Source organism: Archocentrus centrarchus, chromosome 24, assembly GCF_007364275.1.
Source record: "Archocentrus centrarchus isolate MPI-CPG fArcCen1 chromosome 24, fArcCen1, whole genome shotgun sequence".
NCBI lineage: Eukaryota > Metazoa > Chordata > Actinopteri > Cichliformes > Cichlidae > Archocentrus > Archocentrus centrarchus.
In genome coordinates, this window is record NC_044369.1 from 19,806,747 (window position 1) to 19,928,506 (window position 121,760).

The following is a 121,760-nucleotide window of genomic DNA, read 5'->3' on the forward strand; positions in this document are numbered from 1 at the left end:
CACATTTCTTAATAGCTGATGTCTTCGTTAGGTACTGGTTCCTTTCTTCACTCTGCCGAGGCCTCTGTGAACTTCCCTTTTCTGGCAGATGCAGACGCTTCCTCTTTTTATACACACAGGAGCACAGAAAGTTCAACACAATGATATACTTAATACAGTTTTCTTCTTATTCTAACATTACCTTAACTGATTTTTATTAAATACTTAATCACAAGCGGAGAAATACGTTTCTCTTAATCACTATGCTATTTTATATCAAAGCTAGAAAATGCAGATAAAAAACATAAAAGATTAATACTTATCTAAATTTTCCTAACAGTCCTCTTTAAGGAAACCTAAAGCCTCTAATGACATGGCACTGCTGTGGGACTGAACTGAAATTAATCAATTGTTACGTAGACTTTTAAGGTTTTACATATGAGAAACATTACATCACGTGACCTTTTGTTGCCCCGACCCTTGCGCTAAAAATGCGGTGGGGAAAAATATAATTTAGTATAAAAATGATGCGTACGTTTAATAAAGAGGGACTTTGACATTTTTTATTAGTCCTAATGGGCGGGACTACTGAAGAGTCACGTGCTCCAACAACCAATGATTGCTTGAAACAGCAGCCACGTCAAAGCGTCAGAAAACAGTTCAACAAAATAGTTTCACTTTCGTTTGACTGTAAACTGGGAGCGTCAGATTCATCAAACTAGGCTAGACTGGGAATACGACGAGGAATATCTATATCTAATAGTCTTTTTCATCCCAGCAGCTTCACTTTGACTCCTGCAGGCTCAGCTTGCACAACAGGTCTGTTTCCTTGTTCTTGCAACAGGAGAAAGGAAACAGGAACTATACAGTGTGAGAAATGTCCACCCTGCGTTTTCTCTAATTTTTCTTCTCTTCTGCAGGTGAAATCATGGACTCGAGTGTTTTGTTTAAGGAAATAAAAGACCGTGATGAAATGGCAGCCTCTGCACTGAAAAGTAAGTGACAGTTCTCTTTAACCTACATTATTACAGTAAATAAATTGTAAATATAGTTGCAGGATGTAGGTTATTGCAACAAACGCGTATGGAGTTGGACCACAGTTTGTGCCAAAAAAAAAAAAAAAAAACAAACAAGAAAGAACAAAAACACAAATTGAATTGCAATGAACTGAAGTTGTACAAACACGCCTTCTCTTTCAGATGCAGATTTGAGCACTGACGCGGATCTCCAGTCTCTGACTCGAGAAGACCTACGTGATCTGTTTCCTGGACTTAAAAATTTCAAGCGGAGGAAGCTCGTCTCTGATATAGTACACAAGCAGGTGAGCAAACAAGCACAGATATAACATGCACAGAAAGTCAGAACACAGTTTTAATCCGAATTTTTTTTTTTTGCTATTCTCTCTTTCAGAAACCAATTGATGTGGTCACGAAAGATCTCAAAGACTTCATCCCAGATGAATATCTCGGGGGTAAGCAGGAGATGGGTGGATTTTTAGCTGACATGATATTGGGAATAGTTTAAAGCAGTTTTAAAATCTAACATGCAGATTCTTTTACAAAACCTTGAACTTTCCATCCAGGTACCCTAATCTCCAATGGAGTTGTGGTCGACTACCTGAAGGACTTGAAGACCGAAATGACTAAGGTCCAGAATTTCCTTGATGTTCATATTAATCTACTGGAGAAGTTCTGCACATCTCAACCCCCGCAGGACCAGGACAAAGGTTTTAATTCAGTTTTGGATTTTTTAAAGCCTAATATTAAAATATCTTAAGTTAATAAGTGCAGATTCAAAGCTTTAATAGAGGGCAGCGTGCTTTAAGTTAAGTTAAATGCTTTAAGTTAAATCACCCTCATAAAACGCACTGTGAAAGAAAGGAAGTTGACATCAAACTATGATGTAATGAGGTTGTTATGTCCTGAGACAGAACATCTGGCTCAGCCTTGTGGAATGGAACTGGAAATGACAGGAAGATGAAGTTTAAGTTGGCACGGACAGAATAACAGACATAACAATCATTTTTTTTTTGCTTGTACTTTGTTGGCTTCAAATATTTCTCTTTGTTTGAATTCTTCATAAAAGATTCCCTCTATCGTCTGCGGACACAGGTTTAATACTGGCTTCACCGCTGCTGTGAAATAAATGCATTCTGATTTTAATATTAGCCTTAAAGACATTACTGCACAGGTAAATTCAGCATACACACGCAGAGTTTTATCTGATTTGTGTTCTTCCCACAAAAGCAGCTGGTGTTAACTTGGCTTCAAACATTACATTGTGCACTTGACTAACAAACATGTGGAAAAGGTAAAGTAGGGATTTGTTTCTGTTGATTCAAAATGCTGCAATACTGACGCTCACCAAAAAGATTTTCTACAAAACTGAACAGGGAGGAAAAGTTAACTTAGGAGAGAACAGCAGGACTAGACAAGGGAACGTGGGAAGACAAAGGGCAAACACAGCTGGGACTGGGGCACCAAGGAACACAAAAAAGGAACTAACCATCTTATAACCATTACCAAAATAAACCAGGAAGAGAGGCAACAGAACAGGGAAGCCACAACAGACGACATAAAAGGATAGCAGACAAAATGCAAACATGGAGACTAAACCAGAAACACTGAAACACCGGGGAGGCAGGAATACAGTATAAACCAAAACTATCAATAGAACTAAATGTGAAACCAAAACCTGGGAATATAAAAAAGCAAAACAGGAAATGCAGAAAAAAGACACTAAACTCAAAACTCTGGGTCCAAAACCCAGACAGGGACCCAGGGCCAATAACAGTTTTGGAAATAGAGAGTTCTGAATTATAAAGTTTTGACCAACCATGAGACTGTTTTTATGTTTGCATAAACATCTGCTCACCAAAGACCCCATATAGTTTCTTTTATTATGATTTTTATATATTTTTGGAATAAATGTGTTATAACACTGTATTTAACAGGTTCTTCATCAAGTATCTCTCATGGCTCTGGTCCTATGAAGTGCCACAATAGCCAAACCAGTAACTCTTCACAAATAGGTAAAGTAAATCTCACTTTCACTTTACAGTCCAATGACGTAGAGCCATAATTCAAAATGATTTTTATTTAAATGAATTTTGAAACTACTGTTGGGAATTTTTTAATGTTGTTTTATGTAACTGTTTATTAGGTGGGTGTGGCAGCACCACCAGCAGTCCGTCCAAGTTCCCTGCTCTTTCATTTTGGACCCCTTCGCAGAAACCTCAAGGTCACTTTAGCGCTACACTGTAACATAAGATTGTCTCCTCTATTACTGACTAAGTATTCAGGTTTCTAACTGCAGCCTTATCAATAATAACTAATTATATGGTTTAAAAATTGTCTAGAATCTAATTCAAGACGCTTTTAGATGATATATGAGTGGTGTGTATTAGCCTTTATATTTTGTTTCAGCATCTAAGACTTAAACATTTTTAGTGAAAAATAATAATTTATATTAAAAAAAGATTCAGGCAGGTCATTCATTTTAGTAATTTTTAGAAAGTGTTTCCAGAATCTATTTCTGTTTTTGTCGTCTGCTAATTTAACAAATATCTCTTAATTAATTTAACTTTAATCACTGAATTTCTGGAAGTCTCCTCTGTGAAATTAACACGCTGAATTATTTTTATAGCCACAGTGACCTACAAGATGGTGGTCAGTGGAAAAACCTTTGATGCCCATCGACAGCTGCTGGATAAAGTAAAGGCTTCAAGTGGGGAAACAGATTTGATTTTGATCAATCAGGAGGAATGCCAAAGCAATCAGGACTACATGGTGGTTATTGTCTTCTGTCCTGTTGTTTCACGTATTGGGACAGATGCTGAGACGGCCCTGAAGAATGTCACAGGTAAGAGAAAGAATTATGTTGAACACTGGGTAATATTTATATGGTACAAGAAAATCTGAGGCCGTGTGAACCTTGATGTTTTATCTTTCCCATTGTTATGCTCTTTGTGACTAGGTCTCATTTTTCATGCTTCATCTCCTCTTCTTTGTTCTCCGCAGATCGTAAACCCGTCATTCTGGTTTTCATGCATCACATACATGCAGCCAAATCTGTAACTGCTCCAAGAACATGGGATACTTCTAGTAATGTTATTTTGTGTGCTCATGTTTTCTACCATGAGACAGTGCATGGGTTACTGCAGTGTCACGAAAATAATGCTGCCATCACTGAGATACGACAGGCATTAATCAGTCACAGTGATAAGACAAGTGCAAAAACAAGTGAAAATACTGAAAAGGAGAACAGAAATTGGATGTCCAAATTTTTAAAAGGTAAATAATGACCATATAATACCTGCAACTACAAGTATAAGGAACTATAATAGTTTAGTGTCCGCATCAACATTGAATAGAAGAAAAAGGACAAAACAACAAATGAAAGAAATTTTAACTTACCTTCATTTGTGTAAATTGGTATTGTCTGTGTGTTCATCACCAACTTAAATCTAAACTGCTGATGCTTAATAGTTATTGTCGTGTTTTCACATCTTTGTGTCTTTGAGCGTGCAGCCAGTCAGCACTTGGTGTAATATAACTGAAGCAGATTACATTTTACAGGCTAAGTTCTGCTTTTTGACCGTCCACTCATTTATGTTGTGAATATGTGTTTTAAAAATGTTGCATACTAGATAATCAGATAATCAGATAATCTTTTTTACAACTCAGTTTTTGTTATGATTAGTTTTTCAATGGCTATGTGCATGCTTGTGTGTTTTCCAGCAATCAGAACAACAAATAAGGGTTTAAAATTCTGATCTACTGTGTGAATGCAACTTTGGTTATTGTGCTAATATTTTTTTATTCTTTTTTATTGAGTAGTCCTGAACAGGTCAGTTCACCAGTGTAGTTATAATCCAGCATAGCCTGTTTTAAGGAACAGCACTAGTTCAGCTAGTATTTGTGTCTTTAGTTTCTCTATCCTGTACAGTAAGACTTGAATGTACATTAACAGAGACTGAAGACTGCAAAGCCCACATGTTCAATTGCAGGCTCACTTTAAGCATTTATAAACTATAGTCATGTCACAAATAGTTAGAAAAATAAAAGATCATAGCTGGAAATGGAAAAGAGTTTATAAATAGAAAATGTGTGATCATAATGCCTGTGTGTTTTTTGTAAATATATTTTCCCCCAAATGTCATTACATCATGACAAAGTAATATTATTTACATTTGGATCAAAAATAGCTTTGGTTTTGGTATTTCCTCATTTATTTACCTTTCAATCTAATGCCTTGAAAACATCACTGCAATGCTGACTGTATATAGTTTGTTAAATAGCTTTTGGCAGTTATAGCACTGTGATCCGTGCTGTACATGGTCGGGATGAAATATTTTCACTTTATGGCTGCTGTAAAACTTACCACCTAAATAAAGATGAACTAACATAAGTTGCGCGTGTACTAGTGTTTTTGTCTAAATAAATTTTTATAACCTGGCTCTTTGATTTACTAGCAAAGCCAAAAATGATTTACCATTAAGTAATTAGCATTCATGAAAGAGGAAATAAGATGGAAAAATATAGTAAATATGAAGTGAAACTAACTTGGATGAATATGGTGTAAGTTTTTTTTTTTTTTTTTTTACCGACACGAACGCGTGTACCTTGTGCTTTTATTTTGAAAAGCTTGACTTTATTTTTCTACACCGGAGGTTTGACGTTGTTTACAACAAATGCTTCCGGTTACTCCTGCCAGATACCGCGTATACATGAATGTTATTTTGTTATTTGCCTTGCCAGTTTTAACTTTAAGGCTACCACCTGCGTGCTTGTTGCGCCAGTTAGATATAAAGAAAACTAAGAAAAATGTGCGTTTATTCCGTGTAGTTTGGCTAAATAGTAGCACGGATCCGTCAGAGATAGTTAGCTAACAGTTTGTAGCTCAGCAGATGTTCTGCAGCGTGCTCTGAGACGTTTCAACAGGTGTTGCTAGACGGGGGCAAAGCCAGTGTATTAAGTATTGAAGAGAGCTGCAGGTGTGTTTTCCTTCTTGTTGTTGCAGGTTTCTTCTCTGTGATGCCTGCTTTAGTCTTTTCAGTGTTTAAAAAGCTAAAAGTTTAAATGTGAAATTGGACACACTTGTGTGTCATGATCTTCAGCCGCGTGCTGTTGAGCCTCGCGTATAAGCGTTCAAAAAGTGTGTGTTTACAGAGGATAGTCGGTGTTCATGAAGTGCCACTTAGGAGTCAGCCCTCACTTAGGAGTCAGCCCTCAGTATCCATCAGTCACTGTCAGCAAGCCGGAGCTCTCCGCGTCCCGCCGCCTGCACAGCGGGTCGGACTTAAGGTAATAAAAAGGAGAATCACGGTATCCACGGAAAGTGTAATCTGGAAATGATACACGGGCTCTCTAATTTAGGTGATAGCGCAGTCGTATCAGCATCTGCTACCAGTGTGTGAGATGCAGCCAGCGAGCATCTCCTACGGAAGAGACGCCACGGCAGATGATGGTGATGAGGAAGAGGAGGGTGATGGTGGTGATGAAAATCTCGCAGGACAGGAGATCGGAGCAGAGCACAAGGAGCCGAGGGAGACGGTCCTGACTTCAGGTCAGGCAGACGCAATCGGCATGCAGGTGCAGGAAAGTCCTGCAGATACCGAAGCCTCCTCTGTGTCTAGTGAGTCGAACTAACAGTGTCACTTTTTGTTGGCTACTTGTTTCCACATGATTTAAAATCTGTATTAATATTAGTTTAGGCTTTTGACAGAATCAAATTTGCATGCTCTTAAGCTTAAGTTTAACATGTTTTATAATGCTGCTCTGCTGAGTCAAAGTCCACATGCAGTTTATTACCACGCACATAGTAGTCAAATACAATCTGCACTGGAGCAACTTAAGTACTCCACTGAGCACACCTGATCTCAGATACTATCTGGTTAGTACTTGGATGTGAGACTTCCTGGGAATACCAAGTGTTGTACACTTGGGTGGCTGTGGCTCAGGAGGTAGAACTGGACCTCTGCTAATCAGAAGGTTGGTGGTTCGATCCCTGGCTGCTCAAGTCTGCAACCAAAGTATCCTTGGGCAGGATACTGAATTGCTCCCAGTGTGTTCATCAGAGTGTGTGTGTGCGCGCATTAAAGCCTTAAATAGGAACCAGCCCATTTACTGTGTGTATGTTCATATATACACAGTATGCTGAACTTTTTTTTTAATTTTTATTTTTTGACAGCTCCTTCAGGATCAAATGAGAAGATAACAAGGAGGAAGAAGAGGAGGGAGAGGAGGAAACTGATGAAGAAAAAGCTGAAGTCATCTGATACATCTGACAGTTTATTGTCAGAGCTTCCATTTGCTTTGACCAGCCCCACCACATGGAAAGCATTATGTACATTCCTAATATTTTATAATTACTTTTATAATTATCAGCATTATTTTAACTGTTAGCATAGATGACAAGTCACGCTGCAACCTTGTGGCTAATAAGTGGCCTGTTTTCAGTGTCCTGTTGCTGTATTATATTAGCGTTTATGCAGATACTTCGCTTGATGACCAGTTTTATGCATTTTGTTAGGTAGTTGTATGTGCTAGAGTTGTGTTGGTGCTAAAGGAATTTGAGTAGAAAGCATCTTCATAGATGAAATTTTACATTTCCTACTCTATTAAAACTACATAGCCTAATAGAATACGTTTTCATAACATGAGACCTTTTGATTGACATTTTTAATTGCAACTGTCATTTTGCTGTTGTCCATAGTCCCCAACCTAGAGTCAGCTGAGAAAAAGAGAAAAAGGAAACGAGGAGACGGCGAAGGCCGAGTGGACAGTGAGGAGGACAAGAAGAAAAAAAAGAGGGAGAGCCAACGACCAAATTACTTTGTGTCCATCCCCATCACTAACACTCAGGTAAGGAGCTTCTGCTCACACCCTTCATGTTTGAATTAATGCACATTGTAAATACTTTTTATCTAAAGTGTGTCTGTGGAACCTCAAAATAGGAATGGAAGCCCACCCACATGTGCCTTTCCTTTATCTGTCAAAAACTTTGTGTTTGAATAAGGTGTTGTGGAAAGCTCTGAGTTTGTTAACCCCAAGATGAAGGGAACTATGGTTTAGTTACCATGGCAACAAGCTCCATGAACCTCACCTGCTCCTTGGCAGGTGTTCTTCCACAAACCTTGAGTTTCTTTCTGTCTGATACCTCTCAGTTTAGTTTCCTCTTTCATGCAGTCAATATGAAATCACAGTTTAAGTTTAGATAATTAGATCTTTAACAAAGAATCAGTTTATGGTCAATCTGTAATCACAGAAGGATACATACGTCTTTAGGAATCAAAACTTCCGCACTAGATTGGGGTCTGAGGGCAACCCAAAAAGGCTCCAAGTGATCTAGATAAATATGATTTGAACACCATATACAACATCATAAAAGACAAACGAATAATTTATTGAGCAAAGAACAGAAATTGTGTTGACCTGGCCAATAAGGACGCCTCTGCCTCTCTGAAACACCACGGTACTCCTAATGAGGCTCACCTGTGCCAAGGTCATAGTTTTCCCAGCTTCCCTTTTATCTTTTTATTATTTTTTCTGTAGTTGTATTTTCATAATATCTTTATTTATTTTAATTTAAGTTTTTAATTCTTTTGTTCCCTCTTCTTCTTCTTCTTCTCATTATTTATTTAAGTATTTACTACACCCTTTCTACATAATATCACTTTTTGGACTGAATAGAGCCTCATGTATCCACATAATGAGCATCCACATAACCACACAATACGTTAAGTACACGCAACCCAAACACAATTTGAATGAAATATGAAATGTGCAAATATGCACAAATGTTTTGTTTGTTGTTGTTTTATTTCCGTCCTCATTTTCAGTTTTCTTCTTTCTTGTTTGTGTCGGTGCACATTTTGTCCTGTTGTATATTTCAACAACAACATAAAAAACGTTAATTAAAAAAAAATAATAATAAGGAAACAAAACATCTGTATAACACTGCCGTTATCAGAGACGTAGCTTGTAACTGACTTCTGTTCTTTGTCCAATGACAGATCAGCTCAGCTGTGAGTGAGGTTCAAGAGGCCGTGCTTCAGCGGGAGCCCCGATTGGCCAAAGCTATGATTCCTGTCCCAACTCTTCACATCACGCTTTTAGTCACTCATCTCGCCAATCAGGAACAAGTAGACCTGTGAGTTGGTGTACATGCTATATTTATATAATAGAGAGAGAAATTAATATGGTTTCCATGAATACTGTGACACCCAGAATGTCTGAAATGACCTTTGATTGTTTTAATTATATATAGATTGCAGTGGAAGTGCAAAAAAATGGATAAAGTGTCAGTACGACAATCAAAAAGTCAGTGATTGTGGTTTTGAGATTTTTTGGACCTGCTATAATACACTAACCATATAAAGCAGACCCTTATACTGCTCGTGACAGCAATAAAACATGTTTTCCTATTTACAACAAGTGAACTTTGTTCTGATCAGCAAACCAAATCCTCAAGTCATGACAGTGTGACAGTTAGCGGCACACAAATCACCCTGAAACTAAAGAAGTTAATTATCGTTTCCATAACCGTCTTTTTCCTGCTGTAACAAATCCAAATGACTTCTATCAAAAAAGCCTTCTGTTGATCCCACAGCAGAATGCCTTCTTTACTGCAGCCATTTTGAGCACAGGTGTGACTCACAGCATTGAAAAGGGCCTTGAGTAACAGCAGAAAGACAGCTGTTGTTAATGTGATCAGTTACACCAGTGCTTCTCTCTATAAGCCTGAAAATGACAAGTTAAGTGCTCGTAGTGTCGTGGTCTGCTTTTTATATTCCACTTTTCTGATCTTATCGATCACTGAAAGCACCAAGCACTACGAGCCACATTCACTCATTCACACGCACATTTTTACAGCCCTTTGATCTGTTCCTTCAGATCTTTTTTTTTTTTTTTTAAATAACATTTCAGTGTTACATTTGGGGGGCTGTTCTGAGGCTGATTATTGCACTCAAGAATACTCCCAACATGTATGCTAGAAGAGCTGGGGCTCAAACCACAAGCATTTTTGATTAGTGGATTCAGTTCAGTTCAGTTATGGATTGCCTCAAGGCGCTTTATATTACAAGGTAAAGACCCTTCAATAATAGAGAGAAAGCCCCAACAATCAGATGACCCCTCACGTGAGCAAGCACTTGGCAACAGTGGGAAGGAAAAACTCTCTTTTAACAGGAAGAAACCTCCAGTGGAACCAGGCTCAGGGAGGGGCAGCCATCTGCGGTGATGGTGGGGGATGGTTTGCCCACTATATCCGTGAAAAACAGATGATATGCATTATACTGCAGTACCTGTGTAACTTTTTCCTAAGCCAGAAAACACATACAAACTAAACACTGTGTCATCATTTAGATGTCAAATAACAAATTAAATTGTCAAAGCTGTGCAGCAAGAAATTAGTAGAGGTCACGTTTCAAATGTTCAAACAAAACAAATTTCAGCCCCTCTATTAATAAATGTGATTACATGATTTTATGTATCACACAGTTTCTGTGTTGATTCAGTCCTCAAAGGTTCAACCACTCATCCATGCAAAAAATGCTCAGCAACTGTTTGCTAAACATGCACATGTGCATATAGCAGTGGTGTACACGGTGAGCAGATGTTGTGTCTTGTGTGTAATCTGTGATTTAGGTTGAATAGAATAACACCTCTCTTGTCCTGGTTTCTCTGTTTTCTTTACTGTTCTCTCAGGATAAAATGCACAGTAATTCTAAAATGCTGAACTTCAATCAAACCGAGTGCCCTCAGATTAATCTCAAGAACTTGGAAAAAAAGGCAACTGGACTTCTTTAATTTTTTGAAACATTTCACCTCTTATCCAAGAGGCTCCTTCAGTTCTAAAAGCCAAAAGGTGGAGAGTCCCAGGTATTTAAACCCTAGCAGGGGTTGTCTCCTTTAGATGAATCCTATTTTCTCACCGAGTCCCATTAAGGCTCGTTAAACCTGTGCATTATCACATCAGATAGATCTGATAGCTTGGCAAAATGCTGTTGCAGCATTAAATGTATGGACTGAAGATGTGCTCAAAGACATGGAAGCAGAGTCTGCAGTTACTAATTACCAACATGTCACGTTAGGTATGGCTTCTGTCTTATCTTTTCCTCCCAGCACTTCCAGGAAAACTTGTTCAAACAGTCAGGCTGTGCATTTTTTTTTTTGGAGGGGTTTGGGTTTTCTTTGGGGTGCAGTAAAGAGGAAGAGTGTTACTGTTCAGTTTATAAACTGAAGAAGTTAACTAGAATTAAAAAGTCCTTCATTTAAATGTCAATTAAAGTGAACAAACACCTCTGAAATTACATTTGAAAGCAATGGTGTAAATCATTTCTACCTTAAACTGTCTTTTAATGATTGTTATATTTTACTTTCTCAACACATATCTATATCTTTTTATATTGGTGAAATATTCCGATGAACGCTAAAATGAGAACAAATTCTACGACTGTAAATAGCTAACTGAAGTCAATTGAAAGCCAATAGAAACATAAAGATTTGTGTTTGAAGCTGTTGTTCTCACACAGCAGTGGAGGGTGATGGAAATATCAAGGGAGTCTGTATTTCTGTGAGCTAACTCAGTGCCGCACAGGGACATGGGAGCTGTGTTATGTGATGAAGGGATGCTTAATCCCATCAAGAAGAAGATGGTGTTATTAGTAATCACTAGATTCTCCCATTATGTAATATGACAGGAAGGCAGAGAGAGGATTAAGTCGTGTATGTGTGTGTGCCTGGATGTGTGTGTGTTAGTAAATGCTGTGCATATTCATGTGTATGTTTCCTTTTAGGGCGGCAGCGGTGCTGGCTCAGGTTGAGCCGTCACTGGCTGAGTTGCTGGGTGGGCGGGATCTGGTCTTGCCCTTCTCGGGGATAAGTCATTTCAGGAAGGAGGTGGTGTTTGTTGGACTGGCCTCCGGACAACACAGACACACATTGGACAGCCTGGCAGGTCAGTGGCAAACATTTAGCTGGTCATCCTTCCCCTCCTGTCATCAGTGCCTCTGTCTCTTTGGTGTATGGGATTTTCATGCTTTACAAGAGGATAAAATTGTGTTATTCAGTGCTAATGTGATGTTGTACTTGGCTTGTTGTGCACTGTGGAGGGATGTCTGCAGTTAGAGTCAGCTGCTCAGATCTAATAGTGTCTGTTTACACTCATACATATCATCTAAATTGGAAATATTGAGAGTTAGGGGGGCTATCTTTTTCTTGAGACACTACAAACCTTAAAACACATCACAGCAGGCGGATGCTTGCTGTCATGGAGCCTTTCTTATGGGTGTTATTGATTAGACGACTTCAAGAGAATGAAGGACAGATTCTTTACGATGTTTTCACAAGTTGGCCGGGCAAATACTCTCATTCAGAAGTCATGGACAGTCTAACCTGACATTTGTCCCGGAGACATCAGAGCACCTAGTAAGACGAGAATAGTGGAATTCTGTAATTAATTTTGCAACCAGAATCTTTGGGGTAAAGTTATACACTGTAACAACAAACTGTGTGTAGAAATGCAGAAAGTGACACTCTAGGCTGTGCACAGACGTCCATGTTGTGATTTGTGTTTCAGCGTGACCACATCCTCGTCCTTAACTTAGTAGATCTGATTAGATGAAGTGGAATTTTTGGTGTTTTTTTTTTTTCTTTCTGTTATTTTTGTTTGTTTGTTTGTTTGTGTGTGTATTTGCAGGCGTGTGTACGTCTCGCCATTTGTGTTCCTACATTTTTCTTCTTGTGTCATGAGTCTGTGTGTGGGGGTGTCTTCAGAAGCTTTTGCGTGTTTGTTTTTGTGTTGTGCCTTCGGCAACAACATTAAGCCATTTCTAAGAGGATTCCCATTCCAATGCTTTTGCAACACCAGCGCACGCACGCACGCACACACACACACACACACACACACACACACACACACAAACACACACACACACACACACACACACACACACACACACACACACACACACACACACACACACATTAAATGAGGTGACCTTTACCTAATACCATCCATTTGCACTCTTAACATATTGGTTAAATTGGAAGTATGCAGTCATTTCTGAAAGTAAATATAAGCATTTGTGTACACTCATATACCAGGAAGTAAGTGGTGTTTTTACTCATTAATGTGCGTTTGATACACAAGGTTTTAGTTTGTTTCTGGCTCTGCGAGATGTTCTGTGTGAAACTGAACATACAGTAATTGGAGCAGCATTATGTGGGTCTGTGTTTTTTGTAGGGTCTGTAGCCTGAGATTTACTGCTGAGACCTAAAGACTCAAAACTACACGCGATGCCGAAGCAGAGGCAAATGCCAGGAAGAATTCCCTGTCAGGGTTTGGAATCATTCAGAAATCCTGCAGCTGTTTTGTTTGTTAGACAGAGATACAAATTCCAAGTTTCTACATGTCTCAAAAACACAGAATCAGACGAGGGTTTCAACACGGTAAACCAAGGGAACTGTCAGTGGCGGACAGCGGGGAATGCTAGCCAGAGAGCTAATAAAGTCTTAAAATTGAATATTAATGATATATGCAAACACTGATGCCACAATGCAGTGAATAAATACATAATTCAGGCTTTAATTCATTTTTTAATCCATTGGTTACACAGATGTCTTGATGTATCACAGATATCTTGCATTGTCGTACAGTGTGCCGAGTGTCGCTATAAAGATTCACTGTGTTGCCATCATTGTCACGGGCTTCGTATTGTGATATTCTCGTCTCTAAAGTCAGCGAAGTTGAAGGATGATTTTTAGTGTGAGTCCATGCTGGTGTTTTGCTGCTTTCCTCTGCTGCTGTCGGTGACACAGAAAGGCAGGCAGAGAGAAATGAACAGATGAGTTTCAAAGGAAATGATGATGTTGCCTCAAGTGCAGTAAAACCTTCACCAGCCGATGTAAATCTGTTTGAATACTTTGCTTGGACGCTTGTATTGAATTTTGTTTAATGGACGGCATCTAGTGCTTGTCCATCATACTCAGGTCACTTTTTTTTATGTGTTGTGTGACTTTTCCCCTCTGTCCCAGCATAGCAGCACTGACTCTGTTTTCCAGGACCTCCTGATTAATAAATGAATCGCAGGGCTTTTCTCATCTGGTTATCAAAACAAACAGGAGAACTTGAGACTGAGGACTCTCAGGGGTGATTGGCAGGCAAATGGAAGGATAATGCAAGGGCTGATTTGAAATTCATAGATCTTTGCATACTAAACAAGGCAAAGGGGTAGAGTTACATCCAAGCCATCTTATGGGATAAATGGGATATTTTGATGGGGAAAAAAACCCCTCTGAATATCTTTTAGGGGTTTACTCAATGTGAGGAGAAGGACTTTAACATTGAGACGTTAGTCTTTGTGTGGACTGAAGCTTCTTTTAAGGCCCTCCTAATGAAACATTTGGAAAAGTTGGAATTCAGCAAGCAGCGTTCATAAAGAATGGCCCCAGTTTCCTTTATTTTTATGGAAAATTGCTCCATAGGAAAAAGATTATAAATAAAAAGTCCTTACGGGAACTGCTACAAGCAAAGGAAGGATAAGGCAGGAAGCCAGGCCCTCTTGTCATCTTGTCTGTACTTTCCACCACTGATATTGATTAAATACTAACCTTTCTCTCCCTTTAGAGCTCCTCTTCTAAAAATACCTCTGTAGCCTGACTCTAAACACTCTCTGTCTGTATATTTGTCCTTGTAGGCTTGTCTGTGTGTTTAGGCCTTTGTTCACTTATCTGTCTTAATCTGAGTAACTAAATGATATTTGGGCTAAAAGCTTTTTTTTTTTTTTCTCTATCATCTGACACACATTCTCAGCCATCTGTGCGCGCTCTATTTGTGTCCTCTCTTATGGCATGAAAAAAAATCTATAATGGGGGAATCAAGATCCTTCAGTGGAAGAAACTGAGTTGTGATTGTGGGTTTGAACCCACATCATGTTCTGTGTTTATGTATATGTTGCATATCAATTGACATTCGTCCCTTTTGTTTAATGAATCTGTTTTGCTTTATTGTCAAAATGTGGTGTATTTTGTATATTTTCCATGCTTATTTTCAGTATTTCAATTTTTTTTTTTAACCTTTTAATTATGTGGTTGAGTCATACTGTACAATAATAATAATGCATTTTATTCACACCCTCATATTCAGGGTACTCAGAATACTGTATGACTCATTGGGCAAAAATATATAAAAAATGTTGTGCACCTCTGCTGCAGAGTTGTTGCGTAGCCGTTTTGAGGAGCACGGGCTTCTGCAAGGAGAAGGTCGAGGGTTTGAACCCCACCTCACCATTATGAAGCTGTCCAGAGCATCAAAACTACGATCTCAGGTATGCATTTTTATTCTTCAATAAAAGCAGACTGTAACAGAACTAACACGCACATGCATTTCTTTCTTTTTTAAAATCATCCTTCTGACTGCCCTCACCTTCCTCACCACTGTGGCGGTACAGTGTTTCATCCATAGGTAAATGTGTATGGCTCAGCAAAAACTTAATGGGAATTAGGATAAGCAGAAGTGGATGGATGGATGGAACTAAAAGCAAATTGAATCTATATCACATTAGAGTTCATGATATCAGACTAAGAGCCAAACACCAATAATATGATGGATCTAACAGAGAGAGGAGATAAACAAAGAAGATATGAAAGACTGGGGGGAGGGTTAATGAGGGAAGAGACAGAAGAATTATAGCATATGTCTCGTTCCCTCTGACACGTTATCTTACCTTATCCTTCCTGGTGCCTGCCAGGCGGTGATCTTGTCTTCCTCCAGTCAGTGTGTCTGCATACAGTCAGACCTTCTCATTCAGTGTTTTTATTTTTTTCCTACATTGTAAATTAATACCGAAGTCATCTAGACTATGAAGGAACACATAAGGAATCATGTAATACACTTAAAAGTGTTAAACAAATGAGAATATGTTTTAGATTTTAGATTCTTCAAAGTCGGCACCTTTTGCTTTGATTGCAGCTTTGCACACTCTTGGTATTCTCTCAGTCAGCTTCGTGAGGTCATCACCTGAAATGGTTTTCCAACAGTCTTCAAGGAGTTCCCACAGATGCTGAACACTTGTTGGCTGCTTTGCCTTCACTCTGCGGTCCAACTCATCCCAAACCATCTCAAATGGGTTTAGATCAGGTGATTGTGGAGGCCAGGACATCTGACCCAACACTCCATCACCCTCTGTCTTGGTCAAATAGTTCTTACATAGCCTGGAGGTGTGTTTGGGGTCATTGTCCTGTTGAAAAACAAATGATGGTCCCACTAAGTGCAAACCAGATGGGATGGCATGTTGCTGCAGAATGCTGTGGTAGCCATGCTGGTTAAGTGTGCCTTGGATTTTGAATAAATCGCCAACAGTGTCACCAGCAAAGCACCCCCATACATCACACTTCCTCCTCCATACTTTACTGTGGGAACTACACATGTAGGAACCATCTGCTCACCTTTTCTGCGTCTTACTAAGACTTGGTGTTTGGAACCAAAAATCTCAAATTTGGTCTCCTCAGACCAAAGGACAGATTTCCACTGGTCTGATGTCCATTCTTTGTGTTCCTTGGCCCAAACCATTCTCTGCCTCTTGTTGTTCTTCCTTATAAGTGGCTTCTTTGTAGCAATTTGACCATAAAGTCCAGATTCACTTTTAAAGTTCTTGAAATTTTTCAGATTGACTGACCTTCAGTTCTTAAAGTAATGATGGACTGTCGTTTTTCTTTACTTAGTTGAGTAGTTCTTGCCATAATATGGATTAGAACATTACTCAAATAAGCTATTCACTGTAGACCAACTCTACCTCTTCACAACACAACTGATGGTCTCAAACACATTAAGAGGGCAAGAAATGATTTTGTTTATTTGTTCCTTCATAGTCTGGATGACTTCAGTATTAATTTACAATGTAGGAAAAACAAAAAACATTGTCCAAACTGTATACGGTATATTTCACTTTGTCAAGATGTGCTTATCATAATGTGTGATAAATACAAGTGATTTTCCCTTTGTCTCTCTCTCAGGGTATAAAGCGTGTGGACCCAGCCCTTTACTCCAACTACACTGACAAGTAGGTACTATCTGTCAAGTGCATTATAAGCTTTAGTCTTCTTGTGCAGTAGTTCATTGTATGAATTACACAGCTGGTGAATACTGTAGATGACAACTTACACATAAACCTATTATACCATGTATTTAAAGCCATCTCCCTAGTACAAAGTACTTTTGATGTCTGATCACGGCTGAGAATAGCACGTGGTAATCCTTTGAATTCCCACCTTACGAGTGGTCGTCCCATCTCCTGCCTGCTGTGTGTGAAAACAGCTTAAATTTACCTGTGCTCTCTGCCATCAAGCAGCTGTATTCCCGACATCTGCCTTTACTATGTGCTCGAGGCCATTTTCTGTCATTGTGACTCTTTCATTTCATCACCGCAGATTTTTTGGAGATCAGACGGTCGAGCGGGTCGATCTGTGTTCAATGTTGAAAAAGAAGCAGCAAGATGGCTATTACCACACTGAAACTTCACTACAGCTTGGTTAGTAAACACACACACACACACACGTAGCTGTTATTGAGCATTACTGTATTGTGTCAGAGGCAAAGCTGAGCCACCAGAGGGCGCTGTCAGCTCACATATGGGAGTTTCTCCAACTGTTTGGTTTCCATTTCTGTGGGTAAAATGTGCTCACGGCAGCATGTTCGGCTGAATATCTGGATTTCTGTGGGTGAAGCTGAGTGGTACAGGTCAGTCACTGTCATTCATTAGGATGACGATTCTGTGGTTTTGCTGATGTATTTTATGTAACTGCAGCTTTATTCTTGCCATTTGCTGGTTCTGTGGTTTGATTGAGTTTTTTGTTTTTTGTTTTTTTGAGTAGATTTGTATAACACCATCAAACTTCAAGTACTTAGCAGAACTTAAGACAGGCACACTGGTCTGATTACACACTGTGGTGTTACACAAGAGCTCATTTCCATTTTAGCCATTACTACCCAGCTGTGGATTAACGCCTGCCGGGTCTTTGAAGACTTGCGGTGTTATAGAATAATGACTCAAATGTCCACTGAATGTAAGAAGTACTGGAAGGTTTTGAACTGCTTTAAAATGTTAAATTGTTTTATTACTGTAAGTGGAGCATATAAAAATTTGAATGTGAGAAACATGGAGGAAGATGGCTCACCTTGTTAGTTCAGGTTGATGTGAATCAAGTGGAATAATTCTTGTCTATCGAGCCCGTTTTTTATGGATGTGCTGTCCATTACTCTGTAGCCAGACATGATTTGAGATGGCACTGTTGACTTGGGATACAGCCAGACCGGCAGTATATTTGTGCGCTTCTTGTCTAGCAGCTACTAGAAGCTGACAGGGTATTCTGTTTAGAAGAAAACGTGCCTTTTAAAGGATTACTTAGATCAGTTTTGTCTGTCTGGGGATGAAACAAATTGTCATGATTAGTTTGTGAGCAGCCACTTCTTGTCATCCATGATTGAAAAACAATAGACCGATAATCCTCACGGGGATATGAGGTGGGAGATATTTTGCTCATGACAAATGCAACAAAAATATGTAAAAATCACTTAATATGCTTTTAAAAATAAATGGAAATGTGTTCTCAGAAAAGTAGCCCCTCAGCTCTGAAATAGCAGCAATGCAACATGATGCACTTAGATCAGAGGCAGAAATGCTTCTCTCAGGGTCGCTTATGGAGCTCTTCATTAAACATCCATCGTGTTTTTTGAGCTGTGACTGATTAGCTTTTGTATCTGCCCACAAAGAAGTCTGACTTGAGAAACTCTGCTGAACTAATTAATTAATGTGGTTTGTGGTTGAAATAAAATCACTCCTCTGATGATCCCAACGCTACAGGGCAATAAACAAGACCATCTTTTTTTTTAATGCCAGATTGAGCAAAAGGAAACTTCTTCTCACAACTTGTGTGATTAATTTATTTATAAAAAATATTCAGTTGGTTTCACAGTGGGATGGAAACACTGAGTGATCCGCACTGATTATACTAAAGCGCCACATTGTTACCATTATGAGCTGGAATCAGAGTAACCAATGGGGTGATGATATTCAATGCCTTAAAAGGTTGTCGTCTGATGTTTCATAATATCTGTAATTAATTATGAAAGTGACCCCTTTCCTACAGGAAAGATGAAAGAAATCAAGAATTTAATGACTGGTGACCATCGTTTTAAACAACATTGAGGTGATTCAGTTAGCAAAGGGCAAAAAAAGAGCAACTGACATAGATAAATGCTAACAGAAGAGGATTTTTCACAGTGGGTTGAATTTAGGAAAAAAAAACACATTAAAACTTCTTTTTTAAGGAAGATGCGGTGTTTGATACATAGACAGTGTAAATGGCGCAGCAAATAACTTAAGGTTACAGGGAAATCATTCACAAGTGGATATAAGTACCAACATTGGCACATATACCGACGTGTTCTTGGGGAAGATGCTGAACCCCAAATACTCCGAGATGCATCCATCTGGGTTTGCATGTGTGAGGGGCAGTAAACTGTTCCTGTGGATGCAGCTTACAGTGTAAAGTGTGTGTTGAGTGGTAGGTAAGAGTATAGACAGTATAAAAGATGGGCATAGCCATTGTCCTGTTTTGAAGCTTCCAGATGAGCCTTTTTTTGTGATGAGAAGAGGCAGGTGTGAGTGTGAAACTGCACGCTGTCAGTCATGTCATTAGCCGAAAAGCATACCCCAGATAATCATCCTTTCTAAAACAAAGTATGACCAAAATTCACAAAATTAAGAAAATGACCTGACTAACCTGAAATGAGTGTTTACAGAAGTCAAGTCAGTGTGCTGCTTTCCCATAGACTTCTACAGGACTGCAAGTCTTTTTGGAAGCACACGACTCAACCCCCCCTGGTGGCGACTAAAAAGAATGCAGGATTAAGGCACTTCCACCTTGGCTTCACCTTTCAGATCCTGAAGATAGGTCCATGTTTTAAGTGTAGCAGATAACTGAAACAAAAATTCAAAAGTGGATACAAGTGCCAAAATGGCTCCAAAATGCTCATCTCGAAGCTTCATAACACAACTTCACAAACCAGTGGGTGACATCCCATGAGGCCAGAGGCAGTCAGAAAATCAGGTCTGACGTCGTCCATCTAAAAGCACTGAAGTAAGAGTTATGGTGATTTTTTTCACCTTAAAGTCTTTCAGATGAAAAGGAACCGGTCAGTATCCCCTCAGTTATTATTCTCATAATGTAATTACGGATAATAAAACTCAAAGCAGAGTGATGGACAGGATCCAGAAGTTTAGGACTTGAAGAGGATGCCTGCTTATAAATCACAGCAAAATTCACCCCAGAACCCTTTTCGGTAGAATTTTTACTTGTGTAAAAGTAGTAGTAGTATTTTTATGCCTGAGTCATTCCACAAGATTATTTATGCATATCTCTGACCCTCTATCATGAGTCTGAAATCAATTTTGTGCTAAAATGAGTTGAGTCTTTAAGGGCATTTTGCAGAATGCATTCATGAGTGAAAATTCTTCAATATAGCTTTACCCTTAGTTACCGTGGAGTTAACAGCATTAGTGTATACCTCTGCTTCACACACAGGCACATGCAGATATAGAGGAACATGGTATATACTGGATTGACAGAGACTTTCTAAGTCCTACTGTCAAGTATCTCCAGTAATTGCTTTGTATGCATGAGTGTGTGCGTGTGAGAGAGAGAGAGCTGTCAGTGTAACTAGGCTGTCACAATGTTTTGTGGATCATTGGGCTGTCTGTGAGAGACAAAGAGCGTGTGTGTGTGTGTGTGTGTGTGTGTGTGTGTGTGTGTGTGTGTGTGTGTGTGTGTGTGTGTGAGAGTGAGGAACGGTTGAGAGGAGGGGGGGTGTTTACCTCACACTCCACATCATCAGAAAGCTTGTGTTTTTTTTGTCAAGTGTTTTTCCAAAACAGTTCTTATTTAAAATGCATGAAAATGGAAAAAAAAAAATTAAAATGTTGCACGCTTTTGCTTTGATGTTTCCATGCAGGGTGTACACTAAACATTACAGCGAGGAGAGTTTAAATAGGATCTGATACTGCTTGCTGTGAGTTAGTGAAGTGGTAGGAAAGGCAGGAATTAAGTGGATGACTCCCTCAAGTTTAGAGGTTACATAAGCTTTAAACTGAGACTGTGTAAACTTTAAAGGAAAAACAAAATCCTCCTTTTACAAACTGAAAAGAACTGCAATAGCTCTGCTGAATTCAGCGCTGGTCTGCTTGGACTGCTAATGTTTTCTGCGTTATGTAAATACTGCTGTGGAACACACATCGCCGATTCACTGTGGTAACTTTGAGTTTTTAAAACTTGTGATTGATTTTTTTTTTTTTTTTTTTAATTTGTCCTACATTTGTAACAGTTGTTGATGCACACATTAAATACCCTAACTTGTGGAGGAAAACCCCACTTTGTGGCTGGGAATTCACTAATTCTATTCTTATTTGCACGCAGAAACACGCTGGCCGTAATATCACAACTTCTGTTACATGAGACAGAAATCTTAGAGACCTAAACATATTTTTAGATGACTGTAACCCACTAAGAGCATGATGAGAACTTTACTGCAACAGTCCTCTCTTCTATGCCATTGACAGTGTCTGACTTGATTTTGTAGCAAACCAGGATGGTGGCCTTCCAAAGCACACCGTGGTTTTTATGTTTAGAAACAAACTTTCTTCATTTTCCCATAAACCACTCAAACACACCAACTCCAGAGACTTTTCTTTTCTTTTTCATTGTGCTGCCAGCAATGCTGCAACAACAACAGTAAAAGGAGAGATGTGCTGTACTATGGATCTGTCTTAAGAAAATGTTAAGCCTCTTTTTTATGCCACTGCACAACAATTGTAGTAACTGAAGCAGGGAAAAAAAAGCTTATTCATCATTCCAAACACCTGTGGTATAAGAATGACCAGCATCCGCACTAACACTTTGAATCTCTGAAGTCAAAAACACATGATGAGCAGCATGTGTCATCACTCTCTCTGTGGGACAGCAATTATACAGCCAGCACACCTGCTGTCTTACGGCTCAGTGGAGACGACAGTGCAGTGGGAATAGACTTGGCACGTCAACCATGTTTCAGATGGGAGATTGCTAATAACATGGTTAATTTAAAGTGGATATCGACTTTATTGTATACTGTTAGTTTTCATTAAGCTCTCGTATTTGAAATGCTCTCATAATATTGCAAAATATGATGTGGTGTAGGTGATGAGTATAAATCACAAGAGAAGCTAGCACCGGGAACAGTTGACTCCAAAAACAGTTTGCACTGGGAGCGTCCACTGACACGGGTCATTAAACTGGCACTGGGAACCGGTGACTCGAGGTGAATGATGTCTGTGGCAAAGAGAGCAGAATTACTCCAACAGTTCATGTGTGAGAACATCCACTGCAATGGTGAATGTTTGAATTAGTGGCTGAGCACGCTTACTTGCCCGAGTGAATGAGTCCGTCTTTAGGAGGTGTAGCTGGATTGTGGTCTGAAGAAGGAGCGCTACCAGGAGGGCCAGCTGGGTGTGGACTGTTTCCAGCAGTAGTAGTGAAGGCAAAGGTGGCATGTAAGTGGAACTGAGAATAGATACCCTCAGAGCCAGGCAAAGTGACCTGCGCACAAGGAAGCAAACGGGTGAACACGAAAGAAAAACTCGAGAAGGCAAACGCATTAGGCCCTCAGTTTACCACGAGTGCTAGACACGTAGCAGACACTTTGGCTAGCTAGCAGACTCAAGCTGCTCCTTAAATGCCAGAGGTGATTGCAGGTGTGCCTGACTGCCAAGCGGGAACCCCAACTCCAAACCACAACAACACAGCGAGGATCATGACGATTATAGCATTTAGCTTGATTATAGCATCTGTTAAAGTGGACAGGTTTATTCTCCTCTACATGCATGTTTCTCACAGGATGCTGCCGAGGTTCAGTGAAGCATCCGACTGAGCTTGGAAGACAGCATTAGCCGATCACTGATAAATTGTTTAAGATTTTGGGGGTCCTTTAGAAATGGGGTTATCACTAGTTTTTCCCAAAAGGGGCCTTCAGCTGCCCTTTTTGTTTTTTGTTTTGTTTTTTTACTGTACTCAGCTCTGTCACAGAGCTAGCTGAGCATATTGTACAGCGTGAAAAGATTTGTGCTTACATTAAGCTGCTAACTACTTAGTTTAACAAAATACTTGAAAGACAACAAAATTCATAAAATCCACTGTTATACAGGCTCTAGTTCAGTGTGTGTGTGTGTGTGTGTGTGTGTGTGTGTGTGTGTGTGTTTTCTGATTGGCCACAGTGGTCAGAGTCTGTATGTGTATATGTTAATCCCATAATCCACAGTACAGCCTAATCCACTACAGAGCTCATTGTATGCAATCTGAAAGGGCATCTTTTTATGGCAGAGGAGGCAGGACTAGACAGAGTGCAAGAACAAAAGGTGAAGGGAGGGGATTTCTGTTGCATGTGTAATCTTCTCATTTATGTTGTGTAGTCTTGATGTTTTCAGTAGAGGTCAGTTTGGCATTGCTAGTGGTAACAGTTTAATAGCACAGGCACCGAAGCGAACAGTCCTTTCCTGCAACAAAGGAGCAAATGATTTGTGTTTAGAGTGTAGCCAAACAAACCGATGGTCCATAACATGTACAGCAAAGTGAACTGCAAGCAGCGAGGCTGGCATCAGTTAGTTAAAATGAGAAAAAATGTTTTGTATGTATATCTTGTTTCTTGTAACTCACTTGTGTGTAGAAAAATAATTGGAATCAACATGGGAAATAGTAGACTCTGCATCCTTTACCACATGTTTATCTTCTTTGTTCTATGCATGAAGGAGGAACGGCCGGAGAGTAAATGGAAAAGTTGTTTCTGTTTGGACAGGTGGCAAAACTTTTGCACTAAGACACCGAAAAAACACTCCAGTCTCTTCTCGCTGTCTTTCCATTTGCTGGTCTATTGGAATGTGACATTAGTGTAAGCCATGAAGTCAAAGCAATTATAGTGGTGTGCATGTGTGTGCTTGCGTGTCTTGAAGAGTGTCCTCATTACTTGACATGCCACTACACAATGTGTCTGGAATGTTTCGACTGTTTTACTTATACGGTGAATTTGTCGTTGGACAGTCAAAGAAAATAGAGCCTATAAAAGCACATCCTTACATATGAGATGGCCAGTGTATTATTTCCAGTCTGTATCTGTGCAGGTAGAACGGTAGGTGTAGCTCAAGTCGTGACCTTTTGGTATTTACTGTACAAAGCATTCACACCTACAGCTTTGTGTACAGAAACCCAAATAAATGATGATAAATGCTTATTAACAGACACACACACCAATAGAAGTGCTCAGCACTGTAGGGCTTACGTGCACATGGACTCAAGAAGGTGCTTTTTTGCTCTCTGACCCTGTGGTATTTTGTTAAGATAAGGTTACTCACTTCTGTACAGACTGTGCTGCATGTTATTTTTTCCTCTATGAAGTAACTCTTTGGCTGTGCTCAGCAGCTACACGGACTGGTGACGCAGTTTGTTAATTTGCATGTAAGTGTGCTAATTTATGTGTGGAGGAATACTGAATCAGGGGGGGCAGTTATTTGAAAGAGGAAAATTGAACAGTAAAGGGCTGTTTTAACAGTATTCAGGGACTACTGATGTCTTTACACCTCTGGTTTGTAGAGGCCACAGTGAAGGGTAGGTCCACTCAGTCTCATCCTCCTTGCATTGTTGCTGAAAGAAGCATGATAGAGTCAGTGTGAGGACCATATAAAACTCACAAAATTCCTTGTAAAAATCAGATTTTTAATTACTTTTGTAACAGTTCATTGCTTCTTGGCACTCAGCAGGTAATTTCTTCCCTTCTTTTCATCTTTTGTTACAAGAAGCATTTTTATGGCTGTCACTACTGCTTTAAAAGCAGCGATCACTGTCTTCTGTCAGCTGGAAGATCAACAATTATGGGTGCACAGGGAAATAAAATAGTAAAAGCAGACGAGCTTTAATTATAACGAGGGCTCTCTGTCAATGCTTAAGGCTTCCCGTGTGGTAAGATTGGCACAGCCGCCTGGCCCTGTTTCTAATAACTGATTTTAATTTAATAAACTCTACCTCTCTTCCTGTACACTCCTTCTCCTCCTCTGTAATATCTTAAGAGAAGGGAATGTATGAGGGAAATTTAGGCAATTTCCTGTTTCCTTTAATTGAATACTTGAGATTTTGACTGCATTTGAACACAGAGATGCAGTCAGAGAGTTACGAAAATCGTTCAATAAAAATAATAAATTTTTAAAGTGTTTTTTTCTTCTTGTGCACCTCTCTGCAGCTTTCAGAGCGACTGCATTTTTAGATTGCTGGTACCTGGACATTTTTTATGACCACTTGCACCAAGTTGTGCAGAGCAAACTTTAAACTTCTCCCTCAACCTGACCTGACTTCTTTTTTGTGGAGGGCTGCTAATGGTTGAGAGCTGGGTTTCTGGCTGTGACCCAGCAGTTTTCAGTTGAAGTCCACAGTTCAAGACAGAAGGCAGGGCATCAGGTCTGCACTGCAACCAGGAGCATGCTGAAGTTGTGCACTGTGAATTTGTTCCCCAGGATGAAAATGTCTGTTATGTCCTGAAGCATCTGAAGGAGAACGTTATGCAGAAAGAACCTGAAAAAAATTCCCTGTGCTCACCAGATTTAACTCGCTGCAAGTTCCCCCAAAAATGAAGTTGAAGGATAACCAGATCCTGACACACTGGAGAAGATCGACTATGACTCACAGATGAAATGTAATTAATGGCAGCCTAAAAATAGCAGCCATGCTGAAATTGAACTATAGGAGCAACTGAAGGTGACCTCGAAGGGGAGATTAGCCAGATTTAAATCAGGCATTGTATACACTCAGATTGCCCAATAATTGCAAAGCATGCTTGTATAATGGTATAGGTTTACAAGTAGAAGACAACTGTCACATCATGTGGGAACAATATCTTCATTTTCTCATCTGGTCTGACAGATTCTGCAGTGTGTTAAAAGTCCTGATGAGTACCACAAGAATATATAGAAGAGGAAGAGCAAAGTTGTTGACAGTGTGCCCAGGATTAACACCCCCTCCACAATCACCTTTGTCCTTCATGCAGGCTATGAAAATGGCAAGCTGTCATATGAATGATTACAGTCTACATTCTAGTCTTCTGTGTCTTATGGCCAAGCAGCGATTTTTGACTCTGACTACCGTATCTGACGTCTTGAAAGAGAAAAACGTCATGCAGTCTGAGCCCAGCTTTATGCATTACACAAAAGAACAGCCAGTGATTTTCAGATGTTAGAAAAGAACGCTTAAAGAAAGCTTAAAGTTGTATACCTGTTAACACAGTTTGACATCTAAATCTGTAGGGAGTGCAGCAAACAATAAGCACCTGGCAATTTGCAGTAGTGAATGCTAACAGGATAGCAGGTGTGTCGGAGCAAGATAAAGGAGATGAGAATAAAGAAGGAGAAAGGAGCAAATAATGCAGCCGAGCAGACAGAAGGATGGAAGCAAGGGGGAGAGAGATTGAAAAGGAGTGAGAGCAAGGAATAAGTGAGATTAATCGAGAACAATAAATGAGTTTGGGAAGAGAATGGAAAGGCAGAAGAGAGAGAGAGAAATGGGCTTGCAGAAGCAGTAGAATTAAATAGATAGCGAGGATGAGAAGGGCAGATAGGTTGGCCAGACAGACAGACAGTGAGACAAAATTGGAGGTCTGAGTGAAGGTGACATTAAACAGATAACCAAATTGATATAAGTGAAGTCTGATATAAAAGTCAGGGTGAAGGAGGCTGGGTTGAGCTAAGGAGTCAGACAGCGCGATGCCAAGAGCAGGAGTGGCGAAAGACCAACGACCAGGTACTGGTCCTTGAGGTTTTCTGTATGTTATGCAATGATTGATATATATATATATATATATATATATATATATATATATATATATATATATATATATATATAATATGCACACACACACTGTTTCTCTATGTGGAATTGTCACTTTGACAGAACATGAATCCAAATTATTTTCCTGGAAACCATTTTTTCAACTGTTTTTTTTTTTACTGTGTGTGCTACATATGTGTTTTTGATTTAACCTCCTGGGACCTGAGCTCGTGTTTGCAATGCATTTTTAGTTTCTCCTACATATTTGTGATTAGATGGACCTGATATGTATACAAACTAAGCTTCGCCTTCAAACAGGAAACTGTATTTTCTTACATTGTCCCCATCTGAGGACAAAATCATGTCCTCAAATGGGGCCAATTGGTTTATTTTACAGCATAACACAACAAAGTCAGCATGGCTTAACAAAGTATACACACATAAAGCTAAAAAAAAAAAATATGAGAATGTATAACAGAATTTTGATCTGTACATCTGCAGGTCTTTAAAAAAATTACTTAGTTATTATGACTATAATCAGTGTCATGCGTTAATTAAAAAATAAGATTACCAAAATGACAGGTGTATAAATAATGCAGACATCCTGAGGCTTTCACAGTAGTAAAATCATATTTTGCATGATTGAGTGAGAGAAGCTGCACCGACTTTATATTCAGACGAGTAACTCAGTGGACAGTTTGTTCATCGGAGTGTGAGTGAACACTGATTGAGCGAGTATGTGAAAAATGCTACTTTACATTAGTTTCACCAAATTGATTCAACACAATAAACAAACATCATAACAAGGCCTGTGTGTGGGAGAGGGATGTGCTACTTTAGAGGAGCAAACATTACGTTACACCAGCCAAATTAAAGGGAATTTATTTGATGTTTCTGCTTGTCTAAATAGAACAGAAGAACCTCATCTGTCTGTACTGTGGAAAAAAACACATTATCCACTAAAAACCCATTTGGTTTTGTGTTCAGTCTTGGCTGAAATGTGCAGTGCGCATGAATAAGCTAAATAGTTTGAGTTTTCATGGTAAAAATCTTACCAAATAGCAGGCTTCTGCTCTTTTTGAGTCACAGGAGGGCAGTAATCTGTATGTTTACACCTCTGTGATGAACAGATCTCATCTTCTCAGACATGAACATTAGCAAAGCTAATGAGCAACAAGCATTTATGATTTAGTTTTTTTGTAGCTTTAGTTTAGCTTAGCCACAATAAGGTCATTTTCAGTTTGTTCATAGTGATGATGGAAAGATGGACAGGCCTTGGTTTGATTTACTCCATATCTGAAATACTAAATTACATAACCAGATGTTGATACTAATGCTAAATAAAAGTAGGTTGATATATCAAAATGCCAGGCATGTCACCTACAGTGTTTTGGTTTTTTTTGTATATACATAAAGATTGCTGCATTTTTCTTCCTGCATTTCATGGTTAGTTCTTCACATGCTTTTCTGGGAAATGGCCATGTTGGCACATGTATAGTTAATTATTTACAGCATTGATAAACAGTAAGCCATCTATAAAGCAGACTGAAGACTCAGTTATGCAGTTGTCTTATTTGCTTTGTGTGCACAACCTGTCTTGTGACTAAGTGCTGAGGAACCATGAGTTCAGTCAGCTAAACAAAGTCCGCACTGTTTCTTTTTTTTTTAGCCAACTCTAGTCTATCTGTGCATTATGAGGCTTAAATGAAAGAGTACTCAAAATGCCACAGATTTCTGCTGTGTTTAACATGCAGGGAATAAATATGCTCTGCTGAGATAAAATATCCCCAGATTATTTACCCTGTATAACTGACCCTATACCTAACCCTGAACATCTAACATTAAAAAGGCAAAATCAGTAGCACGCGTTGAGTGTACACATTCTGATACTTGATAGTAATCAAGATAAATCAGTGGCAACCTCTAAGCCACACAAATATCATCACAGCTTTGTGTGTGTGTGTGTGTGTGTGTGTGTGTGTGTGTGTGTGTGTGTGTGTGTGTGTGTGTGTGTGTGTGTGTGTGTGTGTGTGTGTGTGTGTGTGTGTTTGTATATAAGAGAGATATTGTGTGAAAAGTGGCAGCTGTGCTCTGAATGCTTCAGCTGGAGAAAGGCCTCCACTGTCTACTGACACAGCTGAGCTCAGCTTATAAAGCTCTACAATGCACATGGTGTGTGTGTGTGTGTGTGTGTTTCCTTTAACATCTCACCGTTAGCCGTTGTTTGTAATCCGTTATTAATGCTGCAGAGTAGAGATCCGCTTTTAAGTAGACCCACATGCACACTTACACCTACAAAAAAGCGTCCCTGGAACTGTTGGAGAGTAATTTATTACTCAAGAACTAATCAGCAGAGCTTCTGAAGAGAGCTGTCGAGGGTGCTTGAATGCACACTTATAGTTCATAAGTCGTGTCTGTAATCACCCTCCTGCCTGAATCTTTGCTTCACATAGTTTTATGCGTAGCAACAAGATGCTTCAAACAACAGCTGTAAATTTTTTGTTTAAAACTTGGTTTAAAAATGTCTATAGTTTGTTTTTTTCCAATAAAAAGTTAAATTAACATAATGAGGTTAAAAACAAAATCATAATTCTTTGAATATGGAAGTGCATTACCCTCTTTATAAAATCCACTTGTTAATTAAGGCTCCAGTCATGCAGACTAATAGGCTAGTTGGCAACCACCCCAGCAGCCTTCAGGTGCTGGAGAAAAATGTGTGCAGATTTCCACAAATCACCCGAAGTTTTCAAGATGTTTGGAAGATGTCGACTTGTCCGCAAACACTTGTTAACTAACCACCGAAGGGTGCTGAAACTCACATGCACTTACATGTACAACACAAACTGGAATGTTTGCCTTAACTCTGCAGCCGACGTGTTTCATAAGGTACAACTTTGTCAGGTTGACGGGGGGGTCACCAACCAGTCTCTAGGCCTGTGTGACTGGAGCCTAATTTATGACTGGTTTGGCCCATTCAGCTGAGATTTTAAGTTGAGGGAGAATGAGGGTCCTAGCTTACCTGAGTTAAATTTTGCCAAGCTCATCTTGAAAGTTGACATCTTGTGCACCTCTGGATGGTTTCTGCATCTGCACACTGGATCTCCTTTAAAAGAAAAAGAAAAAAAAAACAAAAACAGCTCTTTAACTTAAATTTCATTTTGGACTGTAGGACGAAGTCGCAGGGAGGAAAATCAGTGGAGGGCAGATGGTGGTGAGCGAGGATTGTGTTGGCATGGCCAAAAAAAACATATTGCTGACACACACTGCAAATCATCTGGCATGACAATCATGCTCTTGATTACAGCTGTTTGGTCTCTGCATTCATAGAGCGAGAGACGCAGTCCTTATCGTGATCCTCCTGAAATTGATGGTTGTTGTCAACCACCAGTTTAAAGTTAATGGTGAAATTGCAGCAATCAGCTAAATTTAAATCAATTCAGGTTTTGGAGGTAGAGCAGACCTGGCCTTTTATAGTGAATGCTTGCTTGCTGTAGAGAATAAAAGCTGAGCTGCTGTTAGTTGCAGATCGCATGTTGGCATGCAGAGCTAGAAAGTGGGATATACATATGTGGATATAGTTTCTTCAGCAGCCCAACGTTTCGATTTAGGTGTGAATTTCCACAGAGAAAGTGTTACAGGGATCATGGGCATCCATATTGTGTGTTTTGCACCCCTAGAGCAGCTACATTAAAATAGCCAAAATCTGATGGTCTGTTTTGACTCTGAGTTGGCCATTATTATAATTCAATTTCACAGATGGATGAAGCAAAACATTTTGTTTCCTGTGTTTGAATAGTTGCAATGACTGTTAAGCCAAGCTCCAACTGCAATCGTTCTTTGAGGTCATTACTTTTGAAAGTAGGACTACCACTCAACTGAAGCAAAATCTGCCTTTTTAGGCACCATAACATATGTTATATCATAACTGATGAGCTGCTCTCCTTTTTTAAAAAATATTGAAATACCGGCTGACATTATCCAGGTGAATTAAATGTAGACCAAGAGATTAAAGGTGATCTGCAAGACAAGACTTATTACGTGTACTTTTTCCTAATGGACTCATAACAGGTGGCACATAGATTTTGTGTGCACCTCAGTTCAGTAAAAAAAAGCATTTCAGTGGTGTTATAATAAATACCAAAAATAAATGATATATGCCGGGAATGCTTGCAAAAACTCTCAGGTATGGAGTATTCACTGTCCGTTAAAACAAGGAGTATAACAGATTGTGCAGCCCCCTGTGCATTTCTGCTCCTGTCACTTAGGGTTACCTGTTGTGTTCAGGTATTGCTGCTAAGCATTAATGCACCTGCTCATTGACCATAGTAATCTCCCAGCCTTCAAATTTATTTCTGAGTAAGGATGCAAGTAGAAATTTTGCTTTGGTGTCAAGTTGATGGAAAATTTCAGAAAACGTGACAAAAAAGCACCATTTTTTCCCCCTAATTAATAGTACATGTTGAAGTGCTTATGTTGAATTGCATACACATTATATCGAGTGCCACAGCGTAAATCAAAGGTAAGCGCAAAAGTAGCCTATGTAGTGTTTTCCCTGGAAATTTTACATAGAAGTATAACATGACTGCTTAACACTTTAGTTTAACAAAAATTTAGCTTAACCTTGTAACTCCTCAGAAGCTGCACAATATTACGTATTAAATTGAAATTGAAAACTATTTTGTCTCGGGTCTCGCCCTCCTTTTCCACAGTGTAACATCAGCAGTTTCCATCCACTGTTTGCCTTCTTGTCATATGAAGTGCAGCTAGCGAGTGCTCCACCCATGCTTGATGGAGTCACTTGTTGACTTTCAGGTCACATATCACCAGCTCCTAGTATCTCCTCCTTGTGTGGAGTCATAGTCTGTTTGTACTGTGTGCTTTTACCTCAAGTGGTGAAACAGGCTTGTGGTTTCCACCTTTAGCGGGAACAGTTTTCTTGTGTAATTTGCAAATGCTGTTTGTTGTTGGCGGTTGTTGAAGTAGCTCTCTTTTTAGGTACTAAATCATCAGTGAGCTTTCACTCTCAGACATGCCTGGTCTTGTATCGTTGATGAGCACGCTAGGGAACATAAGTGCATGCGGTCACTATGCCATTGATGTCACAACACGTTTATTGTGTAAAAATTTATGCTAATATTGTTGTGGAAAGTATGATATGGCACAGCCCTACCTGCTAACCATATTTCCATCTAGAATCCTTTTTACTTGTTTTACAAAACAATAATAATAAAAAAAATAAATAAAAGGAAACTGAAGCCAGGTAGGTACAACAAAATAAAGCAAATATGTACCTGCACAAAATGAGAGAGTAAGAAATCTTTTGCTTAGCATTTGTGAATAACTTCTTGCTCTAAAGATGTGGAAAAAAAGACATAAAGCAAGGCCAAATTAAAAAAAATAAAATAAATAAATCTGAGCCAGCTCAGCTTCACCCAGCCATTTAGATTCAGGATGTAAATGCCACACTGAATTGCTATTCATTACATCTGAATGACTGCAGCCTTCATGATATATATATATATATATATATATATATATATATATATATATATATATATATATATATATATAGGAAGCTGATGGTAATCCCCTTATGTGCTGCTCCTTGACCCTCATCTTGGGATGTCAGTCCTTACACCTCACTATTGTTTTACTCATAATCCGTACATGAGCTCAGAATTTTTACATTTATTTTTTCAATGTAGTATGTTATCCTAATCTTTTTATTATTATATTTCACCACCTCCTAATGCAATTCCAGACCTCATAAATTACACAGATAAGCCCAGTAGCAGGCTGCAGCTGCTGGCTGTTCAACAGCCATTATTCAAGCTACAGTGACTAGAAGAGGTGGTGCTTATAGCCCCCCCTCCCCCTCCGCACACACACGTACACACACAGCGGTGTCTGCCGTCTCCTCATACGCACTGCTCCCTTTTCTTCGTCCAAACGCTCGCCACTCTCTTAAGCAAGCTCAGCGGCTTTCTTGAACGTCCACTCATTCAAGCCTGCTCGTATGTGCAGCCCTCCTCCTCTGTCCTCATCTAGTTATGCACACATGGACGCTTTATCTTACTCATGCACGCCCCTCTCCTGCTTTGCCCACTTCAAACCAAAATCACTCTTTTTGTCTTTTTGTCTCCTACACATGCACAGTCCAGCTCTCCCATTCTCTTCTCTTTCTCTCCCTCTTTCTCTCCTCCCTCTTTCTCTATCTCTCTCTCTCTCTCTCATACGCACACCCCTCCTCCCTGTATTAGTGCAAAGTAGAGCAAGAGCAAGGAATCACTCGTTCATTTTTTTAGCGGCTGCTGTCTTGCTCTGTCTTCTTCGGGCTGCACAGAAGGAGAGGGAGGGTTTTGGGGGGGTTTTGTTGTTGCTTCCATCCTTTCTGGGTTTGTCTGCCCTTCAAGGAGGGGGGAGAACGAGTGACACAGGGGGCAAGACAGGAAGATAAAGAGTGGGAGACAGGAGGAGAAGCAGGGCTCTCCCTTCATCCATCAGGCTTAGAACAAGGGGCTGAAGAAAAAGAGGGGTAACAGCAGGGCAAGGGGAACCGGACGAGAGGGAAGGAGGCGCCATGGGTCAACTGTGCTGCTTCCCTTTCTCCCAAGCCGAGGAGAAAATTAGTAAGTGCCTCCTGCTCCCGTCTCCATGCGTGGGTGTGTGTTGTTGGAGAAACCAATCAGACTGATATACTCAGTGGTGCTGCTTTTTGGAAAAGACTGCATGTGTGCAGTGTAGGAAGATACTGCACACGGTGTGTGTGTGTGTGTGTGCGTGTGTGCGTGTGCGTGTGGTGCTTTGTGTCAGCTCTCTCAGTGTGTGTGCACAGCTACATACATGTCAGTGTGTGACCTACACATGGACAAGGAGTGTTTTGTGAAAGAGTAGCACCATGTCATTCCATTCGTGTGCAGGCTAGTGTTGTATATGCTTAAGCATTTGTAGATGAGTGGTCATATTTCAGCTGTGTAATTCAGTGTCATTGCTGTGTAATCAATTAGTGGCCGAGCAGAGCCACAAAGCAGTGACAGCTTCAGATGAAACGGCCTTGTTGCTGATAAGAGCAAATTGTATCTGTGGAAGAATGTTCTTTAACATCGAACTGATTAGATTAGCCTAAAGAATTTAAAGCTGCTCTTTTACAGTAAAATCTGTATTCAGATTTTTTTTTAAATTTTTTTATGAAAACACACTGAGTGTATACTTGGAAGTTTAAGAACCCCAGCTGAGTACTTTTCCTGGCTTTTTGTATTAGTGTTTTTTGGTGTTTTACACTAATGTGTTGCTCAGCACATTAATGTAAAACTGACAGCAGGTTGTTAATCGCATGTACATTCTTTTGCACACAAGCCAAACAGAACAGGGCCGCACTATAATTATCAGTGGTCAAAAACTACACCAAGTACCTATTATTATATAATACACCAGTGGTCTTTAATAAAAAAATGTAATTATTAGAGAAATGAACAACCTATATCTATAACTTTTTATATTTCTTATTCGGTCATTTAGTAACTGCTGCTGTTTTGCTTTACCATAATGGACTGTAAGCTAAAGATCCCTTCCAACTGACATAGTTTTTCAGTAATGTGCACTTGTTAAAGTTCCTTGAAGTTAAATCTACTCATTCTCCTTCACAACTGTTCTAAAATATTTACCTTTACACTTTTGTTTGACGCTCGATGCCTGCTGTTTCACTGAAACTCGCAGTATACAGTCAGTATGTCGACTGGCTGAGCTACATTTTGGTCATAATTGGCTCTGCAATTGTAGTAATGCCACAGTGTCACTGTTGTACGTGCACATCTTGAACTCAGATTCAAAATGGGCATAAAGAAAGTTTCAACCTTCAGCAGATAAATATGAAAATTTTCATCTCACAGTCAAGGTCTGCAAGTCATGCTGCGTAGTGAAGGTCAAATATCCGACTGAGGGAACAATAAGCAAAACATTGCGAGTGGAGGGAGGGGCAGCTGCAAAATAACTTATAAATTACTTTTGGGTTATCAGTCTACACTTGTTTGGTCATCACATGGCACAGATTTGCCAGTTAATGATTTTTTTTTTTTCCGGAAGCGAGTTTTTCGAGCGTCTGTGTTATCTAATACACAGTGTTGCTGCACAATATCTGCGGTCGGCTAAATAAAACTTAAAATGAATAAATAGTGAAAGTCAGGGGACAAATTTTCCACTAAATGACAGCAACAGAAAGAGGCTGCTCTTCATCAGCTTACATGAAATTAAATGAGCTCCAGAGGATAATTATGGGAGCAGTTTGTGGTTTGATTGCAGCTTTCTCTCTCTTTGTTCTGCAGGAGCCGTATTGTTAGTTCATTTAGGTTTTGGATGAATGTGCAGCTCAGTGTTGGTGCTGCTGCTGCATGTCATTGGATAAGAATTCAAATGGTTACTTACTTACTATGAAACATGGTAGCATTTTACCAGTGCTGATTTTAACAGTGTCAAACAGCGGTATTAAATGTCAATAATATCTGCCGTCTTAAACTGAACACAGATGCACTTTAACTGTACGCTGCCACATATAGATTAGCTATAGTTTGAGTTGGTTTAATGATTTCTCTGTAGCCTTTGGGAGGTAAAATTGGATTCATTACTCATTTGTCCCAGTTTGTAATGTAATTCCGCAAAGTGAAATTGATCTAATGTAGATGCTAATAGAAAAGCTTTTTTGTTTTTTTGTTGTTCTTTTTAAGGGTAGAAGATACAGCAGTCATGTGACTCTATAGATTCACGTGGCTGCTAACATGTTTCTTAGATTAATGATCAAACAGAGATACAAAGTAATAAAATGTTCCAGTGATTTATGGTGTGTTAAGGGTGCGTTTGTGTGTGCAGGCCTTACATGAGCTGTTGATCATGCTGATCGTTAGGTCATAAACACAGACTCTGACACCAGCTGAAATAGCACGTTTGAAAAAAAGGGTTTTGTGTGTGTGGGGTTGAACATGTTTTTTTTTTTGTTGTGTTTTGTTTTTTTGTATCACTACACTATTAAAAGCAGAAATATTAAACTGGGCTGAGTGCACTCTCCACCTCCTCCTCTCTGTTTTCTCCCCGATGTGTCTCTTGCTCTTTTCCCCGCTTGCAGCTGCATTGCTATAAACAGTCGAGCCACTGTGCCCTACTTCTGAGTGGAGAGAGAAGGATAGAGAAAAGGAAAGAGGCGATGCAGGGAATGAAATCCAATGAGGGGAAAAAGGAGGGATTGGGCTTAAAGAGAAATGGGAATATTGAGACAAAGGCAGAGGCAACTAGAGGAAGTGAACAAATGGGGGGGGGGGGGGGTGCGCTGCAGGGCAGATGCTACCCCTGTGATGTGGTGGCAGTTGCCCCCTTGTGAGCACACCAAGACACATGCGTAGTTGTGTGCCTGCTGTGTATCTGCGTGTGAATTTAACAGTGACCAACACGGTGGTGTTGGCTGTCACTGCTGGTAAAATTTACAAATTTGAAACAGATGAATTCATTTCTTTCTATGACCATAACTTTATAAAATATATATTATATAACAATTTATTAACAATATATTGTTCTGCTCATACAAAGCTGAGTGAGAGCTTTCTTTAAGTTCAAAAATGTGTTATGGTTGCTGTTTAGTTAAGTATTAATGAGCATATTGATAGCCTGGGGGTGGTAGAACTCCGTGCAAGGATGAATTGTGAAAAGATGAACTATATGTGGCACTAATCACTAGCTTAATCGAAATCCCATCATTTCTCCCTTTGTTCTATAAACTAACTTCCAGATTTTACTGAAATATACTCACCAGACACTTCATTGGGTACAGCTTGCTAGGGTTGGTCCTTCATAACAGCTTTAGTTCTTTATGGCATAGATTAAACAAACTGCTGGAAACATTCCTCAGACTTTGCTCCATATTAACATGACAGCATCACACAGCTGCTGCAGATTTGTCTGCTGCACTCTCCCGATCCACCACATCCCAAGGTGCTCTATTGCATTGAGATCTGGGGATTGTGGAGGTCATATGAGTACAATGAAATCATTGTCATGCTCAAGAAAGCAGGTTGAGATGATTTGAGGTCTGTGACGTGGTGTGGTTTTCCTGCTGGAAGCAGCCATCAGAAGATGGGTACAGTGTGGTCATAAAGGGATGGACATGGTCAGCAACAGTACTCAGGTACGCTGTGGTGTTTAAGCAATGCTCAGTTGGTACTGAGGGGCCCAAAGTGTAACATGAAACTATCTCCCACACCAACCAGCCTCAACGATTGATACAAGGTGGGATGGATCTATCCTCTCATGTTGTTTGCACTGCTTTCTGACCCTACTGTCTGAATGTTGCAGTAGAGACTGCAACAAGACTCATCAGAGCAGGCATTGTTTTTTCCAATCTTGCACTGTCCAATTTTGGTGAGCCCGTGTGAACCTTAGCCTCAGTTTTCTGTTGACAGGAGTGCTATCCAGTGTGGTCTTCTGCTGCTGGAGTCCATCTGTTTCACGGTTCAACAAGTTATGCATTCAGAGATGCGTGGCGAGTGGTTATTTGAGTTAAGCAGCATCTGTATCAGAAGGAATTAGCTTGGCGCACATCATTTTGAAGCTGGCAACTTGTTTGCAGGCATTCCAGGTTCCATTTGCCTAGTGTTGACCCTCTATGTGTTAACTACCGAGTTATATGTTAATCAGTGGTATCCTGTGCTCTCATTGGCAGTTGCTTCAGTCTGTTGCCTGGAAGTTGAGAAAAGTTTATTTCAGGTCCTATCCACTTCTTGTTGCCAGTGTTTATTTTGCCTCCAGTCACTTGAAGTCAGGGAATATCATTCACTGTGTGGTGTCTAGTCGCCCTGTCGCTGCACACAGCTTTCCTGTTGCCTTCCTCTCAGCTTGAAGCAGTCTGGCCATTCTCCTCTGACATCAGCAGGGCATTTTCACCCAGACAACTACTGCTCACTGGACAGTTTCTGTTTTTCAAACCATTCTCTGTAAACCCTAGAGATGGCCGTGTGGGGAAGATTCCAGCAGATCAGCAGTTTCTGAAATACCCAGAAACTGTTGTGCAACTGCTGGCACCAACAACCATGCCACATTCAAAGTTACTTTAATCACCTTTCTTCCCCATTCTGATGCTCAGTTTGAACTTCAGCAGATCACCTGACCACGTCTACATGCCTAAATGCATTGAGTTACTGCCCTGTGATTGCTTGATTAGATATTTCTATTATATAAAGTAAGTGTATATAAGGACTGTGGAGGCTTTCCTGGGAAGTATGATACAAAAATTGTGCTGAACAGATAATTATTGTGTAGAGGTGTCTAAACAGGCTGTTCATGAGCAGTTGTGTTCTCGCTCCCTCATATTTTCTTTTTTAAGAGGTCATGATTGTTTGGTCCACCTCTCTCTGCATGTTCTCCCGGTCTGCAGGCTCTGTGGTCAGAGTACTGATTAAAATTCACAGATGGTTCAAACACTTTAAAGAATTATTACTCAGAGTGCCATTTATTCAGCTTCACTGCTCCACTCCTGCCCTTTCATTGTGGTTAGTTTTTACTTAGCCTTTATTCAGACCCATATCCTGATTTCTTTTATGCTTCTAACAACAGCCAGATAAAGGTAAACTTTATTCCTCAGTGAGGGACATAGCATGCTTAAAACATGCTATCAGTAGTCACACAGCCTCTATATTGACATCTCTGTTGGCTGCTCACCTGCATGATCTGTAACAAGAGAGCAGAAATGACCTTGATTGGACATCTTCCCCTGGGTTTGCACAACTCTGACATCACAGAAGTGTTAAATATTCAGCTCTGCGTTTGCATTTGTGAGCTGTGCTGATGAAGTCAGCAGAGACCACGTATGGAAGAGGGGAAGCAAGTTCAGAACAAAGCTGAAGAGAAGAAAGAGATGCGGAGGGGGCATAAGGGAAGAGATACATGCAGTGCTGCTCAATTCATCCTCTTTCCCCGAGTCCGTCTTCTGTGCCAGGATGTCTTCTTTTATTCTGGTGCCTCTCTGGTTTCACTCCTTCTGGTTGCACGGAAAAGTTTGTGAATCCTTTGAACCTGCAGAGATTTCTGAGTTGATTACCCATAAGATGGGTTCAGATTTCTCATGTGTCCACAAAACATTATTCTAGTAGTATTTTGTGGCACTGAAATCATTGTTTACAAACTTGAAATATGCTGCAGTTTGTTTATGGAGACCAGGCCTTCTTCCTTAACACCATTCAGTGTTTTCCTTATGATAGACATGAACACAGACTAGACTTTGTTGGTCTGTGCACATGCTGGGCTGCTGTCTTGGGTTCTTTTTTGACTCTTTCACCATTACGTCATGCTATTCATGTGATCCAAGTTGGATGCCCACTCTGAGGGAGAATAGCAACGGTCCTGAGTTTGATTTATTTCAAATTGAACATTAATTGATTAATCGAAGCTCCTTTTAACATTATCGTGTCATGGTTCACACCAACCAGCTTTTGTTAAGAAAATCCATCTTTGCATGCCTTTATTCATATAACCTATAATTGGAGCTCCTGATTCTGAGCAGCTTTTGGAGTTGTTTTAGTTGCTGTCAAATAGTTTGTCTATAATTGTTACTTGGGTAAGATCAGACCACATTTTATTAGTAAACAGTTCAGAAATTCTGGTAATGCCGAACCATTCAAAAACCTTCTCTTGCAGCTGTGTTATTAACATTGAAATAGTCCCATTCTTTCAAGACATGTAAGTATGTTTTTTTTAAGCGTGAACCTGACAGCCAATGACAGCTAAGTGAGCTTGGTCACTGAGCAGAAAAAGCCATTACTGAGTGCTGACTGCCTTTTCCCTCAAGTCACGTCCTGATACTAAGGAGTGAGTCAGAGCTGGGTTTAAATTACACCACACATGTCCAAAGCATGGCCTGAGGGACCTGGGGAGTAAGTTTTTGCTATATGAAGACAGCACAGTTTTTTTGTTTTTTTTTTTAAAGGCGCAATCAATACGTGATGTTCATTTCTTCAATGCCTTGTTCCCCCCACTGCTTGATTGTCTGACTGGATTGCAGCCAGCGTCTCTGTCCCGACGCCGTTTAAGCTCAACGATTTCAAAGATGAGGGGTGGACATGTGACACCAACTCACAGCTTGTTATGCTGCTTTAAATTAGCCAAAAGATGTGATGTTTATTCACGCCAGAGTGAAAGACCAAAAGATGTCTTGTTTTCCATTCACAGTAGGACGGCCGGACTGTTTGATGTACAGTCGAACTGAGTTCACAGGCGCCCCACGTGCCCAGCACCACAGCTTTAATATCTGCTTCCAGTGTCAGACCCGCAAGCCAAATCTTAAAACATCATGTGCCAGACTTTTTCCAGCAGCAGTGCTGAAACCGTTATCTTTTTTCGTTTTCAGTCACATGGCTTAATGGAGGCAGCGCTGGTCTTTTGGTCAGTAAGACTTTGGGTTAGATATTCATAGTTACTGGATCCCCTGACAAAGAAGCACATTCTGCTTTGGTTGCTTTGGTTTTATCATTACATTTACTTAGACAGTCAAACTGTCGCAGCTCCGCCTTCCTTTCTTTATGCCAGATGTTCATTTAATTGAATTATTCTCACTGAGCCTGTGATATCCAGATCCTGTTCAGCATGTTCTATATTGTATGTCTTGTTAAAATACTAAGGAAATGGTTTGAATCATTGCTGCCTAATACAATTAAGAACATATTTTGTTCAAGTATTAAATGGATGACCACAGTATTAAAGCTGCCACGGTTTTGAAAAGTCAAGTTTGAAAAATTTGAACTACGATGTAAGTTACTGAAGTGATTTCAGTTATATTGCCACTGAGTGAGGCTGCCCCTTTTTGCTAAATCATCAGCCATTATTGGTTATTTTGCTATCTATGAACCCACAGCACTTTATACACTACTGATTCTGTGCAGTAATTGTGCAGTCAGCATGGCTTCGCTCACCACCATCCGTCTCCATTTTTAGTTTATTAGCTCAGTTTACTGACCGGCGTGCTAGTCAAAAAGCTTACTTTAAAAAATTTTTTTTAAAAGTCTGTTAGAGAAATTTGAAATGGAATAAAATTCTGATAACACTTTATGTATTGCCGTGATTTTTTTTTTTTTAAATCTCAAATTATTATTTTTATTTGGAATTTTATGAAAACAGATTAGTAGGCCCCTCTTTAAGTCATCATCGTCCTCGTGTTGTTTTGAAGGCATGAGAGTGAAAATAGAACTTGAATGCTGTTCCCTGTAAGCAAAGGAATTTATCAGCCATGAAATTGTCATCACTGCGCTGGTGGAGACAAACAGACTTGCACACATCTGGGCACCAACACCCTGTATCCCATTATTCTGACACAAGGGAGAGAGAGTCAGAAATGTAATTAGTTTCTTCTGTTGCAGGATTCACAAAATACTGGAAAATTAGGCCACATCAGGACTTCAGGACTTGCTGTACAGAGTTGCAAAATTATCCTCAGTGATAAAACTTTATTTTTAGAGCTACTTGAGGGGGACAGTGGGCACTACAGGCCTGTGAGCCCCTCTCCAGGATCACAGTGAGGTTCATAAATCTGAGTTAATATCGACAAGCAAATGTTTAATCAAATGGATTAATACTGTGCTCTGTTTGTTTTGCAGCATGCATTTAGGGAGTGCCTTTGTTTGCATTTTGAGAAGCCAAATAATCTACTTGGTGCTTATTAATAACAGTCTGTGAACAGCTTATCCTTAGTAAGTCTGTAACCAGGATATGAGCTGGTGAGACTCAAAGCATAAGTGTGCTGCACTCTGCTGCAGTCAGAATCATAAGTATGGCAAAGTTTCTGGTGTATTTCTCAGCAAGCTGTCAGTGCTCTGTACCCCAGCCCATCCCCGCACAGCCTACAAACCCCCGCTGGCCTCTTCTTTTTCAACCTCGGCTTTCTCTCCGTCTTTGTCCTCACGTACACCCAGTTCAGTCTTCCCTGCTTTTTCTCATTTGAACCTCCACAGATATTCTTACCCTCCTCCTCCTAAAGTCATGTACTAAAGAAGAAGCTTTCATTTTTTTAGTCTTTTCTACATTATTAGATGACTATGAACTTCTTCTGTTTTCCCAGTTGTTTGTGGATGCTGAAGTCGGGGCACATAGTCATGATACAGCAAGCCCTTCCTCTAGGGCCCAACAATCCTCCTCTCCTCCTCCTCCTCCTTTTTATTTACCCGTACCTTTCATCCTCCTTCTGCAGATATGCTGCTTTAATGTTCTGCCTAAACCCCTGCGAGAGCTTTCAAAAATAATCAGCTGATTCAAAATAAAAGGAGTTTATTTGTAACAGCAGATTTTTAGTTTGCAACCACAATCCAGTAAATTTGATTCACTTTTGATGCTGCAGGTAGTGCCTCTGCATAGCTGGTCCAAAATCATTTCTAGTTTGGACTTAGTAAAATATCCATCCATGCATCCATCCATGCCAGATTTCAACAGAATCCTGCAAGTGTTTCTCTTGAAGAAGAAGCTGTTAAAACTAAGATAAATATGTAAGGGAATGTGGTGAAGAACACTTGAAGTAATGGTGTTTAAAGGTCCCTTCAAAGGATAACATAACTTACAGCAGAGTGGTGACTTTGAGCAGACACACACTGTCACTTGACATTGTACAGACTCAAAGCTGGCTGCCAGTCTATGGTCAAAATCCCAGACATAGCATCTGTACACCGAGAACCTTTCAACCTTTAGCTCTCAGAGCAGGTATAAAACCTGGCACACATTAGAGACTGAGAGACATCCGGAGCATGTCAGAGAGGAACATATCAAGAACACCCAGCAGCTTTGGTGCTTTGAGCCATACGTTAACATCAGTACACTCACGGTAGAATGAGCTTTTCATTTGAAAACCTGAGTTTTTGAAAACCGCTCCACATATTTATGGTGTTTTACTTTAAACCATTTTTTCTATTGTTAATTCAATACATATTACAAAAAATAAATAAAGCATGAGGGTACTTCGTTGTGTGTTTGTGCCTCTGCACCAGCAACAGAATTGTGATTTTATACTTCTGTATGTACGTCCAGCCGTTCTGTTAATGTGAATGTGACATCGTAAACCAGTGGAGCTTCTTCCATTTTGGCACAGCTGTTCACATGGAGTCGGCAATGAACTTACTAGATTTTGTTTGTCAGTGGTGAGAGCACCTGTGGCCTCATGCCCATCCCATTCTTGCGAATATGACATCTCAGTAAGGGCTGGAAGGAATCTCATTACATCTAGAAAACCCAAGGATGAACTGATAAGCTTGTGGCTGTAAAAGATCAAGGGTCAGCTTTACTGTGAGATTAAAAGGTTTTGCAAAACCACTTTTTGGATAACTATGCAGTGACTCAGGAAAAGATTATAACCTGGGTTACTAATTAAATTACTTTCAGAGTCTTCACTACAACTTGACTGGTTGGAGGAGGCATAAAGGTGCGAGGTTTTAATTTAATAACTAACTGTAATGTTGTGATTCTAATTTGGATATGGATGAAATCAAGTCAAGTAAATATAGTTACAGTAAAATATATATATATCATTAGTTGCTTGTATAGTTCAGATATTTTAGCCTGGATCAAAGTAGAAGACCAGTGAAAACTGCCATCCTAGGGCTGGGCGATATGGACCAAAAATAATATCTTGATATTTTTTAGCTGTATGGCGATATACAATATATATCTCAATATTTTTTCTTCCCAAAATGTATAAACAAAAAGGTACTTGTGAATCAAAGCTACATGTCCCAAATGTCACACAGGCACTTTCATTAACATTCAGCTGTAGATGTACATGAGAAATTGCTCAAAAATAAACTATTGGCATATTTAAATAATAATGCTCCTCAAATAAATTAATGCTTTTTCCCTCCATAACAGAAGACTCACAGTTGTGCTATTAAAATGTAAACAGAAATGATACAGAGCAAAAATAGCAAAAGGCTGACTTATTCTTTAAAAAGCAAGTCTCCAGTGAAGTAGACTTCACCAAGTGCTTCCCCCTGTGTGTACTCCTGCACATCTAGTACTGTGCAAATAGCAAAACATGTAAACAGACTGAATGAACAAAAACCCATCCTTCAGTCAGCAGGGTTCTAGCTAGCTCAGTAAATCCATAGACATATGTGCTGATGTATGACAGCAACGGGCCCACCCGCTCAGTGCGGCGTCTGTATCCGCCGGCTGCATCACGAGCACACAAAAAAGACCCACTTCCGCTATTAAGGTCACGTGACTTACGGTACAAACCAACTTCCACTGTAATGTTGTGGTATGGCGGCGACCTCTTGCCTGAAGCCAGGTACTCTTGGGGGACCGGGCGATGCCAAAGCGTACAAACGGATGCAGTAAGAAGGCTGTACGTACACAAAACGTGGCGACAGTGAAGGATTTCAAGTTTCCAAAAGTCGCCGACATCACTGGAAAAAGTTGCTAAATTTGTCGCTTTTCGGAAAGAAAGTTGCCAGTGGGGTCTTTAGGGTGGAGCGGTGAGGGAGAGAGGCGGGGCGGTGTGAAGCTGTGCAGAGACAAACTGGGAGAAGAGAAAGGAGAACTGGTGGATCTACAAGTATGATTGTAATGCGACATAGACTATATTGATATAAATGATATTGTCTCGTCTTATATCGCGTATGTAAATATATATCAATATAGTAATGTAGTAATGTACATTTGCTATACATTATTACATTATTTAAATAAAGATAAAGCTGTTGGACAGTAAACACATTTCCTGTACTGGACTCACTTTCACTGCAGGTTTAATCAGAATTTATTATCTGGCTAGCTCGGTTTCATCACATGGTCTCAGAGATTTTATATATTTTAAACCTCTGAGGTCTAGTCATCAGTTTTTTTTTCCTTTCTACAGTCAAGTCTAAGATCTAAAGAAGCTGAGGAAGAAAAGTTAAATTGGTTTGGGAGAAGAGGATACTTAAAGTTTAAAAAACAGGTGGAAAGTCGGTACAACCTCCTTTTGCTGTTAAAAGTGTCTGTCTGGTTCTCATCACTGTCACCATGACAACACAGCCAGCGCAAAAAAAAAAAAAAAAAAAGGTAAAGAGAGGGAGAGAAAGAGGAACAAATGTTTGAATAAAGAGAGGGCGAGGTTAGAGAAGGCAAAAACAGAAGCAGAGAGGGGATAGGATACAATACATATGTAAGAATTTGTAAGATACTGTTGAGGATGTGTGTGTGTGTGTGAGAGACAGAGATAAGTTGAAAGAGTGAGAGTCATGTGTCTGTCAGCCTTGTTGCTGTGCAGTCAGTTTATCCGCAGTTTGAAAAGCTTATCTGTTTCTGTGTTAGTGTGCGTGTGGGTGAGAAACAGGTACAGAGGATGGCTTTACTGCCATCATAAAGGCCGTCATTTTGACAGGTCAAGATTGAATAGGCAGATAGAAACGCGCAGCCACATTAACAGATACAGACACAGACGAGACCTTTGACAAGTGAGATGAAACCTGCTTACGTAAGGCTGACATTAAAAGCAATATTTTCTGGGTGTTCTTAGCAACAGAAGGAACTCAGGAAGTGCAAAATGAGGGATCGAATCCTCTCCTGTGTCATATCTTGTCCAGTGTTTTATTTTCTGAAGTGCAGCCTTATCTGAAACGCATTCAGTTTCAAAGCTTCTGCTATGCAACAGATTTATTTTAAAAGTTACTTTTACAAGATGAAGCCATGTCCATTGTACTGTGCCCTGATTTCTTTCTCCAGCTTTGTGTCCAGCCCCCAAAACTACACACCTGCCCCTTCTATTTTTTTTCTAATGCAGTCTTTGGCAGTATGACTCAGTGGGTTTGGTTAACAGTATTGCCTTCACAGTATTTCTGCATCCTTTTCAGACTTCATGTAGCCCAGGGGTCCAAAACTAATCTTTAAAATCACTGCTGTCTAGCCCTGAAAGTATCTCCCTCGTGGTAACAGACAAAGAGGCTTTTACACCGGTGCTGTTTGGAGAGTGTGCGCAATCCCTGAGACACCAGAATATGTCTACTTTGTTTGTTTATGCTTATTTAATATTTGATGTTTGTGCTTGTGTTGCAGATTTGGTTCAGACTCCAGTCCGTGCTAAACGTTCAAGTATGTGTCCTCCTCCTCCTGTCATATGTATACAATCAGAGTTAGAAGGGTTCATTTAAAATCTAATCTGCATCCGATTACAGGCTACAACTGCAATTACCCTAAGGCCACCATTTCCTGTGATCCCTCACAACAATCAAATTCAGGATGATTAATGGTGTGATTACTTCCAGCTCTGGAATAATCTCGAATTTATTGATTACAAAAGATGATCTTGTCATTTTTTGGTCTCCAAATCGTCTCTGTGATCTTTCTGAGTATTTTCACTAATATTGTTCTAATCCAATCACATACAATCTGATTCATCCTTATTAACTTAGCCTAAATGATCGAAGCAAAACCAGCTTCTGTCCTATTTAGAGCATCTGGGCAGGAAGTGATTAAGTAGGCTGTCCATTACTCGTGCTGCTGGGTTTCTTTGAGTTTGCATCCCCTCATTTGAGCCAGGAGCGCTACTGGGCCTTTCTTCAGTTGTTCATTCTGCACTCTAAAATAATAATCCTTGTTTATATTTTACATTATTCTATATTTACCTTTCACCAGCTTTGGTATTTGCTTACACATGTTTTATTCCAGGCATTCCTTCTGCATTATGAGTTCATCCCAACACACTGAATTGTTTTTAAATAAATAATTTAAACTGGGCTGAGACTTCTAGAAACTGATGGATGTGTAATGAGTTCAGCATGTTTACAAACTGCAGTCCAACTGTAAAACCACGTAAGGCCACAAATTCCACTACACTACACAAGGGCTGCCAGTGAAGGTCCTGCTTAATCCCAGTGATGCAGGCGTTGGAGGCTGGTCGGCGACCATGAGTCATAAGGGGAAAAATGTGTATTCCCCGGCTGGTTGGTGAGTGATTGCTGGATGTTGCTGGCAGTCAACATTAGTTGATTCGACTCGACTTAACTGTACTCGGTTCTTAGGGTTTTCCATCAGGTGGTGGTACCTGGTACCAAGTACTTTTTTAGTACCTACTTAGCCGGGGTTCCAGGCAAGCAGAGTCGAGCCGAAAATGTGACGTCAACGGATTGCAGACGTTGTTGTGCTTGGTGGCTGATGACAGAATCCAGAGGGAGTGCGACGGCACAACCATTTGTATGTTTGTGTCGCATACAAATGACATCACAGGACTCTCAGGCTACCTTGCTATAACGACCCCCACCCACTTTGAATGGAAAACGACTGTAACCGAGTCGAGCTGAGTCGATGCTAGGGAAAAAGAGGCTAAAGTGAAAATGCTTACAAAGAGGTATACAGTGCTGCACCAAAAAAACCTCCTTACAGAGTTGCCTGTAGTTTCCATGGGAGATACCGACTTGTCTCCTAACGCTCGCAAACTCCTCACTAAGTGGGGGCAACACCTTTTCTAAATTTTCATCTGCTGGTGACCAAAACAATCACAGGGAGGTTTTGGCGCAACACCCTCTTTGTGACCAATTTCACCTAGCGACTGTCGGCAACCACCTACCAACGGTTCAGGGAATACACATTTTTCCCTAGCGACTGGAGGTCGCAAGGGGGGGACGCAGACATGTCTCTAAGCCTGTGCGACTGAAACCTAAGCCATATTTGCCTCAATTAATTTGGGCAAATATGACTATTTGCTCCATATTGAATCACTTGAACATTTTTCATGTGATTTCTGAAGAGAAAACTGTTAGCTGGTGATCCCAGCAGAGTAATTGCTGAGGAATAGTCTTCTTGTCCTGTGGAGTAAATGTTGCAGTTCCTCATATACAGATATGATGTGTTTTGATGTGGTTGTAATTGCTACAGACTAAGCTGAGTTTATAAACCAGTTAGACCAAACATATTGAAATATGTTCATTCTAAAACAGTCTTATACAAAGCCTCAAGCATACAACCTAAAGGTTAGAAAAACATCCAACATCCACAGCACAGTTCACTTACTATCTTTAGATGATGCACCTTGTTGGTTGTTTGACTTTGACATGATCACACTTGACCTTTTTTTTGCTGTATGTTTTAACAAAATTCAGCCACGCCGTCAACTTCTTTGACACGGTCTCAGTTAGTTTGGAGCCAGCACTGCGTGCATTCTTTACAAACATTGAGCATTACTAAGTGTGACCCAGCAGTCTCCATTAGGGTCGGGTGAGTTCAAAGTTGTGAAAAAGCAATACGTTTTTAAAGCTCCCCGTTTTTCACAGGTAGTTCGTTTCTCACAAAGCAAAAAGTATTGTATCATTTCTGAAAAGCTCTCGAGGAAGCAGTTTTCTCCTTTTTCCATAAAGTAAAACCGGCGACTGTTGCACGAACTCTAGATGGACAGATTGTCGCAACCAGGCTCAAAAGCACATGACAAAAACAGGAAGCCCACATATAGTCTTTGGATGCTGTTTAAAAATGTTGTTTTAATTAAATAAAGTAAAGAAATCAAAGATTAGTATGACCACATTACAACCCTAGAGACTACAGCTTTAATGCTGTTTGGCACAGTTTAAATGAACTGCATGTTCTGCAGCTTCTGCATTGACTGACCAGTTTCTGACAGCAGAGAGGAAGACACGGCTGCACACATCTTAATGTTTGTTTTTAACCTCAGACTGTCGCCCACCAGGAAGTTGAGGAAGTGAAATGCAGAATATGTTCCTTGCACGCAAAAAAAAATTTGGTCCAGTTGCTGTTCATCAGATAAATCAGAAAGCAGTCATCAGTAACGAGCAGAGGTTTGTGGCAGTGAATGTGGGAGTTTTAAGAGTGGAGCAAAGACCAAAGCAGGGTGACGGTCACGTGATTTAAACGACTGTGCTCATTAGTGCCAGGAGCGCCCGTTTGCGCTGCTCAGAGCTGTGCCTGCAGTTTACTAAGAAAGGCATATTTATTGAATTGAGCCACTAAAACTGAGGGGAACATAGAAAAACAAACATCAGTCAGAGGTATGACTCACTCAAAGAGACAAGCAGGCAGGTAATCAAATAACATCCCAATACAACAACAGCAGCAGCAGCGCTTTGTAGAAATCACAACTCAATAAACCTCGAGTTACAAAAACAGAACATGTTGGGTTCAAACCTATTCATAGCAAAGCTGATGCAAGCACTTGGGGGAAGTTAAGTGGATGAGCGAGGAGCGACTGCCGGCTCGTTCTGATGAATCCTGGTTTCTGTTTGTCAGTCTGGACGTTTGGCATAAACAACATAAAACCACAGACGCACAATGCTCGTGTCATCGGAGCGTGGCGGAGGTGATATACACGTGACAGTAACTTATTCCAGTGGTCTGCATAATGGATTTCAGCACCCAGTCTGTCTTCAGTGACTGACACCACTGTATTATATTCTGTACAGAGGTCACCAGATGCAAGGTCAGCAGCACCTTGTTGTATTTATTATTCATTGGTATTCTAATTTAGGAGTCTGCAGTTTATAGAATTAGAAAAGAGAATGATTTTCATATAAAATGACTTACTGCGTGTGTGGTTTTCCACTCACGGCGAAGTCGAACAGAAGATAACTGAACAATTGACACAAGATCAGAACCTTTTTTATTTCACTGCATTGAAGGTTAATATAGAAAAGCAACAAAACAAAAATGAAAAAAAAAAAACAATTAGAACAGAACGTGGCACATGGCTGGTTTGAGACACAGCTGCTGGATGAAAACAACTGATGAGAATTGCAACGTTGTCATCCTTGTCTCACTCCTGCTGTATGTGCTGTCTCATTGTATAATGAATAATAGAGCACGGCGCTGATTTCAAATGAAACAAACCTATGGGCCCAGTGGGATTCTGTGGTAAAGAGGGTGAGCTTGCGAATCTTATGCCTGGCCTCAGTAATCAAAAGCTGGTGTGATTAGAGAGAGAGAGCGTGTGTGTGTGTGTGTGTGTGTGTGTGTGTGTGTGTGTGTGTGTGTGTGTGTGTAAGACTGGATGGTTGGGTGATTTTCTATTACTCTCTTTCTGAATGGCTTTCTTCTGGCTGTCCAGCCTGCAGCCTGTCTGCTTTGCTCTCTTTCTACATGAATTATTGACTGACCATCTCAGCGATTCTTCTGACCGGTGTCATGTCTAACTGGCGTCATTGTCTTTGTGTCTGCCATTTTGTCTGTAGCTCAACAAAACCGAAGGAGTGTTTTAAAGCGCTTTGGTATTCAACCCTAGAAGGACTGAAATTAATATCAGACTTCAGAGAATGGCTGCAAAACGGCTGTTTACGTCTTCTGTGACTATCCTCTCTGTAACGATCGCTTCTTTTCTATTGCGACATCAATCTGTTGTCACTGGGTTCAGTCTATGATAAGTGGAGAATACACCCAATTAATTATTGTCAGATTAATGGTTATTTTCTGTTTTCATCTTGAGCATATTGGAAAAAGAATGAAACAGGCCGTGCTTTCATAAAAAAGACAATCAGACACCACAGGAAGCAGCTCAGAGCCGCAATCAAATTTGCTGCCGAGGTAAATTTTACTATAGCTGAAAAACGAATTCCTGTCACATATGGTGAAGTGGAAGCTCAGATACAGCCATAAACACAGGCAACAAACAGCAGTTTGATGATGGGTTTGAACTTGTTACCTCTGTGTTTTTATTTTTGTACTCTATAGCGTAGCTTTGCATTATTCATGTTCAGATGATGACCATACTGGGGATATTGGATCTGTGTGGCATCATACAGATATAAGAATAGAAAAAAAACTTGGTGTTTAGCACCATCAGCTCACAGGGATTACTTGTACCTGCACTGGCCTCATTGTTTGAAAATGTAACATGTTTAATAGGAGCCTTGACCATTGTAACATATTTATAAATGACAGAAAATAATGAAAAGTATAAAAGAAAAATTAGAAAAGGTCACTCAGTGTTGTCAAAGGAGCAGGTTTTTGCATTCGTCTCTGTTATAATTGTGAGTGATGATGGACTTGATGTGCTCACGCACTTGTACTTTTTCTACCCAGGTGGGCGCCGCCGGTCTGAGCCAGATGAGGCAGAGCTGCTGAGGGTCAGCAAGCGACTGGTCGAGGATGCCGTCAATCGCGCCTTGCAACAGTACAAACAGGAAACGCTTCAGAACGGGGGTGGTCCTAATGCCGCGGCAGTAAAGCCCCCTGGAAATACTGAGGAAACTGCTACAAAGACGAACACTACAGCCAACTCCACCACAGTGAACAGGAAGTGACATCGTCCGACTGAGGCGCAGAGACTGAAAAACCAGCAGCCCGGACAACATCAGCCAGGCCTGGCCACGATATGAGAAGAGTCAGTAAGACCTGGGCACAAAGCTTGAACCAGCCAACCAGTCAGCCCACTTTGCTGACCAACCAACCCAGCTAGCCAGCCATGCTAGCCACCCGCCCACCTGACCTAGCTCAACACGATGCTAGTTAAATAGAAAATGTAGCTTGAGATCAACGCCAGGTTACCATCCTAACAGGCCAGCTAGCTTAGCCTGTTCCTTACCGCACTAACTCTGCTGTCCTACAGCTCACAGCAGGAGTATCGCCCCTCGTTCTGCACTCAGCTGGAGGAGGGGGTCTGTGTTTGCACGTCAAACCCACAACACAAATGTGAAGCACTCCTCGAGAGAGACACACATGCACATTTAAGGGTTCACTGTGACCTGTCATTGAAAAACTGCCCTTTTAGAATAAGACAAATGATGTTTTGTGCATAGTTTAGTTTACATTTTAAAATGAACTTCAGAGGGATTTCCCTCTGAAAAAGAAAAAAAAAAAAAGCCTTTTGCTGAAATGGTTTCAGGTGAAGAAAATATTTTACCCTCCTTTGAAGATAGAAGGATCACTCATGTGTTGATCTTTGTGGCTGAAGAGGATGTGTGACTGGCTGGATTCTTCAAACTTCAGTGTAAAACACGCTTCGGTATGCTGGACTTGAATCTGTGCAAGCTTCTGTTGTATTTGGCAGTTCACTTAAATGGATCTTATTTAAATTTCTAGCATTTTATTTTATGTTCTCCACGTCTGGCGGCATTCCCAGACTGCAGTTTGATACAGAAACTGACATACACCTCCCCCCACCCCCAGCCTTGCTGTAAGTGTCATATATTACTTTTGCATTAACAGAGTGAGGTCTACATCTGAGGTAGCACTGAGACAATCGTGGCGTTAACATGGATTCGCTTTGGAAACTGAGTGATGCCAGCTTTTGAGCAAAATCCTATAAATTGTCCTCCACTAAAAACACTAACTTTGGTGGATTGGGGATGCTCCTAATAAAATAGTATGCTTCAGCAAAATGTTACACTATGAGTTGCCAAGAACACATCTCCATTAATGCCAAAATCTTCATTATTAAATCCTTATTTTGATTTATATATGACACAGCTGTTAGATTAAAGTATTTATTTAATTGCTCACCTGCTTGTCTAATACGTCAGTGTGATTTTGTTTATTTCCCTGTGAAATGCATTTTTAAAGAGCAGTTTATTTAAAAGCCTGGGTGAGCCATTAAGTCTGTGGCACAGGCCTGGAGTCTGTTTGAGGCTCGGTGTTTTTGTTTTGTGGAATATTAATGCTGATCTGAGTAGTACTGTACGTGGAAGAGCAGTTAAAGCCAAGCAGTGACTGAGACGGTGATGCTGAGGTCGAGGAGGAGAACTCAGACGATCGCTGCTCACAGCTGAGAACCCCACAGCTCCTCATTTCACTGTCTTCCGTCAGTTTCTTCTTCTTTTTTTAAATGTAAGCTTGATAAGATAGGCCCTTGTTGCATTATGCTCATGAAATCCACCCATTGCTATTCAGAAATACATATTCACCTGTGTTGAGGTAAAGGAGATATTTTTTAAATTCCTGCAGGAAACGGCTGCAACGGTGATTATTTTATCTGTTTAGTTGCTTTGTGTTCCAGCTGAATATATTCCCTGTTAGAAAACACAATGTAATGTAAACAAAAAAAGAAGATGCTTGATTTCGGTTTGTATTTTGAAGGTGTACAAAGCACAAACTTTTGTAATTTATGTTTTTAATAACTGGCTTCAGATTTTACAGAGCAGGTATATACTGTTAGATCAAAGTGGCCTTCAGTCACTAAAACAAACTCGTGCGATTTGTGTGTTCCTGAAGGATTTTTTTTTTTCCCATTAATGGGTAGGTGGGTGATGGAGGCTAATTTTGCTGTCAGATTTGCCAAAGTCTCTTAAACATCAGCCTGAGGCTGAAGGGTTGGATTCTTGAGTTAAATGTTGAAACGTCCACCGTAAGACAGAAAATGTGTTATTGAAAGGTAAATCTGTGAAGAAGAGAAAAACAAGTGACTTTGATTTTCTGTTTGAGGATTAATTTCCCTTTAGTGCGAACAGGTGTGAGCTGGAAAATGCACTCATCCCTGTGAAACCTACTTAAGGCCTGTCACTGTGGGCTCACTGAAACGTCAATAAAGGAGGCGGGTGGGGTGGGGGGAGCCTGTCTTAAGGTGGACTTTGAACATTTTCTTTTCAATTTTTTTTTATTGTCACCAGATCCTTAAAATCTTCTTAAAATCCCCTTTAATACACAAGTTGGCCTGTTGGCCTGTTGATGTGTCTCTGAAAGCGTGGATGTGTTTGTCGGATGTTTGATCAGCAGTTCCCCCGAGAAATTCTTGTCCGTATCAATCATGGAAACCCGGAGCTGCGCGTGTGTGTGAGTGTGTGAGAACAACCATACAAATATGTCTTCTCTGTTTGCCTTTCCATGTCTCCACGTGTACGTCCGACTGAGTGGGTGTGTTGTTTGTACTGTGTTGTATATCTTGTCCTGCCATATTTGAACAATAAAACAGGATATGAGATTCAGAACTAATATCTTCTTATCTCGGTCTCTTGATTTCAGTCTGCGTGCGTGTGAAATGCCACAGTGGTTACAGATTGAGATTGTGTGTGTGTACATTATGAATAGAGTAAGAAAACAGTGGCCGGGCACTGCAGAATGACCAAGATCGTTGCACCCATGTGCAATGATCTTGCAGTCTAGTTGCCTTTGAAATGCTTGCTTCAAAGATGGGGAGCAGGTCTGCGACCACTCACTCAGTTGCCTTCTTCAAAGCAACTTCATGCATCTAGATGACAATAAAACAACAATAAGATGGAGTCAGCCTGCTATCAGTTTGAGATTGAATGGGGGTTAAGTTGGCAATTGCATGCAATCTGTTTGTTATAATGTGGCAATTAACTGCGATAAATTGGTGAAAATCACAAATTTGTTCCAATACATGGAAATTCATTTTAAACAGAAATTCACATTAACTATTTGCTGTGAGTCCAGCCAGAATCTCGTAGATCTAAAACCGAAATTTCTCCACAAATGGTGACAGAGTTGCTGCAGGATGGTAATTTAACTGAAATGACCAAAATACAACAAGCTGAGTCGAGTCCACTGTTGCAGAGACACAGGTGAGTTGTGCTCATCAGGACAGGCCGACTCAGATTTATTGCAAAGTGTTGGCAGCCTGTCTGCATTTGTAAATTAGATGGCAACAATATGTAAACCTTTGCCAGTCTGTCTGAGAGTGATTGCAGGCAGGCCAAGTCAGACTGCAATTGTTGGAGACTGGTTGCCTCCCACCAGGCAACTTGTGCAGTCGCCTTGCAATTGAAACTGGTCACCCAGACATTGAGGGTGTTGTATGCTCAATCTCTGGCCAGCCAGTTGGTTGCAGCAAATACTTGCATTCAGTCTCTGACAGCAAAAAAAAATTTAATTCAATCACAGATCACCTACTGAGTTTTCCTAGTCATAGGGAGTTTGCTATCCTGTTTCTACTCTAGTGTGACTGAGCCAGTTGCCACAAAAATAACCTGATCCACTGGGGCACGGAGAAAGGATCAAAGGGTACAGGACGATCCCTTGGGTGCTGTAGGCTGTAGAGTCGGGCTTGTTTCAGTGCAACCCACGGATGCTCTCTGGGATTGAGATCTGTGGAGTTTGGAGGCCGGATCAACACCCTGGGCTCCATTTTCATGTTCAAGTTTTCCTGTGCAGTCTTTGTAATGTGGCTGTTTGCGTTATCTTGCTGCTGCTGTCAGGAGTGCTGTTGCTGTAAAGGGCTGCAGTTGGTCTGCTTCAGTGTTTACGTTTCTGGTACTTGTCTAAGTAACATCATTGGGAATGCAAACAAAGTTTCCCAGAAGAATATTTCATCGCACTGCATCACTGCACCTGCCAGTGTTTTGTTTTGTTTTTTAAATATATGATGCGCAGTTGTAAAAATAAAAAAACTATAAGTGACACATTTTACCAGTTTTTCTGAAACCATTTTGGAGCATTTTAAATGCACCACTCTGTATTTAACACTAATTAATTTCTCTCCATGTTAAATGTTAGAAAATGTCTCAAACTGCCACATTCTGCCATTGTAAGAAAAAAAAATGCACCATTAAACAAAACATTCGAATCAGGATTCTTACAAATGTAAAAATCATTAAAAAACAATGTTTCTATTTTTTTTCAGCTTTTCTAGCATTGCTGCTAAATTGCGCATGCCTCATTTTGGGATAAAAATGTTTATGCATTTACCATTCACAGGCCCTTCACACCCTGAGCACACCCACACATGATTTTCATTTTACCTCGACTGAAACAGAGGAAGGCCTGAAATAAAGAAAAAAAAACTGTGTTTACAAATATAACCGCCTTGAAGCTGATGTACATGCAGGATTAGGACAATGTGGGCATGGATCTCTCTATAGTCTCTATTATATTACGATGCATTCAGAAATGGTAACTAAGGTCCATAGTTAATGGCAGAGAGGCTTAGGCGCCTACATAAAATAGGCTTACAAGCATTTTATTTCTTTTCTAGTTGGTTATTGCAGTCTCAACACTTCAATCATCCTTATTTGTGCTTTTAATTGAAAATATGGACTTTACATCACTGGCAACACTTAAAGCTAAAACAACTGCGGTTAACAGGTAAGTCAAACTGGTGCTTGTTTAGAAACAGCAGCAGAGTGGCAAAAATCTTTGCTCTGATGCTATAATAGTGGAATTAATGTTGAAGTACATTATGCTGTTATTCCAGCCACAATGTGTTTTTCAGCTGCCCCCTTTGTTCCCCATTCACGTCTGAATGTACAGTTTCTCACCTGTTAGGTGTCACCTTACACCTTGAGAGTTTTTACTGGACCTGCCCAAATCTGGGTACACAAATTCCCTGTGCAAAGCTGATTTCTCTCCAGGATTTAGTTTCAGCAAAGACTGTGTGCTTTAAAAAAAAAATAAAAATGAAAGAACACAGCAGGGTAATGGCACCCATCAGTTTGAGGATTATCAAGCAGCATATTCTTTGTTTAGTGATAAACGGAATTAAAATAAAATGTCCTCAGTGGGGAAACAAAAAGCTAACTTCTTAAATACAGCTGACTGTGGAAAAAGACACCAAACAACTGTCACTCAAAACAGCCACGCCCCTAATAATGTGTAACCTTAACTCACCTGATTCATGCACCCTCTCAGGTCCAGTGTCAGGTCTTTGCTGGATTTTTTCCCGTTTCATAAGGAAATTATTTTCAGACACTGTTTTTGTTTTGTTTTTTTGTTTTTTTTAGGCCTGCCATTTCTTCTTTTGTACTCCACTTGTCCAGTTTCCTCAAAATTTTCAAGGACGCCGTGCACACCATGATGACATATGACAAGTTTTTGTTTAATAGCTCTTTGGAAATCACCTTGTTGGTGCAAAAATGCTACTTTATTCTGTCAAGCTGTGTTATCTTTGGCATTTTTTGTAGATTCAGTTAAAGGAATGGGAACAAATATGTTTTTGTATCAGGCTGCTTATTGTAACAAAGTAACTAAAGATACAATTTAAAACTGGTTCTTTGCTGAGTTGCTCGTTCTGTGTAGACACAACACTGGTTCATCCCTTGAGTTAGGCGCCTTTTTTGTGCTTGAGTGATTCACAGGTCATTGTTAAGTCATTTAACAAACAAACAAAAACATTCCTCTGAAAATGGTCAGGTACAAGGACTGGACTAAAAGTGAGTGAAAAAGCAGCCTGTGTCCAACCCTGACCCTGGAGGACTACTGCTCAAGACCACTTTAAAAACTATATAAGAAAGTCTGGCTCCATGGAAGCAAAATGTAAAGAAATGACAGGTCACTCATGACTCTTGTACAGCACAGTAGCAAATGTGAATGATTTGATAACTGTATTTCTTTCCTCTGGGTTACTGACTTCATGGGAAAGCAAGGACAGAGAAGCTGCTCAGGTAGTTAGAAAGGTGAGGCAATGAACCAGATGGATGCGGAAACAAAACAGCAGACAATACAAGAGTGGGCAGAAATGATTCAGTTTTATTCCAGCACTCAAAGTAACATTCATGATGAGATGACAATGACCTCCTCGCTTCTCCTGACATTCAGGAAGAGTAAGCAATAAAGACAACCTTTATCTAGGTAGGCAGACATACTTACAAGTGAAGTACACACTGTTTATGTCCTTTTTTTTTTCTGAGCAACTTTTAATTATCAGCATCCCCTTAAATAAATGGAAAAACGTCTGCGAGATGTCTGTGAAACGGGGTCACCAGGGTGTTATCAGCGGAAACCCTCCAAGCTCTTTTACTTCACAGCTTCCCTCATAATGTGCGAATTTGTTGAATCACACAGAGTAATGCAGCACAACTGATTCTGTGATTCAGTCATCGGCTGACCTGTATGTGATAGAGTACAGTGATGGCAGCGCATTCGGTGTGATTCATCAGCACTTGGAAAGCCAACTGTGACTGAGAGAGGAGGCTGAGGGTGGATGGAGGGCATGTTTCTATCACCTTTCCAGCGTGACTGAAATAAGCTGAGCGCAGACACTGTAGCAATCTGAAAGTTACACTCTTGAAATCTTGTCTTCGGCTGTCACCCATTCACGGCGCTCTCAGAACTTCACATCCATGTGTGAAAGCTTGTCCCGTCAAACAGGAGAGTTAAGGGCACCGCTGTTTTCTATGAGCCTCAGACTGACTCTGTGGGCTGTCAGTGTTGGACAGTGTGGCTGCACTGCTGTATAATATCAACTCGTCACAAGGTCAGTTATACCATCTAATGCAAAGTGTTAGACGTAGGACTTCATAGCTGTTGTGTCTCATCACAAACAGAAATTATTAATAGAACTTGTGCTGAATATTCATGAATCCAATGAAAGGACCACCTGTGTTGTTCCTTCAGTCCATTTAACCTTGAAGAGCTCAGCAAGAGTTTCACAGTGTGAACTCCAGCATGCAGGTGCAAAGGAAAATAGGATTTTTTAAATTAATACCACCCTAAAATAGATCCACCATTTCATTAAATTATTACCAGTTTTTACACGTGAAGATCGCTCTACTCTTTGTTAGGATTACTGAGCTGCTCTGTGGCTCCTGTGGGAGTGCCATGAATTACAAATTACAGCTTTGGCATGAAACAGATGAGAAAGTCTGAGTCACAAACTTGAGATGTGGAGTTTGAAATATTTGTGGCTTTAACCAGGGAGATGTGGCCTAATAGGGTTGTTCACTGTGCACTCTGGGAAGCACAGGATCCAGCATTTTTCATTTTGTACAATTTGCTATTTAGGCCATTTTAGAATATTTTTGTAGCTTCTCTCTCTCTGGTTTTATTGTTTATATTTAGTAATTACCTGGCCACATAAAAGATAAAAACATACTAATAGTCTCTGACCTTTTTAAAAATAATTCAATAAAAGAAATGTGGCCACTGTCCATTAACTGTAATGTAGTGTTTCTGTGTTGTGTATACATGTTGTGTGTGCACTCTCTGAAGCCCACAGGGTTGTTCTCTGCTTTTGCTCTGAAAGACAAAATATCCTTTTTTTTTTTTTTTTTTTGTTCCTTTCTATTTCAGTCTCGGGTCATGGCACCATCTGCCTTACTGAGCACGTTCTGAGTGTGAGTTTCTAAAACAAAGTACATGCGTGCTTTCAAACCATCCTTTTATTATCATTTTATGGCTCCTGCTTAATTCTCTCTACTTCTCACTTCAGTGAACATCTGAAATCTATGAAATACTGTAATAAAAATAATAAAACCGGAACATAAAAAAAGCTGTGTCACTGAGACTGTGGGTGGAAAGCGGGCAATTATCACAGTATTAATTTTTAAAAAATGAGGGGCGGGGGGAGGAGGGGCAGGAGCAGAGGGCAATTATTTGTGGTGAAGAGGCTCAGCTGCAAGGTGACACAAACATGACTGGAATATGAACAAGCTAACCCTCCTGCACTCACCCACATACGGATCCACAGGATCAGCGATGCTCTCTATCTGTCGCAGCCCTCTCGTTCAACAGCAGCACAATTCTTTCTACTTAAAAAGTATTACTGTTTTGGATTTGTGTACTTACCAAACCCTTCATTCCAGCACTCAGACGCTGAGTGTGAAAGATCAGATTTGGCTGGTAAAATCCTGGCATACATTTTTGTTATGAATATAAATACAAATACTTCATGATATCCTGTGCTGCTCTCTTTACTTTCCCCTGTCTGCTATTTTATCTTCTATGCAATGCATGAAATTATAAAATGCTTTGCTAGTGATGATCATTTTATACACAGAGTTTATTTACTCTCAGTTATTATGTGACACATTAAGTCCATCTCAAACAATTAGAATATGATTAAAAAAAAGGGGGGGGGGGGGCATAATTTAATTGAATTGGGCAAACTTTCATATACTCTATATTCACTGCACATAAATGAAATATTTCTAGTCTTTTTTGTTTTAATGTTGATGATTATGGCTTATAGGACATGAAAATCAGAAATCTTGAGCACAATCAAAAAAAGGATTTAAAATACAGAAATGTCCAAACTTCTGGACCTTTAGCGCAGCGTGGCATGTAGGTGATCAGCTCGTGGCTCTGCTGAGGTGTAACTGCAGCACAGGTTGCTGTGATAGCAGCCTTCAGATCACCTTTATTTTTGGGTTGAGTGCTTCTCATCTTCCTCGTGGCAATGCTCCATAATCGTCTGTGGAGTTCAGGTCAAGTGAGATGGAAGTTGGCCTCTCCATAAAGCTTGTCCGCAGATAGAAGCATGAAGCACTCTAAAATCTCCTGGCAGTTGGCTGCATTGACTTTGGACTTGCTAAAACACAATGGGCCAACCAGCACTAGCACCAGCAGATGATGTGTCACCCAAATCATCACAGACTGCAGAAACTTCTTACTGGACTTCAAACACCTTGGAGTCTGTGCATCTGCACTCTTCCTCCAGACGCCACGACCTTGATTTCCAAATTAAATGCAACATTTACTGCACTGTGATTGTGGTTGTGTGTGCTGAGCTAGACTGAAAGATAAACTTTATCTATTTGAATAGTAATTTACTCAAACTAAAAGTGCAACATTTTTTTGACATACTGTATTTCTGTTTTCATGAGCTACAAGAAAATAATGGATGAGTATACATTCAGACAACACTATAAAAATGCAGACTCATTATATCTGAGTAGTAAATGTTTAAAATGTCAACTGGAACAGTACTTGAAAGAATCCTGTTAAGATTTTACCTTCTTTTGTTTCTTTTGCCCAGTTTTTTTGTCTACATATAAATTTTCCTGAAGTATACCAGTGATGTTGACCAGTGATAAAATGCAAATAAAAATTCAGAGGGGGCCAAACTCCCAACCAGAGGTTCATAAATAATATAATTTATAACTTCTCTGCAGCTGCCTGAAGGACCAACAACACCCAAAGCAAGAGTAGCCCACAGACCAGATATACCATATATTTTATACACTGCCTCCATCGACAACAGACGCTCTCTGCAGGAAGACGGGCTGTCCACAGACTGCCAGCAGACTGCCAACTGCTACCACAGCTGAAGCACAATTTTAACAACACATGTTGCCTATTACCTGCTCTACATCAACAAAGTAAAAGAGCTAAACTGAGGAACTGCTCCAACATGTTTCTTTGATTTACAACAGTTGTTTTTCCTTGCAATGACTGTAAGCTGACTAAATGTATAAATGCTAAAAGCTATTGTTCAATTACACTCCATCATCTGTTCTGTGGATAGTTGGGTTGTTACATTTTCATAATGTACACTAAACGGCAAATAAATGAAGCTGTTTATGTTTATTTGTAGGCAACAGTACATTATTATGATACTATAACTCTGCAGAACATATATTTGTAAGAGTTTTACTGTGAAACAATTTGCCCACAACTGGCAGCTGTAATGAACTACTCTGTCACCCTGCATGCTGCACAGCCCTGAAAACAATGGACTGTGCTTGTCAAACTGTAAAAACTCTTTCTAAATGACCTCAAAAGCCATTTTTCTGTTAATTTGCTGTGATAAACACCTGCTGTCAGGTGGATCAAATGCAAACGTGCTTCTCGGATTCCACCTCTGCTTTGAAATTTAGCAACAAAGCAAACAATAATGCGCCCGTTAACCATTACAATGGTTGCTATAGTCAGCTGTGACTCACCCTCAGTCATGTTTTTCATGTGTAATAATATTTCATATCTGCGTTCCCAGCTCTGTTTGATTTACACTTTCAGTTTTTTCGGTCACAGCAGAGGCAGTGCAGTCGATCAGGCTTGTTAAGCCATAACTTATCACACAGTTGCATGTAAAACTTTAAACAATCCTCAAGCTCATCTTCTCTGTTTCTCTCTGACTGAATTGGTTCAATTCAATTTTATTCACATAGCGCCAAATCACAGCAGTCACCTCAAGATGCTTTATATTGTAAGGTAAAGATGCTACAATAACAGGGTCAGCTCATTATCCACCACAGATGGAGTGAATCAACACAAACACATGATGGCCATCAGCAGTACAATGTGCATAGGCACATTAAAAAAAAAAAAAAAGCACAGCAGTGGGTCAGAGTGAACAAACAGCATTTGCTTCAATGAGCTGAATTTTTTCATACAGCAGACTTTTTGGAGCAGGCTGTATGAATGTACTCCTTGATAGAAAAGGGACTGCACATACTGACAGGGTCAAGATGGCTGAGTGATTTATAATGAGAAAACTCTTTATGAAGCCTTTTTTTTTTTTTAAAGGTGTGAAAGGTACTTCAGGCAACTGTTTACCAATGATTTGCTTCCTGAGGGTGAAAAAAAAAATCTGGGATTTTGTTTGGGTTCTGATTATCTACCTTACGTTGTAGAATGACTAAGCGCTTGGTGACAGTGGGAAGGAAGAAATCCCTTTCAACAGAAAGAAAAACTTCTGGCAGAAACAGGCTCAGGAAGCGGCGGGTGGTGGGCTGAAGGAAGATGCAGAGAGCACAGAGCATAGAGAGATCAAGGACAAAAATAATCCGCCTCTGATTCAACTTGGCCTTTTTATGGAAGTGCACTTTAGGCAAATTACATCAGTTACAGTCTTTAAATAAGATAATCAAAATAAGATTCCCATTAAGATATCTGTTAGGGTCTGGTTAGTTATTCAACAAAGTTAGCTCTGCCATAGGAACATGCTAAAAGTCCATAATTAAGGTTAGTTTCAGTCCATTAACTATAAATTGAGTTTAGTTAATATAATTTATTTTCTATTTTAAGGCAGCAGTTTGTTGAAGCTGAACTCACAGAGTCCTCACTGAATCAGATACAATAATAACAATAAAATAACAACTCGTCAGGCATTCATAAAACACGTGGTCGCACAACAACCACAAAGTAACTATAACTGCCTTTGATGGTCAGACATAAATTTTTGCTGTAAACACGTGTGTCATGTTCAGGCACTTATAGCAGACTCTGAAATACAGGCAAAGGTAATAATGACCATGAAGCTCCTGGTTTCTAAAATACAACACAAGAAAATGTTGTGAAAAGGATCGTGTTGCATGAATCTGGTGGAATTTAAATACAAAACTATACTAATAAGCCTGGTTTGGACCTCACAGCATTAAAAATTGCGTGTGTGCATCCTTGCGTGAGGCGATTAGAAAGAGGAAGACGGTGACAGAAAGCTGAAGATTTATTGATGGCTCACTTTCACATAGAGTATCTGGCTGCCTTGTTTATGGCCTCATACAGTATAAAGATTGTTTTGACTCTGCGTTAATAACGACTTCAATTTACACCACAGAAAAATGTCACCAGGAAATTAATCTGTGAACGTCGTGTGCTTGTTTGTGACTTATCAGGCATGACTGTGAGTGACCTGGTGTGAGGACATCTGAGAATCAGCAGCAGCGCTCACAAGACAAAATAATCTATGTTATTTGATTCTGTTTTGAGCAGAAATATTAATCCTGGCTTTCTCTGATCTGCCTCAATCAGAAAAAAAGTTACTGTGACCAAAAAACTGGCAGATTTACAAAAGCAGCTTTTATAAGCTTAGTTTGTCCCTATGACAGACAAATGCATCCAAACACACACTCACAGCGTGCATACACAAATGAGCTGCAAGCTCCTAACTGTCAATAACATATAACAAACTTCCAGAACCACAGGCGAGCAAAGCGCACAAAGAAGTGTTCACCAAACTCCAGGCTGTTAGACACGGACATTCACTTGACATGACCCATTCTGATTTTAACCCTAAAAGTAAAGTCTTAACCTTAAACTGTATATAAAAGATGGATGCAGCCACAATGAAATCATCAGCTGGCTTCCTGCACACTTTGTTAATACAATTAACCACAAAGCAAGGAATATTTTTGTAAGATAACACCACAGGAGTAGCAGAAAAACAGCCAAGAAGTCCAGTTCAGTGACTTGGATAAGAGGAGGTAAGGCCTGATAGACAACCACTGGCTGTAGCTGCTTGTACTGGCAAAAATGCCAGTTGAAGAAATCACAACACTGAATGTAAGCCCTAAGAAATGTAAACAGTAAAGTTATAAATCTCTGTACAGTTGTTAAGAAGGAAAAGTAGAAACAGAGACCAAAATAGGAGTTTTTTGACTGGTCTGTGAACATATTTCTTTTTTTCCTCACTGCAAAGTTCAGCATTTTAACACGGGAGTCTGTAGCCTCTTTCCCACCAACAGGGTTCTGGAGCCGGTGCCTTTATTTGAACCGTTAGGCAAGTTTTCCACTGTGGAAGCACTCGGTGCTCGGCCGAAAAACGGGTTCAACTCCGGCCCCGCAAACTAGCTGGTCTCGAACCAAGAACACGTGACGAAAGTGGCAGAAGGGCGTGACTCTGCCATCCCAACATCAAGTTTTCTATCATATTACATGTGTATTACATGAGAAAAGCGAAGTGATTTTCACGGCTGTGAATTAGGTAGGGCTCTAAGGCTGAACTTGCATCACTTCATATCACAGATAAAAGGACACAAAGTGCGTACTTGTCATCTTGCTCTAATCGCTGTCTGTGTTTACCTCTGTGCTGCACACAGATGCTGCAGTAGTTTGGTTTGGACCATAAAACATAATTGCACAACAAGAAAGGGGAGCGTGTTCTCCCACGTTTGTGCGCTTCAGCTTCCGTGTCCAGACGAGGACCCGCCCACGCTCATATGTAAAGGAGCAGTTCACAGAAACGCGGTGGAAACGTGGGCCCATTCTTAAGCGTTTCGCCGGTTCATTGAAACCAGCACCAGCACTGGCACGAGCACCGGCTCCTTGGCGGTGGGAAAGTAGCATGTGGGGACTAACTCGCATTTGGAGCATGCCTCAAGTGGACATTTGAGGAAGTGCAGATTTTGGAATTTCCCTGTTAGCTTTGTTTTCAGCCTCAGAGGCTGCCATTTGTTCATAACCCTCAGAAAAGGGTTAAAGTTTGTTTTTTTTAGTCCTTTAATAGGATTTTCTTTTTTTTAAAAAAAGAAAAGAAGTGACAACTGGCCCAAGCATCCATATTTCCCAAGTATCCTCATTATGATGATCAAAAATTCAAAAAGGTCCTCACTAAGAGGGCTAGGCAAGCACACATACACACACGCACAGACACACAGACCAGCTGCACTCAAGCTCCAGCAGATGTAAACCTTTTCTGAACAGACAAACGAAGCTCAGGCTGTGTTTAAGCTTTGTTTTGGCCAGTGAAAGGCTCAGCAGCAGTCAAGAAGATAAAATAGAGTTTTTCTTACATCATGATGTGTTTTTTTTTATATATTTTTTGGGACTTTTTAACTATAGGACAGTGGAGAGAAGACCAGGGGAAGACATGCAGTGAATCACCTCAGGGCAGATTCAAACCCAGGCCTCTGCGTCAGCCTCATGGAATATGGGTCGCCTGGTCTACCCAGTGAGATAAATTGGCATGCCATGAGGTATTTTTAATAATTATTTTCCAGTAATTCTGTCTGTCCAATTATCACAATTTCTTCAGAGCAATGTTGCTGCTTCCTATTATCCAAAATGTTCAGTTTGTCCTTGGGAAGCTTTCACTTAGCAACAGTAGATAGCTGAGGAGGATGGCAGGGTTTTTTTTTCTCTGTCTTTAATCAGGAATGATGAAGATGAGAATACTGTCCACTTGTTTCATGCTTACATCGATTACCATCTGGTCTCCCCCACAAACACACATGCTGCTGAGCAGTTGGGACTCCATCAAAGTGAATTTAAAACGGTTTACAGTCACCAAAATTCGTCACTGGCACTTTTTTGAGTGAGCCCCCTCTAAGTATTTAGCATTTGAAATGCACTTTCTTTTTCTCCTCAGCGGTGAGTGCCCAGAAATGTGAAGTGTGATGATTAAGTCACGGGTCATTGCGTCAACTCAGTATAAAAATAAGCCTTGACAATGCTAGCGATTGTCTGTTCTACAGTATTCATCCCTCAGATTTATAACAGTTAAAAGGGCAGTTTTCTCAGGGGCTTTAGTGCACTCATATCTGTGCAAATATTGGAAAACAGCACCTCTAATCATCCGGTGACACACTAGTGCACAATCAGCAATCAGCTGAACACAGTTCCAGGTTGCATAGAGCTGGGAAGATTTCTGTCGCTACTTCATAATCACTGCTTGTCTGTTCAAAAACAATAAAATCAAACAGGTGAAGGGTTTCTTTTTTTAAGGCAGTGGTTCTCAAATCCACGCCTCGTGGCCCAGTGTCCTGCAGGTTTTAGATGTGTCTCTGCTTCAACACACCTGAGTCAAATATAGAAGTCACTAGCAGGACTCTGGAGAACTTGACTGTATACTGAGGAGGTAATTCAGCCATTTGATTCAGGTGTGTTGGATCAGGGACACATCTAATACCTGCAGGACACTGGGCCACGAGGCCTGGATTTGAGAACCACTGTTTAAAGGCAAACAAAAATTAATGACCCTACACAAGTTTTTTTTACTGTGAGTAATGCAGTCCTACAACAACACACAAATTATTTTTGCCAAAGTTGAGGCTGAGGGTCCTTGTTACCTGAGCCCCCAAACAGACACACAAAAAACAGCAAACTCTGCTGGTGAGCCCTCATCACAGGTTAGATGTAAGAGAGGACATGTTTTGTAAGCAGTTCAACAGTAGCTGATTTTTCATTTGAGCCAGATGCTCATTGTCCTCGTCCATCTGTAACTGTCCTCTGCAATAATCCTAATTACTGTGCTGGCAGGAGTAATTGCTTCCTCTCGGGCATCATTGTTTCGTATTCACATTCTCCAACTACACACTTTTCTTTGTCATTTTAAAACATTTAAGACAACATATTGATCTCTACTCTGATCTGAGTGCTTCCCATGTAACAGGTGTGATATTTGACATTGTGCCAAGAATCAACAGTCAACACCTTTCACTGCTGCTTCTGTTAGTTTTCCACTCCTCTCGGCTCTTCGCACCTCTCTTCTCCCATTTCCTCCTCTCCCCGATCTCTTTGCCCCTTGTCAGAAAAAAATACGTCTTTCAGACAAGAGTCATTGTGATTGGGTTAAGAGATCATCACACACCCGTGCTCACACTTCAGGTCAGAGAGGCAAGTAAGCACCAAGCATACTCACTTCCCCCAGATACATCCGGTTACCATGGAAACCCTACATGAGCAACTGGAGTGCTCTGCGTTTGTGTCTGTGTGTTTAGCTCGGAGCTTCCCATTAAACAGTAATTGAATGTAGAGACTTGACTGTTGACATTAGAAGGATGCATGGACGGTTGTGTTTTGTTGTATCTGACTGAAGGGCAGGGAAACAAAACAAAAAAACAACACAATGGTGCAACTTCTTTGCACAGGGAAATCATTCATAACCCTTTAAGAGTCAAACCAATTAGTTCAGTGAGCGATTGAAACTTTTCAGCATATGACGGTGCTACAAAAGGAAAGGGAAAGGTGAACTTTGTACTATCTTACAAAGATAGTGATGACTTACATATATAAACAATGGCTTACTGATAATTAAATAAATGAATTAATAATTTAATTAATACTTGTTGTCTTCTCTCTGTCACAATGTGCTTTGTCCTGTCTCTTCATGCTCTTCTTCTGCTCCTCTCTTTCCCCTCACAGTTAACCGGTCGCTGGAGATGGCTGCCCCTCCCAGGTGAAGGTTTCTTCCTGTCACCTCGTGCTCATCACAGGGGATCGTTTGATTGTTGGGGAATTCTCTTTAATACAGGCAACTGTTGTTGTGATTTGCCGCTATATATAAATGAACATGAATTGAACTAAAATTGACCCATAAACAGCTGACATACCATAATAAAATTAGGAATTAAAGTTTGTAATTTATTTTGATAAAAGTATGGTCGAATTGTTAGCCAAGACTACAAAATAGTTAGCTAAACACGATAGACAAATGGGTGAAATTGATATTTATCCCATGCTGTGTAAATATAACTTAAACCAATGTGTACAAAGTGTTTTATTTATGGTTTATTTATCTTATTCTATTCTATTTCTATATCCGTTTATACTTACATTGCAGCACAATGGGAGAAACACCTGTAATTTCCTTATATGTGACGTATAACGACAATAAAGCTTTTCCAGTTCTAATGTCATCGTCGCAATTTAGCCAGGAGTGCAATATTGCAGTTAAGACCACAGTGGTGAACTGACAGATCCCAGATCACTGCTGGTTAGTATTGTACTGTGTGTCACTTCCAAAAGTTACAGTCATGCAGGTCTGCAGACTGGCTGGTGACCACTTGGCAACCACTGTTTGCTAGGGGAAAAATGTGTAATCGGCGTGGCTGTTTGGGGAGTTGTTGCTGGAGGTGGCTGTCGCTACGTGAAACTGGTCCCACAGAGGTACAGTATACATGGCTGCACCAAAAACTTCCTCGTGATTGTGCTGGTTGCTAGGAGACTGCCGCTGTCACCCACAGTTTGTGCCTTTTGAAATGTGTTGGTTGCAGCAGTAGGGCACAGGTTTTAATTTGAAGGGGAACGTTCACCATTTTCTGATGAGTAGTTTGCGTGGAAGTCAGCGTCTTCCACGCAAACTACAGGCAACCTCAGCAATCTGCTGCTGACCAAAGCAGCAAGTGACAGCAAGCAACCTCCAGCAACCACCATCTGGGAATGTGTATTTTTCCCCAGAAGTGTGTTGTTGCCAGGGGATCACTGTCTACTCTCATGGCCTGTGCGACTGAGGTCTTATCTTGTGTGTCAGAAGGAATCCAAGATGAGTTTGTGAAAGAATAGTCTTTCTTCACTGCTTACTTTGTTTGTGGCAAGAACTGAAGTCTGTAAGGGTGAGTTGAGCTTATTTATCACATTAAGCTCTTTAACTGGAAAATAATTTGAGTATTTTGTGTGTTTAATGCTACTTTAGGGATTGCAATCAATTATGAATAAAATGGAATCTGTTTTCACACACATGCAAATTTAGCTGGAATCTGAGTACTTATGTTGATTTTCACATCTTTTATCAAGTCGACGTCCATTTCATTTAGTAATAATCATGGTGCTAAAAACAACAACAACAAAAAAAAAACCCTTCTAGTGTGAGAAGGTTCAGGAATGGGTAAAGGAATCAAACTGAGCCAATACTTGGATCCAGAATCGACACAGGATGACACATTAAAGCTGTAGACTGGTCCAGCTCATAGGCGTTATATCCTGCCATGCTATATTTAAACCTCTGCTTCCCACGTAACACTACCAGAGCTTAGACACATATGTAATGACAGCTTTACTCGACTACGCTCTGATCAGACCCCCTGTGCATCCACAGGCCTGCATGTTGCCACATTGCATTTAGGGCCAGGGTTTAATGGGTAAGCCAGAGGCACAGCATCACATACACTGACCTACATCTTAGCGAGGGCCTTATAGGGAGAGCATGTGATGACTCATACATACAGAAAGAAGAGTGGGATTAAACACTTGGATTGCATGGCATTAGTGGTGATGTGATTAGGTCACGGCTGACCTAGTATACAGGAAACTTTAATAAAGAAGAATAATGACATCAAGCTGCATGTCTGCAAAAGCAAAATCAGTATTACTCAACATGAAGCCATTCTCCACTAAAGCCACAATTGAGGATGAATAAGAATTTGTGCTGTCACCACAACGGGAATCACAAGAGATGCTCAAGTCTCTAATGTAATTAAGAAAGAGCTTGCACAATCTTTGTATAATTAAGTTACAGCTGACCTAGTGCCAATGAAATGTAATTGAGATTGGATAATCAGGAGTGATTGATTATCGATCTGTGTAAACACTGGATCAGCATTCAAATTCTCTACGTCGGGGTAAAAGGACAGCCTTCAACGTGAACATGAACAGCTCAGGGTGAGCCTGTGTAAAGACTTTCCCAGGTAAGGGTTGGTGAGGAGGTGAATCAGCTAAAGTGTGAGGAAAAAAGAGACTGACCTTTAAGTCAGTTTTTGGCTCCTACCTGCTGACTACATCACTTTGATTGATGGCTTTCAAGGTTAAAGAGCAACTTAACACTGGCGTTCATCTTTGGTCTTTGTTTGCTGACGATAAATGCCACTTTTAAAGTGACAGCAAGGCCAGTGAATTCACGGAAGTGCGACGTGAGTCAATATGTATGACGCTGAACATTTCAAATCCATAAATATTTGAGACAGCACTGTGTTTTTCCAGTTTTAGCTATGCCACCACTCCCACTTTGGAGCTTCAAAAGTAGAATTGCAGCTGTTGTCATCTTGCTCTTTTGGAGCCAGAAGTGATGGGAGGGTGATCAGCTCCATCATCTAACGACCGCTGTGTTCACAGAGGCTGAAAAACTCATGTAGTTCTGCCTGTGTTTACCAGTATCACTGGCCTCACACGAGTGATCATTCTCCAATTGGCATCAATTAAAAACATGATCACTGTTCACCCAGACGCAAAGACTCACACACCTGTCCCTAATCATGTCCTCACACATACTTTTAACACTTTGGACATCAGTACCCTCATGAGGAAATTTACCTCCTAAACCTCTGAGCTCCAGGCCACATTTGGAGTCTTGTAGTGCACGCAGTAAAGCTCTGGCTTATTACGAGCTGCCTCCAAGGAATTTAGCATTATTATTAAGCAGCAATTTCACACTAATATGTTTGCTGCAAAAAAAAAAAAAAAAAAAAAAAAAGGCTCTGGTTGCTGTGTAGACTAAAATCCCTTAAAATCCTTTGCATGTATGTTCTTGGCTGCTGTGTGTAAAGGGACCTCATAGTTGTGAGAGTGGCATTATATTTTTATGGTTTCATAATGAATTTTCTCACGTGTGCGTGTACTCGATGTGCAGTGGTTTAATTATTGCTGAATTTGTGCTGTTAAAATATTATGCTCAATTTGGTATGTTTTTTTCTCAGCAGTGCGGAGCCATTCAGCTCTTCCCACGTCTCTGGATACCTGCTAATTAGTGCTAAGTTACACACGACAACACTAAACTTCTTGGATGGCCTTCTTGTTTATCTGCACTGGAAGCCACAGTGATTATTAAAGAGCTGCACGAAAAATGCTCCAAAAGGCACCGACAGCACAAACACAGTTGAGAAGTCCAGCTCACTGACTTGAATTAGTGCATGTGAAGCCCAGGAGTCAGTCAGTCAGTTGCTGGCTTGCTTTAAAGCAAACCTTAAGTGGCCATTTGAGGAATTGCATGTTTTGGTGCTTCAAATTGTGCTGTTATTGCTGCTGACTGACCACGCCTAACCTCATCCCAGACTGTGTGGGGCAAAGATCATAATGACTTTTAAGAAGCAGGTGCCATAAAACACTCCTTTAAGGTGTTCTAGCATTATATTACACTTTAAAGGTCCAATATGATTTTTTTTTTCCCCAGAATATTTTGTGACATAAAAGGAAATATAATTTGGCTGTACTTTGTTTGTGATGTTTTGAATATCAACTTCCATTCCAACAGGCATTCCTGTTTTAATCCGTCAACTTCATCATTGCTTTACAAAATTGAACTACTTCCTGTGAGCAGCTTTAGGAAACTAAACTACATGTACAAATAAAAATTGTTGGTAAAACTATGTAGTTTCCAAAGGCACCACTTTAATTATAATTTGATTTACTGACCCAACAAATATACCCCGAGGATTTGGAATGAAGTCTGTGTCTCACCATTAGTTTTACTGCCAACTGTCAAATGGCAAAATTCCCAGATCCAACCTTCTGCCAGAATTCTAAGTGTTATTGGCTCCGTGCGTGACTTTCTGCTAGACTTAATGGATACCTGTTTATATGTTTTTTTGATATCCTTTGGCAGAAAGACATGGAACCAATCAAAACAGGCCAATAAGGTTCCTAATGTGTGACTCTCTCCATCCTCCATTAATAAGTTCCATCTGTGAGGAGGAGAGTGACTCATGTCAACTGTAGATGTTGGGCTCCTCCTACTGGTTGTTAATAGATGGTAGGACACAGAACCTGTGGTCAGTGATGTGAGGTGTGTTGATCATTATCTGCCTAAGTGTGACTCACCTTCTAAATAGGTGTTTGTCCACAGTAATAGTGTCAGGGGTAAGCTGATCTGACAGGATCAGTTTGGTATTTCTACCCTGCCCGAAAGCAAACACAACACAACACAACACGGCATTCTGGAAAAACAAGAGGAGCTACAAAAAAATATGGTCATGTTACAAATAACACATAATATTTTGGTTTGGCTGATTAATGCTGAGTAAAATCTTAATATTCCTTATAATTAGATTTACAGTAATATAGTGGCTCCATGGTGTTGTGGTTAAAACATTCTCCTTACATGTGAAAGATCCCTGGTTTGAGACCATGAGGAGACACAAACAGTCAAAGTAACTTATAAATCATAAAGGTCCAATTAAATATATACACAGTCCATTTGTGTTGCAAAGACCCATGATTTTAAAAACGTATTACCTCAATTTTAATTAAGCAATAATGTACAACATAAAAAATGTCTACAAAAAATAAAACAAAATGATGCCATACAAGATTTTCTGTTTTCTTAGGACCCTTGAGAATACATCAGACACAGAAAGCTGCTGATTACTCTACATTCTGCCTGTTATGATAAGGCTTGTACATTTTGTCAAACTCATTTTATTTTAACTTTGTGACAAGTTGAGATTTTGGAAATAATATGCACATAATTCATGCAGGAGTCCGCTCTTTATAAAGATACGAGAAACAATACAAAACATCCAAATTAAGAAAAACATGCAAAAATATAAAGTTCACAATTACAGTTGCTACTGTGTGTTTGTGTTTACCAAGGCCACCTACATAGGTGTGTGTGTGTGCTGTGAGGAGGAGGAGGGTGAGGCAACAGCAGTGGAAGATGAGAGTGTGGAGGGAGGGGGCTGAGGGGTGGCGGAGGAGGCGGCAGAGGAAGTGGAGGCAGCGTTGGCAGCTGATGATGAAGTCTCTATCTTGCTGCTGTGTGTGATGAAGCGCAGGCGCAGCTTCATGGCCGGACGCAGAGTCATGATGATTTTCTCCACCTTTACAAAGAAAATGAGGTAGATGGATAGAGACGTGAATCCTTTGCTGTAGACAGAAAAACGTAGCCAACGTGTTTCAGCTAATTTTCTGAAGATGCCAGAGAGGTACTGCGTTATTACCAGGTAATTATCACATATTAGCATACTACCATGGTTTACTCCTTTAGAATCACAGCACCAAAAATACATCACATATTGCTATATTGTGTCCTGTAACAACACTGGAACAAATCAGCTCTTATAAAGTCCAGTGTTGCCTCTGTGATGTGGTGTGAGATGCACCTCAGGTGATAGAGCCAAACTAAAAATGTAGAAAAGACAGAAAAAAAAAAACAGTTAAGAGTGGAGCAGCCTGTGCTTTGATGGGCTTAGCATCGCCTCTCTGCTTTTTGATGAGGTTCTTTTGGCTTCATTTGGCGGTGATTACATCTCACAGCTGACTTGGAAACACCTGGATACCCCCCCTCAGAGGACCTGGAGGAGGTGGCCAGGACAGGGAGGTCTGGGTATGGCTGCTGAGACTACTGCCCCTGTGACCCAGACCCGGATAAGCAACAGAAAATGGATGGTTGGACGGATGTTTGGTGACAAAAAACTGGCTCTTGAAGAGCAGCACGTACTCAGATATTAGGTTATTAAAATGTAGGTAAAAAAGTTTCCCTGTTTTAGATGGTTCTATCATTTTGTTACTGCAGACTTCAGGGTATACATCATTTGAAAGGTACTTTTTTTTTTTTTTTAATCTCTATGCACATAATTATATAGTTCTATTGGCATATGATTATTTTTGCATACAAAATTAATATTTACAGAGTTTCTGTTTGCATATATTTGAATGTTTGCAGTAACCCAGTGTTCAGAAATATGCTTCCAGTGTCTTTTATAGTTTGTCCTGACCCCATGGCATTCCACTGGAGAAGTAATAAGAGATAGAAGCTACTCGTTGCAGTTACCTCTGACTAGCAGCTCTACAGCTGTGTCCACTGAACACTGAGCAGCAGGACACCTGTTTCCCTCCATCGTCCAAACCACACACTGCGCAGCCACTGCACCTACTACAGTTGCCCTTTCTTTCCTACTGTGTTACATTTTCAAACATGCAGGTTGGTGGAGAACAGAGAGAGAGCTCTTCTTAAGCACACACCTTTGTTTTGCGCCTCTCAACATTTTCACCATCACACGGTTCACTCATCTACACACAATAATTTTAAACTGACTTCAACAACTCATGGTTGTGCTCTTCTTCCATCTTTCTGTTGTCATGGCTCCTGAGACGAGTCATGACGCTGTTAGGCTCCTAGGAGAAGCTAAAGGTGTCACCCTTATAAAAAATTTATAAAAAAAAAAAAGTCAAAAGCTCACCTGCTCCTTCACACTGTCTCCAGTGTACATGTATTTAATATGATACAGGAAATCACAGATCGGGTCCATGTAGCTGAGATGCTGGCAGTGTTTGTCAACCGCCTGCAGCATCTCATAGAAGGCCACGCCAATCTGAAAAAAGAGCAATACAGAAAACAAATGTACACGAATACACAAAGAGAAAGACAAAACAAAAATATTCCTTAAACTTAAGATAAAGGGAACATTTGAAGTATACCTCCAACATGCAACGTGTCCTCTCTTGCTGGAAGCGCTGAAGGAATGGCCCCACCAGGTGATACACGTACAGCAGCTGGAACTCTGTCTTGACGATAGGCTTCAGAGTCTCTGACAGGAATCTACACACAAACACACCAAGGCATGAGGACCACAAAAGGAAACAGTATTACAGGATAAACAACAAAGAGAGCGCCTTACTTGGGGATCAGAGACAGCTGTCCGATGGACGAGTGATGCCACACGGCGTGTGCTAATGCGAGCACGTAGCTGCAGTTCATTTCGCTGTAGCTTTGGTGGCAGGCGGTGAAGTCCAGCAAGGCAAAGGGATAACCTGTCCACTCTGTCTCCGATGTCAGCGCTGGAGAGCTGATCACAGAAACGATGCGGTCGTGGAGAACGATCCAGTACGGCTCCTGAAGAGGAAACCAAAGGTGGTCGCGGTGGAAAAAATCTGAACATCAGTTTATCGTGAAAGATGAAGATCTGAGAGTAATTTTCTTACTGGAAGTGCAGTGATTACAAGTCCAATGGCATTCATCCAGGCAGTGATGTTCTCTCTGGGAACCAGAGGTTGACTAAGAGGTGAAAGGAGAAGATGAATAAATAATTTTAAGGATAATAAAATATTCTAAAATACACTAAAGAGTACTATTAATTCCAAATGGATGGCATTTAAGCTTAATGAGACTTGTTTACTTTACCTTTTCAACACAACATTAAGCAGGGCGTTTCCCACATCTTTTCCTGGCACGGCCAAAGCCATGAGCTCCACACAGGTGACGTGCAGGGCGTGAGCTGCAGGGTTGGGGAACTCGTTGAACCTCCAGTCACAGTTGGGAAAAGGACCCGGTGACTTTCCCGCCATGGGTTAGACAGAGTTAAAGGGACTAAAGATCGCTTGAGGAGAAAACAGGGATTGATGGAGGCGCAGATGTTCTACTTGTTCCACTTTTAATTAACTGCATTATTGTTTTCATGTGGCACACAAGCCCCGTCCAATGGATTTGATCTTGTTTTTAATAACTCTTTTCTACTTTAACAACCCCAGAGGCTGCAATAAAATGAGCTTAGATGGACAAATAAAAAACAATCCCTCTTTCGGGCTATTAAGGGAGACTGGAACTCTCGGCAGTAAGATAAATTTACTTTCCATCAGCCCAAAAGACCAATGACTTTTCATTACCAGGCATCGGTCTTTTGCTCTTAAGAGTGATAGATCCATCCCCCAACAGGGTGAGATTAATGAAGGATATTGTCCACCAGACGTCCAATCAGCTTGCAGTAGTAGGTGTCATCAGGGATCCACACGTTCTCCTCTCGGGGGTTCATGCCAAACTTCAGATAGGTCTCACTGAGACACCAGCCTGGAGTACGGTTGTCCTGTAAAATAAAAAACATTACACTGATATATAAAAAAAATATGCATTAGCCATACAGATACATGAATAACTGTGTGTGTCTTCTCTGCCTGCCTTCAGTGAAGACATGATGGCATGAACCAGTTTTCTCTTGAGGTTGGTTCTGTCCCTCAGGTGTCTCTCATAGTAGTGAAGGGTGTTGTACAGGTAGGTCACAGGGCGATCTGCACACAAATGCGGCAGTAAACACAAATACCCAAATTAATGGCGATGGTTTTACCTTCCCTTTTTCATGTTTTATGTTACTCTTGACTTTAGTGAATCCAACTCCCCTTGTCTTTATCTACGCAGTCCTATGCCAAGCCTTACTCACCGTGGAACTTGTACAGCCCTCCCAGATGATCGAGCAGTGTTTCCAGAGACTTGGAGACAGGAAGGAGCTCCAGGAAGCGGTGGATGACGATGTCAAAGACAGGCAGGAAGCGCAGACACACGTTTCCAAAGTAGATTGGCAGGTACTGAGGCTGTAGCTGCATGGGAGGGTTGACTTGGTCCGCGAGACCCTCAAAGTACAACTTCTCTGGGTATTTCTGAGGGGGAGAACAATTAATGCAACCGTTTCATTTTAAACCTGATGCGACTTTCCTGTTTGTGTTATTTGTGGAAGCATGTAACTTTTACTTAACACACGTTCTGTTACAAATGTACCTTGTGGTAGTTCATGTGTTTGCTGTGCCAGTCATTCTGCAGCCAGTGCTCAGGAGCATTCTCCTTGACAAAATCATTGACTCGGTTTCTGAAGTCATTGGGCTTCAGCAGCAGCAGCTGGATTATGAAGTAGCAAACCTGAGCCTCATTTCCCTCGTGGCTACGCATCGCCTGAAGACAGACACATGTACCCTTATCATATACAGCATGGAAAAATAAAAAGCATAGCATCATAGCACTATATAATCCTGTATTTCTCTGTATGACCTCACCAGACACAGAATGAGTCTATCCAGTGTGACTATGTTGTATTTCCAGACCATGTCATTGAGTATTTCAATGCACTTGTTAAGCTGCTGCCCGCCAGCTGATGTTGAGAACTCGTAGACAAGGAAGTCAGCAAACGTGCGCACGTGAGCCACCAGTGCACGAGCTCCGATACGTTCCAAGACCCTGAGGAACAAAAATAAATAAATAAATAAACAGCAGTTAGCTCATCATCCCACAATAAGGAAGCTTTCTCCCTCTGGATCAATTAGTCACAGATACTGTGTAGAAACACCCCCCCTTCAGGCTAATTAATGTAAAATGTAAAATTTAAAATGCCTCAACATCAGTGATGAGATGCATCATTAACATGGGGATCATTAAAATACACCTACTAGTGTCATTAATAGAAGCATAAACAAGTGATATTCTCCATGATCACAACTTGGAATTATTTAATTAAATATGTCTGTTTATTTCACTGTGGTCTGTTTTTTTATACGTGTGGAAGGCTGAGTCTGAATTTAGGGACTTAGAATAGCAGCAGCAAACCTGAAGCCTGTTTGGTTTATATGGTCCGTCTCCAGCAGCATCTTCCACAGGAGACAGAGGAACAGTGGAGGTGAGCCCTGCATGGAGAAGTGGGTAATGATGTCATTCTCATTAGCCATTGACTTCCACTTCCTGTACTCCTCTTCCACGTTCTTCTTCAGATTGAAGCGAGACTCCTGAGGAACGTTGTTCTGCTTGAAAAAGGCCTGAAGCAAAAACAGAGGTGTTTGAGTCACTACAGCAGGATTAAGGCATTTTTTGGGAGAAAGAGGAAAAAAAACTAATTGCAACTATTACTTGTACATTTTCTATGATATATAATGACATAATACTTGCACCTGTAGTGGTGCAGGGAAGCAGGATAGCGTGTGTGAGGCCCAGTTATGAGGTGTAAAAGTCATGATTGTCTGGAGGATGTCCTTACACCAAGTGCCATGGATGGAGTCAGACCCTGTGAAAAAATCTACACATACAGAAAAAAGGTGACATAGAGCACGAGACAGATTTCAGTTAAACTTTAAGATGACTGAAACTGAAGCAAAAAAAAAAAAAAATAGACAATGACACGAATGAAGTGGGCAGAAAAAAAAATACAGCAAACAAGACCACAAAAAAAAAGAAAGCTCTAAGAGTAAATCCAGCCGAGCAGGTACCGGTGACGTGTGTCGCTCTGGCCAGAGTGAGGATCAGGGCGCGATTCAGCTCCTCGGACTCAGCTGACAGAACTGTCTTTGGGTCGTTGAGGAAGCGGGTGAACTGCGGCTGCACCTCTGAGCTCCCCAAAGCTGTGATCAGGCGCAGAGCTGTACTCTCAACACTGGGGACAAAGAAAGAAAGACAAATGATGTTTCTTTTCCATCCAGCATAATCCTGGTGATTTTTTTTGTGCTTAATTATTCCTCAGTGGAGCTGGAAACAATGATTTTCATTTGAAAGGTGTCTTTGTTAAAGTACATACAACACTGAAGCTGCATTTTAATGTCTGATCTTTCAACTTCAACAGGGAAAAAAAAAAAACAAAAACAAAATGTGTAACTTTGCTTTAAACTTTAACTAACTCTGCAGTGAGTTACAGAAAGTCTTACAGATGTTAGCTGTGTGTGACATGTGTTTCCACATTACCACAGGTGTAGCTGGTTCTGGTTGGTCTGGGGCACAGCAGCCAAACTGTGCAGATGGCTCAGGAGCTGGACTCTGTAGTGTGGCTGGATGTGGTGCATCCTGTAGCTGAACATCTCCAGTAACGTGTGGAGGATTCCCCACGCGTGTGATTTGAACACATTGGGCAACAACTGACCTGGACAGACAGAGTGTGTTTCATTATTTAAAATGTTTCTGCTGCCCTAAAGAGAAAAAATATAATCGTGTTGTTCAAACTGTCTCATGATGATCTACTCCTCAAATAAGGTAATATTTCACATGCTGGCATCTACATTTCAACACAGCAAAAACTTTAAGTGAGTTAAAAGAGACCCACTGATGAATCCTTTGATGCCCAATGACTCGATTTCCATATAGACCAACAATCTGCTGTATGTTTCTACCAGTGCAGGGGCCAGTGCAATGCTGGACTTGGCATGCGCCAATTTGATTACACGTGTAGCGATGCTGTGGATCAGACTGGAGACAGAAGTTCAGGTGAGCAGGGTAATGAAGTAGAAGAAAAGACTTCTTACTAAATGCACAAAAACATTCTTTGTGTCTGATTTTTTTTTTTTTTTACTCCATTTTGTCTTATGTTTTTCTACCTCATCTTTGCATGCACAGTGAGCGAATCCAGCAGATTCATGGGCAGCGGAGTGACCGATCCTGAAGCCATACAGTTGGTACCGGGCAGGTTGATCCTCATGGATCCATTTCCATAGATGGTCTCAACCAGGACACCCATTGGCAGAGTGAAGCACTCAGAGTTCGTGCTGTAGGCGTTACACAGCAGGGCGATCTTATAGTCAGACATTCCCAGGGTCTTGTTACGCAATGACTGCTGAAGAAACCTAAAGAAAGAAGGTGAAAAGCAGCAGAGTAGGTTAATCGTGTTATGACTTTAGCAATTAACCAGGTACATTAAGTTTGGGGAAAATGATGGCTCAGGGCACAGTTCTGAAGTATTTACTAAACTTAAACACACATCGTTGGGGTCCTGTAAGTTAAAAATACATACTCATGGTGCAGTTTCAGAGAGTGTGGGATGGGTATCTGTAGTTTGGAGTTGTCGTTCTGAGCTTTGCGGTTCAAATGGATCCAAATGCAGGTCATGGCAAATGAATGGGTCGACTGGGGTTTGTTAATGTCAGGAACTGGAATGCACTGAAGAAGAACAGAAAACAAAGGCATCACTTATATCACAAGCAATATTAGTTCATCTTACCATCCCAATCAAATACTACAGTGATGTACAAAGACTTCAAACGTAGGTCTAATAAAACAGATGACAAAAATACAATAAAATGGGACACTGAAAGTTGTGATACCTCTTTTTCTGGGTAAAGCAGGTCAAAAAGCTTCATGACAGGCAGGAAGTCAGCTAAGGCGTTCTTCTGAATGCTTCCTGATATGAACTGAAGCAGGACCCACATGAGGTGATCTCTCCCTTTAATGAGTCCTCTACCTGCAAGCTAATGAGAAAGAAGAGGGAAAAAGAGAAAAAAAAAGTCATTAAAACTTACACAATTTAATCTGCTTCATTTAATTTTTAGCTTGTTAATATGTTGTTAAACATGCTGTATATCACAGAAATGTCATGTTGACGTATTTTACAGTCTCAACTGCCTTTCAGCTGCATGTTTGGGTTGAAATCGCAGTAAAAATATAAGTCCTCATTTGGGATCCATTGCATACATTTAAATTTTCAATACTATAAACACACGTGTCAGCATTATCCCCAGAACTGACTTTAAATCACAAAGATTTTATATGTTTTCCACCAGCGTGACTGCGGTCCACTCCTCCATTAGTGTGATCATTAACTCTCCCTAGCTCCTCTTACCTTTTGGTGTAACGACAGTACCATGTGAGGGAAGCTTGCAAACTGAAACAACACAAAGAAGATGAGCTGCGAGGAGAGGTGCTGCCACAGCAGCTGACTAGTTCCTCCAATATCAGCGTCAAAGTGTTCCTCGGTCTCAGAACGCTCCATGGCGTACACCACCAGGTCCACCAGCTGCTCCTCCAGCACCGGGCAACGCTGCTTATGCTGGGAGGGGAGTGTGTTAAAAGGATAAAGAAAATAGTGAGCAGAAGGGAAAAGAGGTTAAAAAAAGAAAGGGTGGGAAAGAAGGCGAAGGAGAGAAAAAGAAGAGGGGTTAAGGAGAGAGAGAAGGAAGGTAGGAATGAGGGAAGAAAGTGAGAAAGGAAGAAAGACAACAAGATAGACAGATAGATAGGCAGAAAGCATAGGAGAGAATAAAAGGAACATCATCAATGAACTACTTCACATTCAAACATTTATGTTGACAGTTGTTCCAGATATTGTTAAAAAAGATCCCGTGCATGCAGGACTGCATCTCCTTCTTGCGCTGTCATGTGGACACATCTGACTGTGGCCAGATTCCAGTATTTACCCATATCCCTAATATTCTGGTAATTATCTGGTCGTGTTATTATACAGAAAAGAAGATGTGCTTTGGACTTCTGTGAAGTCTTTTATAACTCAAGCACATGCAATCTTGCATAAAAGCTTTTCATGGCATAAATCAACCAATCACAAGGTCTGTGAGCTTGTGATTGGTTGATCATCAAATGATTCAGAAACTGAGAGATGCTGAAGCTGACTAGTTTGACAAATACACCCAAATAAACCCATACATTATACTCTATGTACAAATACAATAATATAGAAAGAATATTGGCCATTCTATCAAGACTGAAATTTTTAATACCTTAAAATCTAGACTGGTTGGAAATATCCAGTGCATAACTTAGTTCATATGTCATGTTGCTGACTTTGTAAACACATTTGCTCTATTAAAATACTACTATTGGATTTTAAGAAACTGTACCTTGCTAAAACTATGATTTTATATAAATACTGCACAATTTTCTTCATATGACCTTCACATTTGTTTCATTTTTCACATTTAAAGATGCAAAATTTGAGCAGAAGGAGTGAGAATCACTGCATTGCAGGACTTCACAATCATGTCAGGCCTCTTAACAGAGCCCTTCTCACACAACTGGGACAAGCAAGGGATTGAACAGCACAGCACAGCACGGCACAAACACGTAAGATACAGCACTAAAAAGCACAGCATTAAACAGCAAAACAGACACTGCAACACATTCCCACATGCAGACTAATAGGTCTGGGAAGGGACGGAGGTGGTGCGATTGGGAGGAAGAAGAGGAGCTGTGAGGGTGACCGTCAGATTTTCACACTTTTCTTTCTTTGCACTGGCCTTCGGTACAGCTTCTCTTCCACCGCAGCCAAACACACACACATGCTCACAAAATGAGAGAGAAAGGGCAACAAATAGATAGAGGAAAAAGAGTAAGAGAGAGATCCACAGGCATATCTTTTTTCCACAAATTAATCAGTTACATAGATCACCCAGTTAGCTGAAAACCAGCAGTAACACCACACCAGCAGCTGGTCTATATTTTAATTGGTCAACATCCTGATTAATGACACTTTTTTTTATAATTCTAATCCATAATCAACCTGCATGAGCTTGCAATCTGTCTGCCACTGACAATTTCTGACTCTGTTTTGAATTGCACAGCGCTGATGTGCAAGGCTGGAGTTGTATGTATTTTCAGGCGGCAACTCATTTATCAGCTATAGACAAAAGTGTAATTAGATGATGGGTGCATGAATTCAATGCAAAATTACACTGACCTACTGATAATAACCAAAAACTATGCAAATGCAATAAAGCACTGCAGTCTTTGGTTTTTAAGTCAGCATTTATTGAATGTAAGCAATACAAATTACAACCATTTATCATTTCTGACTGATGCAACTGATTGAGTTAAAGGCACAAGCTGCATTACAATAAGGTCTCCTAATGTACTGTAGCAACAGAACAAAAGGCCAGCCAGAGACCAAATTATTTAAGAGCCACCAACTCACAATACAGACTGTAATTTGAGGGTTACAACTCAGTACAAAGTAGGTAAAAAGTAACGGGCCTGGAATGACAAATGAACCTGTGGGGGTTCCTGATATTCTGTTTACTTACTTGTAAGTACAGCATCATGTTTCTGAGCTTGTTGTGTGTCTGTGGAGCTGTGCTTGTTCCATTTTTGTGGTTGAACAAGCATACTACCCTTTCTGTCTGGGTTTGTAGTCCTTATCTACCACATGGCTACCTGTTGCTTGATTTGCAAGCTTGCTCTTGGCTAACAACAATAACAAAGTATATTACCGCCAAAGACAAGAGCACTACTTAGTCAAAACAGTTTAGTGGTGCTCCGGTCAGCACAACAAAAAGCAGCAGCAGGTCCGACACGAGGACCTTGCTAACAACAGGCAAGCACCAGACTACATCCATACATGCAGTGCGGCAGGACTTGAAATGTCAACAGCAGGGTTTAAAGTCAGAAATAATTAAGGTCAGCTTGTTAGCTGGAACTAAATTTGCTCTTCTGTAGCTCAGAGAAGCTGCAGCTCTCTCAGTCTGGACTGCATCTGTGTGATCAGCATCAGTTAGCTCAGCTGATGTTAGCAATCAATCCACGGTTGTAAAATAAAATCTGCTTCTGTTTGGAGAATTAGGCCACAATGAGGAAAAGTTGGAGTACTCATTAACAAATAAATACAATTATGCAGAAACACACTAAGTATACGTACTCAGCATTACTGAACTACACTATGTTGCCAAAAGTATTCACTCATCCATCCAGCTCAGGTGTTCCAATCACTTCCATGGCCACAGGTGTATGAAACCAAGCACCTAGGCATGCAGACTGCTTCTACAAACATTTGTTAAAGAATGGGTCGCTCTCAGGAGCTCAGTGAATCCCAGTGTGGTACCGTGATAGGATGCCACCTTTGCAACAAGAACAATCATGAAATTATCACTGCTAAATATTCCACAGTCAACTGTTAGTGGGATTATAACAAAGTGGAAGCGATTGGGAACGACAGCAATTCAGCCATGAAGTGGTAGGCCACGTAAAATGACAGAGTGGGGTCAGTGGATGCTGAGGCACATAGCGCACAGAGGTCGGCTACAGACCTCCAAACTTCATGCGGCCTTCAGATTAGCTCAAGAACAGTGTGAATGGGTTTCCATGGCCGAGCAGCTGGACCCAAAGCATCGGCTGCAGTGGTGTAGAGCACGCCGCTACTGGACTCTACAGCAGTGGAGACGTGTTTTCTGGAGTGGCGAATCAGGTTTCTTCATTTGGCAATCTGATGGATGAGTCTGGGTTTGGTGGTTGCCAGGAGAACGGTACTTGTCAGACTGCATTGTGCCAAGTGAAAAGTTTCATGGTGGGGAAATTATTTTGTGGGCTTGTTTTTTCAGGAGTTGGGTTCGGCCCCTTTGTTCCAGTAAAAGGAACTCTTAATGCTTCAGCACATCAAGACATGGCTGTGCACCAGTGCACAAAGCAAGGTCCATAAAAACATGGATGAGAGAATCTGGTGTGGAAGCACTTGACTGGCCTGCACAGAGTCCTGACTTCAAGCTGATAGAACAACTTTGTGATGAATTAGAGAAGAGGCTGCAAGCCAGGCCTTCTTGTCCAACATCAATGACTGACCTCACAAATGTGCTTCTGGAAGAATGGTCATAAATTCCCATAAACACACTCCTAAACTCCATATCTGTGTGAAGGTGGATGAGCGAATACTTTAGGCAATATAGCATACTTGGCGCTTGAAGACATCAGCTGACTAACAACCGCCTGGTCGATGAACCTTAGAGTCCATCATTACTAATCACAGACTCATTTTAAATCTATTTATTAAATAATTTTAACTAAGCCTAAATAATTATAATCAAGGAGGAATTCTATTTCAAGGTGTTCCTTTTTTGCCAAGAACAGCATGTAATACGCTAATATTAACAGGAAGTGTGAGGAAAACAAACAAAACAATATATTTTATAGCTACTGTCCTTATTCTGTCAGGCTAAAAGCAGATAAGGCAGACGCAAAGCAAACAAGTGTTATTGAAAATTTGCACAGCGACCCGTTAATTGAACAAATCATGTGTGGTTAATGATCCAAATATTCCCTGGCTTCCCATCAAACTACCTGCTTTTTCTGTCATCCTTTAATATCTGCCTAACAGTACACCTGTCAAATATTTATTTAACCACCACTAATATTTATGAAGCCCTGCTGTGTCCATCTCAAGCTCTGTAGTGTTTCTCTTTTGTTCCACTTCGAGTTTTCTTCATTTCTCCAGTTTCCCGGTTTTAGGTCATCAGTGTGCCTAAAAAGCTAATTGTCCAATGAGCTGTTAGTTTGTCGGTCAGGTAACCAGGAAGAGGACATACCTGGGCAATGTTCAGAGTCTAGAGAGCACATGGCAGAGAGACAGACAAACACAACACGGCCAGGGGACAAAAGAGAGAGAAAAGGAAGAGAAACAAAGAAAGAGGACGAAACAGAGGAGGGAGGGGGGGAGGAGAGACAGAAAAGAAAGTGGTGACTAAGGTAGCTAGGTTGTTCACTGTCTGTTCAGCACAGTTAGCATCAACTCAGCCAATTCAAACAAGTAAACCAGATTCTGAGTTATTTACTCAGGGTTAAAATATAAAGAAAAATCCTTACACAGCAGTGATTATAGCTTTGTGTCAGGGTTCAATGACAGCTGGTCAAACTGTGTGGATGGCTGTGCTCAGTGAGCTGGGCTGAGCTGAAACTGCATGAACCCAACAGGGCAAACTGACACCGGTGCATTATGGGTCAAGCTCACAGCGTTGCTTTACATATGTCCTTATGTAGGTGTGTTACGAGGACTTCAAGGAAGAGAGGTGTGAGGGGAGAAAAATATAAGGAGGATGAAAAAGCAAAGTAAAGAACCGTGCCAAATTACAACACAAAAAAAAGTTCATGAAGGATGAGGGAAACAGCAAGAGCAGGAGCAGATAAAGGAGGGGAAAATGAAAAGAACGGGGCCAGGAGATGTGAGGGCATGTGGAGGGCCTGGTGTGGAGGCATAGGGACAAATGCAGAATAAGACAAGGTTGTGTTACCTGTTTGTTGAGTCCTAACATGTTGCACACCATCTCTCTTGAATAAGGCTGTTCTAGCACATAGCGTAGTAAGCCTGTCTGTGGCTCGAACAGGTCCTAAATATAACATACAAATCATTAACACTCTTCTGTATGTGTAAAGGTGTATGTGGTGTGCATACACAGGATGTATGTTACCTTGTCAAACGGCAGCATGCCTCTCAGAGGGAAGCGGAGAGTAGTGGGGTCTAATTTCCAGGAATTGCAGATGGCACCGCTGTTATTTACCACTGGTAACAGACTACATCGTCCTGTGAGTGACACAGACACAAGAAATGAGTGGAAATACTGATTTGACTACAAATATGGCAGAAATGTAGGAGTTAAGTCTTAAAGAGAGAACTAACCAGAAAATGTCAGTCTTTATAGTTTCAATTAATTAATTAATTAAACCTTCAGCAACGCATAAAAAGGGGAGCGATCAGTTGCTCTTACCACAGATAGAGTTGATTCTGGCTGTGGGTCTAAAACTGTCCACAAAGTCTGATATCAAACTGCCCAAAAGCTGAAAATGAGATGCAGAGATGGTAAAGAATTGACAAAAAAAAAAAAAAGACAGATTATATAAATATTGCATAAAGCTACACAAAGACTCACCCAGTGTGAGAGCTGTCCCTCTGGATACAGTTTTCTGATTTCTGTGATAGCAAAGTAAGCTGGAAGGAGACAAGCGTTTCTGTCTAGGATATATTCTACCACCTGCAACATGAGCAAACATTAGTCAACCTAAACTGCAGGATGCAAATCAAAAATCAAAGCTATTAAATGACACATAATTCAGTTTAAAGGTAGAAAGATGGGTACCTCTCTTGCAGCCAGAAGCTGCTGGACTATAGCTGAGCTGACAGTGGTGGGAATGGTTTGAATTTTATCCAGCACAGCTTTCAACAGGTCCCGAACACCCTGACACAAAATGTTTACAACAATTCATGAACAACTGTCTCATTGCAAAGCTTTTAATGATTTCCAAATCTTCATTACACATTTTAGGATATTCTTCTAAAAGCCAGATATCCCTGTTTAACAGCAGTTTCCAAGGAGAGTCAACAAACTCAGCTGAATCAGGGAAGTGAGGTCAGTATAATGATGGTTTTGGGATACTGCCCTGACTATATGAGCACTGAAAACCAAAAAAATAGCTGACAATCTAACAACACTGCCAAATGTTATGGTTATCCGTGAGCTTGTGGAAGGATAGTTCCAGATGTGTCTGCGTGCGAGTAGATGTGCGTCAGAAACCTTGTAGTCCACTCCCCCGATGATCTTGCGGATCAGTTTGAAAGTTAATGCCCACAACTGTGTCCTCTCCCACTCCAAACTGTCTGAGCTTATTAAGGCCACACACACCATCCTAAAAACAGACAGATTGATTAGACGGATGATAAATCACAGCTTCAAACATAATAAATGCAGTTACAAGCTACTCGTTATTGGGATGTCTTAAAAAAGATAAATTAACAATAATAAATTCACACCTGGAAATAATATAAATCATTCTTTGCATCCACTTTACTTACATAATTAGGTATTTTTGACAGTGATATTACAGCCTAGATGAGCTTGTGTGTCTAGCCCCACACAGTGTAAATGATTTCACACTATATGCCTGTATATACCTGGGTGGTAACAGACTGGTCTCCACAGCCATTGCCAGACAGTCGTACAGGAAGGAGATCCTTTTGGGGCTGTGCTGGCTGTGTATAAAGCGCACGATCCACTGTACACACTGTTCATGAGACTCCTGCACAAAGACATTGGGGCAGTTGAAAAATCAAAACCATCAAAATGTGAGCATGTGGGTGTGTTTATGTGTGTAAAAACCTGTGGTAGGGTTCCCCAGTACTGTCTGAAGGCTCCAAGACAACTGATCAGTTTAGTCCTCTCGTCCTCTGGAGTGTCCATGAACATCCTAAAAACACATTTCTTAATTTTAGCATTTTATTTTGCTGTGTACATTTTAATATACACCCACTGGCCACTCTGTTAGCTACACCTGTTCAGCTGGTTAATGCAATTATCTAATCAGACAATCACACGACAGCACCGCATTTCATTTAGGCATGCAGACATTGGTCAAGAAAACCTGAGCACCTTTGGGATACGGTTGAACGGGAGATTCACATCACGGATGTGCAGGCGACAAATCTGCAGCAACTCTGTGATGCTATCATGTTAATATGGACCAAAATCTGAGTGTTTCCAGCACCTTGTGCCACAAAGAAATAAGGTAGTTCTGACAGCAAAAGTGGGTCCAACCCGGTACCAGAAAGGTGTACCTAACAAAGTGGCCTGAGAGTGTATGTATGGTCTTCCTGCTAAAACACACAGCAGCACTGTCGGCGTATAGTAAATCAACATTACACCGTTTAAAGCTAATAACTATGCAATTACAAAAACATCGAGCGTTATTAACATGAGGTCGGAGCCATCTTACCCTGCAAAGGCCTCTTCTATCATCTCAGTTTTCTAAGAAATGGAGGAGAAAAATAAAAGTGTGTTAACATAAGTGAACGCTGATGATGTTAACGGCGCACACTTAGCTGTTAATTCTTATATGTGAAGTTAGCGAGCTGGGGACCTGTATTTATAAAGCAAAAACACCATTTGGTTATGTTTAGGACCGCTCATTTCCAAACCCACAGCAAGCTCAGTAAACAGAAATACTACTACAGTTATCTGAAAAGCTAACTAATGTTAGCTCGGCTCTGAGTCAGTTAACAAGTTACCACAACATCTTCAAAGATGCTCTGCAGCTGCGTTTCCATCGAAAGCGCCATGTTTGCAACCAAAAGGCGATAATTCAGCGCACCATCCCACAACTCCAAACTGGTTACTCCTCTATAGGAGCGTCGACAATACTCTCAAAGAGCTAAACGCTAAAAAGCACCAGAATGAAAGCCACCGCATGAGAAGCGCAACGGCAACAACAATCCGTACACGCATCAGAAACACAAGTGAAACAGTTCCGCTATTTCTTATTTTATTTTATTTTTTATTATGAACTGTAATCCTTATACCTCGTTGATTTACAAGTAATAATGGTTGCTCAATAAAATATATATTTTCGCAAATAATGTATCATACTGTTGAGGGTTCAAAATCTATATTTAGAAATCTGTAAAAGGTCCACGGGCTGTATGGCCACCAGATGTCACAGTGGACGCTGTTTGAGCACCTGCTGTTCTTACTGATGGTGATCTTTCCATGTTTTGTATGTTGCTTTCTAAAGTATAGCGGTGGGTATAAGTCTGTGGTGGGGTGGTGTGATGGAGAAGAATAAGAGTAAACATTCACACTTTGAACAACACATTTCTTTTCGCAAATTAATTGCCGGCAGGGTCAATATTAATTTTTAAACACCTTATCTCATTTGACAGTGTATGTGGAGAGAGGAAATTTGATGGAGGAAGGAGGGTAAGGCAATAACATGGAGGTGAAGCCATTTGTGGTGTGCACCCTAGCCAGGCTGTTACGCAGACCAACAGCACAGAAACATCTTATTGAAACTATTTCGTGCCTGACTGTCCCGATACCTGTAACAGCTTCCTCATACCGCAGCAAAGCTGAATGCAGTTCACTGACTTTACTGGAATTATGTTTACATAATTCCTATACTTCGTTATAGTATAATGTATATATATATATATATATATATATATATATATATATATATATATATATATATATATATATATATATATATATATATATATATATATATATATATATTTTTTTTTTTTTAGATGTTGGAGTGGATCTGATTGTTTACGTACTAACCCTTAAGTTTAGCTTCCGCAGCCTAATACTTCAGAAGACGTGAACACGCCCCCACACGCGCGGTTCACAGATGGACTGTGCACGGACAGGTAAGGTCGCATTCCTTCCTCTAAGGAACAAGGAAACCTGTCGAGTCACCGGGATTCCTTTAACTGCACCTTCACTGTGTTTCATTGGTCGGCAGGTCACTCCGACTTCAGCCAGATTCTTTCACTTTACTTTTGAGTGTGGTAGCTGATCTTTTAATCACGAAGACTGCAGGCAGGGGTCCTGTGAAGAGGAGCTAGGGGAAGCTGGGCGAAATATTTGCGTTTTTTCTTTTTCTTTTCTTTTTTTTTTTTTTTTTTTGTAAAAGCATGACGACCCCATGCAACGATGCTGACTATATTCATTTTTTTCATTTTCTATAACTTGGACTGCACAGGTATGTCTGTATACTGGTTGCTATTGATAAATATTTTCTTCGTGGTTACTTTGTTTCCATTAGTGTCGAAGAAACGACAGAAGGGACATTTTCTGTCCACTTTTATGGTGTTTATTTAGTTTAAGTTGACTGACTGTAATAGAACAACAATGCAGCCACATTTAGAACCATTCAAAACCATTCAAAGAAACTGAAATCTTCTGAGCGGACGCACACGAGCGTAATTCAATGTGTCCGTATTAGAAAGCAGTTGTGGCTGTGTGCGTATAGGTGTGTGCCGTTTAGATTTACTTCGAGCGTAAAGTCACTTTACAGGTTCAACCCTGCAAACCAACACATAAAAGGCATATTTTCATGGCTGTGCGCACAGAAAAAGTACTCTAGATAATCTTCCAGATTGTTTTACTTTACTTTTAGTTTAATTTTAATAGCTGATCTTTTAATCACGAAGACTGCAGTGAGGAAGAGCTGGGAGGAAGTTGCTGGGACTCGGAAAATATTTGTAGTTGTTTGTTTGTTTGTTTTGTGAAAACATGACGACTCCATAGGAACTCTACTTCAAGCATAAAGTCAGTTTTTAACGCTGTAACCAAAACATCAAAGACATACTTTCATACAGAAAATGTACTCTGGATAATATCTTCCCATAGAGAATCTGAATTCTTTGACAGCAAACTACTTTAAATGATTTGTAAGGAGCTAAATATGTGTGGTGGGACAAAGTCTGAAAAGCAATAAATCATAGTAACAGCGCAGGCGTTACTGTGATAGGTGGACAATAAATTTAATAGCCCCATGAACATACGGGAAGTTTAAGCGTCAGTCAGAAAGCCTGTGAAAAGGAGAAATGGGGAAACCTGCTTCTGATGCACTGCACAGCTAGAAGCTGATCTGACGACAGACACCTCACCTCTCTTTTCCCCCCAGCCTCCACCTCACCTTCCAGCCCCATCAATGTGACCTTCTCTTCTGTCAATCTGAGGAATGTGCTGCATTGGTTCCCAGGAAATGGCACGCACACAGATGAAACACTGTTCACAGTGGAATATGCCATGTGAGTAAAGGTTTTAGAGTTTTTAAAAAACTAATAATTACTAAAGTATGCACTAAAGAGTTCCAGAGAACTCTGCTCTCTGTGTCCCAACCCGTGCAAAGATTCAGGCACTCACCCTCTGAAATGTGTGGATCTTTTCTTTGTCTTTGTCAGCTATGGAGACACAATTCAGGGAAACAAAGGAAAGCGGATGAACTGGAGGGCAGTGCAGCACTGTAGGAAAATAGCGCGGACATGGTGTGATCTGAGCAGTGAGACGTGGGATATGGAGGACAGTTACTATGCCAAAGTTCGTGCTGTGGACAGGGGAGAATCTTCCAAATGGGCTCTTACACGCAGAAGATTTGATCCAAAGATCGATAGTAAGTTAAAGACACAAACCCACAACTTGTCCCTGCTGTGTGTAAGAAAATATATCACTTTATATGTGATATATTTATACTTAAACAACAACTGTTTGTTTAACCCTATAGCTACTTTTGGGCCCCCACTGGTTTCTGTGGAAACAGAGAACAACAATGCCACCATCACTATGAAAGGACCAATGAGGCATCCACCAAACAACCAAACCCCAGCACTTTCCATGGCAGCATTCTACCCCCAAATGAAGTACAACCTTTCCGTTCACAATACCCATAAGAACCAGATGGTGAGTAAAAATCAAGGAAAAGTATATGACTCTAAAAGCTTGACTTCCTGACATTTAGAGAGGCTAAGAAAATTCTGGGCAGGTCCAACAGGTGTCCACAGGTGGTCTAACTGCATCACTGATGCAGCCAGGTGTTTATCATTTAACAATTTCCACTTCAAAAAGGACTTTCGGGCACACACAAAAAAAAAGATTGCAGCTAAACATTAAATGGTAACATCCTGGAAGAGCACTGAGTCACCTACTACACCTGCATTTAAAAAAAAAAAGTTTTTCTAACTGCATAGCTATGAAGACAAAATAACCTATGCCCACAAAGCATTTATCTTAATTCTAAAGAAAAAAAAAAAGCTTGTCCCATTCATTTGGTATGAGCACTGCCTAATCTGTGCACTTGTATGTTTGTAGTACCATTTCCTGATGGACAACAGTGTGTACAAATTCGAATGGATGGAGCACAACACAAATTACTGCTTTTCTGCCCAGTCAAGATTCCTCTCGATGCCAATCCAGTGCCAGTCCTCTGCATGGCTCTGCATAATCACACCCCAAGGTAGAACCACATTCCATGACTGTGTCTGTGAAAGAGAATATTTGGCTCCCTGTTTGAAATGTAGAAAGGAATGGCATGAAACACAACATGGAGGCTGAAGCGAGATTGATATTTGAGCAGAAGACATCTTGTGCTGCTTGCGCGTGTGTTCACACACACCAACAATGTCAGGAAAATGGTCCAGATCTGAGACTGCTCTCTAGTCACATCATGAGTTCAAAAATGTCTTTAGAAGTGGAATGAATAAACACTTTTTTTCCCCCTCTCACCAGACCCCAGGATTAAGCAACTGGAGAGTGTAGTTGTGGGTATTGTTGTTCCAGCTTTGTGCATTTGTATGATCTCTGTGGCTGGCTACCTTCTCCATCACTACCTGTCTGGAAAAGACCAGAAGAGTCCAAACATACTGGTAATACAAATACATGTGAATACACACTCTTGCAATTTAATGTCTAACCTCTGCCTAACTTTAGTTAATGTAAGTTCTGTAGATTGGGCAAAACATTTTTTTTAATGAATATCCTCAAATGTTAAATTAGTTTCAAATCACTGGAGGGACCCACTGACATAACTTTAGTCACAAACAGAGACTACTGGATTGGATCTCAGATAAATAATGTACATTTTAACAATGTTTCAAAGGCTAACAGTCAAATTTTTCTAATCTTATTCCTTTCCCTTCAACTTCCAGTTTCCACCTCCTTTCTACAAGTCTCCTTTCACGTTCCCTCCTGAGAATCTCAACCTCATCCCAATCAGCTCCATCGGTCCCGAGCTGCCAGGGAACATCTACCCAATACCAGTCCCTGCATGCCCCAGATACATTCTACAAGTTGCAGGTCCCCCACCCAGTTACTCTCCACAGAGACATGAGGCATCCTCAGAGCCAGAGGAACCCTCGGATGATTCGTTCGTTGACTATGGAGGTATCAGCATGGCTCCTCAAATCACTGTGGGAAGAGAAGAGGAAGTGAGAGGAGAAAGACGTGATGATGAAGAGCCACGAGTTCAGAGTGGTCACTCTGCTGGAGCTTACGCTCCTCAAACTAACTCTTCTTGCACATGTGGACAAACACCCATGCAGATACAGACACGTGGGCATACAGAAATGAACACACATGTGCGGGCACATGCCTGGCCACCGGCTAGTTTAGGTTTATGGAAACAAAAGCAGCTACTGTCTTTTCCAGGATCCGCTATGAGTGTGGTCAATAAAAAGAAGGGGGACAGAGAGACCCCGAGTGAAGTGGTAAGCCTTCAGTTAAATCTGCAAACAAAGGAGGAGGTAGAACAGGGAGAAGAGCTGGATGAAGAGATGATGTTGAGCGTAGAGAGACCTCTAATTTCTGCTTATGCCTCCCAGAACGTTACAAACATGTCTGCCTCCCATTCTGACCAATCTAAAACCTTACTAAATGACTATGGTGTCATCAGAGTGGCTGCAAGGAAGGAGGAGAAAGAAGAGAGGGGGACTCTTTGGGTTCCCAAGAACAGGAAACTAGTGCTACCAAAGATGGAGTTTAACCATGAAAGATGGGTGGATGAACCGCTGCTTTCAGAGAGAGGTATAAGAGAGGAAGAGGAGGAGTATGTGACAAGGGGTAGGTTGAGGTTGGAAGATGTGTTTGTCAGACAAGCAAGTGAAGAAGAGGCGGCACAGAAAGAGTCAGAGAACGATGGGGAAATGGGGAGCAAAGTGGAGGATATTTTCAACAAATGGGACTTGAAGATTCCCATGGATCAGTAGATGATATCCATCAATATAAAGTACAAACCCTGTTATTGAAACATAAGAAAATAAAGGAAACATCACCAGTATGCACAGTATGTGATAACAGCACAGAGTCAGGAGCACTTAGAACTGTAGTAGGGTTACCTTTATAGATGTGAATATTCCTTTAGATTCATCATGAACAACAAGTCACTTATTTAAAAAAAAAAAAAAAATCACTCTAATCAATGTAAATACCTCTGATCTGATTCTGATTTTTCCTGATGTAACACTGTATGGTATTAAGAGTGGTTAATACAGCATCAGATCATAGCCTAGTAAAGCAGCTACTCTTGATTCTGGATCGGTGCGTGACACATCGTTCCCCAAAACCAGAACAGCAAGACAGTTTTCAAAATGTTTGTTTTTGTGATCTGAGATTGTAATCTGGTTAGATCCCACACAGGAAACTTTATCCTGGTGTTCTCTTTCAACTGTTCAGTGTGCAGTCACAGTGTATTGCAGCTATTGTATGACAGTACATATCCGTGTTTACTTTAACAGGTTGAATTACAGGGGTCAGTTCTGGTTTATTATTGGCCTGTCTATCATGTTGTGACACATTTAAAATGCTCCTATTTACACACTTTGGCTTATACGCAGGTGTGTTGGTGGTAAATTTACTGAATCACAATGAAATGAATTCCTCATTTCCTCAGTAACAGCCGTTCTGTAACTGGAAATGATGATAAGAGTAATGAGGATTAAGACATGAGTATAGCACTTTACTCTTTATTTAATGTACAATGTTTTATTAATAATGTGTATTCTGTGATCTGCAGTGTGTCAACTGTCTTTGTGCCTTTGTACTGAAAAACTGGATCAATCTGGAAAGTGCAGATTATGCTCTGTCATCTCTTTGTTGCTTCTCTGAACCTTGCAAACATTTCCCCACGTGCTCTACAGTATTAACAGGATTATCGTTTTTCCCTCCATTTTGTTGTTTTGTTTGTTCTAAGCAGAGGTGCTCGCGCACATATTTTATGTTGTTCCCTTTAGAACGTGTCAGACTTGTTTGCCGCGGCGACTTCTGCATTCCAGCGCCAACAACAAGCTTAAAATAGGAATTCAAATATGTGATGATTAAATAACAGAAAATACTTTCACTTGCACTTCTGAACATTTGCACAAAGATTATATTTTATTTTAAAATAATGAAGGAAATCAATGTGGTCTGTGTTAACTGTGTTCATCTTTCTGTATGCCTTAAGTTGTAACTACTCAGAATATATTCATTCACAACCTCTGACACGTATCGTCTCTTTGTGCCTAAATCTTTATTAATCATTAGCTTTCTTTCTGTAGACATGTGACCTTTGTGTTTCTAAAACCGCACAAAGGGGAAATTTGAAACTTCACAGGTACATTTAGTTTCAGGTTCATCATTTTACAGAACTTAGACTGGGGCACTCCACTGAACCATTCTTTTAAATCATGTTTTATAGTTTTGTGCTGTTTGCTGTCCTATCTATCTATCTATCTATCTATCTATCTATCTATATATATATATATATATCTATATATATGGGCAGGAGAAGGAAGTGGTACTAAAAAGAGACAGCTGGAGGAGCATTTCGCAACTGATTAGGTTGATTGGCAACATGATTGAGTGTAAAAAGAGCTTCTTAGAGTTTCTCAGAAATAAAGATGGGCAGAGGTGCAGCAAAAAAAAAAGACAAAACCAACAACTGCATCTCTAAAAATTGTGGGATCATTTTAGAATAAAGTTCCTCAACGTAAAAACAACCATCCACACACACACTCGTGCATATGGGCAATTTATAGTGGCCAATTAACCTAACCCCAGTAACTGCATGTCTCTGGGACCTGGAGAAAACCCATGCAGACACAGGGAGAACATGCAACTCCACAGAGAGAGAGAGAGGCCCAGGCCAACATGGAATCAAACCCAGGCCATCCACATGGTATTCTAACTGTGAGGCAGCAGTGCTAACCACCATGCCACTGTATTATACATTAATCAGGAGAAATCAATATTAGATGGCTATGGCACTGCATTAAAATCAGGCTTGACACTGTGATGGAAATCACAGCATGGGTTCAGGAACACTTACAGAAATCAAGACATGCCAAAAGTTGCCAATGACATGCCGCTCCCTGAGCTGTGACATATGCCAATAAGGTAAGAGTCAGCTGGCTTCTGTTGCTTCCGTCAGCTGCCGTTCTCCAGCGGTAAGCTGTTGTTCTCAGAGAGTCATTGCTGCTTGCAACCATATTTAAAGTTACTTTTACAAAAGTATATGTATTCAGTCTGAGTAATGCACAGGCGATATCAGCAGCTTGATTTTTCTTAACATTTAGCAATGCTGCTGTGTTCTCACACACTGTGCCCTGTTTCACTGCAATAACCTTCATTTTGCTCTTTGAACATCTGTTTACCTTCTCTTGGATGCTCTGTTACTGGATACATGCCTTGCTGTTCCATGGACTTTGGCACACAACCTAAATAAAAGGGTAATTTTTTTTTATTTAGGTTTATTAAGTTAAGGAAAAAAAGAGCTTGAGCATTTAATCAACAGCAGTATCTCAGTTTACTGGATTTTTAATCACTACACTGATGAAGCTCTATTGTTTTTGAGATTGCAGAGGTTTCAAGCTCAGTTTACATCACAAACGAGATAAATATGGCCAGACTAATTGTGTATCTCAGTGTTTAGGTTATGGTGGCACCTGTATGTGCTTTATGTGCAGAAAGGGAAAAAAATATATGCCAAAATACAAGAATTTGGTCTTTATTGCTGACAAACTGTTTCTGCTCCAGCATCATCAGTAGCTCATTTCCACCTCTGCCTATATGCCGCTGAATGCTGAACAGGAAGTGCACTGTGGGTTTTTCATGGCTGTTCCACTTAAAATGGTTGCCTATCAAACTGCTGATGGGAACAGTGATAGTAAATCATAACTGCAGCTGAAAACCTGACAGAGGAGCAATTAGCTGAAACTCTTGTCTTTTGATATGCCACAATAAAAGTTTGAAAATGACCACAATCATTTCTGTGCAGGCACAAAGCAAATCAGCAGTTAGAGGTCAAAGGTTAAAGTCAGTGATGCCTGCATAACCTTCAGAAGCAAAGCTTGTTTTCTTTTATATGCTCTTCATGTCTATCTGCTGCTACAAGAAGCTCAAAAATATTCACTCAGTAATCTTTATTTTAATTGCTGATCTGTGGGGCAGCGGTTAGCAAGGCAAGAAGGCCCTGGGTTCGATTCCACCTTGCCCGAGACATTTCCTGTGTGTAGTTCTCCCTGTACTCCAGTTTCCTCCCACGATCCAAAGACATGCAGTCAGTAAGGTTAGGTTAGCTGGTGATTCTAAATTAGGTGTGAATGTGAGTGTGAATGGTTGTCTGTCTCTCTGTGTTAGCCCTGCGACAGACTGGCGACCTGTCCAGGGTGTACCCTGCCTCTTGCCGTATGACAACTGGAATATGCTCCTGTGACCCTGAAAAGGATAAGATGCTGATCTGGTACAAATTTTCTACTTGAGTTGCTAGCTGTGTGGCATCATGTCTGCATTTGGAGTGCCACCAAGATCAACAGCGCCACCTGGCGGTTGAGTAAACTGAACAACAGCCTCATGATTTAGAATAGAAATCTGGAATGTCTCCCTTAGTGATGCGTACAGTTAAGAAACATCAAGTCAAAGTCTCATACAAGTTCTATAAAAACTTGCTTTATGAAACTAGATAGATAGATAGATAGATAGATAGATAGATAGATAGATAGATAGATAGATAGATAGATAGATTGGTTGATTAGATATTCAACATCACAAGCAGATGAACAGATGTACCTAAACAAGTAGCTGTTGAGCGTATAATGCAGCATTTTTTAATCAGACATTAATGAGCAGCAGTGTGATTATCAGGAGGTATGTCTTTCCACCATTTAAAAAATTAAGCAGCCTTTAAATCTGTGTTAGAGAAACAGAATAAGCTGCAATAACATTATCACTTGTATAATTATAGGTTTACACTGAAAGCTCAAATTTGATATATGGTGACGTGATTTAGTTTTAGGATATTTACAGCTTGACTTTATGGTGCAGGGGCCACTATAAAAGATGGATGTACAAAATATGTAACTTTGAATTAGAAAAAAAGGATGAGATTGTTAAAACAATATAGGCTAAAGCACAGACATGGTGACAGTACCCAGTACTTTGGCTTTATGCTCACTGCCCCTGTTCATTCAAAACATTTAACAGTCTTTGGGCCATTTGTCCTAACTTGCGAAGCTGGTGAAACAAGTTCAGAGGCAATGTTTTGAGCATCTTGGCAGTGCAGCAGCATCAGCATGTCACAACGCTGGGAGCAGCATACTACTGGCCACTTTTGGATCTCGGAGCTTCTTCAGGAATCACTGTCTGTGAACGCAGTTCACCGGGCCATCCACAAATGCTGGTTAAAGCTCTAGCATGCAAAGAAGAAGCCACATGTGAACATGATCCAGAAATGCTGCTGTCTTTGCTGGGCCAAAGCTCATTTAAAATGGACTGAGGCAAAGTGGAAAACAGTTTAAACATTTGATGTTTCCTGTGTTCTGTTGTGAATAAAATGTGTTTTATCAAATCTGCGAATCATTGACTTCTGCTTTTATTTACATTTTACACAGTGTCTCAACTTTTTTGGACTTTTTTGTTTTGTATTTGAAATCTTTTCTTACTGGTATGTTCAGCAGGAAGGGACACAATAGTTTATCCTTTAATCAGACTTACCATTTTCTCACTAGAGGTGCTTTTACACAGGAAAAAAAAACAAAAAAACAAAAAAAACGCACAACCTCAAACTATTAAGAAACTCAACAAAATGTAGAAACACCTGTGCAGGACCTCTGCACGGTGAAAATAGAGATGATAGAGACATCTGCTGGTCAAACTGTAGTTAATGCAACTGGCACGGGTACTCATGCAGAGAAGGACCCCTGTGAGACAGATAAATAATGATACTGGATTATTAATAAAGCATTAAGGTAAGGTATTTTACTGATATTGCAAATTAAATCATGCTGACATTTCTGTCCTTGTAACTTAAAATAACTGCATTCAAATAATTAATAATACTATTCTCCAAGCTTTCATAGTATGCATAAACATATTCAACACCATAAAATCTGACTAACTACTGGAATACCACTAGCCCCACATCTAAACCTTGCCAAATAACACCATGATTAAATGTCTGCTGGTAGATTAGAAGAATAAAGGTACACATTTTAATGAATTCAGATTAAATACAAATAACTAAAAAATTGCAGGAGTAAATGTAACAGTCACTCTTCCCCACCTAAAAGGTGGTGTGTGAGCTGGTCCAAATATTTTTGGGGGGAAACATTCGTTATAGTAGTTTATAAATGTTCCATCCTAACATGATTGAAAATCATTAAATATTTTCCTCTCAATTAAAAGGAAAGAAAAAAAAAAAAAGGATGAAAGACACAGGTGGTCAACTACTGCAAGTTACGTTATTAACCTTTAGGTGGCGTGATGTGGTTGGACAGCAGCTCCTCTGTCTGGTCTCATCCAACATGGCGCCGTCCGGGCCGGCTTCACCTCCAGCTCCCGCATCACTGGGCGGGTCCGCGGTGGGTTGGGCTGCCAGCCGTTGGGCACTTCCGGCGGACTCTGCGTTTAAATAGAGCTGCAGGACATCAGCTGCTACTATATTCAGCCCGTGCTGTGACAGAAAATAACCCGTAGTGCTAGCAAAACAGGCTGCTCTTATTTTTAAAAACGACAGAAATAATTTTTGGCCCCGAAGACTGTTTGATTGTTTTGGAGTTTTTTTCGTTTTTTTTGTTTTTTGGAGCAGTAGAGCGGAACAATAACGGTGGTTGCTCTCCTGACAGCCCGGCCGGTGCATCATTGTTGGGATTCCTCTGCTAGCCCTCGGACGAAACTGAGTAGCGGTAATGTGATGATGAGTCCCAGCAGAATGATTTAGGCTTTTCTCGACAGCGTTTGTTTACTGAGGTAGATTGTAAACAAAAACAGCCCGTGTGGCATAAGTGGCCTGGACTGTGGGAGGACCGATGGACTCGAGATGATGAGAGTGCATTTGAATGATCGGGTTTAAATTCTGATAAGCTGCAGTTTGTTTTTATGCTTTGAACTTGTAGACATCAGCAGAGTGTAAATCTTAAAATAACTTCCAACTTGGCGGAATATATGCTCAAAAATAACAAGTGTCACCACCCATTCAGAGCTGTAGGATAGTGACTAACGTATAACCGTGAGGCACTTAAGGATTTCAGGCATAAATAGTCTTATATTGTGTGGAATAAAATATATATGAATATATATATATATATATTCATACATATTCATGCAGGTCTTATGAAAAGTTATTTAGTGTAAATTTAATGAATATTGATTTGGCTTAGGTCTTTTTTTTCATTATAGATTTTCTGATATTTTGGAATATTTCACTTAAAACGCATTGAGGACAAATTTAATAACCTTTCAGGTCAGTTACAAATAGATTACACTGGCATAGATTTCTACCTGATCAATAATTGGCATTGATTATCAATACCTATTGGAGGCCTATCTGAGTCTAACTATAAGCAACCAGCAGCGATGTTCAGCTGGCTTGGAAACGATGACAGGAGGAAGAAGGAGCCAGAGGTCTTTCAGACAGTTAGTGAAGGATTGAAGAAACTCTACAAAACCAAACTCCTGCCGCTGGAGGAGAGCTACAAGTTTCACGAGTTCCACTCTCCGGCCCTGGAGGATGCTGACTTTGACAACAAGCCCATGGTCTTACTGGTGGGACAGTACTCCACTGGCAAAACGAGCTTCATACGGTATGTATGCTCACACACATGCAGGAAAAACCTCATATACACATAAGAAACATGCACAAGGAGATGTGGGAGAGGCTACAAAAAAGAAGAAGAAAGAGCCTGACACACCCAAACTGACTTTTCCAGCAGTTTGACAGCAATAGCGAGGAAGAGGAGGTCATAGTTATGCACACAAAGAAAAAAAGAAGAATGAGAAAAAAAATTGTGAGGAGGCACACCTCTGCATGCTTTATTGGATCCATAAAGAGTTTATTTAACATGATTCCCACACATTCAGACTTGTTGCATTTGGAGGGATCACTTCATGGTTCTGGAGGTGTGCATATGAAAGATCCATACTAAAAGATGGGCATTACTTTATGGGTATTGTTTAAAAAAATGTGTTCACTGGGAAAAAAGTTCAGGAAATGTTGGTATAAATTGTTTACTGCTGACTTTGTCTGGCCAAACATGCATTAATTATTGTGTAATTAAGCATAAAGTATACAATCATGTGCTCTGGATGCTTTTTTAATTCCTTTACTTAACTGCTCAATCTCCATAACTAACCGCATTTTCATGCCCTTGTAGACATTCTGTTATATTTGCCCCCCCCCCCCCCCGTACATTTTCAAGTTTGATGCAGGTCCCATTGCAGTTTAGACTGGTTGTTTATGTAAAGGAATTATTTAAACTAGTGTTGCTTATTTAAAGTTATTTGGACAAGGGTAACAACTACACAATAGCAGAGAGATACAACACTATGCCAGCCACATATGCTGGCTGAATGTTTAAAGAGATGATGAAAGACTTTAAAAGCAGTTCAATAATTATGTTTCCTATTAATGAAGAATTCTTTGTTTCCCTGGAATGAAAGTGGAGAATCAACAACAACAAAAGCAGAAAGGAGAAACAGCCGGCACACGCTATCAGCCAAATTGTTGTTTTTAACATCTGTATCGGCCCAGAATTTCACAATCGGTGCAGCCAGCACATATGCTGCTATTTGACTTTATGACTGAACTGGATCATTACTTTTCTGCATAACCTCATTATGAAATGTTGCTGTTCTGTCAGATCATATGACCTGGAATTAGTGTATGATGGTGAGAAATGTTAGCAGCTGGGTGTTGAGCCTCTTTTGAGCTGCAGTCCTGCTGCTAACATCTTGCCCCTTTGACACACACACACACACACACACACACACACACACACACACACACACACACACACACACACACACACACACACACACACACACACACACACACACTTGTGGAGAGTACTGGTAGGCAATTAGTGGGTTAAGCCTTTGAAAGCCAGAGAGTGGATGCTGTTAGAGACTTCCTGCTCTAAGACAGGACCACGCACACATCTTTGCCCTCTCTCTCTTCTTTCTTCTCAGTGTCTGATTCCTGCCTCCCTCTCTTACTCTCTCTCACTGACAGCACCCCAGTCAGCAGCCTGACCCCACACCACCGACACTGTAGCAGTAAGATGCAGAATGTGCAAACTGCTGAGTAACACTTGGATGCAGCTGCTGCGTCTCTTTTATTTCATGCCCCGGGGTCTCCCTCTGGGTTTGATGTGCTTGCACAGTCTGCCAAACTACAAACTATGAGGAGTGTTATTCTCTACTTTGCTAGAAGTTTATTTTCAGACTTGTATAGCCAGTTAATTTAAAATAATTGTGCATTTCTTAAAAAGATAAGTCACAGTAAATATCTTTATTACAATATTATTTGCCTTGATGTGAAAGTCAGAAAAAGAATGTTGGCCTGGCAGAAACAGGAAATGGATAGAAGACAAGAGATGCTGATGGAGGGTAATACAGACTGCCTTTGCAGTTATTTAGAGTTATGCAATCTGAAGTTCTCCTCAGTTTGGGGCTGAATTTATCGATTTTCCTTCTTGGTCTCATATTCTCTGTTTGGGGGCTTTTTAAAAAGCAAGGCAGTAACAGAATACACATTTTCCTTCAGCTTGGGAGATCATAAACTGAAAATCTGTGCTCTCCTCATGTGCCTAAATCTGTTTACCCTCGGATAAAGTTCAATGTGCTTCAGTCTTTTAAGCTCAAGAGATGCATCTTTGAGGGTAAGGATTTGTAAACTCCTCAGACTGAAAATTTTCAATTCCATCTTACTGTCAAATGAAAACTGATAGGATGTGAGCAGATGTGTATATCTGAAACGCACATGCATAAATTGTCTATATTATATGAGATATCATACTAACACAAGCATACTATTACACAACCTCTTTATAGATAGAAGAGCTCACTTTACAGACACGTGTGCATAGAGATGGCTCCACCAGGCACTACTGGCTCCTCTGACAAGCTCTGACAAGGTGGATGTATGTCTGTGGAGATCATCAATAAGAGCACCATCCTTACATCTGGTAGCAGTTAAAATGTGCACACATCCCACACTCTTTTACCTATAAATCTTTTTGCCTAAATTTTTTTTTTGTGGTCTGCACTAACATTTTTGGGATTGTGAAACTCAACAGAAACACACCAATCTTCATCTGCAACATGTGTGATGTCACTGACTCTACAGTCAGTAGAGTCAGTGACATCACCCGAAACATTTGAAATGGAAGTCAGCTGTAATGCCACAAGGGCAGTTTAGCTGTTCTTTGAGTTAGGTGTGATTTTTTTTTTTTTTGCAGCAAAACACACAAGTTTGTGCACAAAATGCATGCATCAAACTTAATGTTGTTGTTTCCAAGTCTTTTTCACTTCAGCAGTCTGTGATAGTCACTGAGTAAACAAGCCTGTTGCGAAGCTGTATATTAACTTTTTGTCTCCTAAGAAAAGGAAGACCAAATTCTTGCCTGTTTGCCTTAGTCCATGAGAATACCAGTACAGCTGTGTTCAGTGGTTAAAAATAATGTCTGATTGTGTGAGGTTGTGCAGCAGAATATTGAATTCAGTGTTTATTGACTTGCAGTTGGATCGGTTGTTTAATACCATTAGTGTCTAAACAGCTAATATGAACACGTACAGTGGGGGAAAAAAATTATTTCATCCGCTGCTAAATTTGTAAGTTTGCTCAAACAACAAAATGAACAGTCTCAAATTTTTATGGTAGTTTCATTTTAATGGCTATAGACAAAAAACAAAAATCCAGAAAAAACGTATCACACAAAAGTTATAAATTGTTTTGCATGTAAGTACATGCGATGTCTTCACCACATCCTTGACATCATCTGGAACGACAAAGTGCCCAACGCACAGGTTATTGCCCCCCACCATGTACACGCTGCTCAGGCAGTGCAGACTGTTCTGCCTAGGCGATGTGCACCGTATGGAGGACGGTCAGATTCCCAAGGACATCTTCTATGGTGAGCTTGCATCAGGCAAAAGACCCCAGGGTTGCCCCAAACTGAGATATAAAGATGTCTGCAAGCGTGACATGAAAGCTCAGAGATCTGGGAGGACACCGCAGCAAACCGCAGCAACTAGCGATGCCTGCTCAAGAAACAGCTAAAGACAGGTGAAGAGAAGATCTTAAACCTGGCAGAAGAGAGGAGAGCCATGTGGAAGGCGCGAGCACATGGACACTCCCTCATGTCAAACTACTGCACTCTATGCAGTTGAGATTGCCACTCCTGCATTGGTCTTATTAGCCACCGACAATCCTGTTCTAGCCTCACCACCACAAACTCTTAGGGTGTAGTGTCCATGGTCTACAAACGACAGAAGGAGGCCTACTACTTGATCCCCAAGCAAAGTATGACTTAGTATTCAGTGGAGAAACCCTTGATGGCAAACACAGCAGTAAGATGTTTCTTGTACATCTCAGGATGGATTTTGGACCACTCTAATTTATCCTTTAGGCTTCTTGGGTGCTGCTTGGCAACTTGAAGCTTCAGCTCCATCTACAAATTTCTTATAGGATTTAAGTCTGGAGATTGGATAAGCCACTTCATAACCTTAATGTGCTTCTTTCTCCACTCCTTGATTGTATGTTTTGGGTTGTTGTCATGCTAGAAGACCCATCTTCAGTGTTCTGGCTGAGGGAAGGAAGTTTTTGTCTAAGATTTTACAGTACATGGCCCCGTCCATTGGGCTCTCAATGCGGTGAAGTTGTTCTGTACCTTTAGAAGAAACGCAGCCCCAAAGCATAATGTTTCCACCTCCATGCTTGACTGTGGGCATGGTGTTCTTTGGGTCATGCTCAGCATTTCTCTTCCTCCAAACACAGAGGGGCAAGTTAATGTTAAAGAGCTTGATTTTGGTTTAATCTGAGCACAGCACTTTCTCCCGAGCCTTCTCTGAGTCATTTAGATGATCACTGGCAAATGGGCCTGTTCATGTGCATTCTTGAGCAGGGGGTCCTGGTGGGCACTGCAAGATTTCAGTTCATCACGGTGTGGTGTGTTACCAGTGGTGTTCTTGGTAACTGACTCAATAACCATCAATTGCCCAGACTTGATGGTTATTTTATTTCTTCTATTTTTGAATAATCATATAATCTAATAACAGTTGTCACCTTGTCACCAAACGTCTTGCTGTAGGTCTTGTAGCCCATTCCAGCCTTGTGCAGGTCTACAATCTTGCCCCTGATCTCCTTTGGCAGCTCTTTGGCAGAAGAAATTGATTCTGTGGACAGGTGTGCTTTATATACATAACGAGTTGAGGTCAGGAGTATCTATAATTGATTTAATTGATTGTAATCTGTATGTCACATGGACACACAACCAATTTGCAGGAGCCATATTTCTGGCTGGGTTTTAGGAGATCAAATACTTATTTCACTCAATGACAATCAATTTATAACTTCAATGTAATGTTTTTTCTGGAGTTTTTGGTATTCTATGATATTCTGTCTGTCTCCATTAAAATGAAACTACCATAAGAGACTATTCATTTCTTTGGACATGAGCAAACTTACAAATTCAGAAGAGATTAAGAATGATTATTAGTTCTCTGAAAACTCTCAAAACCCGAGTTAATCTTGTTCATCTGGACTGTGTGACTGTGGTTAAGCCAGGATCATATGATAATAACATTGACAGTCAGGTAAACCCCTCAGTTTTTGTTTTTGGGCACTTGAAATCAGTGAGGAAAAACAACAAAAAAGAAACAGAAATTTGTGCTTCGAAATAACAGATGCTTTAATATTGTTTAATATACTTTCAAGGCTTTTAATTCCACTTTATTGACAAAATTTCCCCATCCTTGCCACATCTGATTAAAAAAAAGCCCTTTTGTTAGTCCATGTGTTTACCAGCAAACTAAATTTTGCTTATTTTGGAGGTGGTCAGTGGCAGCCATCCAGCTTGTGATCATGTAAAATTCCCCTAATCTTGGTTCCAGGAGTATCTAATTCAAGGCAGACGTGTTTCCTGGTTATTTCTCAACTGTCTTGCAATCCAGACCAATTTCCTTTCAGCAGAATCACAATGAAAAAAATGCAGCAGAGCTTTGAAATTAGAGGCTGCAGATGCAATACAGGTTTTTTCTCTAAAGGTTGATGCTGGGATCAAATTTTATAATACAAATGTTTATATAACTTATGCATTTTTTATAATTGTAATATCTTGTAAAGTCTTCTTGTTCCTTCTTCACTATTGTTTTTTGTTTCTGCTAATCTTGAGGAATTATTTCAGCATACCTAAAAAGCCTTTTTTTCACAGTTGACTTCTTCTTACACGGTGATCAAAAACATGCCCCCTCTTATCTCGTTTTGCTAAATGCTATTTCTTGTCATCTCACCCACAGCTACCTGTTGGAGCAGGATTTTCCTGGGATGCGGATCGGCCCTGAACCCACCACAGATTCCTTCATTGCAGTGATGCACGGTGACATAGAAGGAGTCATCCCCGGCAATGCTTTGGTGGTTGATCCCAAGAAGCCCTTCAGAAAGCTGAATGCATTTGGAAACGCATTCCTCAACAGGTAGAATATTAGATGAGCGCAGCCACATTAATAATTACAGTCTTTGGTGGTGTGTATAGTAAGAAAACAAAATGTTAGGAGAAGGTGAAGTATGTAAACGCAGAGGGAAAGACTGAGCGCACAAGTGAGAATCCACACCACAGCTCTACATTCCTCTGTGATTGAATTTCCCTCCGCTCACTGGTCAGGCTGGTCTGTTAATGGCTGTGTGTGTGTGTGTGTGTGTGTGTGTGTGTGTGTGTGTGTGTGAGTGTGTGTGTGTGTGTGTGTGTGTGTTCTTATCTTTTCATTCAACTAACTTTTTAAATTCCCTATCATCATCATCATCATCATCATCATCATCATCATCATCATCATCATCATCATGTTTACATGTTACATGTCACATGCTTTGTCTTGGTCATGTTTCCTTTACCATGTTGCAGTGTTTTTATGAGTGTGTGTGTGTGTGTGCGTGTGTGTGACAGAGAGAGTGAGACAGCCAGCAATCTCTGCAGAGTCATCCTTCTGGTAAAAGGACACTGCCAAAAACTCTTATGGTAGCGTCCTCTGTGTGAGGATCACCGATGAAAGGAGACAGAAAAAAATTATCTCTCTATCAGTTCATATTTATTCAGCTGGATCAAACTAGGGAGAGCAGCAGAGATAGAGGAGAGAGAGTGTAACTGAGATAGGGGTCTGCTGATGGATGATGTTTGGTGTTCAAATATTTTACTGGAACTTTCTCTCTATCTCATCTTGTGTGTGTGTGTGTGTGTGTGTGTGTGTGTGTGTGTGTGTGTGTGTGTGTGTGTGTGTGTGTGTGTGTGTGTGTGTGTGTGTGTGTAGATTTGTGTGTGCTCAGCTTCCTAACCCCGTGCTGGAAAGCATCAGCGTAATTGACACACCAGGGATTCTGTCTGGAGAGAAACAGAGAATCAGTCGTGGTAAGAAACACACTCATCATGCTCACACTCTGTTTACGTTGTATGTGATTGTGTGTGTGGATGGGTATGTGTTCATTCTCTGGACCCATTCAGCTGCAGCCCCCCCTCCAGTCCTGCTGAACTCTGAACTACAATGTCAGCATTTCCTTTGGACGTGTGCGTGTGTGTGTTTGTTTTAGCTTTTGCTCTCAAGGGGATTATGCTTCATTCATTTCAAAGAACAGGAAGCTGTTACAAAAAAGATGAGCTTTAAATTTGCACTCTAATATGCACACGTGCGTCAACACTGCCTGAATTTTAACAGCTTTCATTTCCATACAAAACTAAACAGAGTAAAAACATGAAAAACAAAACTATAAGCTTCATTTGGATCAACTTTTATGTAATGTATACAAAAAGAGTTGCAGATGTACTTGCAGGTAGCCAAATGGTTGCACAGTATGCCATAAGTTAGATTATAGATTATACTTTATATACATTTGATTGAATTTTTAGGGGTCTGTGTTACATATTGTAGCCACTTTTGCCACCTCTTGTTTCATGTCTGCTTCTTCACTGTTGATTCTCTAAACAGGTGTTTGCTTATGAATGTGCTGAAAAGCATACACACGCATCCACACCAAAAAAAGCACATGCTTGGTTGAAAAAAATCAACAGCTCGCACACTGCAGGACTCCAGTTTTACCTACTGATTGCATCACAAAAGTTGTGCTGTAACATTTTGATTAAGCTTTTGATTTGATTCTTTAAATAGAAGCATAAAACCATCTAAGGTACAGTGGCGAGAGCACAATGTGATTCGATACCTTTTCTCTGGGGATGAGAGTCACATAAACAAGACCCCCAAATTCTTGACCTCTGTGGCAGATCTACTTGTTACTGGTACATTACAGTTTGGAGAGATGGACACAATACTATTTTATAAGATACAATGATGCAGATGTTTGTCACTGCACTAAAGTCGGGTATACACGGTGTGATTTTTGTTCCAGACAAAAGATGAACAACATTAGTCATTAGCTTTAGTTATGGCAGCAAAACTGCAGTTCTACCTTGCATACTAGAGATATTCAAAGCTTCATAACTGGCCAGTCAGAGATAGACGAGGATAAAATTATGACCATCTCAGTGTGATTGCTGCTGCAACTTATGTCTCCTAACCTCCCAATAGCAATTCAGCATGAAAAGATGTGCTGATCAATGCGACATTCGCATCTGTTTGTGTGTGTGAGATTGACAAGACAAACCTAAACAGAAAAAAATGTGTGAAAATGACTCTTTGAGGTTCCTACAGCTGTCCTCCAGCTGTTATCAAGATTGTGCCAAGAAGGACAAAGCATGGGGAAAAATAGTGAAAGAATTACAGTGCACTGTAGCCCCAGAGAGCAGTTCAACAAAATCATTAAAAGCTCAAAATTACCATGAGATTCATGCCTGTGATAAGTGGATGTAAACTTCTGGCCACAACTGCACATGAAACCTGTTGCTGTATCCAGGTTTATTGTATCCATGCCCACAGTGTGGCTTGTAATACATTTATAATATTGACAAAATCTCAGCGTATCGGTGTCTTGAGAAAGGGAAGTAGCTATGTTTTACTTTTAAAACATGCTCTTACACACACACACACACACACACACACACACACACACACACACACAAATAATTTCATTGAGCTGGTAGTGGTCAGAGCCCCAGTGTGGTGTGTGATAAAATGCAAAAAAGTGACAGCGTGAAGAGAAACTTCGGCATAAAAAGCTTTCAAGAACGCTCCCCAGCTGGCTCACAGGTTGATGTGTGTCTGGCGTGGCTGGCATTCCCAGCGCTAAACGGTGGCATTGCCATGCCAACCTCTGCTATTATTCATTCCAGCTCTTTTGTTAAAGTAAGTCTTAATTTATTCTATCCTGTATTTGCTCTCTTTGAATTTCTTTCAAAGATGGATGCTTTCTTGTCTTCCATTTCTTGTCTGGTTCCCCTTTTCTCCCTCCCATTAGGGAAGAACTAGCACTGCTTTGGTTTGCTATGCCAAGTAAAGCCTGAACTAATTGACTTTTGGGATATGTAATATTGACTGTCAGCATAGCAAATCATTGAATGCATGTATATTTGACAAATAAATATAACTGTTAGTACATTAGTACACGTTTTTGATGGGGCATGACTACATTTAGTGATTGTTTTAATATAATAATTTTCTACAGTCCAGCTCTTGAGAGCATTTGCTTTTTGTGCACGATCAATACCGTGACATCCAGAGTTCTGTCATAAGAGGATGCTTATTCAGTTTTTAATTGAAAACAAAAAGGTTCTGGTCACTGAGTTCAGCACATTACTTCATACCAGGGTTGGGTCTGCATGGATATTATTCATAACTTGAATGCTCAGATTTGCTTGTCATGAGAGTTTTGTTGTCTCCAGCTTTACTGTTGAGAAATGAATCAGTGATACATAACCACCGACTAAATATCAAATATTGTTGATTTGGAAGTAGTTAAAGTGAACCAGGCAGTCCAGTCCCAGCTCTGTTTCACCTTCTTTTTTTTTTTTTTTGGTGTCCAGTGATCGTGTTGTTAAACCAAATAAACAGCACAGTGAGGTGAAACACAGATACTCTATGTTCAACACAAAAAAATAAATACAAGCTAAACTTAACCTCTGCTGAGTCAGCACAGCTGTGTTTTCTCTGGGGAGTGTGTGTGTGTGTGTGTGTGTGTGTGTGTGTGTGTGTGTGTGTGTGTGTGTGTGTGTGTGTGTTCTCATCTTTTCATTCAGCTAACTTTTTAAATTCCCTATCATCATCATCATCATCATCATCATCATCATCATCATCATCATCATCATCATCATCATCATCATCATCATCATCATGTTTACATGTTACATGTCACACGCTTTGTCTTGATCAATTTTCCTTTACCATGTTGCATTGTTTTTATGAGTGTGTGTGTGTGTGTGTGTGTGTGTGTGTGTGTGTGTGTGTGTGTGTGTCTCCAGAAGAAGAGTTATCAGGCTATAGCAGCCTGCACAGATGTCTTTATGGAGGTATTGTAGATAATAATAAATCTTGGCAGCAACCAGCTGTAGAAGGCTTAAAATGATACCTTGACTTTGAAGAATTTATGGGCTTTTACATGTTCTTCACCAATCTTGTCACGTTGCTTTGGGAAAAGTTCACCTTCTTAATTGGCTATTTAAGCTAGTCTCTATTTGATGAAGTAGGTTGTAATATTTTCTGCACAGTTAGCTGCAATAATGGCAGTTCTTTCTAATCATAAACTGTATATAAGTGATAGATATAGAGGGCAGGTCTGAAAATGAAGCAAACATGGAGTTGCTTTGAACCTGCTTTCTCTTCAGTTGTCAGCTGGGACCACCTTCTCTGCTTGCACAAAGAACCTGATGAGCTGATGTCTCAGTTGCTAGTTGCAAATCTTTTTTTTTTTTTTTTTTTTTTTTTAAATACAACATGATGTTTATTTGTGTAGTTATGTTATTGTGGTCAGATAGAGTAAAATAAGTGATAAAGGAGAATATGGGTTAACGTGTGACACCTGCATTAACAAAGATGTTGATGACCAAAATGTTTGAGTGGAGGCTTCAAAACAGGATTCAGTACAGTGGCCGGGGCTGACATCAGCTTGGCTACATCCATCTTTTATGTACAGTCTATGTCCTTCACTGCCAAAACAAGATATTTCCAAATTTAGCCAACCTATGATTTCCTATAATTTTGGTAATCTTCTGATTACCTTCAGTCTCCACATTTAACAGTCCAAGAGCATAACTCTAGTGTCACCGTCAGGCCTCATAAGCTTCTTACCTTTACTCTAGCACCCGTGTCAGCATGTGTCAAGGCTGATGTTTTATGGACAGTGAAATGGCAGGTTATTTCGCTTTTGCCTTTCACTTAGGAACATTGCGACCTTCACAGGTGGACAATGGAGCTTAAAATTGAAGTGTTGCTTTTATCCCAGAACACGTGAGAAGTGCACTGGGTGAAGAATATTCCATTAGAATTTAAAAATATCAAGGTATCCATATCTTTATTAACACTCCGTGTTTTCTCAAGCAGCAGTGTGCCCTCTGTCCCATCTCAGCTCTGTTCACACAGGCCCTGCAGATGCAGCCCAAAATAAATGTTTTACATACTTAACGCTGCCACTGCTAAAGTTTTTCTCACATTCCAGTCATGAATTTATTCAACCTAAGTAAGATTAATTTATTCCTTAAAATACCCCCTTATTGTTAAAATTCTTGAAGCATTTGAAGCATTACATAAACACGACCATTTAACATAAGCAGCTCAGATATTTGGAAGTTTTGTTAAACACACAAAGCCACTGTAAAGTGTAAACCGTGCCATTTCTGGGACGAGCAGCAGTGCAGCAAGTATGTGAAAAGGAGGATTTTTATCACAGCTATGTACATAAGATCAAATTTTGATATTTTCAGAGCAAACAGCCTCTAAATGGAGCTCTAAAAGTTGTTGTTTTTGTTTTTTTTAATAGGCATAGCTTTAAAAAATCCATTTGCCATTCCCTAAATTAACAAAACTACTGCTTACTACCAACTCATAAAATTCCTCCTGGGTGTTATCCCTGATAATTAAATACTGTAGTATTGGACTGACTGGCTCTGTTGTGTGTCCTTCAGTGTTGGTTGGATACTAGAGCTTACTAATCCTTTGTTCTTTGTTTTCCTCTCATATCCTGTGGAATTCCTCCAGGTAAGAGAACATTTTGTCCTTGAGTGGGGTAGAAAGTCAAAGAAGTCAGTGGTGTGCGCCCACTGATGGACTCATTCATTAATTCATGTCTTTGTGTTTAACAAAGGAATGTATGAACACATTAACTCATTCATGCATTCATTATTCATGGCTTTCTTCCAGAATGCCGTGACTACAGTGCATTTGTATAGTTTAAACTGTTCATTAATAATCTTATGACAGATAGGAATAACAGTCTGTAGATTGAGGTTTCCCCCTTTATCATTCAGCTTTAAAAAGCCACTTTGTTTGAACCTTGGCAGCACTGTTTTCATCAGGAAACAGACATTCTTTTCTCTCAACATGTTGCAATATGGGCGTAATTTTTAGTGCCTCCTCTTTGACCTGCAACCATTGAGTTTGTCTTGGGAATATTGTTAAGTCATAAATGATGTTCCCATCCTAACTTGTTCTGACTTGTACCTCTAAAGCAGCATGAATGGTTTCAGTCTGTAGCTTCAGTGCTGTTGACCACCAGTATAACTAATAACTAATGTTAATTTGGTACTGGTACTGGATTTGACTAAAAGTTTAAGAGAGAAAAAGATATGCAATTTTTTCCGTATATCTTCTTTTTGTGTCCCATGTCTTGATATGTTACCTTCATCCAACCTGTTTTTCCCCTCTTAGGCTACGACTTTGCAGCTGTCCTGGAGTGGTTTGCAGAGCGAGTGGACAGGATCATTTTACTGTTTGATGCTCACAAACTAGACATCTCTGATGAGTTCTCAGAGGTGATAAAGGCCCTAAAGAACCATGAAGACAAAATCAGGTACTGTGGGATTCTATAATTTAGACCAAAGTTACATATTTCTTATTTTTTAAAACTAGTATATTAAATGTAACTGGGCATGCATGCAATATTAATGGGAATAGCTCATGGTCAGAATCAACACTGCCCTCTTCTCTTGTTTTCTCCAGAGTTGTGCTGAACAAGGCTGACCAGATAGAGACTCAGCAGCTGATGAGAGTGTACGGTGCCCTGATGTGGTCACTGGGGAAAATAGTCAACACCCCTGAGGTACACTAAACTACTGAAACAGATAGACATAGTTTCTGTGATGCCATTCATATGGTTTTACTACTGAGTATCAAGCCTATTAATCACAAAAATGCTCCCCAACATGTGATCCCTTCACCTTATGTCTAAATATTTTATTCACAGAAATGTAATGAGGTTTTTAAAGACTGATTTGAAGAAGTCCCTTTAGAGTGCAGTATTGAAATTAGGCCCTGGAATGTTAATCTTTGCAACCAGATATCTTCACACGAAGGAGCAAAATCTGTGGCCAAGGGGCAAGATTATTGGATTTCTTTTCTATTGTGAGTTCTGTTGGTATAGATCCATGTGGGAAGTAAAAGAGGGAGTGCCTTTGCTAAAATGCAATTTTTAAAACCACTGGTTGTTGTAGGATTTTTCAGCTATTACACATATTTGTGATCTGATATGCAGATCTGATATATACTGGTTTTTCCAGAAGCCCAGAAAAGACTAAATTTTGAGACTAGTCAGTAGGTTCCCAGATTACAGAAATGCTCAGGTTGTAGGAGTATTTCAAGACTTTTTAAAAAATTTTTTTATTTTTTTTAATGTAATAATCTGAGGAGCCAGGATCCATAGCCACAGTCATTTGAAGGACTACATAACATGGCTTTTTGTTTCCTGTGTGGAAGGAATGCATTTTGTTTTGAACCAATTTGCCTCCGATTTAATTTTTTTCTCTGTATCCCTCACTGACAGGTGATTCGCGTCTATATCGGTTCATTTTGGTCCCACCCGCTGTTGATTCCCGACAACAGGAAGCTGTTTGAAGCCGAGGAACAGGACTTATTTAAGGACATTCAGTCCTTACCGAGAAACGCAGCACTTAGAAAACTCAATGATCTGATCAAGAGGGCGAGACTAGCCAAGGTAAGGAACACCTGTGTCACAGGATGCGTTGAACTGTTGACGTCAAATTATGTTGGTGTTATTTAACATTTCCTACATTTAGCGCTGAGCTGTTACAACATGAGCTAAAATAGAGGGACTCCTGCTGACAGTATCACAGATCTGTGTGCTTCCTATTTATTGTGGTCATCTGTTGTTCAGCTGTTAACCTTGACAGAAAAAAATGTTTCACAGAACTAATAGAATTAGACAAATGACAGTGAATTGTTTCCCATTTCCTTTCTGGACAGGAAGTTGGGTATGAAAGGCGATAGTCCGCTGCCTGTTGTAGTTCGAGGAAACGCAGCGGATGCATGAGCACACATACTCAAAAACACACAGGTTTATCACTCTGAGAGTCGAGCACAGTTTTCCTGTTAGACAGCTGATGGGTGTTGGTGTGTTTTGTGAAGAGTTTCAAGGACACGAGGTAGACTCAGGAACATGTGTATCACCACAGTTACTGAACAAATGTGGGATTTCTCTTCTCTTCTTTTTTTTTTTTTTTTTTTTTTTTTTTTTTTTTTTTGCACATTTAGTTTGTGTTGAATACACATTTTAGTGGAGGCAAAAATGTCCAAACATGTATTAGCTTTTGTTAATTATTAAAAGAAATGTCCACAAAGGTAAGAGGAAAGTGGATGACTAATCTGGTGAAAGGAATATTAAGTCTTCCCGGGGTTTAATGGTTGCCACAGTGTGCTGCTTGTGTTACATTTTAGCCATTTGTCAGGAGTTCAAAAGTAATGCATTCTTAACAAGGAAGCCCGAGAACAGGAAACAATCAAACACAAAGAAACTGCTCATAATGTTTGTTTTAAAGTAATCTGAATATATACTTTATATCATCTGATAGATTTATTAGAGGCCTTCAGTTGTGTGCCTGGTTAAATATCACAGTTAGAGGTGTTTTTTCTTTTACTTGTTTTGCATCCTTTTTTTTTTTCATGTCTCATGTGTGCTTTAAAAAAAATCAGTCCCATGACATTTAATAAGTGACTTTTTTTCCTGTCATAGAGAGTTAACAGTTAACCAGCTCAGTTCAACTTGATCCTTTTGGTTTCTTTAGCTACAGTTTTTTTTTTTTTTTTAATTCATCTTTTCCCCTCTGCATGCTTGGTTGTTTATTTGTAGCAGACTCTGGAGCATCATAACAGCCAAGATTATGAAGAGAAACCATCTCTCTCTCAGCAGAGGTTTATAAAGAATTAGCAGTCTAAAAAAATGCACATTTTTAATCTTTTTGTTTCCTGCTGAGCGTTTTCTGCTCCCATCCATGAATAAACATCAGTTATCAGCGGTAACACGTATGGCCGTCTCAACAACAAATAAAAGCTTAATGACTCTAAACGTTAGAAATTCAAACACAGTTGTTTGAACTTTCCATGTGAAGTTATTGATTACTCCCTTGATTTACAGGTCCACGCCTATATAATCAGCTCACTGAAAAAAGAGATGCCCGCTGTGTTCGGGAAGGAGAACAAGAAGAAAGAGCTGATCGGCAGCCTCGGAGACATCTACAAACGCATTGAAAGAGAGCATCAGATATCACCTGGAGATTTTCCCAATCTGAAAAAGATGCAGGTAGGCAGCAAAGCAAAGGATCAAGGTTAATAAATGAAGTTTCCACATAAATGGTGTGAACGCAGGGGCTTAAAACGATTTGTGTATAACTATAACTTTAACTTGTGTGTTTTTTAATAGAGATGTAGTAATAATCGGTGTATTGAAATGCAAAGAGAAACAAAGTAGGAAAAGATTCACTGTTTCCTGTGCTAACCACTGAATTACAGCAGGCTCAGCAGAGACTTTAATTGATGAGGGAAATGCTGATCATTAGTTTTTATTAACTTCAATTTTGTAAAGAGGAAATGAGCCATACATGTAAGATTGATCTTTGTTTACTGCACAGATGCACCTGTCTGGCACTGCCTCTGGTGTTGTAGACCATACTGTACATTCCAATGGGTGTCAGATTGTGTTGTATACCACTCACTTATAAGCCCATCAAAAGACGGGATGTATTATATGAACACCTTCTTTGAAGTGTCCGCTCAATAACTCAAGAAGCGTTCGGCCTACACTTACCAAACTTCATGTGTAGATAGCTTTTGACCAAAGCAAGGTTGGGATTATATATGGGGTCACTGGGGTTAAGGTCAAGGCTACTGTTACTAAAAATTGAAAAATGGTATCCACTCAAAAACTGGGTGACGTTGAACAGGGTTAATACAGTGCAACAGGTGTATTTTACCCCGCTAGGTGGTGCTCTTGTCCTAGTTGTACTTTAAATATTACTAAAGTAATACTCTTTTAGTATTACTTCAGTGCCTTTAGTTAAGTAGATTTTCTGAATACAATCAGCAAGAAATATATCTGTGCTGAGAGTATAGCTCTGCAGCTGTAGATTATAATCTAACACTAAACTTGTGATTTTTGTCTTCCAGGACCAACTCCAAGCTCAGGATCTCACCAAATTCCAACCTCTGAAACCCAAACTCTTGGAGGCAGTCGATGACATGTTAGCAAATGACATTGCTAGCTTAATGGTCCTGGTCCGGCAAGAAGAAACCCAGCGGCCTAACCCAGTTGTGAAGGGCGGTGCATTCGATGGCACGTTGGACGGCCCATTCGGTCACGGGTATGGCGAAGGAGCTGGTGAAGGCATTGATGAAGCAGAGTGGGTCGTTGCTCGTGACAAACCTGCTTATGATGAGATTTTCTACACGTTATCTCCTGTCAACGGGAAGGTAACCGGAGCCAATGCCAAGAAGGAGATGGTGAAGTCAAAACTGCCCAATACGGTGCTCGGGAAGATCTGGAAGCTGGCAGATATCGATAAGGATGGGATGCTCGATGATGAGGAGTTTGCTTTAGCCAATCATCTGATAAAGGTGAAACTGGAGGGACATGAACTACCATCAGATCTGCCTGCACACCTGGTGCCTCCTTCTAAGAGGAAAATACCTGAATAAATATAATTCAGATTACCCATTACCTGCCCAGCCCCTAGAACCTGTGAGTAGCCCCTCACCCCTTCCCCAGAGAAAATGATCTTTAATAGAAGAGGTGTCATCCTGTAGCATTACAGCAAAAGAAAAAAAAAAAAGAAGACAAGTAGAGCTCATTTCAAAATTCATTCCTGCTCTGTTGCTGTGATCATCTCATCTGTAGTCTTAATTTAAGCGACCAATATAGTCGAATAAACATTCATGAGACTGTTAGCGTACTGGCTGCAAGCTTTGCCTAATGAAAAAAAAAACCCAGCTAACTTTATCACTACTTTAGGATTAAACCTGTTAACTTTATAAAATTAAACAGCTTTTATCAGTTTTTCAAGTATGCAAAACATGACTCAGCTGTTTTGTAAAGCAGAATACTTGATAGAGTAGGTCAGATGTTAGACATGTGAGTTCAGTTAAAAGAAGAAACACTGGAATATAAAACATATATACATTTATCTAAACTGCTGGAAAACATGAGAGAAAAAAACACATTATTTTTGGCTGAGTGGTCGTGCTCTTGTTCATGGTGACATATTAAACAACTACAAAGGCCGACGGTCTCCTGAGAAGCAACAACCTGATAACAGAATGAAAACAATATCCTAAAAAGAAACAGGACTGCATTTCTTGTTAAACGTGACGCGCTGTTGTTCGTATTCGTGTTTATGACATCACCATCACTTAATGTCGCACATGACTCGACCTTGTGCTTTAGACGAGGGAACGTACCTCTAATGGGGAACGAGTGGTTTGTTACCTGTGTGATTTCTCAGTAGTTCAGAATCTCATTAACATGTACTGATGCTGTGATCATAATAACAGACCATATTATGGGCATCGTTTGGAAAAGAGTGCGCCAGCATGCTCTGAACAACTGTATTGGTCGGACTTTAAATTTTGAATGTGCACACGTTTATTGTTCTGTGTGGACACATCCTGGCTATTGTATGTATGTACAATGGTACCTGACCACATGTATCAGTGTTATTATTTGTAATATGATGTAGTATGTATTCTTAAGAGAAGCATTACAAAAGCTACTGAGGCTGGAGTATTTCAGTGGGATGTCAACTGAAAATTGATCAGCTATTATTCACCTTCTAAATAACCTAACGTAATTGTCTGAAAGGACTGTTTGCTTATATTGTGGTGACACTAACTGACACACTTTAAATGTTTCTTTATGTTTTTGCTGGAAACGTTCCATGTCATGCATTTAAATTGTATACATGTAATAAACATAATTCTTCTTTGCCAAGTTTCTGATCATCACTCTAATGGCATACCAGTACGTGCGCGTGTGTGTGTTAGCATGTTTGTTAGCAGAGGTCTTAACGAGTGTATCATACGATATAAACTCAACTAATTAAAATTGGATTCCCACATGACAAAAATCCAAAATATTTCCAGTTCATAGCCGTTTTCTGACTCTCGTGCTTTTCCATGCTGTTACTGTGAATCAACTGTATGTAAGAAGACTGCATTCCATTAACTCAAGTTGGGAAATCATGCACGCGTTATCCCATGTGCTGGCTCAAGTTTCAGAGATGAGCCAGATTGGACTTGTGAAAAAGAAGCTTGTTGGATGTGGATTCTCATGAAATTGGCAAGTTGTTTTCGTACCCTGACAGAGTGCAACATGAAGTCCTGTGTAAACACATTTAAGTGGAAACACTAGCATTACAGTATTTTGGCTGTTTTTAGGCTGGTGATGCATTGCTTAAATCTGTCTTTCACTGATTTTCTGTCAAACAGCCCGACAGTGTAATAAAACTCATATGTAATGACTAAGTGTCGACTCTATTTTCAGAAGAAAATCAAACATCATATATGCAGTATGTGTTTTAAGTCTGTTATGAATAGCTTCAGCCCATCTTGCAGTGAGAAAATATACATGTAAATCCTTAAATCCTCATAGATACAGACAAGAACTACTGTACAAAGAATGGAGTCAATTTAATTTTTTAATGTCTCCCCTGACAAAATGCTAAATGGGAAAAGATTTGGAAAAATAGTCATAAATGTCATGAAATTAATTTTAGTCAACCCTGTTGTTGTCAGTAAGGCCAGGAGCAACCCTCATATGTAAATTTTAGAAGAATTTATTTTCAGAAGAGTATTAGGCAAGACATGCTAAAAAATAATGTGCACCCTCTTTCAATTGTAAGGTTGTCTATCAGGACATAATAAAAAAGAAAATCTGGTCCTCATCAGGTATTAAAATGATTTAAATACAACCTCAAAAGAACAACAGTACATAACACATTAAACATTATTATTATACATTATTAGACTGTCGTTATTTAACAGAAACTCAGACAAACTGCAGAGGCAGTTGGTGGAAAAACTAAGCAGACCCCGTGATTCAGTGTCGTGTAGAATCACCTTTAGCAGCAATAACTCAAAGTCATCATTTTCTGTATGACTCCATCTGTCTCTCACATCATTGTGGGGGAATTTTGGCCCACTTTTTTTGTTTTTTAACATTACTTCAGTTTATTGAGGTGTGCAGGGATTTGTAGGAATGTGGTAGGCATCATGCGCAGCTCTCTTATGGTTGAGGTACAGACTTTTTCTTTTCCAGCCACTCTGTTGTAGATGTGCTGCTGTGCTTGGGATCTTTGTCCTGTCGCACAACCCAGTCTCAGTTTCAGCCGATCTTTAGCTTTTCAGACAGATGACCTTTCTTTAGTATACAGAGGAGTTCATAGTTGACTCAGTGACTTCATGGTACCCAAGTCCCATTGCTGCAAAACAAGCCCAAATCATCACTCCTCCACCGCTGTGGTTAACAGGTGGTATGAGGTGTTTATGCTGATATGCTGCGTTTGGGTTTCTCTAGATGTGGTGCTGTGCATTATAGCAAAACATCTCTTTTTTTTTTTTTTTTTTTTTTTGCATTTTCTTTGAGCATTGTAAAGGAAGACCTGGGTTGAATTGGGTGGGACCGTCACTCTTGGGAATATTAGCAGCTGTCTTGAATGTGCTCCACTTGTAAATAATCTTTCTAACTGCAGAATGATGGATTTCAAATTCTTTGGAAATGGCCTTGTAACCCTTCCCAGATTGATGAGCAACAGTTGCTTCTTTAAGATCATTGCTGATGTCTTTCCTCCTCGGCACGGAGTAACACACGCCTGAATGCTCCGAGCGGCACACTGCCAAAAATTCCACTCACACTTACTAATGATCCATTAATCCAGAGCAGTTGATTAGCAGCAGGTATTTTTGTTAAATAAATAATGTGTCCTGATAAGTAAAACATTAGAATTGAAAGACGGTTTACTTTCACTTTCACATAACTGTAAATATTCCCCTCCTATCTGACTGTAAATTAAACTAATACAGAAAGCAATGAGCATTCTATGTATGTCTGTTCTGTGTTCTCCATGGGCTCTTTCTTATCTCAGATTCAGTTTTGATCTTTTTTTCTTCTTCAACTAATGTCTTAAAAGTGTTTAGCTTGGTACATGAGGGCACATTTCATGATTATATCACAGATGTGTCTAACAGGGACCACAGCCTGACATGAACTCCAAGCGACAGGAAACCAAGCATGGGACCGCAAGCATTATTGTATTATCGAGGGACTTCCAGATGCATGTATGTGGTTTTGTGTGTGACAGGAAGCCAAAACATCCCTCTCTAATAAGACTTAAAATTCCTCCTACACACACACACACACACACACATATATATATATATATATATATATATATATATATACCACATGAAGGGAAGATGCAGCTCTCTTTTCTTGCACACAGGAAGTTCTGTTTTTCTTTTGCACCTTGACCTCTATCATTCTCTCTCTCATGCACACACATGTGCATCCTTCATTGCAATGTGCTAATATTAATGTTTTCACATTAACGTTACTTGTGTAGTTCAGTTTTTGTAAGAATTAATTTTTTCATTAGTTTTTATTATCAGTGCTGTTCGTTTAAAAAAAAAAAAAACTCAGATGGATGTTTCAGTGATAGGTGTGCACACATGGTGATATAAATGATCCAACAGCATAAACTCTTCTTAGTGAATATTTTTGGTTGTGTATTCAAACCACCCCTAGATCATAAAAAAGAACAGTATATGATAAACAAAAATTTGTGATCAGAAACACAAATAACTCTCTGTAACCTTTTTTTCAAGTGGAGTTTTTTTCTCTTTCCTGCAAACTATGGAAAAATGTGACGGGATAACGGATACAAACCTGTGAGGAGGAAAAGCACTGCAAGTCAAAAACAGCTGAAATGTGTTTGTCTCCGTTTTCGGTTGGTTGTTTGTCTTTTCGGCAGGAAAACGCAGTATATTTCTGAGCTGGTTCCTGTTTTACTAAACATGGCACATCTGTCAGCAGTGATGTGTGAACATGTGACTGTGTTTGAGTACAGTGGATGTGCGTGATTGATGTGTATGTTTGTCGGGTGGAGAAGCACGCACGAGGAAGCCGTACATCAAGATGAATTGTGCCAGCTCGAGTCGACTGGGAGAGCAGCGGGTGGGGGGGTGATGATCTTTATCTCACGTGTTGCAGGCGAGATGGTGACGAGATGTGGTCACAAACATCTACGGGTCTTTCACAGAATTTGACTCATGAAGGTGAGAATAAAAATTATTAACCAACAGACCGAAGACTTAGAAATAAGTACTGTACAATATGCACGTGCAGTCCAAATACATAAAATCAAACTATATTAAATAAATATTTTTTAAAAATGACCAAATATTACATAAAGCAGAAGGAAAATATATTATAAAGGACATTTGAACTTACAGTTGTGTATAAATGCACAGATTATCTACATTTGCAAAATACCAAGCTGTTAAAATGGGTAATGTGCTGACATACTCACACTGTAA

The 121,760-nt window shown here is 40.2% G+C and overlaps 5 protein-coding genes across 7 annotated transcripts; 4 read left to right on the plus strand and 1 right to left on the minus strand.

Moving 5' to 3' along the window:
- Nucleotides 1-652: 652 nt before the first annotated feature.
- Nucleotides 653-5,388, plus strand: LOC115774424 (uncharacterized). Its single transcript, XM_030721703.1, has 9 exons — nt 653-798; nt 900-974; nt 1,179-1,300; nt 1,390-1,450; nt 1,562-1,705; nt 2,933-3,010; nt 3,142-3,219; nt 3,625-3,840; nt 3,999-5,388. Exons 2-9 carry the CDS (start codon nt 908-910, stop codon nt 4,277-4,279), a joined length of 1,047 nt encoding a protein of 348 aa, XP_030577563.1. The 5' UTR covers nt 653-798; nt 900-907; the 3' UTR covers nt 4,280-5,388.
- Nucleotides 5,389-5,683: 295 nt separating this feature from the next.
- akap7 (A-kinase anchoring protein 7) lies at nt 5,684-53,729 on the plus strand. Of its 2 annotated transcripts, XM_030721391.1 has the most exons (11): nt 5,684-5,974; nt 6,150-6,284; nt 6,357-6,615; nt 7,171-7,326; nt 7,696-7,844; nt 8,996-9,132; nt 11,780-11,940; nt 15,198-15,310; nt 16,998-17,044; nt 17,412-17,512; nt 50,886-53,729. In XM_030721391.1, the coding sequence occupies exons 3-11, from the start codon at nt 6,399-6,401 to the stop codon at nt 51,104-51,106; spliced, it is 1,302 nt and encodes a 433-aa protein (XP_030577251.1). In that variant the 5' UTR covers nt 5,684-5,974; nt 6,150-6,284; nt 6,357-6,398; the 3' UTR covers nt 51,107-53,729. The 2 variants fall into 2 exon arrangements, with proteins under 2 accessions (XP_030577251.1, XP_030577250.1); XM_030721390.1 differs by having other exon boundaries at nt 5,684-6,284.
- An 18,063-nt stretch (nt 53,730-71,792) lies between these two features.
- med23 (mediator complex subunit 23) lies at nt 71,793-88,237 on the minus strand. Of its 2 annotated transcripts, XM_030721811.1 has the most exons (31): nt 88,055-88,237; nt 87,763-87,794; nt 87,150-87,237; nt 86,945-87,069; nt 86,568-86,679; nt 86,133-86,231; nt 85,926-86,027; nt 85,764-85,833; nt 85,467-85,579; nt 85,290-85,385; nt 84,588-84,605; nt 80,129-80,335; nt 79,614-79,757; nt 79,304-79,449; nt 78,891-79,136; nt 78,620-78,762; nt 78,265-78,439; nt 77,796-77,959; nt 77,481-77,605; nt 77,143-77,348; nt 76,596-76,776; nt 76,324-76,494; nt 75,989-76,205; nt 75,730-75,839; nt 75,511-75,637; nt 74,959-75,124; nt 74,760-74,832; nt 74,456-74,670; nt 74,256-74,376; nt 74,018-74,149; nt 71,793-72,655 (listed from the first exon to the last, which is right to left on the minus strand). In XM_030721811.1, the coding sequence occupies exons 1-31, from the start codon at nt 88,103-88,105 to the stop codon at nt 72,434-72,436; spliced, it is 4,197 nt and encodes a 1,398-aa protein (XP_030577671.1). In that variant the 5' UTR covers nt 88,106-88,237; the 3' UTR covers nt 71,793-72,433. The 2 variants fall into 2 exon arrangements, with proteins under 2 accessions (XP_030577671.1, XP_030577672.1); XM_030721812.1 differs by lacking the exon at nt 84,588-84,605.
- A 1,235-nt stretch (nt 88,238-89,472) lies between these two features.
- On the plus strand, nt 89,473-94,798 carry il20ra (interleukin 20 receptor, alpha). Its single transcript, XM_030721844.1, has 7 exons — nt 89,473-89,529; nt 90,457-90,583; nt 90,737-90,945; nt 91,057-91,232; nt 91,641-91,785; nt 92,058-92,194; nt 92,477-94,798. The coding sequence occupies exons 1-7, from the start codon at nt 89,481-89,483 to the stop codon at nt 93,530-93,532; spliced, it is 1,899 nt and encodes a 632-aa protein (XP_030577704.1). The 5' UTR covers nt 89,473-89,480; the 3' UTR covers nt 93,533-94,798.
- A 4,392-nt stretch (nt 94,799-99,190) lies between these two features.
- ehd3 (EH-domain containing 3) lies at nt 99,191-118,158 on the plus strand. Its single transcript, XM_030721114.1, has 8 exons — nt 99,191-100,381; nt 106,095-106,271; nt 107,100-107,197; nt 112,596-112,737; nt 112,887-112,986; nt 113,707-113,877; nt 115,315-115,479; nt 116,343-118,158. The coding sequence occupies exons 1-8, from the start codon at nt 100,155-100,157 to the stop codon at nt 116,868-116,870; spliced, it is 1,608 nt and encodes a 535-aa protein (XP_030576974.1). The 5' UTR covers nt 99,191-100,154; the 3' UTR covers nt 116,871-118,158.
- Nucleotides 118,159-121,760: the final 3,602 nt, after the last annotated feature.

Bases quoted from the DNA above. Each gene is read 5' to 3' on its own strand.
- LOC115774424 (XM_030721703.1), top strand. From the start codon at position 908: ATGGACTCGAGTGTTTTGTTTAAGGAAATAAAAGACCGTGATGAAATG. The intron at 975-1,178 runs GTAAGTGACAGT...CTTCTCTTTCAG, and splicing joins GGCAGCCTCTGCACTGAAAA to ATGCAGATTTGAGCACTGAC. The intron at 3,841-3,998 runs GTAAGAGAAAGA...TGTTCTCCGCAG, and splicing joins GGCCCTGAAGAATGTCACAG to ATCGTAAACCCGTCATTCTG.
- akap7 (XM_030721390.1), top strand. From the start codon at position 6,087: ATGATCTTCAGCCGCGTGCTGTTGAGCCTCGCGTATAAGCGTTCAAAA. The intron at 6,616-7,170 runs GTGAGTCGAACT...ATTTTTTGACAG, and splicing joins CGAAGCCTCCTCTGTGTCTA to CTCCTTCAGGATCAAATGAG. The intron at 17,513-50,885 runs GTTAGTAAACAC...TTTTCTACCCAG, and splicing joins TGAAACTTCACTACAGCTTG to GTGGGCGCCGCCGGTCTGAG.
- med23 (XM_030721811.1), bottom strand. From the start codon at position 88,105: ATGGCGCTTTCGATGGAAACGCAGCTGCAGAGCATCTTTGAAGATGTT. The intron at 85,580-85,763 runs GTAAGAGCAACT...TGTCACTCACAG, and splicing joins CAGAATCAACTCTATCTGTG to GACGATGTAGTCTGTTACCA. The intron at 76,206-76,323 runs GTACATTTGTAA...TCTCCCCCTCAG, and splicing joins AACACATGAACTACCACAAG to AAATACCCAGAGAAGTTGTA.
- il20ra (XM_030721844.1), top strand. From the start codon at position 89,481: ATGCTGACTATATTCATTTTTTTCATTTTCTATAACTTGGACTGCACA. The intron at 91,786-92,057 runs GTAGAACCACAT...CCCTCTCACCAG, and splicing joins CTGCATAATCACACCCCAAG to ACCCCAGGATTAAGCAACTG. The intron at 92,195-92,476 runs GTAATACAAATA...TTCAACTTCCAG, and splicing joins AGAAGAGTCCAAACATACTG to TTTCCACCTCCTTTCTACAA.
- ehd3 (XM_030721114.1), top strand. From the start codon at position 100,155: ATGTTCAGCTGGCTTGGAAACGATGACAGGAGGAAGAAGGAGCCAGAG. The intron at 107,198-112,595 runs GTAAGAAACACA...TTCCCCTCTTAG, and splicing joins GAAACAGAGAATCAGTCGTG to GCTACGACTTTGCAGCTGTC. The intron at 112,738-112,886 runs GTACTGTGGGAT...TGTTTTCTCCAG, and splicing joins AACCATGAAGACAAAATCAG to AGTTGTGCTGAACAAGGCTG.